General features: G+C 42.0%; 6 protein-coding genes across 17 annotated transcripts; all 6 read right to left on the minus strand.

Moving 5' to 3' along the window:
* Positions 1-275: 275 nt before the first annotated feature.
* On the minus strand, positions 276-20,780 carry LOC308660988 (uncharacterized protein). 2 transcript variants are annotated; one of them, XM_081315644.1, is made up of 3 exons: positions 20,503-20,780; positions 16,727-16,756; positions 276-3,709 (listed from the first exon to the last, which is right to left on the minus strand). In XM_081315644.1, the coding sequence occupies exon 3, from the start codon at positions 3,317-3,319 to the stop codon at positions 1,562-1,564; it is 1,758 nt and encodes a 585-aa protein (XP_081171770.1). In that variant the 5' UTR covers positions 3,320-3,709; positions 16,727-16,756; positions 20,503-20,780; the 3' UTR covers positions 276-1,561. The 2 variants fall into 2 exon arrangements, with proteins under 2 accessions (XP_081171770.1, XP_081171769.1); XM_081315643.1 differs by lacking the exon at positions 16,727-16,756.
* A 1,136-nt stretch (positions 20,781-21,916) lies between these two features.
* On the minus strand, positions 21,917-74,780 carry LOC308662040 (uncharacterized protein). 6 transcript variants are annotated; one of them, XR_014025086.1, is made up of 4 exons: positions 49,583-49,647; positions 48,516-48,629; positions 43,241-45,479; positions 39,167-42,401 (listed from the first exon to the last, which is right to left on the minus strand). XR_014025086.1 is itself a non-coding variant. In XM_081317454.1 (3 exons), the coding sequence occupies exon 3, from the start codon at positions 24,568-24,570 to the stop codon at positions 22,933-22,935; it is 1,638 nt and encodes a 545-aa protein (XP_081173580.1). In that variant the 5' UTR covers positions 24,571-25,299; positions 48,516-48,629; positions 49,583-49,647; the 3' UTR covers positions 21,917-22,932. The 6 variants fall into 6 exon arrangements, 5 of the variants coding, with proteins under 5 accessions (XP_081173580.1, XP_081173582.1, XP_081173581.1 ...); XM_081317454.1 differs by lacking the exons at positions 39,167-42,401; positions 43,241-45,479 and adding an exon at positions 21,917-25,299; XM_081317453.1 differs by lacking the exon at positions 49,583-49,647 and adding an exon at positions 74,728-74,780 and having other exon boundaries at positions 39,167-45,479.
* On the minus strand, positions 23,653-63,819 carry LOC308662044 (uncharacterized protein). 2 transcript variants are annotated; one of them, XM_081317461.1, is made up of 2 exons: positions 61,657-63,819; positions 23,653-23,716 (listed from the first exon to the last, which is right to left on the minus strand). In XM_081317461.1, the coding sequence occupies exon 1, from the start codon at positions 63,291-63,293 to the stop codon at positions 62,076-62,078; it is 1,218 nt and encodes a 405-aa protein (XP_081173587.1). In that variant the 5' UTR covers positions 63,294-63,819; the 3' UTR covers positions 23,653-23,716; positions 61,657-62,075. The 2 variants fall into 2 exon arrangements, with proteins under 2 accessions (XP_081173587.1, XP_081173586.1); XM_081317460.1 differs by lacking the exon at positions 23,653-23,716 and adding an exon at positions 58,272-58,342 and having other exon boundaries at positions 59,479-63,819.
* Positions 74,781-87,766: 12,986 nt separating the features above from the next.
* LOC308662046 (uncharacterized protein) lies at positions 87,767-92,905 on the minus strand. Its single transcript, XM_081317463.1, has one exon. The coding sequence runs from the start codon at positions 92,279-92,281 to the stop codon at positions 91,139-91,141; it is 1,143 nt and encodes a 380-aa protein (XP_081173589.1). The 5' UTR covers positions 92,282-92,905; the 3' UTR covers positions 87,767-91,138.
* A 1-nt stretch (position 92,906) lies between these two features.
* Positions 92,907-121,311, minus strand: LOC308662039 (uncharacterized protein). Of its 5 annotated transcripts, XM_081317449.1 has the most exons (5): positions 118,288-121,311; positions 113,920-114,296; positions 107,060-107,525; positions 106,518-106,738; positions 92,907-92,947 (listed from the first exon to the last, which is right to left on the minus strand). In XM_081317449.1, the coding sequence occupies exons 1-2, from the start codon at positions 121,131-121,133 to the stop codon at positions 114,035-114,037; spliced, it is 3,108 nt and encodes a 1,035-aa protein (XP_081173575.1). In that variant the 5' UTR covers positions 121,134-121,311; the 3' UTR covers positions 92,907-92,947; positions 106,518-106,738; positions 107,060-107,525; positions 113,920-114,034. The 5 variants fall into 5 exon arrangements, with proteins under 5 accessions (XP_081173575.1, XP_081173573.1, XP_081173574.1 ...); XM_081317447.1 differs by lacking the exon at positions 92,907-92,947 and having other exon boundaries at positions 106,234-106,738; XM_081317448.1 differs by lacking the exons at positions 92,907-92,947; positions 107,060-107,525 and having other exon boundaries at positions 106,234-106,738.
* LOC308662041 (uncharacterized protein) lies at positions 102,734-106,241 on the minus strand. Its single transcript, XM_081317457.1, has 2 exons — positions 103,686-106,241; positions 102,734-102,824 (listed from the first exon to the last, which is right to left on the minus strand). The coding sequence occupies exon 1, from the start codon at positions 105,914-105,916 to the stop codon at positions 103,847-103,849; it is 2,070 nt and encodes a 689-aa protein (XP_081173583.1). The 5' UTR covers positions 105,917-106,241; the 3' UTR covers positions 102,734-102,824; positions 103,686-103,846.
* Positions 121,312-144,179: the final 22,868 nt, after the last annotated feature.

Here is a 144,179-nt window from a genome sequence, read left to right on the forward strand (position 1 = left end):
TGTCCTGATATGTAAAAACCATATAACTCTTTTTCATGTAATCCTATGAGCGCAGAGAAATGGATGGCTCTGCCCAAGTGGACCCAGGTGACTTTGTGAGCTGAGTTCTTCCCAAGAAGCTGCAACTGGGAGTACAGCCACTTCTCAGAAGCCGCCTGACCATGGATGGAAACTGCAGGCTGGTTGGAGAAGGCTGAAAGGGATGTGGATTCCAAAGATTTGGAGTTAAACAGACTCAATGTGTTATGAACTGGACTTTCTTAAGAAGATTGGAGAATGGACTTATTTTATTAAACTGGAAAACTATTTCGACTGAACATTTTGGGTAAAATGGATCGACAACTGAGGTTTATAATTTTTGGGAATAAGACACAATTGTTGGGAAAGCTCAATCAAAATCTTAAGGAAAAGCTTTATTATTAAGAATCAAAGGAATATATTTGTTCCTGGATGGATCAGACAATGATTGGGCTGACTTAACATAAATAACAAGCCATTGTAGGGAAATACAATAGATGGTTAAAAGAGGGCTTTAATGTTTAACTCATGTGTTCAGCACTTTGCCTTTATACACAATAGATAAATAAAGGAGAAATTGATTCTAACTAGAGGAAGAAATTCACAAATTTTGGGGCTGCTTTGCAAGGGTAGGAAACTAATATTGTTACAATATGTTTATCAACATTCAACTGATTTACTGTATGTAAATCCATTTTTGCCTTTTTAATGCACATTTTTTTAATGTTTTCCCCATCCTTGTTGTAATTTTTGTCCTTTTTCTTTTGAGTTTGTATTCTATCTTAATTTGCTTAATATTTTTTCTTTAAAAAGGCCCCTTACCAGAAGTAATTTCATGTAGCTGCTCTGTATCTATTTTCTAAGCTGCCTCTAAATCTAGAATGACAGCATCATAGGGTTGGAAAGCACCTCAGGGGTACTCAGGTCCAACCCACTGCTCAAGGCAGGAGCCTTATATAACCCCAGTCAAATGACTATCCGGTTTTTTCTGGAAAACCTCCAGTGATGGAGCATCCACAATGCCAGGAGGCCAGCTATTCCATTGATCAATTGCACTCACTGACAGAAAATTTCTCCTTACTTCTAGATTGGATCCTTCCAGCCACGAACTTCTTGTTCTGCCTTCTGTTGTCCTAGAGAATGGGTAGGCAACCTCGTCTCTTTTATGATGCATGGATTGCAAAACCCAGAATTCCTGAGTCAGTGTCAATGGGTCATAAAAGAGCCGAGGTTTCCTACCCATCCTAGAGAATAAGTTGATGTCCTCTTCGTGACAGCCCCTCAAATAGTGGAAGAGAGCCATCACGCCACCCCCAAACCTTGTCTTCCATGGCCTAGACATACCTAGCTCTCTGAACTGATTGTATGTGATGTTTTACCAGGCTGGAATTATCATTGAAACTTTTGTCACAATCAAGACATTAAAAGGCTTTCTCTCCTGTGTGAGTCCTCTGGTGTATCACCAGGTGGGAATTGCCTCTGAACCTTTTCCCACTTTCAGGACATTCAAAGGGTTTCTTTCCTGTATGAATCCTCTGGTGTCTCACAAGGCTGGAATTCTTTTCTCACAATCAGGACATTCAAAGGGTTTGTCTGCTGTGTGAGTCCTCTGGTGTGTTACCAGGCTGGATTTGTGATTGAAACTTTTTCCACAATCAGGACATTCAAAGGGTTTCTCTCCTGTGTGAGTCCTCTGGTGTGTCACAAGGCAGGAATTTTGACTGAAAGTTTTCCCACATTCAGAACATTCAAATGGTTTTTGTCCTGTGTGAGTCCTCTGGTGTCTCAAGAGGCAGGAATTGTCACTGAAACCTTTCCCACAATCAGGACATTCAAAGGGTTTCTCTCCTGTGTGAGTCCTCTGGTGTGTTACCAGGCTGGATTTGTGATTGAAACATTTTCCACAGATTGGACATTCAAAAGGTTTCTCTCCTGTGTGAGTCCTCTGGTGTATCACCAGGTGGGAAAAGCGACTGAAACTTTTCCCACAATTTGGACATTCACACGGTTTCTCTCCTGTGTGAGTCCTCTGGTTTGTCACCAAGCTGGATTTGTAATTGAAACTTTTTCCACAATCAGGACATTCAAATGGTTTTCCTCCTGTGTGAGTCCTGTGGTGTATCAGCAAGTGGGAATTGCAACTGAACCTTTTCCCACAATCAGGACATTCAAAGGGTTTCTCTCCTGTGTGAGTCCTCTGGTGTCTCAAGATGGAGGAATTGTCACTGAACCTTTTCCCACAATCAGGACATTCAAAGGGTTTCTCTCCTGTGTGAGTCCTCTGGTGTTTCACAAGACTGATATTCTGACTGAAACTTTTCCCACAATGAAGACATTCAAAAGGTTTCTCTCCTGTGTGACTCCTCTGGTGTATCACCAAGTTGGACTTTTGACTGAAACTTTTCCTACAGATAGGACATTCAAAGGGTTTCTCTCCTGTGTGAGTCCTCTGGTGACTCACCAGGTTGGAATTCTTACTGAAACCTTTCCCACAATCAGGACATTCAAAGGGTTTCTCTCCTGTGTGAGTCCTCTGGTGACTCAAGAGGTAGGAATTCTCACTGAAACTTTTCCCACAGTCAGGACATTCAAAGGGTTTATCTCCTCTGTGAGTCCTCTGGTGTGTCAGAAGGCTGGAATTCTGACTGAAACGTTTCCCACAGATAGGACATTCAAAGGGTTTGTCTCCTGTGTGACTCCTCTGGTGTATCACCAAGTTGGACTTTTGACTGAAACTTTTCCTACAGATAGGACATTGAAATGGTTTCTCTCCTGTGTGAGTTCTCTGGTGACTCACCAGCTTGGAATTCTTACTGAAACATTTCCCACAATCAGGACAATCAAAGGGTTTCTCTCCTGTGTGAGTCCTCTGGTGACTCAAGAGGCAGGAATTCTGACTGAAAGTTTTCCCACATTGAGGACATTCAAATGGTTTTTCTCCTGTGTGAGTTCTCTGGTGATTCACAAGGCTAATATTCTGACTGAAACTTTTCCCACAATCAAGACATTCAAAGGGTTTCTCTCCTGTGTGAGTCCTCTGGTGTATCACCAAGTTGGACTTTTGACTGAAACCTTTACCACAGATAGGACATTCAAAGGGTTTTTCTCCTGTGTGAATCCTCTGGTGTATCATCAGGTCGGAATTGAGAGCGAAACTTTCTCCACAGTCAGGACATTCAAAGGGTTTCTCTCCTGTGTGAGTTCTCTGGTGTATTACTAGGTGGGAATTATAACTGAAAGTTCTCCCACAGTCAGGACATTCAAAGGGTTTCTCTCCTGTGTGAGTCCTATGGCGTCTCATGACATGGAAATTTCTAATGAAACTGTCACACAATGAGTACAGTCATAGGTTTTCTCCCTGCTGTGAATCCTGATGTATCACCACGTTGCCATGCTCACTAAAGTATTTACTACACTAGAAGTGCTTTTATGGCTTTGCTCTTGACTTTTCATGTAAAGTATCCTTGACTTTTCATGTAAGATATCCTTGAGTTCTGAATAATCTACTTATTCCAGTTTGAAATCTTTCTTGATTTTCTCTCTTTTTTTCTAAGAGCTGCTGGAGGAGGAGAATTGTGTATTTTTCTGAAGGAAATGGAAAATATTTTGATTTCTGGCTTGATTTGCTTTTCTTTTCAACCTTGCTTGTTATTCTTAGCTGTCCAGAGTGCTCTTCTTCTATTCTTCCTTTCTATAAGATTTAAAGAAAAGCGTAAAATGGTGAGTGGTGTGAAAAAAGAAAACAAGTATACATTACAATGGAAAAGCAAACATGCCAGAATGATAGAATAATCTCTTACATTGCTTATGATTCATGTGATACATGGAATACTACCGACATCCATGTTCAAATATCCAATGAAATTCAGTTGTTGGTTTGGATAAAATTTGTTTTAGATAAAATTTCTCGGTCAATCACAAATTCTTAGCAATGCAAAGGGTTATTATCAAATACATCCGGAAGTGATGGGGATAGATTATATAAACAGCGGGGATAGTGAATTAATTGATACAGAACATCCCTGCATCTAGCAATCTAAAAACTATAGGGCTATCAGTGCATGTAACATAGATGTGTTTGTGGAGAAGAATATCAACCTTGCTGCCAAGCAAAATGAAGCTTTTAATAGCAAGTGCCACACAAAGTGCGCTAACCAAATAGGTGGTAAGACAATAGGGGAACTCAGGTACCACAAAGGTTATGTAGAAAACAAACACAGCGTCAGTCATAAAGGACTCAAATGTCTATACACCAATGCACAGAGTATGAACAGCAAACAGGGTGAACTAGAAATTCAGGTTAATGAGGGCAGATATGATATTGACGCCGTTACGGAAACATGGTGGGATGAAACCCACAAATGGAACACACAGCTAGAGGGATTTAAATTATTTAAAAGAAACAGACCAAATAAAAGAGGAAGTGGAGTTGCTCTCTGTATAAGAAATAACTACATGTCTACAGAAATAGAGCACAACAATGATGAAAACTGTAATCTTGAATGCATTTGGGTCAATATAAAAGGGAGAAAAAATGACATTGCCATAGGTGTATACTATAGGCCACCCAACCAAACAGAGGAAATAGATGAACTTTTTGCTAGTCAGCTAACTAAGGTATGTAGGAAGCACATCACAATAGTAATGGGGGACGTTAACTAGCCTGACATCAACTAGGAGACAAACTCTGCACCAAGTGGAAGATCAAACAGATTCCTGACAAACCTAGCAGACAACTTGCGTCTCACAAAAAGTAGAGAAGGGAACTAGAGGTTTAGCCATCTTGGATCTAATTCTCACAAACAGAGATGAAATGATAGAAGGTGTTGAAGCCACAGGAACCTTGGGAGGAAGTGATCATGAAATATTGGAATTCAACATGGAAGCACAAGCAATAGAATATGGTCAAACTAGAATCTTGGACTTCAAGAGAGCTAATTTCAATAAACATTAGAAGGCTTGGGAAGGATTCCATGGATGAGAATCCTCAAGGGGAAAACAACTCAAGAAGCTTGGGAAATTTTGAAAAGTGAGATAATAAAAGCCCAGTCTAGCACAATACCAACAAAGAGGACAAATAACAGCTCTCAAAAGAAACCAGCATGGCTGCATAAAAAACTCTGACAAACTGAAAGATAAAAGGTACAAGTATAGAAAGGGGAAAGAGGGGCACATAATTAAGTCAGAACATCAGCAAATAGCCCGAGCCTGCAAAGATGAAGTGAGGAAAGCTAAGGCTCATAATGAACTAAGGCTTGCGACCAAAGTAAAAAATAACAAAAAAGCTTCTTTCAACATGTAAAAAACAAGAAAAAAGTGAAGGAAATGATTGGTCCATTAGTGGGTGAAAGTGGCAAGAAGATGACAAGTAATACGGAGAAAGCAGAACTATTTTAACTTGTTTTTTAGGAAGTTACCTAGAGATGTGGTGGTTTACTTTACAAAGAGAGCAATTAGGGATGAAGTTATCCAAGTTGCTTATGATACTAAGCTTGTGGTTGCTGAGCAAGAAGTTTTGGTTTTAAAAGAGATTCCTCCAAAAATCTTAAGGAGAAGGAAAGATTTTGCCTTTTTGGCACAGGAACTTAAGAAATGTGACATCAAGTTTAGATGGGAGATTCCAGTGAGCATGGTGGTGATGCATGAAGGCAAGAGACACCGTTTGGTCACAGTGACTCAGGCACGTGATTTTTACAGTAAAGTTTTAAAAGCAACCCCTCCACCACTTTTGGAATCTGTAAAGGGAAATGGCGAGGGAAAGCCTCAAGATGCTGAAGGAATACAGACAGAGGAGAATGGTACTGGAGGGGATCAAATTACAGTTTCATTGGCAGCTGCTAGAGAGCAGAGGATGACGCGTGCCGCCTTAAAGACGAGTGATACAAGAGCAAGAGCAAGATCAGCAGAAAGTTATGGAACCTCCAAAGCGTACTTATAGCGAAGCTGTGGGAGGGGCGCGGCCTAAGGAAGTGAAAGGGGTCCTGGCAGACGTGCTCCAGAAGCTTCGAGATGCCAAGAATGGCAACTAAGTTCCTAACCTGGAATGTTAATGGATTAAACTCACCACAGAAGAGAAAGAAAGTTTTTCAATATTTAAAACAATTTAAGACTGACGTTATCTGCTTGCAAGAAACGCATATTAGGGTTATGGACCAAAAGTACTTGTTGAATTCAAGGTTGGGTACGCAATTTATTGCTTCTGCAATGAATAAGAAAAATGGAGTGGTTATTTATGTTAAGAATACTCTGACAGCGGAACTAATTGAAGTAGATAAACAAGGAAGATATGTTATGATAGATTTGCTGTTAGAAGGCAAAAAAACGCTTTTAGTTGGACTGTATGCTCCTAATCAACAACAAGCTGACTTTTATAGTTCACTACATACAAAGATTACCCAGTTGGATTATAAATCTTTTATTTTTATGGGAGATTGGAATGGTGTCTTGGATGTACAGCTGGACAAATCTGTTTTTTTTAAACATGCCCTGAGTCATGCTAGATTGCCTAAATCTTTTTTTGAAATGAAGGATGATCTGGAATTGCGAGACATTTGGCGAGAAACACATTTACATGAAAAGGATTATACTTTTTTTTCTGATAGACACCAATCTTTTTCTAGGATTGATTTTATATTACTGACTAATGATTTTTTTCTAGGATTAAGAAGATAAAGATTTGTGCAAGAACTATATCTGACCATAGTCCAGTCTGGTCAGAGATCAACAAGGACAATAGAGATAGGCGCTCCTGACGTGTAAATGAGAATTTGTTTAGAAATCAGAGAAATGTGGAAGAATGCAAAAAGCAGATGAAGGACTTTTTTGAAATTAATATGAACAAGGATACTTCTATGGACATGGTTTGGGATGCTAGCAAAGCCTTTATGAGAGGGGTGTTAATATATATGAATAATAAATACAGACGTAATTTGGAAGTTAGGAGGAAAGAACTGGAGAATGAAATTAGGGAAAAAGAAAAGGCCCTAACTTTGAATCCATCGGATGTGAAGATTAAAGAGGTTATTAACTTGCTAAGAGGACAATTTGATAAGTTGATGGCTGATCAGGTGGCAACTAACTTACGGTTTGCTAGGCATAATACTTTTTGCAATGCCAATAAACCAGGTAGGTGGTTAGCTTACAGGTTAAGGAAAAAACAAAGGGCTTCTAACATAGATAAAATTGAACATAAAGGCAAGGTTGTGTTTCAACAGGATCTTATTAAGGAAGCCTTTGTGGACTTTTATTCCAAATTATATGCTAAAGATAAGATTAATGAAACAGACATTGACGTATATCTGAAGAATGCTAACATCCCGGTTCTTACACAAGAACAAAAGGCAGAGATTAATCAGTTGATAACAGAAGAAGAAATTCTTTTAGCAATTAAGCAACTGAAGGTGGATAAAGTGCCAGGTACGGATGGACTGACTGCGGTCTATTACAAAAATTTACAATCGGAGATGATAAAGCCATTAAGGGAATTGTTTCAGACAATTCAAAGGGGAGGAAGGGTGCCTCCGTCTTGGAGAACTGCTTTTATTTCTTTGATTCCGAAGGAAGATCAGGATGTTACTCAAGTAAGAAACTACAGACCAATATCACTTTTAAATACAGACTACAAGATATTTGCTAAGGTTTTAGCTAATAGATTGATGAGTGTTTTGCAACAGATGATTCATGGGGATCAAACTGGGTTTATTAGTGGTAGACAAATGAAAAATAATGTGAGGCATATAGTTGATGTGGTGGAGTTTTTGGAAAGGAACAACCAGATCCCTGCGGCGTTAATCTTTCTAGATGCTGAAAAAGCTTTTGATCAACTGGATTGGCAATTTCTGATGAAAGTTCTAGATAAAATGAATTTTGGGGATAAATTTTTACAACCAATTAGGGCATTATATCAAAAGCAAACTGCCCGAATAATAGTAAATAATAGCCTGACTGAAGAATGCAATATTGAGAAGGGCACAAGACAAGGGTGTCCGTTATCACCTCTATTATTTGTTTTAACATTGGAGATATTATTGATAAAAATACGGAATTCGAGATGGCAAAGATTTCGGCTTATTTGAAAGATCACTCGCAAGAACGTTACATTATGGAGTGGAAAAAATGGATTGATTATATCCAGAACAAATATGGGACTAAGAAGTTTCATGTAGCATTTGAATAAGTCTTCCTTTTTTTTCTCCTTTTTTTTCTTTTCTTTATTTTATATATCTTATATTAATAGTGTTTGTAGCTATCCTATATGAGCTAGAGAGAGATGGATCTCAGAGTTTATGGTTGTTAGCATATGAATGTTTATGATTGGGTTTTTTTTGGTTTTTTATACCTTGTACTTAGCTCTGGGAAGTCGGGGGGGGAGGGAGGGAGGGAGGGATAGGGGAGGGCTAGGGGGGATTGTTAAAGATAAAATGTATGATAAAACTTTTCAATAAAAAAAAATACGGAATTCGGAAAAAATTAAGGGTATTCAAATTAGAGATCAGGATTATAGATTGAGGGCGTTTGCAGACGATCTGGTTGTTACGGTGACTCAGCCAGAAAACTCTGTTGTGGACCTGATGGAGATAATAATGCAATATGGGAAGGTTTCTGGATTTAAGGTTAATGTACAAAAAACAAAATTTTTAGCCCAAAACATGACAGTATCGCAAAAGGCCCTTTTAGAAGGATTAACTGGATTTGAGATTGTTAAAAGGGTTAAATATTTGGGGGTGTATTTGTCACCCTCAAATGCAAAGTTATATAAAATTATGAAAAGTTATGGGGAAAAATTAAAAAAGAATTGTCTTTACTGGGAAGAATTGCAGCAGTGAAAATGAATGTCCTGCCTTATTTTTATTTCAAATGATACCGATTCTTAAAAAAGACTCTAATCTGGAAGAATGGCAACGGGGTATCAATAAATTTGTGTGGGCAGGGAAAAGGCCACGAGTTAAACTTAAGATTATGAGAGGATGGAAGAGAAATTTAGTGCGATGAGGGTAGACATTTTGTCTACAGTGGAAAGTGTGGCTGAATGTGTACAAGGCCTGGAAGAAAAAGTGGAAGATTTGACTCAAAAAAATGCTGTACTAGAAGTTAAGGTATTGGAGAATGAAGACAAAGCGGACAGAGAGTTAAGCCTTGTTCAGTTTTACCAGATGCAGTATGCTATTAGAATTAGGGGCTTAAAAGAAAATATTAAAGAAGATTTAAAGCAGCTGATTTCTGAAGCCCTGGAAGCAGTATTGGGTCAGCCAGCATCTGAAATAAAGGCATGTATGGATAAAGTTTTTCGTGTAAACTCATGGATTGCCAGACAGAGGAAGCTACCCAGAGATGTGGTGGTTTATTTTACAAAAAGAGAAATTAGAGATGAAGTTATTCAAGCTGTCTATGATACTAAAGTAGTGGTTGCTGACCAAGAAGTTTTGGTTTTAAAGGAAATCCCTCCAAAGATCTTAAGGAGAAGAAAGGACTTTGCATTTCTGGTGCAGGAACTTAAACAACGTGACATAAGGTTCAGATGGGAGATTCCAGTAGGGCTGGTGGTAATGCATGAAGGTAAAAGATACCGTCTGGTTACTGTGGCACAGGCGCGTGAATTCTACAATAATGTTTTAAAAGCAACTCCACTATCACTTCTGGAAGCAGCAAAGGGATCTGGAGAAGGGAAACCTCAAGAGGCTGAAGATGGACAGACAGAGGAGAATGGTGCAGGAGTGGATCAAACTATAACTTTGTTGGCTGACGCTGGAGAGCAGAGGGTGACGCGTGCTGCTTTAAAAAGAGCAAAACAAGTAAAAGAACAAGACCAGCAGAAGTTTTTGGAATCTTCAAAGCGTACTTACAGCGAGGCAGTGGGAGGAGCGCGGCCTAAAGACGGCAAGGCCATTGGTGAGGTGCTCCAAAAGCTTCGGGGCGCTAAGAATGGCGACTAAATTTTTGACTTGGAATGTTAATGGATTGAACTCGCCTCAGAAGAGAAAGAAAGTTTTTTTTATATTTAAAACAATTTAAGACTGATGTTATATGTTTGCAAGAAACGCATATTAGGGCTATGGACCAAAAGCTTTTATTGAACTCAAGACTGGGTACGCACTTTGTTGCCTCTGCAATGAATAAGAAAAATGGAGTGGTTGTTTATATTAAAAGTGCCATAACAGCGGACTTAATTGAAGCAGACAAGCATGGAAGATACGTAATGATAGACTTGTTGCTAGAAGGCAAAAAAACGCTTTTAGTTGGACTGTATGCCCCTAATCAACAACAACAACAGGCTGACTTTTTTAGTTTACTTCATACAAAGCTTACCCAGTTGGATTACAAATCGTTTATTTTTATGGGGGATTGGAATGGTGTACTGGACGTACAGATGGACAAGGCTGGCTTTTTTAAGCGTATTCCGTGTCATGCCAGATTGCCAAAGTCTTTTTTTGAAATGAAGGATGATTTGGAATTGCGAGATATTTGGCGTGACATACACCCGCATGAAAAGGATTATACTTTTTTTTCTGATAGACATCAATCTTTTTCTAGGATTGATTTTATTTTGCTGACTAATGATTTTTTTTCTAGGATTAAAAAGGTGAAGATTTGTGCAAGAGCTATTTCTGACCATAGCCCAGTATGGTTAGAGATTAATAAGGATAATAGAGATAGGCGCTCGTGGCGCGTAAATGAGAATTTGTTTAGAAACCAGAAAAATGTTGAAGAGTGTAAACAGCGAATGAAGGATTTTTTTGAACTTAATATGAATAAGGATACCTCTATGGATATGGTCTGGGATGCTAGCAAGGCCTATATGAGAGGAGTGTTGATATATATGAACAATAAACATAGACGTATTTTGGAAGCTAGAAGGAAAGAATTGGAGAATGAAATTAAGGAAAAAGAGAATGCTTTGATTCTGAATCCATTGGATGTGAAGACTAAGGAGGCTATTAAGCTATTAAGAGGACAATTTGATAAATTAATGGCTGATCAAGTGGCAACCAATTTGAGGTTTGCCAGGCATAATACTTTTTGCAATGCTAATAAGCCAGGTAGATGGCTAGCTTATAGACTAAGGAAAAAGCAGAGGGCCTCTAACATAGACAAAATTGAACACAAGGGAAAAATGGTGTTTCAACAGGATTTTATTAAGAAAGCCTTTGTGGATTTTTATTCTAAATTATATGCTAAGGAGAAGATTAATGAAAAAGACATTGATGAATATTTGGAGAATGCTAGCATCCCGGTGCTTACACAAGTACAAAAAGAGGAGATTAATCAACTGATTACAGAAGAAGAAATACTTACAGTAATTAAGGAACTGAAGGTAGATAAAGCGCCAGGTACAGATGGTTTGACGGCGGCCTACTACAAAAATTTACAATTAGAGATGGTTAAACCGTTAAAGGAACTGTTCCAGACAATCCAGCGAGGGGGAAAGGTGCCTCCATCTTGGAGAACTGCCTTTATCTCTTTGATTCCGAAGGAAGACCAAGATGCTACTCAAGTAAAAAACTATAGACCGATATCACTATTAAATACAGACTATAAGATATTTGCTAAGGTGTTGGCTAATAGATTGATGAGGGTTCTGCAACGGGTGATTCATGGGGATCAAACTGGGTTTATTAGTGGTAGGCAAATGAAAAATAACGTGAGGCATATAGTAGATGTGTTGGAATTTTTGGAAAGGAACAACCAGATCCCTGCGGCGCTAATTTTTTTAGACGCTGAAAAAGCTTTTGATCAATTGGATTGGCAATTTTTGATGAAAGTTTTAGACAAAATGAATTTTGGGGATAGATTTTTGCAACCAATCAGGGCATTATATCAAAAACAAACAGCCCGAATAATAGTTAACAATAGTCTGACAGAAGTATGTAATATTGAGAAGGGCACAAGGCAAGGGTGTCCGTTATCGCCCTTGTTATTTGTGTTAACATTGGAGATATTATTGGTAAAAATACGAAATTCGGAAAGAATTAAGGGTATACAGATTAGAGATCAGGATTATAGATTGAGAGCGTTCGCAGACGATCTGGTTGTTACAGTGACCCAGCCGGAGAGCTCTGTTGTGGACCTGATGGAGATAATAATGCAATATGGGAAGGTTTCTGGATTTAAAGTTAATGTACAGAAAACTAAAATTTTGGCTAAAAACATGACAGCATCGCAAAAGGCCCTTTTAGAAGGGTTAACTGGATTTGAGATTGTCAAAAGGGTTAAATATTTGGGGGTGTTTTTGTCGCCCTCTAATACAAAATTATATAAAAATAACTATGAAAAATTATGGGGAAAAATCCAAAAAGAAATGGAGAGTTGGGAAAAACTGCAATTGTCTTTGTTGGGGCGAATAGCAGCAGTAAAAATGAATGTCCTGCCTAAATTTTTATTTTTATTTCAAATGATACCGGTTCTTAAGAAAGATTCTAATTTGGAGGAATGGCAGAGAGGTATCAATAAATTTGTTTGGGCAGGGAAAAGGCCACGAGTTAAACTTAAGATTATGCAGGATACTCGTGAAAGAGGTGGTCTTAAAATGCCTAACTTTAAATTATATTATGAAGCTGCTGCGTTAGCAGGTATAAGTGATTGGATTAATTTGACACAAGAGAGATTATTAAATCTTGAGGGCCACGACTTGCTGTTTGGCTGGCATGCATATTTGTTGTATGATAAGAAGGTAGATAATGTGTTTAGAGTGCATATTTTAAGACAGGCTTTGCTGAGAGTTTGGAAGAAGTACAGACATAAGTTAGATTGTAAGATACCATTGTGGGCAATTCCAAAACACGCAATAGAAAATATACATGCTGGTTTCAAACATGATGTGACTACGTACAAGGAGATCCTAAGTTTGGAAAGAAATGTTTGGTGTTTGAAGCCATATAGTCTCTTGCGAGACGAGAAGATTGTTCAAAATTGGTTTCAATATACTCAGCTACGGGCCAGGTGGAAAGAAGATCAGAAAAATGGTTTTACAATGACTGATGAAAATCTGATGAAGCAAATTAGAAATCAGGGACCAGCACATATTAAACGGATATATCTTGCATTGATAGAGATTGATTCAGAAACAGAACTCGTTAAGGATTGTATGATAAAATGGGCCCAAAACATCCAGGAAGTTATCACAATGGACACGTGGGAAAAGATTTGGGTGAGGAACGTAAAATTTACACAAGCTCAAAACTTAAGAGAGAACTTTTATAAAATGTTTTATAGATGGCATTTAGATCCTAAAAAGCTTGCAAGTATGTATCCGAACTATCAGCCAAAATGCTGGAGATGTGGAGATGAAGATGCAACATATTTTCATGTATGGTGGACTTGTAAAAAGATCAAGGTTTTTTGGATAAAAATTTGGTGGAATATGCAGAAGATTTTTAAGCAAAGGATAAAGTTTTGTCCGCAACTCTTTTTGTTGGGAATAATTACGGATGTTACGGTTGTGGACACTAAGTTGATGTTAAATTTAATTACGGCAGCAAGACTTTTGATAGGTCAGTATTGGAAGAAAGAGGAACTGCCGACCATAGAAGAGTGGACTTTAAAGGTCTCCGACCTGGCAGAGATGGCGAAGATTTCGGCCTATTTGAAAGATCACTCACAAGAACGTTATATTATGGAATGGAGAAAATGGATTGAGTTTATCCAGAACAAGTATAGGGTTAAGAAGTTTTATGTAGCATTTGAATAAGTCTTCTTTCTTTTTTTCTTTTTCTATTTTAGTTTCTTTATATATATTTAATATTACTAAGGTTTGTCTTATCCTATATAAGCTAGAGAGTGATGGATTTTAGAGTTTATGGTTGTTAGTATATGGTTGTTTATGATTGTTTTTTTATATATATACCTTGTATTTAGCTCTGGGAAGTCGGGGGGGAGGGGGGGAGGGGGGAGAGGTAGGGGGGGAGGGAGGAGGGAGGGGGAGGGGGGATTCTTAAAGAAAAATTGTATGTTAAAACTTTTCAATAAAAAAAAAAGATTATGCAGGACACGCGTGAAAGAGGTGGTCTTAAAATGCCCAATCTTAAATTATATTATGAAGCTGCTGCGTTGTCAGGAATAAGTGATTGGATTAATTTGACACAAGGGAGATTATTAAATCTTGAGGGCCACGACTTGTTATTTGGCTGGCATGCATATTTGTTGTATGATAAGAAGGTAGATAATGTGTTTAAAGTGCATATTTTAAGACAGGCATTGTTGAGAGTTTAGAAGAAGTATAGACATAAGTTAGACTACAAGATGCCGTTGTGGGCAATCCCGAAACATGCAATAGAAAACATAAATGTTGGCTTCAAACATGATGTGACTACGTACAAGGAGATCTTAAGCTTGGAGAGGAACGTCTGGTGTTTGAAGCCGTATAATCTTTTGCGAGATGAGAAGATCGTTCAAACTTGGTTTCAATATGGTCAATTACGTGCCAGGTGGAAAGAAGACCAGAAAATTGGTTTCTCAATGACTGATGAAAATTTGGTAAAGCAAATTAGAAACCAGGGTCCAGCACATATCAAACAGATTTATCTTGCATTGATAAAAATTGACTCAGAAACAGAACTTGTTAAAGACTGTATGATAAAATGGGCTCAGAATATTCAAGAAGTTATTACAATGGACACGTGGGAAAAGATCTGGGTGAGGATGATGACAGGTAATACGGAGAAAGCAGAACTATTTAACTCATTTTTTGCATCTGTCTTTACACTGGGCGCTATCTAACAAAATGAAATTCAATGATGAAAAAAGTAAGGTTCTACATTTACGCAAGAAAAAAGAAATGTACAGGTATAGTATAGGGGGTACCTTGCTCAATAGTAGTAACTGTGAGAGTGATCTCGGAGTCCTAGTAGACAATCACTTCAATATGAGCCAGCAGTGTGCTGCAGCTGCCAAAAAAGCCAACACAGTGCTAGGCTGCATTAACAGAGGGACAGAATCAAGATCAAGTGAAGTATTAATACCACTTTACAATGCCTTGGTAAGGCCACACTTGGAATAATGCATCCAGTTTTGGTCACCATGATGTAAAAAAGATGTTGAGACACTAGAAAGAGTACAGAGAAAAGCAACAAAGATGATTAGGGGACTGGAGGCTAAAACATAAAAGGAACGGTCACTGGAATTGGGAATGTCTGATCTAATGAAGAGAAGAACGAAGGGGTGACATGATAACAGCAGTGTTCCAATATCTCACGGGCTGCCACAAAGAGGAGGGAGACAAGCTATTTTCCAAAGCGCCTGAAAGGAGGACAAGAAGCAACAGATGGAAACTAATCAAGGAGAGAAGCAACCTAGAACTAAGGAGAAACTTCCTGACAGTTAGAACAATTAACCAGTGGAACAATCTGCCTCCAGAAGCGGAGAATGCTACAACAGTGGAAGTTTCTAAGAAGAGACTAGACAGCCATTTGTCTGAAATGTTATACGGGTTTCCTCCCTGAGCAAGGGGTTGGACTAGAGGACCTCCATGATCCCTTCCAATATTATTATTATTATTATTATTATTATTATTATTATTATTATTATTATTATTATTATTCCAGATATATGCATACAGAGAGAAATACAGATTAAAGATACAGACTCCTATAAAAGTACATATGAAGAAAATCTGTCTTTCAAGCCTGGAAAAATGTCCTAAGATAGTTTAGCGATGTGGCGGCTTTAACTGATGGATAACAGAATAACAGAGGTGGAAGGGACCTTGAAGGAAGAATTTTAATGGTGGAAATGACGATATATCAAAAAACGATGTTAATAATAGCAATATATGCACCAAACAATAAACAAGAAATATTTTATCTAAACCAAACAGGGAAATATTGGAAATGGAATATCAAAATATTTGTTTAGTAGGAGGCTTTAACGCAATTGTGAATTAAAGGTGTTTGTTAAAATGGCAGAAGAAATCTGCGTATAGAATGTCTGGAAAGAAATGAGCCCAAAAGACTCAGTATACATTTTATTCAAATAGACACAAATCCTGGTCTAGAATTGATACGATATGGATGTCCCCTAAATTAAGAACCAATATACGTGAGGTTGAGATAGAACCCAATATTTGGGCTGACCATAATCCGAGGAAGCTGAGTTGGACAGGAGTAAAGAAGAAATCAAGGTGAACATTGAATCAACTCTTATTAAATAAAAAAGAAGACACTTCACTCCAGTACACATGGGATACAGCCAAAGCATACTTCAGAGGATTAGCTATAATTTATGCGGCTGAAAAGAATACAGAGAAAAAGCCACATTGTAAAACGCTAAGGAAAGAGTTTTAAAAATCGGAGCTAGAGCTTCAAAACGATCCACAAAAAATCTCTTAAGAGACAAATGGAGATAATTAAACATAAGCTAAACCTAACAGAGTCAGAAGAATTTGCTCAACAAATGAAAAGGGCAAAATAATGTTTTTAAAAAATGCAAATAAACCAGCAAGACGGTTTATAAAAATTGAAAAAGTTGATAAAGAAATTGCAAGATGAGAAGGGAGATGTGTAACTCCAAAATAAGGCAATAAAAAATAGTTAAAGAATATTGTGAAAAATCCACAAATCATAAATAAACGCTTTCAAGCTATATTAACCTAACAGCAAGATGTGCAACGATAAAAGATAACTACATAAAATTATTAATCAATTAAAATTAGATCTAGAAAAATGGAAAAATGTACAATTATCAGGAAGAATAGCTACTGTGAAAATGAATAGTTTACCAAAACTGCTCTTCTTGTTCCAAACAGCACCTATAAAAGTAGAGAAGAAATTTTTTGATGATTTAAATACTTTGATTTTGAAATTTATTTGCCAAGTAAGGAAAGCTAGAATTATCCGGCCCGAATCTGAGCGATTTTATCCGCCAGATATTGACTAAATTCCTCGGCCGGGCGATTATCTGCGGACGCGATGAGGGCAGCGAAGTATTTGGACTTCACTGCCTCCATCGCTGCGAGATAAGACCTCGTGAAGGTTCTTAGTCGCAATCGATCAGACTCAGACCGGCTGGACCTCCAACAGCTCTCTAGGCTCCGTCTCCGACGCTTCATCTCCTGAAGCTCCATGGAGAACCATGGTGCCTGCCGGGATCTGTGCCGGGTCAGGGGCCACATGGGAACAACACGGTCGAGTGCCTCCGTGGCCGCCCTTTCCCAGGCTTCCACTAAGGCATCGACCAGGCTGTGAGCAAAGATGGCAGGCACAGATCCAAGCGCCTCCTGGAACCGTTCAGGGTCCATTAGGCGCCTGGGACGGAACCACCTGGTCGGTTCCATAACCCCGCGACAGGGGGGGGGGCGAAGCGGAAGGCCAGCCGCAGGAGGTGATGATCGGTCCATGACAGGGGAGTAATAAATGGAGATCCCCCTCCCAGATCATCAAGCCACCATCCAGATAGAAAAATAAGATCGTGTGACCCCCCCCCATGAGTCGGGCCCTGAATTACCTGGGTCAGGTCCATGGCCGTCATGGAGGTCATGAACTCCCGAGCCAACCCTGACGAACCTCCCAGGAATGGCAGGTTAAAGTCCCCCAGAACCATAAGTCTGGGGAACTCAACCACCAACCCTTAGAGGGTGTCGAGGAGCTTGGGCAGGGCTGCTGCTACACAGGTAGGCGAAAGATACGCCAGCAACAAGCCCAACAGAACCCCAGGGCCAAATCTGAGGAGGAGCGACTCACACCCAACTATCTGAGTAATGGTAGCCTCCTGCAGACACAAGGTCTCCCTTACAACCACAGCAACACCCCCACACCTTCCCTGAGCCTGAGGCTGGTGAAGCACACGGAAACCTGGTGGGCAAAGTTCAGTCAGAGGGACACCTTCCTCTGGGCCCAACCAGGTCTCAGTAATGCAAGCCAGATAGGCATGCTCCTCCTCAACCAACTCGCGGATAAGGGGAGCCTTATTAACTACCAATCTGGCATTAAGGTACATCAGCCTGAGCTCAGGGGCCTGCTCATCCCCGCTCCCGGGAATACAGGGTAAAACCGGGGGGTCGGAGCGCACCACCTCTTGAAGATAGCGGGGGCGTGCTCCCGAATGTTGATGCGGCCCCCCGTACAACCACCTGTTGCCATTCCCAATCGTCGTGGGGATCCGCAACCCCACCCCTCCTTCCGGAGACCTGGAGGCGCCCAACCCAAGCCCAGTCCCACCGCGACCTGTCACAAGCCTGGACTGAAATTCGGTTGGTGGAAGACCCCCAGATTCCAACCCAAACCGCAACCCAACCCTCCCCCTTAACCCCTGAAAAAATAACCCCTAAGAAACAGATCAGGGGTCTCTTCCTAACAATAAACCGGAGACCCCAATCCATACCTAGCCATTATCAAGCATACGGCTTAATATGGCTAAAAGATTGGTTAACTCTCAGACATAAAAGACTCTTATATCTAGAAGGACATGATCCACAACTAGGATGGTATGCATTTCTATGGTATGAGAATAATAATAATATATACTTTCAAAATCACTATATAAAAATTATACTATTTTTTGTGTACGAAAAGCTAAAAGCTAAAATCTACTTGAGAATCTCAGGATGGCTTTCAATGATGGAAGCGTTTGTTCACCCAAAAAAAATGGGCATATAAACATACTTTGGATACAGAAGGGAAAGAGCCTTGGTGGAGCAGTGGGCTAATGACTCCTTAAGTAACACCAGCTGCCTGCAATTAGTGCAGGTTCGCGTCCCACCAGGCTCAAGGTTGACTCAGCCTTCCATCCTTCCGAGGTAGGTAAAATGAGGACCCAGATTGTTGGGGGCAATAAGCTGACTTTGTAATAATGCCGCTTGGGGGGGAGGGCGAAAGCCCTAATAAGAAGGCATATACATAGAATGAAGGCTATTGCTAAGCACATTGATTTGTGCTTTAGATTGTAAGCTGCCCTGAGTCTTCGGAGAAGGGTGGGATATAAATGGGATTAAAAAAAAATCTAAATAAGAGCTTGTAGATCAAAAATGGAGGATGAACAAGTGAAAGAAACGATACAGTGGGCAAAAAACTTTGGATATTTTTATTTTAATCCCATTTATATCCCGCCCTTCTCCGAAGACTCAGGGCGCCTTACAATCTAAGCACAAATATAATATAGAATAAGAGAAATGGCAAAATCTTTGGGAAAGAAATTATAAATTGACCATGGCAACTTCTTATAAAAAAAACTGATATAAAATGTTCTACAGATGGCATTTACTATCTGCTAGATTAGCAAAAATGTTTTAAAATATGTCCAGTAAATGTTGGAAATGTAATCAATCAAACACCTGGCACATATTACCCTATGTGGTGGCCTTGTGTTAAAGCAAAAAAAATTAATTGGGAAACATGTAGATTTTAAACTCTTTTTTAATTAGGGATAAGAGCAGAAAAAATTAATAAGCAAATGTATATTTAACATTGCATGTATTAACAGCAGCAGGGACTGTATTTGCTCAGCACTGGAAGAATGAAGAAAGACCACTAGACAAAGAGATAATCAAGAAGATATTGGACTGTGCTGAAATGGACAGACTTACATTGAGGATCAAAGAGAAAGAAGATTCAGAATATTTTCAAACATGGAAATTATTTCATCAATGGTTGGAGAAAAGAGGTAGACACTAAGAATGTAACTTGTATTAATTATTAAGCAAACAAATTGGACCAGACAACATGATGTTTATTAAGCACGAATCAAACGTCCTAATAGAAAATTAGTTTTTAAAAATTGTAAAAAAACAACAAAGAATAACACTTGGAAGGGACCTTGGAGGTCTTCTAGTCCAATCCCCTGCTCGGGCAGGAGACACGGTTTCCATTCCTGGCAAATGGCTGTCCAGTCTCCTCTTAAAAACCTCCAGTGATGCAGCACCCACAACTTCTGGAGGGAAGCCATTCGCAAAGAATCAACCTTCGCTTGAAGGAGACTTTTTAAATCTGCCCACCAGCAGAAAAATTGCAGCCCCCAATTTAACAGCCGACTGAAAAGTTGGGGAGGGAAGGAAAATGCAGCAGCCGCAGCAGCTGACCTGCTTCAGCCTAGTTCAGGGGTAGGCAACCTCGGCTCTTTTATGACTCATGGACTTCAACTCCCAGAATTCCTGAGCCAGCACGGCTGGCTCAGGAATTCTGGGAGTTGAAGTCCATGAGTCATAAAAGAGCCGAGGTTGCCTACCCATGGCCTAGTTGCTTCTCTGCTTGGACAGCCCCGCTTGCTCCCGGCTTCTCCTCCGACCTGCCCTCCACTCACCTCCCAGCTGCTGCTTCCATCCTTGGAAGAGCAGAAAAGCCGCTCTGCACACCACCTTCCTCCCGTGAGTTATTCGGAAGAGGAAGTTCCTTTGCCCTTCTCCTCCTCTCATTCTTTCTAGGAATGAAGTACTCTATGTTTTTAACTCCTTTAAATTCAACCTGTGGCTGTCTGCTGAATTACAGTATCCGCTTTCTAGAGATAGATGTTGCCTATTCGATCTATCAGAATAGAGCTGGAAGGGACCTGCCCTCCACTCACCTTCCCGCTGCTGCTTCGACCCTGGAAAGAGCACAAAAGCCACTTTGCACGCCAACTTCCTCCGATGAGTGAGCAGGAAGAGGAGGTTCTTCTGCGCTTCTCACCTCTTCCCATCCTTTCTAGCAATACAGTACTCGATGGTTTTAACTCCTTTAAACTCAAACACAGATGCCGCCTACGGTACTGTCCACTTTCTAGGCACAGATGTTGCCTGTTTGCAAATAGGTGGCGAAAAGCAGGCTCGTCTCGACTCTGCCTGAGGCGTTTGCACGATTTCCCGATTTCTCCATTAGGTCACAGAGAGAAAAATATGCAGCAGGGCCTCGAAAATGGGGGCTAAGAAAGAGGGGGCAATTTTGAATATATGGTAGAAGTAATATTTCTAAAATAATTTTTTAAAAAGAAAACAAAATGGAATAGAATATCCCACCAAAGCACATGGCCAACTGATCACCAGGCTAACTTGTTTAGAGGGACACCCTTGCACTGCTGTTTTTCGTGCACATCTGGTAGGTTTTGGATGGGGATAGTGGCCATTTCAACTGTTGGATCTGAGCTCTGTTGCATGGAGGAATCTGGAATAAAAGAACTGCAAGATATATTTTACTGATTCCCTTTTCATTCAGGAATTAAAGATGGCCACACAAAGAACTTCCTGCGTAGCGTGCTGTAATTTATGGCGTAAATGTCCCTCCCACTGGACAGTCTACCTACCTATCTACAATGTGATCAAGTACAAGAAAATTGTAACCAGTCTTCTGAATTGTCCTAGTGAAATGAATAAATGTACAATTCTTTGGTTTCTTTTAAATTCAGGATCATTCATCTGCAGACTTTAAATATCAGTTCATTGCTCCAAATATTGTTTGTCTCTTTACTTGTAGGGATTCCTTGGAAAACCTTAAAGAAAACCTGCCTTTCTTTTAAATGATGACATGGTATGTCATGTGTTGTTGTTTTTCCTCTGAGGTTTATTTATTTATTTTTAACAACTGCTAAGGACCAGATGATTTTACTGTGTCCTGATATGTAAAAACCAAAGAACTCTTTTTTGATATGATCCTATGAGCGCAGATGAATGGATGGCTCTGCCCAAATGGACCCAGGTGACTTTGTGAGCTGAGCTCTTCCCAAGAAGCTGCGACTGGGAGCACAGCCACTTCTCAAAAGCCGCCTGACCACGGATGGAAACTGCAGACTGTTTGGAGAAGGCTGAAGGGGATGTGGATTCCAAAGATTTGGAGTTAAACAGACTATGTGTGATGAAGTGGACTTTCTTAAGAAGATTGGGGAATGGACTTATTTTGTTTAACTGGAAAACCATTTTGACTGAAAATTTTTGATAAAATGGATCGACAACAGAGGTTTATAATTTTTGGGAATAAGGCACAATTGTTGGAAAAGTCCTCAATCAAAATCCTAAGGAAAAGTTTTATTATTAAGAATCAAATCAGGATATTTGATTCTGGATGGATCAGAGACAATGATTGGGGTGACTTACCGTAAATAACAAGCCATTATAGTTAAATACAATAGATGTTTAAGAGAGGGCTTTCATGTATAACTTTACTGTTGGTTCATCTGTTCAGCACTTTGCCTTTACACACAATAGATAAAAGACAAATTAAGTGTAAATATAGGTAGAAATTCACAAATTTTGAGCCTGCTTTGCAAGGGTAGGAAACTAATATTTTTACAATATATTTATCAACATTCAACTGATTTACTATATGTAAATTATGTCTTTTTAATAAAAAATTTTTCTTCTTTATGTTTTCCGTATTCTTGTATTCTGTCTTAATTTGCCCAATATTTTTCCTTTAAAAAGTCCCCTTACCAGAAACAATTTCATGTGTCTGCTCTGTACCAATTTTCTAAGCTGCCTCTAAATCTAGAATGATAGCCTCATAGGGTTGGAAAGCACCTCAGGGGTTTTCAGGTTCAACCAACTGCTCAAGGCAGGTGCCTTATATAAACCCAGTCAAATGACTGTCCGGTCTATTATGAAAAACTTCCAGTGATGGAGCATCCACAATGCCAGGAGGCCAGCTATTCCATTGATCAATTGCACTCAATGTCAGAAAATTTCTCCTTACTTCTACATTGGATCCTTCCAGCCACGAACTTCTTGTTCTGCCTTTTGTTGTCCTAGAGTACAGATAGGCAATCTCGGCTCTTTTATGACTCATGGATTGTAACTCCCAGAATTCCTGAGTCAGTGTCCATGGGTCATAAAAGAGCCGAGGTTGCCTACCCATCCTAGAGAAAAAGTTGATGTCCTCTTCGTGACAGCCCCTCAAATAGTGGAAGACAGCCATCACGCCACCCCCAATCCTTGTCTTCCATGGCTTACCTACCACTCTCAACTGATTGTGTGTGATGTTTTACCAGACTGGAATTATCATTGAAACTTTTGCCACAATCAAGACATTAAAAGGCTTTTTCTCCTGTGTGAAACCTCTGGTGACTCTCCAGGTGGGAATTCTGACTGAAACATTTCCCACAATCAGGACATTCAAAGGGTTTCTCTCCTGTGTGAGTCCTCTGGTCTCTCAGAAGGTTGGAATTGAGAGTAAAACTTTTCCCACAGTCAGGACATTCAAAGGGTTTCTCTCCTGTGTGAGTCCTCTGGTGATTCACAAGGCTGGAATTCTCACTGAAACTTTTCCCACAATCAGAACATTCAAAGGGTTTCTCTCCAGTGTGAGTACTCTGGTGATTCACAAGGCTGGACTTCTCACTGAAACGTTTCCCACAATCAGGACATTCAAATGGTTTCTCTCCTGTGTGAGTTCTCTGGTGTGTCACTAGGTTGGATTTGTGATTGAAACTTTTTCCACAGATAGGACATTCAAAAGGTTTCTCTCCTGTGTGAGTCCTCTGGTGTATCACCAGGTGGGAATTGTGACTGAAACTTTTCCCACATTCAGGACATCCAAAGGGTTTCTCTCTTGTGTGAGTTCTCTGGTGTGTCAGCAGCTGGGAATTCTTACTAAAACATTTCCCACAATCAGGACATTCAAAGGGTTTCTCTCCTGTGTGATTCCTCTGGTGTTTCACAAGGCACGAATTCCGACTGAAAGTTTTCCCACATTCAGGACATTCAAATGGTTTTTCTCCTGTGTGAGTCCTCTGGTGTATCACGAGGTGGGAATTCTGACTGAAACATTCACCACAATGAGAACATTCAAAGGGTTTCTCTCCTGTGTGAGTCCTCTGGTGTCTCAAGAGGTAGGAATTCTGACTGAAACTTTTCCCACAATCAGGACATTCAAAGGGTTTCTCTCCTGTGTGAGTCCTCTGGTGTCTCCAGAGGCAAGAATTGTCACTGAAACTTTTCCCACAATCAGGACATTCAAAGGGTTTCTCTCCTGTGTGAGTCCTCTGGTGTTTCACAAGGCTGGTATTCTTACGGAAACTTTTCCCACAATCAAGACATTCAAAGGGTTTCTCTCCTGTATGAATCCTCTGGTGTGTCAGCAAGCTGGAGTTGTGATTGAAACTTTTTTCACAATCAGGACATTCAAAGGGTTTCTCTCCTGTGTGATTCCTCTGGTGTATCACCAGGTGGGAATTCTGACTGAAACATTTCCCACAATCAGGACATTCAAAGGGTTTCTCTCCTGTGTGAGTCCTCTGGTGTCTCCAGAGGCAAGAATTGTCACTGAAACTTTTCCCACATTCAGGACATTCAAAGGGTTTCTCTCCTGTGTGAGTCCTCTGGTGTGTCAAGAGGCAGGAATTGTGACTGAAACTTTTCCCACAATCAGGACATTCAAAGGGTTTCTCTCCTGTGTGAGTCCTCTGGTGTATCACCAAGTTGGACTTCTGACTGAAACCTTTCCCACAGATAGGACATTCAAACGGTTTCTCTCCTGTGTGAATCCTCTGGTGTATCATCAAGTTGGAATTGAGAGCGAAACTTTCTCCACAGTCAGGACATTCAAAGGGTTTCTCTCCTGTGTGAGTTCTCTGGTGTATTACTAGGTGGGAATTATGACTGAAAGTTTTCCCACAGTCATGACATTCAAAGGGTTTCTCTCCTGTGTGAGTGCTCTGGTGTCTCATGACATGGAAATTTCTAATGAAACTGTCACACAATCAGTATAGTCATAGGTTTTCTCCCTCCTGTGAATCCTCTGATATATCACCAAATTGCCATGCTCGCTAAAGCATTTACTGCACTAGAAGTGCTTTTATGGCTTCGCTCTCGTGTGGGTCCTTCCATGAACCACAAGGGAGCTGTTCTGACTAAAGCTTTTGCCACAATCAAATGATTTGTATGGCTTTTCTTCTGGGTGGCTCCTCTTGTGCATAATCAGTTGTGATTTGCAATCTGTGCTTTTCCAACAGTAGACACAAGTACGGAGATTTTCCACAGTTGATATTCTTGAGGAAGTCAAAAATATGGACAATCCCTTGTTTAGTGGTGCTTTCATTCAATCCGTTTTCTTCCTCACAGGGCGAGGCCTGCATGACTCTCTGCTCTACGTTACTTTTCTACTCACTTTTTCCTCCACTGACTTCCAGATATTTCCCTCTTTTACTGAATGAAAAATAATCTCCCTTGACTTTTCATGTAAGGTATTCTTGAATTCTGAATAATCTACTTATTCCAGTTTGAAATCTTTCTTGATTTTCTCTCTTTTTTTCTAAGAGCTGCTGGAAGAGGAGGAGAATTGTGTGTTTTTCTGAAGGAAATGAAAAATATTTTGATTTCTGGCTTGATTTGCTTTTCTTTTCAACCTTGCTTGTTATTCCTATCTGTCCAGAGTGCTCTTCTTCCATTCTTCCTTTCTATAAGATTTAAAGAAAAGCATAACTTTAATTTTTATAAAATGATGAGAGGTGTGAAAAAAGAAAACAAGTATACATTACAATGGAAAAGCAAACATGCCAGAATGATAGAATAATCTCTTACGTTGCTTATGATTCATGTGATTCATGGAATACTACCGACATCCATGTTCAAATATCCATTCAATCAAATTCAGTTGTTGGTTTGGATAAAATTTGTTTTAGATAAAATTTCTCAGTCAATCACAAATTCTTAGCAATGCAAAGGGTTATTATCAAATACATCTGGAAGTGATGGGGATAGATTATATAAACAGCGGGGATAGTGAATTAATTGATACAGAACATCCCTGCATCCAGCAATCTAAAAACTATAGGGCTATCAGTGCATGTAACATAGATGTGTTTGTGGAGAAGAATATCAACCTTGCTGCCAAGCAAAATGAAGCTTTTAATAGCAAGTGCCACAGAAAGTGCGCTAACCAAATGGGTGGTAAGACAATAGGGGAACTCAGGTACCACAAAGGTTATGTAGAAAACAAACACAGTGTCAGTCATAAAAGACTCAATTGTCTATACACCAATGCACAGAGTATGAACAGCAAACAGGGTGAACTAGAAATTCAGGTTAATGAGGGCAGATATGATATTGACGCCGTTACGGAAACATGGTGGGATGAAACCCACAAAAGGAACACACAGCTAGAGAGATTTAAATTATTTAAAAGAAACAGACCAAATAAAAGAGGAAGTGGAGTTGCTCTCTGTATAAGAAATAACTACATGTCTACAGAAATAGAGCACAACAATGATGAAAACTGTAATCTTGAATGCATTTGGGTCAATATAAAAGGGAGAAAAAATGACATTGCCATAGGTGTATACTATAGGCCACCCAACCAAACAGAGAAAATAGATGAACTTTTTGCTAGTCAGCTAAGGTATGTAGGAAGCACATCACAATAGTAATGGGGGACTTTAACTACCCTGACATCAACTAGGAGACAAACTCTGCACCAAGTGGAAGATCAAACAGATTCCTGACAAACCTAGCAGACAACTTGTGTCTCCCAAAAAGTAGAGAAGGGAACTAGAGGATTAGCCATCTTGGATCTAATTCTCACTAACAGAGATGAAATGATAGAAGGTATTGAACCCACAGGAACCTTGGGAGGAAGTGATCATGAAATATTGGAATTCAACATTATGGAAGCACAAGCAATAGAACAGGGTCAAACTAGAATCTTGGACTTCAAGAGAGCTAATTTCAATAAATATTGAGAAGGCTTGGGAAGGATTCCATGGATGAGAATCCTCAAGGGGAAAACAACTCAAGAAGCTTGGGAAATTTTGAAAAGTGAGATAATAAAAGCCCAGTCTAGCACAATACCAACAAAGAGGACAAATAACAGCTCTCAAAAGAAACCAGCATGGCTGCATAAAAAACTCTGACAAATTGAAACATAAAAGGTACAAGTATAGAAAGGGGAAAGAGGGGCACATAATTAAGTCAGAACATCAGCAAATAGCCCGAGCCTGTAAAGATGAAGTGAGGAAAGCTAAGGCTCATAATGAACTAAGGCTTGCGACCAAAGTCAAAAATAACAAAAAAAGCTTCTTTCAACAAAACAAGAAAAAAGTGAAGGAAGTGATTGGTCCATTAGTGGGTGAAAGTGGCAAGAAGATGACAAGTAATATGGAGAAAGCAGAAGTATTTAACTTGTTTTTTTGAATCTGTCTTTACACTGGGCGCTATCTAACAAAATGAAATTCAATGGTGAAAAAAGTAAGGTTCTACATTTACGCAAGAAAAAAGAAAGGTACAGGTATAGTATAGGGCACGGGTCGGCAACCCGCGGCTCCGGAGCCGCATGAGGCTCTTTGAGCCGTCTCCTGCGGCTCCCAGCCGCCCGGTGCGCGCGCACCTCTCCGAACTGGCGGAGGTGCGTGCGCACCTCCCCAAACCTTTGGAGAGGTGCGCGTGTACCTCCGCGCGAACGGGCAGCGGCGCCGCTCTTTGAGAAAGCTGCCGCGGCCCGTCTACAAAGCTGCCGAAAGCAGCAGCTTTGCAGATGGGCCGCAGCAGCTTTCCCAAGAAGCGGCACCCATTCCGAGAGGTGCGCGCGCACCTGTCCGAACGACCGTAGGTGCGCACGCACCTCCCCAAACCTTTGGAGAGGTGCGCGCGTACCTCCGTGCGAACGGGCAGTGGTTCTGCTTTTTGGGAAAGCTGCCGCGGCTCGTCTGCAAAGCTGCCGCTTTCGGAGAGCAGCGGAGCAGCGGAGCCCTTCCCCCCCCGAGAGATCTCTGTGTCCTTCTTTCATGGGCGCCAACCCTGGGCAGGAGCAGCCTCTGCCCAGCTTCACCAGCAGCTAATTTCTCAACCCGGCTGCACAAGCAGCAGGTTCCCAGCAACTGGTGACCCCGACGTGATTCTGCGGAATACGTCTTCAGCCATCCATTCTCATTCACCCGACGGTGGCCGCGACTCATCCTCGTCCGTCGCTAGACGCAGGACTTTTAGTGAGTATGGGTGGAAAATTCTCTCAACAGCAGACAGCGCATCTGCAGGAGTTGAGGGAATTAATTGATAATGGCAGGAAATTGGCTGCTTTTAAAACAGGCAAACAACCTCCCCCGGTTAAAAAGAGAGACTTAATTCAGCTTCTTTCTTACGTGTGGGAACAATGCCCAAAATATCCTGAAAAGGGATCACTCAAATTGGCTACATGGACCAAATTAAAAATTTTAAACTTGTGGAGGATCATAATGGAATGTTTAACTCTCCACTATGCATGTTTTAACCAGATAGGAGGGACGGGCGAAACGTTGGCCTTCTCCGTGCCGCCCCCACCCTATGAAAAATCAGAGAAACTTCCTCCTATTGCTGTGCCTGTCCCTCCCTCTGCTCTGCCTCTGGAGAATCTTCCTTCTGCCTCTTCTCCTTCCCCTGCTGTGCCTGTCCCTCCCTCTGCTCCCGACCAAGAGGAAAAAACCTCTGAGTTTGTTGCCATCACTATCCCTAAACCCCCTCCTCCCCCTTTCCCTCCTCCTCCTTCCTCAGATCTCCCTCCGGAGAAGCTTCCTCCCACCTCTTCTCTTTGCCCTGCTGTGTCTGTCCCTCCCTCTGCTCCCGACAAAGAGGAAAAAGCCTCTGAGCTTGTTGCCATTACTATTTCCAAACCCCCTCCTCCCCCCTTCCCTCCTCCTCCTTCTCCAAATCTTCCTCCGGAAAAACTTCCTTCAGCTTCTGCTCCAAAAGCCTCTGAGTTTGTTGCCATTTCTAAACCTCCTCCTCCCTTCCCCCCTCCTCCTTCTTCAGATCTCCCTCCTCCGCCTCCCCGCCCCACTCAAGGGGCACCTTTTGTTCACTCTATGCTTGCAGCTCGTGCCTCCGGGATATTAGATCCAGAGGATTTAGAAGCTTGTGCTGCCTATCCTGTCACTTTTGTACTTCCTCCGGCTGCTGCAGCTCCCGCTGCTGCTGCTGGGGGGGCAGCTGCTGCTGCCCCCCCACCACCTCCACCCGCACAACCTGTTTATACTCCTCTGACTCCAAAAACTATTAAGGACATTAAAGCTGCTGTGACTCAATATGGCCTTCATTCTAAATACACTCTCGGCCTGATCACAGGTCTGAATTACCTTGGCACTCATATGACCATCGCTGATTATCGTATGCTGTTTGATATGATTTTAACCCCAGCTCAAAACGTTGTTTGGTCAGCGGAGTATGCCAAACAAATCCAAATTTTAGAAGGGAGAGGTCTTCCCCAAAACGTAACCAGAGAACAACTATTGGGGGCAGGCCAATTCCTAAATTTGGACAATCAACCTCAAATGGACCAAGCTGGCTTTCCTTTAATTGCACAAGCTGCTATGGCTGCACTCAGGAAAGTTGATGAGTCTGGCAGAACACCCACCCAGACATTTTCTAAGATCCAGCAAGGACCAAATGAAAGTTATCAAGACTTCATCAGTCGTTTGACGACTGCTATAGAAAGACAAATTGACAATGTTCAGGCTCAAAATGAAATTCTGCTCAAATTAGCTTTTGAAAATGCAAACAAAGATTGTCAGAAAGTACTTCAGGCTATCGCAAACAAGCCTGGGGTTACTGTGGCGGAAATGTTGGAGCAATGCCGCATCGTCGGCACCACCGCCTACTCCATGGAAGCACTGGCTTTTCTACCCAGGGGGAATTCCAAAAGGGGTCCCGCCTGGGCGGAAATTGCTTTAACTGTGGCAAGCCAGGCCATTTCAAATCTCAATGTAGAGCCCCCGGTGGAGGTGCCTCCAAATTTGGCAATCAATTAGCTAAACCAAAAACGGTGTGCCCCCGCTGCAAAAAGGGGTGAAGCCACTAAACATGTAATTAATCATTGTATTCGGACCTTTGCAGTGCTGGGATGTCCAAAAGAACTCAAAACAGATAATGGCCCTGCCTACAGCAGTCAAGCCATGGCAGAATTTTGCCATCATTGGCAAATAACACACAAATTCGGAATTCCATATAATAGCCAAGGCCAAGCCTTGGTGGAAAGGGCTAACCAAACCTTGAAACATGCATTAGATCATTATAAAAATCAGAACGGGGGAAAACGAAACCCCAACCTCCCAGCAGTGCAAGAAACTCTTAACCTTTGCCTCTACACGCTGAACTTTTCATACTTGACTGGCCAACCCTTAACCACAGCTGCAGAGAGGCATTTTTCATCTCCAGTTGCAGATCAGCCTAAACCCAAAGTGTGGTATCGCCAACTTCCAGACCTAACTTGGAAAGGCCCTGCAGACCTTCTCACCTGGGGCAGAGGCTACGCTGCAGTCCAGCTGCCAGACAAAGTGCTGTGGATCCCAGGTCGCCACATTCGTCCGTATCATGCCTCCACAAACACAACTGCAGAACCCATTAAAGATGACAGCATGGTTTGTGACTTTTCTCAGCTTTGTTCTAACACCACTGACTGATGCCACTAAAACACAATTCCATCTGAAAGCTTACCCCAGACGTCAAGTTTTGCCGCCTACTCAGCCTGCAGTATTCCATTGTGCCTCCACTTCACCAGCTATCCCATCCCGTTCTTTACAATGGCTCACACCTTTGACATTGCTTCCAGTCAAAAATGACTCTTTTCACACTGTTTTTGCCCCATCGCATGGACCCAGAAGGAACAACCTGTTGTTAACAACGAGTCTATGGTCATTTACCATCATCATCCATGTCACCACTAATACTCAGACTGAGGGACAATGTGAACTCTGTATGGTTACCACCAAGCTAGGTACAACAATAACCAAAACATTGATTTTTCATGCTCAATTACCCATTTAGCAAAAGAAAGTGCTAAATCAAGAACTTACATCATGCAAAATCGATTGGCCCTGGATTATCTCTTAGCAAAAGAAGGGGGGGTATGTGGAAAATTTAATCTCACAAATTGCTGCATCGAAATTGGTAACAGTGGAAGGGTAATTCAGGAGATCACAGAAAAAATGATTAAGGTAGCTCATGTTCCTGTCCAAACTTGGAATAGTTTCAACTTTCAGGAATTATCTGGCTCCTGGTTTCCCAAACTACCTGGTTTACAAGCTATTGTATCCTTAATTGGTATGATTGCATTAGGATGCATTATTTTACCTTGTGTCTTGCCTATTTTATCAGAAGTATTACTAACAGTATTTCCTTGATAGCTGAACAGAGAGCTGTTAAACAAATTAATTCTTTATGGCACAGTAAGTATCAATCCCTTCCCCAGGAGGATCCAGAAGAGCCAAATGCTCAATTTGAACTAGAGACTCCTTTGTCTCCTAAAGAGGAAAATAAAAATGCCTTTTGGGCTCGTTCGCCTCTTGACTCTCCCGAGGGTGCATCTCTAAAGAACCCATCCCTCCTCAACTTTGAAGCGAAACATACAGATTCTGCATTTAAAACAAAAACGGAGGAGATGTTGGAATAACCATGATCTCTGTTCCTATACATGAAGCTGGCTAGTACTTTTCTACCATGGAAAGTCTTCAGTGAACCATGTATAAGGAAGTAAACCAAGAAACCTAGTAAACAAAGAAACCTAGGAGATATGTCATTGGCTACAGCCAGATAAGGGCATAATCACAGAATTCCTTCACACCATTGGCTATTCCATATAAGGCAAATTCTGACGCCTCCTGCAAGTGATTGGTCATTACTGTATTTGAATCTACCATTAACACCAATGTCCTTTCAGGATGGTTTAGTAGAACACATGTGTAACCATGATTGGTCTATTTGAACAATAATAAAATATGATTGGTTGCTTTTACTATAAATAAACAAGGTCCACTGCTCCTCGTGGTTGAGAGTGCATCCCAGGAGCAGCGGAGCCCTTCCCCCCAAGAGATCTCTGTGTCCTTCTTTCATGGGCGCCAACCCTGGGCAGGAGCAGCCTCTGCCCAGCTTCACCAGCAGCTAATTTCTCAACCCGGCTGCACAAGCAGCAGGTTCCCAGCATTTTGCACATGCGCAAAATGTTTTTTGCGCATGCACGTGCATGTACGCGTGCATGCGCGTGCATGTACGCACGCACGTGGCTCCCACTTTTTTTTATGTGTGATGGAACCGGTTCCCAGTGGCTCTTTTCCTTTTTCAGGTTGCCGACCCCTGGTATAGGGGGTACCTTGCTCAATAGTAGTAACTGTGAGAGTGATCTCAGAGTCCTAGTAGTCAATCACTTTAATATGAGCCAGCAGTGTGCTGCAGCTGCCAAAAAAGCCAACACAGTGCTAGGCTGCATTAACAGAGGGACAGAATCAAGATCAAGTGAAGTATTAATACCACTTTACAATGCCTTGGTAAGGCCACACTTGGAATAATGCATCCAGTTTTGGTCACCATGACGTAAAAAAGATGTTGAGACACTAGAAAGAGTACAGAGAAAAGCAACAAAGATGATTAGGGGACTGGAGACTAAAACATATAAGGAACGGTCACTGGAATTGGAAATGTCTGATCTAATGAAATGAAAGACTAGGGAAGACACGATAACAGCAGTGTTCCAATATCTCAGGGGCTGCCATAAAGAGGAGGGAGTCAAGCTATTTTCCAAAGCGCCTGAAAGGAGGACAAGAAGCAACGGATGGAAACTAGTCAAGGAGAGAAGCAACCTAGAACTAAGGAGAAACTTCCTGACAGTTAGAACAATTAACCAGTGGAACAACCTGCCCCCAGAAGCGGAGAATGCTGCAACACTGGAAGATTTTAAGAAGAGACTGGACAGCCATTTGTCTGAAATGGTATAGGGTTTCCTGCCTGAGCAAGAGGTTGGACTAGATGACCTCCATGATCACTTCCAACATCATCATCATCATCATCATCATTATTATTACTATTATTATTATTATTATTCCAGATATATGCATACAGAGAGAAATACAGATACAGATACACACTCCTACAAAAGTACATATGAAGCAAATCTATGTCTTTCAAGCCTGTAAAAATATCCCAAAATAGTTTACAGTAAAAACTTTTCACCTAATTTTAGAGATGTGGCGGCTTTAACTGATGGATAACAGAATAACAGAGTTGGAAGGGACCTTGAAGGAAGAATTTTAATGGTGGAAATGACGATATATTAAAAAATGATGTTAATAATAGCAATATATGCATCAAACAATAAACAAGAAATATTTTATCTAAACCAAACAGGAAAATATTGGAAATGGAATATCAAAATATTTGTTTAGTAGGAGGCTTTAACGCAATTGTGAATTAAAAATAAATTACAAAAGTAGTAAAATAGGGGGAAAAGGAAGAAAGAGATTACTTAAGGTGTTTGTTAAAATGGCAGAAGAAATCTGCGTACAGAATGTCTGGAAAAAAATGAGCCCCAAAAAGACTCAGTATACATTTTATTCAAATAGACACAAATCATGGTCTAGAATTGATACGATATGGATGTCCCCTAAATTAAGAACTAATATACGTGAGGTTGAGATAGAACCCAATATTTGGGCTGACCATAATCCGAGGAAGCTGAGTTGGACAGGAGTAAAGAAGAAATCAAGGTGGACATTGAATCAACTCTTATTAAATAAAAAAGAAGACACTTCAGTACACATGGGATACACCCAAAGCATACTTCAGATGATTAGCTATAATTTATGTGGCTGAAAAGAATACAGAGAAAAAGCCACATTGTAAAACGTTAAGGAAAGAGTTTTAAAAATCGGAGCTAGAGCTTCAAAACCATCCACAAAAAACCTCTTAAAAGACAAATGGAGATAATTAAACATAAGCTAAACCTAACAGAGTCAGAAGAATTGGCTCAACAATTGAAAAGGGCAAAACAATGTTTTTTTAAAAATGCAAATAAACCAGGAAGACGGTTTATAAAAATTGAAAAAGTTGATAAACAAATTGCAAGATGAGAAGGGAGATGTGTAACTCCAAAATGAGGCAATAAAAATAGTTAAAGAATATTGTAAAAAATTATAGACAAATAATAAATAAATGCTTTCAAGATATATTAAGCTAACAGCAAGATGTGCAACGATAAAAGATAACTACATAAAATTATTAATCAATTAAAATTAGATCTAGAAAAATGGAAAAATGTACAACTATCAGGAAGAATAGCTACTGTGAAAATGAATAGTTTACCAAAACTGCTCTTCTTGTTCCAAACAGCACCTATAAAAGTAGAGAAGAAATTTTTTGATGATTTAAATACTTTGATTTTGAAATTTATTTGCCAAATAAAGAAAGCTAGAATTAAACTGAAAATGCTACAAGAATCCAAAGAAAATGGAGGATATGGATTACCAGACTGGGTCTTATATTATCAAGCATGCATCTTAATATCGCTAAAAAATGGATAATTCTCAGACATAAAAGACTGTTATATCTAGAAGCACATGATCCGCAACATGGATGGCATGCATTTCTATTCTATGAGAAGAATAAGATTCATAGATAATTTCAAAATCATTATATAAGAAATACACTACTTCTTGTGTGGAAAAAGCTAAAAGCAAAAATCTACTTCAGAATCCCGGGATGGCTTTCAATGATGGCTTTCAGATTTCTAGAGAAATATGAAAAAAAATTGACATATAAAGATATTTTGGATACCGAAGGGAAATTAAAATCTAGGAGGAGTTTGTAGACCAGGGTACTGAATTATCATGGTGGTCTCAATTGCAAATGCTATCGAGCTATGATAAAGATGCGAAAATGTATGGTTTTTTTATAAAGAACAATGTTTGATCAGACCCTATTGATCTCTGATAAAAAACTGATTACCAAACTATATAACTTTCTATTAAATTCAAAAATCGAGGATGAACAAGTGAAAGAAACAATGATAAAGTGGGCAAATTTTTTTGGATAGAATATAGAATTACAGAAATGGTAAAATCTTTTAAGAAAAAAAATCTTAAAGAAAAGGCGATTGTGAATATATGGTAGAAGAAATATTTCTGAAATACATTTTTTAAAAGGAAACAAAAGGGAAGAATAGAATAGCCCACCAAAGCACATGGCCGACTGATCACCAGGCTAACCTGTTTAGAGGGACACCCTGCACTGCTGTTTTTAATGTACATCTCGTAGGTTTTGGATGACGATAGTGGCCCTTTCAGCTATTGCACCTGAGCTCTGTTGCATGGAGGAATGTGGAATAAAAAAACTGCAGAGTATATTTTAATGATTCTCTTTTCATTCAGGAACTCAAGATGGCATACAAAGAATGTCCTTTGTACCAGGCTGTAATTTATAGTCTAAATGTGCCCCCCCTCCCCAGACAGTCTACCTACCAATGTGAGCCAGTACAAAAACATTATAACTTGCCCTCTGAATTGTGTTAGTGAAATGAACAAATGTGCAATTCTTTGGTTTCTTCTAAATCCAGGATCATTCACTGTTTCTCTTTTACTTGTAGGCATTCTTTGGAAAACCTTAAAGAAAATTTCTTTAAAATGAAAATGATGAAACGGTATAATAAGTCATGTGTTGTTTTTCCTCTGAGGTTTATTTATCTATTTTTAACAACTGCTAAGGAGCAGATGACTTTACTATGTCCTGATATGTAAAAACTATAGAACTCTTTTTCATATGATCCTATGAGCTCAGAATGGCAAATGGCAAAACAATCCCGATACGTCGTGTAACGTCACGTGACGTTGCGAGTTTGACATGTCTTCCCTAAAATATTTGAAAAGGATTCGGTTATTTGGAGAAGTAGCAGGTTTGAAGATAAATAGAGAAAAAGCAAAAGTTACAGTTAAAAACCTTACATCTAAGCAAAAAAGAACAATTGTCAGAAAAAATAGATTTTCAAATAGTTAGGAAAGTTAAATATTTGGGGATATACCTAACAGCAAGATGAGCAATGATAAAAGATAACTAAATAATATTACATAATAAAATAAAATTAGATCTATGGAAAAATGTACAACTATCAGTATTAGGAAGAATAGCTACTGTGAAAATGAATAGTTTACCAAAACTGCTCTTTTGTTCCAAACAGCACATATAAAAATAGAGAAGAAATTTTTTGATGATTTAAATACTTTGATTTTGAAATTTATTTTCCAAGGAAAAAAAACCAGAATTAAACTGAAAATGCTACAAGAATCCAAAGAAAATTGAGGATACGGATTACCAGGCTGAGTCTTATATTATCAAGCATGCGTCTTAATATAGCTAAAAGAATGGTTAACTCTCAGACATAAAAGACTGTTATATCTAGAAGGACATGATCCGCAACTAGGATGGTATGCATTTCTGTGGTATGAGAAGAATAAGATACCGTACATAGGTAAAGGTTCCCCCGCACATGCGTGCTAGTCGTTTCCAACTCTAGGGGCCGGTGCTCATCTCCGTTTCAAAGCTGAAGAGCCAGCGCTTGTCCGAGGACGTCTCCGTGGTCATGTGGCCGGCATGACTAGACGCCAAAGGCGCACGGAACACTGTTACCTTCCCACCGTGGTGGTCACTAATTTTCTACTTGCATTTTTACGTGCTTTCGAACTGCTAGGTTGGCAGAAGCTGGGACGAGTAACAGAAGCTCACTCTGTTACGCGGCACTCGGGATTCGACCCGCCAAACTGCTGACCATCTGATCGGCAAGCTCAGCATTCTAACCCACTGAGCCACCGCGTCCCTTTTATAAGATACATATATACTTTCAAAATCATTATATAAAAAATACACTACTTCTTGTGTGCGAAAAGCGAAAAGCTAAAATCTACTTGAGAATCCCAGGATGGCTTTCAACGATGGAAGCGTTTGTTCACCCGGAAAAAAAGGGCATATAAACATACTTTGGATACCGAAGGGAAATTAAAATCTAAATAAGAGCTTGTAGACTAGGGTACTGAATTATCATGGTGGCTTCAGTTGCAAATGTATTTGAGCTATGATAAAGATGCGAAAACATATGGTTTTTATATAGAACAGACAATGCTTGATCAGATACTGTTGACCTCTGATAAAAAATTGATTAAGAAACTATATAACTTTCTATTAAATTGAAAAATGGAGGATGAATGTGAAGGAAACAATGATACAGTGGGTAGAAAACTTTGGATGTAATATAGAATAAGAGAAATGGCAAAATCTTTGGGAAATAAATTATAAATTGACCATAGCAACTTCTTATAAAGAAAACTGATGTAAAATGTTCTACAGATGGCATTTACTACCTGCTAGATTAGCAATGGCAGAAAGTGAAGAAGAACTAAAGAGCCTCTTGTTGCGGGTGAAGAAGGAGAGTGCAAAACTTGGGTTGAAACTTAACATTAAGAAAACCAAGATCATGGCATCCGGCCCTCTCAATTCCTGGCAAATAGATGGGGAAGAAATGGAGGTAGTGACAGATTTTATTTTCCTGGGCTCCAAGATCACTGCAGATGGGGACTGTAGCCAAGAAATTAAAAGATGCTTGCTCCTGGGGAGGAAAGCCATGGCAAATCTAGACAGCACACTAAAAAGCAGAGACATCACCCTGTCAACAAAAGTGCATATAGTCAAGGCTATGGTCTTCCCAGTTGCAATGTATGGCAGTGAAAGTTCGACCATAAGAAAGGCTGAGCGCCAAAGAATTGAGGCCTTTGAACTCTGGTGCTGCAGAAGACTCCTGCGAGTCCCTTGGACTGCAAGGTGATCAAACCGGTCAGTCCTAGAGATCAACCCCGACTGCTCTTTAGAAGGCCAGATCCTGAAGCTAAAACTCAAATACTTTGGCCGCCTAATGAGAAGGAAGGACTCACTGGAGAAGAGCCTAATGCTGGGAAAGATTGAGGGAAATAGAAGAAGGGGACGACAGAGAATGAGGTGGCTGGATGGAGTCACTGAAGCAGTAGGCCTGAGCTTAAATGGACTCCAGAAGATGGTAGAGGACAGGAAAGCCTGGAGGAACGTTGTCCATAGGGTCACGATGGGTCGGACACGACTTCGCAGCTAACAACAACAACAGATTAGCAAAAATGTTTTCAAATATGTCCAGTAAATGTTGGAAATGTGATCAAACACCTGGTACATATTACCATATGTGGTGGCCTTGTGGTAAAGGAAAAATAACAATAATTGGGAAACATGTAGATTTTAAACCTGAACTCTTTATTATTAGGGATAAGACCAGAAAAATTTAATAAGCTAATGTATATTTAACATTGCATGTATTAACAGTAGCAGGGACTGTATTTGCTCAGCACTGGAAGAATGAAGAAACACCACTAGACAGAGATAATCAAGAAGATATTGGACTGTGCTGAAATGGACAGACTTACATTGAGGATCAAAGAGAAAGATGATTCAGAATCTATTTTCAAAAATAGAAATTATTTCATCAATGTTGGAGAAAAGGGGTAGACACTAAGAATGTAACTTGTAACTTAAGCAAACAAATTGGACCAGACAACATGATGTTTATTAAACACTAATCAAATGTAATAACAGAAAATTAGTTTTAAAAAATTGTAAAAAAAACAAAACAAAGAATAACACACTTGGAAGGGACCTTGGAGATCTTCTAGTCCAACCCCCTGCTCAGGCGGGAGACCCTATTGCTATTGCTGAAAATGGCTGACCGGTCTCCTCTTAAAAACCTCCAGTGATGCAGCACTTACGACGTCTGGAGAGGGAAGCCATTCGCAAAGAATCAACCTTCGCTTGAAGGAGACTTTTTAAACATGCCCACCAGCAGAAAAACTGCAGCCCCCAATTTAACAGCCGACTGAAAAGTTGGGGAGGGAAGGAAAATGCAGCAGCAGCAGCTGACCTGCTTCAGCCTAGTTGCTTCTCTGCTTGGACGCCGTGGAGGAAACCAAACAGCCCCGCTCGCTCCCGGCTTCTCCTCCGACCTGCCCTCCACTCACCTCCCAGCTGCTGCTTCGACCCTGGGAAGAGGAAAAGATCCACTCTGCACACCATCTTCCTCCGATGAGTTACAAGGAAGAGGAAGTTCCTCGGCGCTTCCACTCTCCTCCCCTCCTTTTTTAGCAATATAGTACTCGATGGTTTTAACTCCTTTAAACTCAACCACACATGCCACCTACTGTATTGTCCGCTTTCTAGGCAGAGATGTTGCCTGTTTGACCGCGGATAGGTGGCGAAAAAGACGCTTGTCTCGTCTCTGCCTGAGGCGTTTGCATGATTCCCCCCCCCCCCCCGATTAAAAGCTATCAAGACGTTTCTGACTTCTAGCAACCGATCTTTGCAACAGAGCCCAGTGAAATGTGACACTAGTTACATCAGAAGATTAGCTATGTGCTGAGCTACAAATGTTCATGACGGTTTTACACAATTACACACTTAGCCTCACAATTGCCCCAGCGTTATTCAGGAATTTAAAAGAGCCAAAAGAAACTCCTGAGCCGAGGTTTCAGCAAGCAAACAACTTTTATTTTGATCAAAATAGAGTTGGGTGGCCAGATCTCTCTTCGTGGCTGGTAGAGAGATGAAGGCAACAGCCAGGAAAGATGTCTTCCACCTTTTATACCCCTTCAGAACAAAGAGATCTGGTCTTGGTAGTAGGAACGAAAAGGTACAGAAAAATAATTCCAAGATGATGACTCACACACAACAACCTAGGCTCCACCATAACTCCTTTTTCCCCTGCCCTCACCATGCTCTTTTCATGTAAGCAATCCCCTGTACCTAATGCATGAAACATTTGCTTTTATATAATTTCCCAATATAAAGCACCTACAAAGCTGCTTACAAATAAACAAAGATGATTACAAAGTATCACTACTAATATCAATATTACTAACATCAACCTTAAGCATAATAAAATCCCTTCAACACAATCAACTTTCCTAGGGGTGACTCTCAGTGGAGATCAAAAGCTCTCTACACCCGAAATCTTTATGACTTATTTAATGTGGCTCCCAAGGTTGTAGGACATAGCAGCAACATCAGGCCAGATGCTCCAGGACGGCCAACTTCGCTTCTGCTGGCCAGGATTGCATCCAAGAGCACCCAGCATACCATTCCTGAAGGAGGACCTCCTGTATCCGCTGAATGCTAAATGCCATGTACTTCTGTAAATTTACTTGCACAGCAGTCTCCGTTAGGTCACAGAGAGAAAACTATGTAGTAGGGCCTCGAAAATGGGGACTAAAAAAGACGGGGCAATTGTGAATGTATGATAGATGAAACATTTGTAATATTTTTGTAATACATTTTTAAAAAGAAAGCAAAAGGGAAGAATAGAATATCCCACCAAAGCACAAGGCCGACTGATTACCAGGCTAACATTTTTAGAGGGACTCTATGCAGTGCTGTTTGTAATGTACATCACGTAGGTTTTAGATGGGGATAGTGGCCATTTCAGCTATTGGATGTGAGCTCTGTTGCATGGAGGAATCTGGAATAAAAGAACTGCAAGGTATATTTTACTGATTCCCTTTTCATTGAGGAATTAAAGATGGCATGCAAAGAACTTCCTGTGTAGCGTGCTGTAATTTATGGCGTAAATGTCCTCCCCACTAGACAGCCTCCCTACCTCCCTACAATGTGATCCACTAGAAAAAAATTGTAACCTGTCCTCTGAATTGTTAGTGAAATGAACAAATGTACAATTCTTTGCTTTCTTCCAAATTCAGGATCATTCATCTATATACCTTAAATATCAGTTAATCACTACAAATATTGTTTCTCTTTACTTGTAGGCATTCCTTGGAAATCTTTAAAGAAAATTTGACTTTCTTTTAAATGAAAATGATGACATGGTATAGGTCATTTGTTGTTGTATTTCCTCTGAAGTTTATTTACCTATTTTTAAGAACTACTAAGGACCAGAAGACTTTACTATGTCTTGATATGTAAAAACCATAGAACTCTTTTTCATGTGATCCTATGAGCACAGATGAATGGATGGCTCTGCCCAAGTGGACCCAGATGACTTTGTGAGCTGAGCTCTTCCCAACAAGCTGCAACTGGGAGTACAGCCACTTCTCAGAAGCCGCCTGACCATGGATGGAAACTGCGGTGGGGTTGGAGAAGGCTGAAGGGGATGTGGATTCCAAAGATTTGGAGTTAAACAGACTCGATGCGTTATGAACTGGACTTTCTTAAGAAGATTGGGGAATGGACTTATTTTATTAAACTGGAAAACTATTTTGACTGAACATTTTGGGTAAAATGGATCGACAACAGAGGTTTATAATTTTTGGGAATAAGACACAATTGTTGGGAAAGCTCAATCAAAATCTTAAGGAAAAGCTTTATTATTAAGAATCAAATGAATATATTTGTTCCTGGATGGATCAGACAATGATTGGGCTGACTTACCGTAAATAACAAGCCATTGTAGGCAAATACAATAGATAGTTAAAAGAGGGCTTTGATGTTTAACTTTACTGTTGGTGGTTCATGTGTTCAGCACTTTGCCTGTATACACAATACATAAGTGAAGGACAAATTGATTCTAACTAGAGGAAGAAATTCACAAATTTTTGGCCTGCTTTGCAAGGCTAGGAAACTAATATTGTTAAAATATGTTTATCAACATTCAACTGATTTATTATATGTAAATCCATTTTTGTCTTTTTTAATGCACATTTCTTTTTTTTAATGTTTTCCCCATCCTTGTTGTAATTTTTCTCCTTTTTCTTTTGAGTTTGTATTCTATCTTAATTTGCCTAATATTTTTTCTTTAAAAAGGCCCCTTACCAGAAGCAATTTCATGTAGCTGCTCTGTACCAATTATCTAAGATGCCTCTAAATATAGAATGATAGCATCATAGGGTTGGAAAGCACCTCAGGAGTTTTCAGGTCCAACCTTGGTGGAGCAGTGGGCTAATGCCTCCTTAAGTAACACCAGCTGCCTGCAATTAGTGCAGGTTCGAGTCCCACCAGGCTCAAGGTTGACTCAGCCTTCCATCCTTCCAAGGTAGGTAAAATGAGGACCCAGATTGTTGGGAGAAATAACCTTTTTAATAATACCGCTTGGGGGGGGGCGAAAGCCCTAATAAGCAGGCATATACATAGAATGAAGGCTATTGCTAAGCACACTGATTTGTGCTTTAGATTGTAAGCCACCCTGAATCTTCGGAGAAGGGCGGGATATAAATGGGATTAAAAAAAAACAAACCACTGCACAAGGCAGGAGCCTTACATAACCCCAGTCAAATGACTGGCTGGTCTATTCTGGAAAACTTCCAGTGATGGAGCATCCACAATGCCAGGAGGCCAGCTATTCCATTGATCAACTGCACTCACTGACAGAAAATTTCTCCTTACTTCTAAATTGGATCCTTCCAGCCACGAACTTCTTGTTCTGCTTTCTGTTGTCCTAGACCATGGGTAGGCAACCTCGGCTCCTTTATTACTAATGGATTTCAAATCCCAGAGTTCAACTCATGGAGTTGAAGTCCATGAGTCATAAAAGAGCCGAGGTTGCCTACCCGTCCTAGAGAATAAGTTGATCTCCTCTTCGTGACAGCCCCTCAAATAGTGGAAGACAGCCATCAGGCCACCCCCAATCCTTCTCTTCCATGGCCTAGAGACATACCTAGCTCTCTCAACTGATTGTGTGTGATGTTTTACCAGGCTGGAATTATCATTGAAACGTTTCCCACAATCAGGACATTAAAAGGCTTTCTCTCCTGTGTGAAACCTCTGGTGTTTTACCAGGTGGGAATTCTGATTGAAACATTTCCCACAATCAGGACATTCAAAGGTTTCTCTCCTGTGTGAGTCCTCTGGTGTATTACCAGGTTGGAATTGCGGGTGAAACATTTCCCACATTCAGGACATTCAAAGGGTTTCTTTCCTGTATGAATCCTCTGGTGTCTCACCAGGCTGGAATTGTGACTGAAACTTTTCCCACATTGAGGACAATCAAAGGGTTTCTCTCCTGTGTGAGTCCTCTGGTGAATCACAAGGCTCGAATTCCTACTGAAACATTTCCCACAATCAGGACATTCAAAGGGTTTCTCTCCTGTGTGAGTCCACTGGTGTTTCACAAGGTTGGAATTCTCACTGAAACTTTTCCCACAATCAAGACATTCAAAGGGTTTCTCTCCTGTGTGAGTCCTCTGGTGTATCACCAGGTTGGAATTGCGACTGAAACTTTTCCCACATTCAGGACATTCAAAGGGTTTCTCTCCTGTGTGAGTCCACTGGTGTTTCACAAGGATGGAATTCTCACTGAAACTTTTCCCACAGTCAGGACATTCAAAGGGTTTTTCTCCTGTGTGAGTCCTCTGGTGTGTCACAAGCTTGGAATTCTGACTGAAACTTTTCCCACAGATAGGACATTCAAAGGGTTTCTCTCCTGTGTGAGTCCACTGGTGTTTCACAAGGCTCGAATTCTCACTGAAACGTTTCCCACAGATAGGACATTCAAAGGGTTTCTCTCCTGTGTGAGTTCTCTGGTGTGCCACCAGGTGGGAATTCTTACTAAAACATCTCCCACAGATAGCACATTCAAAGGGTTTCTCTCCTGTGTGAAACCTCTGGTGTTTTACCAGGTGGGAATTCTGATTGAAACATTTCCCACAATCAGGACATTCAAAGGGTTTCTCTCCTGTGTGAGTCCTCTGGTGTATCACCAGGTAGGAATTGCGGGTGAAACGTTTCCCACATTCAGGACATTCAAAGGGTTTCTTTCCTGTATGAATCCTCTGGTGTCTCACCAGGCTGGAATTGTGACTGAAACTTTTCCCACATTGAGGACAATCAAAGGGTTTCTCTCCTGTGTGAGTCCTCTGGTGAATCACAAGGCTCGAATTCTTACTGAAACATTTCCCACAATCAGGACATTCAAAGGGTTTCTCTCTTGTGTGAGTCCACTGGTGTTTCACAAGGATGGAATTCTCATTGAAACTTTTCCCACAGTCAGGACATTCAAAGGGTTTTTCTCCTGTGTGAGTCCTCTGGTGTGTCACCAGGTGGGAATTCTGACTGAAACTTTTCCCACAGATAGGACATTCAAAGGGTTTCTCTCCTGTGTGAGTCCACTGGTGTTTCACAAGGCTCGAATTCTCACTGAAACTTTTCCCACAATCAGGACATTCAAAGGGTTTTTCTCCTGTGTGAGTCCTCTGGTGTGTCACCAGGTGGGAATTCTGACTGAAACTTTTCCCACAGATAGGACATTCAAAGGGTTTCTCTCCTGTGTGAGTTCTCTGGTGTGCCACCAGGTTGGAATTCTTACTAAAACATCTCCCACAGATAGCACATTCAAAGGGTTTCTCTCCTGTGTGAGTTCTCTGGTGTATCATCAATTTGGAATTCTTAGTAAAACATTTCCCACAATCAGGACATTCAAAGGGTTTCTCTCCTGTGTGAGTTCTCTGGTGTATCATCAATTTGGAATTCTTAGTAAAACATTTCCCACAATCAGGACATTCAAAGGGTTTTTCTCCTGTGTGAGTCCTCTGGTGTCTCACAAGGTTGGAATTCTGACTGAAACTTTTCCCACAGATAGCACATTCAAAGGGTTTCTCTCCTGTGTGAGTTCTCTGGTGTATCATCAATTTGGAATTCTTAGTAAAACATTTCCCACAATCAGGACATTCAAAGGGTTTCTCTCCTGTGTGAGTTCTCTGGTGTATCATCAATTTGGAATTCTTAGTAAAACATTTCCCACAATCAGGACATTCAAAGGGTTTTTCTCCTGTGTGAGTCCTCTGGTGTGTCACAAGGTTGGAATTCTGACTGAAACTTTTCCCACAGATAGGACATTCAAAGGGTTTCTCTCCTGTGTGAGTTCTCTGGTGTGCCACCAGGTGGGAATTCTTACTAAAACATCTCCCACAGATAGGACATTCAAAGGGTTTCTCTCCTGTGTGAGTTCTCTGGTGTATTATCAAGTTGGAATTCTTAGTAAAACATTTCCCACAATCAGGACATTCAAAGGGTTTCTGTCCTGAGTGAGTCCTCTGGTTTTTCATCAGGTCAGAATTTGCATTGAAACTTTCCCCACAAAGTGGACACTCATATGCTTTCTCTCCTGTGTGACTCCTCTGGTTTCTCTTGACATGGGAATTTCTAATGCAAGTTTCATACAATCAGTACAGTCGTAGATTTTCTGTCAATCCTCTGGTGTATCACCAATTGCCATGCTCACTAATGTATTTACTGCACTAGGAGTGCTTTTATGGCTTATCTCTTCTGTGACTCCTTCCATGAACCACAAAGGAGCTGTTCTGACCAAAGCTTTTGCCACAATCAGATGATTTCTATGGCTTTTCTCCTGTGTGGCTCCTCGTGTAAATAATCAGTTGTGATTTGCAATGTGTGCTTTTCCAACCACAGACACAAGTACGAAGGTTTTCCACAGCTGAAATTCTTGAGGAAGTCAAAAATATGGACAATCCCTTGTTTAGTGGTGCTTTCATTCAATCTGATTTCTTCCTCACAGGGCGACGCCTGCATGACTCTCTGCTCTACGTGAGTTTCCTAGTCACCTTTTCCTCCACTGATTTCGATATTTCCCTCTTTTGCTGAATGAAAAATAATCTCCCTTGACTTTTCATGTAAGGTATCCTTGAGTTCTGAATAATCTACTTATTCCAGTTTGAAATCTTTCTTGATTTTCTTTCTTTTTTTCTAAGAGCTGCTGGAGGAGAATTGTGTACTTTTCTGAAGGAAATGAGAAATATTTAGATTTCTGGCTCGATTTGCTTTCCTTTTCATTGTTGCTGCTTATTCTTAGCTGTCCAGAGTGCTCTTCTTCCCATCCTCTTTTCTATAAGATTTAAAGAAAAGTGTAACTTTAATTTTTATAAAATGGTGAGAGGTGTGAAAAAGAAAAAAAGTATACATTACAATGAAAAATCAAACATGCCACAATGATAGAATAATCTTTTACATTGTTTATGATTCATCTGATACATGGAATATTACCGACATCCATGTTAAAATATCCAATCAATCAAATTCAGTTGCTGATTTGGATAAAATTTCTTGATGACTTCGGTCAATCACAAATTGACCGAAGTAATACAAAGGGTTATCATCAAATACATCTGGAAGTGATGGAGATAGATTATGTAATTCCAGATATATGCATACAGAGAGAAATACAGATACACAATCCTACAAAAGTATATATGAAGAAAATCCATGTCTTTCAAGCCTGGAAAAATGTCACAAAATAGTGACGGCTTTACTGATGGATAACAGAATAACAGAGTTGTAAGGGACCTTGAAGGAAGAATTTTAATGATGGAAAAAAGATGTTGATAATAGCAATATATGCACCAAACAATAAACAAGAAATATTTTATCAAAAATGACACAGGAAAATATTGGAAATGGAATTTCAAAATATTTGTTTAGGAGGTTTTAACGCAATTGTGAATGAAAAATTAGATTACAAAAGTAGTAAAATGGAGATAAAAGGAAGAAAGAGATTACCTAAAGTGTTTGTTAAAATGGAAGAAGAAATCTGCGTACAGAATGTCTGGAGAGAAATGAACCCCCCAAAAGACTCAGTATACATTTTATTCAAATATAAACAAATCATGGTCTAGATTTGATATGATATGGATGTCCCCTAAATTAAGAACTAATATAAGTGAGGTTGAGATTATTCTGGAACGATGATACTGTTGTGCTTTAATTAATCTCTTGTAAGACTTCTATGGTCTGTGTAAGCAGATATAATTAACTTTAACAGGTCTCTCCAGATAGTTTAAACTCGTAGAAACACCTTTTATATAGAAATACCTTCATTGCAATTCAGATGACGTTGTACAGTATTTCCAAGATATTCCCGAGGTGTTTCCAAGGTTAGAAGATGATAATGCTCCCAGGGACTGCATATTGGGACGCCATGTTTTCTGCTAATGAAGCATGGCTCACTAGGGAAGAGGGAGGAGGAAGTCCATCCCAGAAAGGGGAGGGGAAAGGAAATACATCATATAGTAGGAGGGTCTGACTGCCCACATTCTGATTTCTCCACCCAGCCACGTGGTGGCAGCACAGAGATAGAACCCAATATTTGGGCTGACCATAATCCGATAAAGCTGAGTTGGACAGGAATTAAGAAAAAATCAAGATGGACATTGAATCAACTCTTATTAAAAGAGAAAGAATTTCAGAAATAGCACTAAAGGAAATGGTATTCTTTTTCAAAGAAAATAAAAAAGACACTTCACTCCAGTACGTATGGGATACAGCCAAAGCATACTTCAGAGCATTAGCTGTAACTTATACAGCTGAAAAGAATAAAGAGAAAAAGCCACATTGTACAACCCTAAGGGAAAATTTAAAAAAATTGGAGCCAGAACAAAAAGAAAACTCTTAAAAAACAAATGGAGAAAATTAAACATAAACTAAACTTACTGGAGTCAGAAGAATTGGCTCAACAAATCAAAAGGAAAAAATTTTTTTTTTTGGAAAATACAGATAAACTGGGATGATGGCTGGCTTATAAATTGAAAAAAGAAAGAGAAAAAAAGTTAATAACTTGCAAGGTGAGAAGGGAGATGTGTAACTCCAAAATGAGGCAATAAAAAAATAGCTAAAGAATATTATGAAAAAATATGATGTAGAAAAAAAATATCTCTGGGAAGAACAACACAATATATTTATTTATTTATTATTGGGACTTATATGCTGCCCTATCTCCCGAAGGACTCAGGGCGACTAACAAAAAGGCCCCTGCAGAATAAATAAAAATTAAAATTAAAATAAATTAAAAATTAGAGTTAAAAATTAAAAACATAATTAAAATCCCTGCCAGTCCAGGTCAGCCAGGTGGAAAAGGAGTGTTTTGAGGCCGCGGCGAAAGGACTGGAGATCCGGGGCCATCCGAAGCTCAGGGGGGAGCTGGTTCCATAGGGCTGGCGCTCCCACAGAGAAGGCTCTCCCCCCAGGGGTCGCCAGCCGACATTGTCTAGCCGACGGTACCCTGAGGAGGCCTTCTCTGTGTGAGCGTACTGGGCGATGGGAAGTCGTTCCCGGCAGCAGATGGTCCTGCAAGTATCCCGGGCCTAAGCCATGTAGGGCTTTAAAGGTAAGTACCAGCACCTTAAATCTCACCCGGACAACCGGTAACCAATGCAGCTCATGCAGGAGGGGTGTAATATGGGAGTATCGGGGTGCTCCCATCACTACCCGCGCGGCCGCACTCTGCACCAGCTGAAGCCTCCGGGTGGTCTTCAAGGGCAGCCCCATGTAGAGAGCATTGCAGTAATCTATACTATGGAATATAATAATATATATTAATAATATTATATAATATTAATATAATATTATAATATATAATATGGAAAAAGCCAATCTACCAAAAATTCCAGAAAAATTTAAAAACATGCTAAATGAAAAAATAACAATGATAGAACTGATGGAAGTTATAAAAAGACAAAAAAATGATAAAACTGCATGACCGGATAGACTTCTTTTAGAGTTCTATAAATGCTTTGAAGATACATTAATTCAGACAACATATCATAAACAAACAGCAAAAGTAATTGTAAATGGGGACTACGTAGGGAATTTTAACATAAAGAAAGGAACTGGACAAGGATATCCATTATCCCCATTGCTATTTATATTGAGATTGGAAGTTTTCAAGAGGAACATCAGACAAGACCCACAAATTAAAGGAATGGAGATAAAAGATGAAAGCTTTTACAAGCATTTGCAGACGACTTGGTAGTTATCACAGGAGAACCATTGGAGACAACCCCTAAACTATTGAAAAGGATTGAGTTATTTGGAGAAGTAGCAGGATTGAAGATAAATAGAGAAAAAAATGAAAGTTATAGTTAAAAACCTTGTTGTTGTTGTTAGTTGCGAAGTCGTGTCCGACCCATCGCGACCCTATGGACAACGTTCCTCCAGGCCTTCCTGTCCTCTACCATCTTCTGGAGTCCTAAAAACCTTACATCTAAGTAAAAAGAAGAATTGTCAGGAAAAAATGGATTTTCAAATAGTTAGGAAAGTTAAATATTTGAGAATATACCTAACAGCAAGATGTGCAATAATAAAAGATAATTACATAACAATACTTAATCAAATAAAATTAGATCTAGAAAAATGGAAAAACGTACAACTATCAGTGTTAGGAATAGCTACTGTGAAAATGAATAGTTTACCAAAACTACTCTTCTTATTCCAAACAGCACCTATAAAAACAGAATTTTTTTGATGATTTAAATTTATTTGGCAAGGAAGGAAAGCCAGAATTAAACTGAAAATGCTACAAGAATCCAAAGAAAATGGAGGATATGGATTACCAGACTGGGTCTTATATTATCAAGCATGCGTCTTAATATAGCTAAAAGAATGGATAACTCTCAGACATAAAAGACTGTTATATCTAGAAGGACATGATCCGCAATGTAGATGGCATGCATTTCTATGGTATCAGAAGAATAAGATTCATAGATATTTTCAAAATCATTATACAAAACTACACTACATCTTGTGTGGGAAAAGATAAAAAGCTAAAATCTACTGGAGAATCCTAGGATGGCTCTTAACGATGGAAGCGTTTGTTCACCCGAATCAAGTGAAATATGAAAAAAATGGACATATGAAGATATTTTGGATACCGAAGGGAATTTAAAAGCTAAAAACGACGTCTGGAGAAGGAAGCCATTCGCAAAGAATCAACCTTCGCTGGAAGGAGACTTTTTAAATCTTCCCACCAGCAGAAAATTGCAGCCCCCAGTTTAACAGCCTGCAGCACCAGCGGACTGAAAAGTTGGGGAGGGAAGGAAAATGCAGCAGCAGCAGCTGACCTGCTTCAGCCTAGTTGCTTCTCTGCTTGGACGCCGTGGAGGAAACCAAACAGCCCCGCTCGCTCCCGGCTTCTCCTCCGACCTGCCCTCCACTCACCTCCCAGCTGCTGCTTCAATCTGGGAAGAGGAAAAGATCCACTCTGCACACCAACTTCTTCCGATGAGTTACAAGGAAGAGGAAGTTCCTGGGCGCTTCCCCTCTCCTCCCCTCCTTTTTAGCAATATAGTACTCGATGGTTTTAACTCCTTTAAACTCAACCACACATGCCGTGTTCTGTATTATCCGCTTTCTAGGCAGAGATGTTGCCTGTTTGACCGCGGATAGGTGGCGAAAAGCACGCTTGTCTCGTCTCTGCTTAAGCCGTTTGCACGGTTTTCCCCCTGATTAAAAGCTATCAAGTCGTTCCTGATTTCTAGCAACCGACCTTTGCAACAGAGCCTAGTGAAATATGATGCTAGTTAGATTAGTTACATCAGAAGATTAGCTATGTGCTGAGCCTCAAATGTTCATGACGGTTTTACACAATTACACAATCAGCTTTCCTAGGGGTGACTCAGTGGAGATCAAAACCTCTCTACACCCGAAATCTTTATGACTTATTTAATGTGGCTCCCAAGTTTTTAGGACATAGCAGCAACATCAGGCCAGATGCTCCAGGGCAGCCAACTTCACTCCTGCTGGCCAGGATTGCATCCAAGAGCACCCAGCATACCATTCCTGAAGGAGGACCACCTATATCTGCTGAATGCCAAATACCATGTACTTCTGTAAATTTGCTTGCACAGAAGTCTCCATTAGGTCACAGAAAAATAAGCAGCAGGGCCTTGAAAATGGGGGCTAAGAAAGGCGGGTGATTGTGAATATATGGAAGAAGAAATATTTCTAAAATACATTTTTAAAAAGAAAACAAAAGGGAAGAATAGAATAGCCCACCAAAGCACATGGCTGACTGATCACCAGGCTAACCTGTTTAGAGGGACACCCTGAACTGCTGTTTTAATGTATATCTCCTAGGTTTTGGATGACAATAGTGGCCCTTTCAGCTATTGCATCAGAGCTCTGATGCATGGAGGAACCTGGAATAAAAGAACGAGACAATGGTTGGGCTGACTTACGGTAAATAACAAGCCATTGTAGTTAAATACAATAATCAATGGTTAAGAGAGGGCTTTGATGTTTAACTTTTAATGTTGGTTCATCTGTTCAGCACTTTGCCTTTATACACAGTAGATCAATGAAGGTCAAATTGATTCTAACTAGAGGTGTTGTTGTTAGTTGTGAAGTCGTGTCCGACCCATCGCGACCCTATGGACAACGTTCCTCCAGGCCTTCCTGTCCTCTACCATCTTCTGGAGTCCATTTAAGCTCACGCCTACTGCTTCAGTGACTCCATCCAGCCACCTCATTCTCTGTCGTCCCCTTCTTCTATTGCCCTCAATCTTTCCCAGCATTAGGCTCTTCTCCAGTGAGTCCTTCCTTCTCATTAGGTGGCCAAAGTATTTGACTTTTAGCTTCAGGATCTGGCCTTCTAAAGAGCAGCCAGGGTTGATCTCCTCTAGGACTGACCGGTTTGATCGCCTTGCAGTCCAAGGGACTCGCAGGAGTCTTCTCCAGCACCAGAGTTCAAAGGCCTCAATTCTTTGGTGCTCAGACTTTCTTATGGTTCAACTTTCACTGCCATACATTGCAACTGGAAAGACCATAGCGTTGACTATACACACTTTTGTTGACAGGGTGATGTCTCTGCTTTTTAGTGTGCTGTCTATATTTGCCATGGCTTTCCTCCCCAGGAGCAAGCGTCTTTTAATTTCTTGGCTACAGTCCCCATCTGCTGTGATCTTGGAGCCCAGGAAAATAAAATGTCACTACCTCCATTTCTTCCCCATCTATTTGCCAGGAATTGAGAGGGCCGGATGCCATGATCATGGTTTTCTTAATGTTTAGTTTCAACTAGAGGTAGAAATTCACAAATTTTGAATTTGCAAGGCTAGGAAAGTGATATTGTTACAATATGTTTATCAACATTCAACTGATTTACTATATGTAAATCTGTTTTTGTCTTTTTTAATGCACATTTCTTTTTTAATGTTTTGCCCATCCTTGTTTTGCTGTTGTAATTTTTGTCTTTTTATCTTATACTTTGTATTCTATCTTAATTTGCCTAATATTTTTTCTTTAAAAAGGCCCCTTACCAGAAGCAATTTCATGTGGCTGCTCTGTACCAATTTTCTAAGCTGCCTCTAAATCTAGAATCATAATATCATAGGATGGGAAAGCACCTCAGGGATCTTCTGGTCCAACCTGCTGCTCAAGGCAGGAGCCTTATATAACCCGTCAAATAACTGTCTGGTTTATTCTGGAAAACCTCCAATGATGGAGCATCCACAATGCCAGGAGGATGAATTGCACTCAATCACAGAAAATTTCTCCTTACTTCTACATTGGATATTCATTTGCGAACCTTTCATCCATGAACTTCTTGTTCTGCCTTCTGTTCTCCTAGAGAATAAGTTTATCTCCACTTCGTGACAGCCCCTCAAGTACTTAGGAGTCCTCCTAGATGCACGGCTTACCTTAGAAGATCATGTAGTAGCCATGACTAGGGGGGCTTTCGCACAGGTTCGCCTGGTGCGTCAGTTGCGGCCCTATCTAGACCGGGATGCCCTGTGTACGGTCACTCATGCACTCGTGACCTCTCGTCTTGACTATTGCAATGCTCTCTACATGGGGCTTCCCTTGAAGACCACTCGGAGGCTCCAACTGGTACAGAATGCGGCCGCGAGAGTTGTCTTGGGAGTTTCCCGGTACTCCCATGTTACACCTTTGCTCCGCGAGCTGCATTGGTTACCAGTTGTCTTCCGGGTGAGGTTCAAGGTCTTAGTGATGGTTTTTAAGTCCTTACATGGCATGGGTCCGGAATACCTCGGGGACCACCTGCTGCCGGCGTCGACTCCCCTCCGCCCTGTGCGTTCCCACAGAGAGGGCCTCCTCAGGGTGCCTCCAGTCAGAGAATGTCGGCTGGTGGCCCCCAGGGGGAGGGCCTTCTCTGTGGGCGCTCCAGCTTTGTGGAATCAGCTGCCGGTTGAGCTCCGGATGGCATCAGACCTCCGATCCTTCCGGCGCGGGTTAAAGACCCATTTATTTGAACAAGCTGGCCTGGCCTGATGGGGAGTTACTTAGGGTTTTAATATTTATATATATATTCTATTGTTTTTACTGTGGGTAATAATTTAATTCTTTTTTAACTTTTGTATTTTTGTAGTTTTATGATATGCCCTGTTCACCACCCTGAGTCCTTCGGGAGAAGGGCGGTATAAAAATTTAATAAACCTAAACCTAAACCTACTGGAAGATAGCTATCATGCCCCCCCAATCCTTTTCCACAGTCTAGACATACCTAACTCTCTCAACCAATTGTCATTTAGCGTCCAGACCATTTGTCATCTTTCTTCTTTGCACATTTTCCAGGGCCTCAACATGTGTTGAGTCATGGGACCAGAACGGGGCGCAATATTCTAAGTGTGGACTCACCAGCGTGGTGTAAAGTGGTACTATCACTTCTTGTTGTCTTGACACTATCACTCTGTTGATGAAACTGCATTGGCTTTTTTTGGGGGGGGGCAGTTGTAGTAGATTCCCAGCTCCTACTTGTCCACTAGGAAACCTAGATTCCTCTGTTGAGCCAGACGTTACATATCTGAGCAGGACCCAGAAGAATCAAGAGGGGTCACAGGCATCTTCAAACACCCTGAGTGCTACTCTCAGGAACAGCTTTCAGACTGATCAGCCGACATATTCTTAAGTTAAAGGAATTAATTCCTGGGTTTTTTCAAACATTTGTGTCTACTCATTGTCGCCATCCACGGGGACCTGAACTTCCATGATGTCTATCAAATCTGGTTCAGAATTTGGAGAATCATCAGGGAAATCAGAGAGATCCTCTGTGATTCTTTGATTTTCAAAGGCTCCAAACCGACTGGCAAAACAAATGACTGTTTTAGAGGGAAACCATAGCTTACTTGTCTGGTTTGAAATGTCCTAATTTCCCTCTGTCAGACTGGTAGTGATGAAGAATACAATCGCTGAATCTGAGAAGGATGCCAATCAACATATCCAGTTAGCCGTTCTAATTATTAAATTGTGCCTAAGGAATTGCTGTATTTTCATAGAATTTAGGAGTAGGGCAAATAGCAATACAATAAATTAAGAGACAGAAGCATAACTGCATCTCACGTCATCAGAGGCAAAGAGGGGTGGGACTGACGTATGATTGAAATTTTAAATTTATAAATGAGGGAAGGGAAGCTGAGTAAAACAGACTACTTAGAGATGCAGATTGCACAAGAGACAGATTACAAGTTAACAATTTTATATGTTAGAAAACCACTGTATGTATCACTGAGCAAGAGCTGGGTAATGAGCTTTACATTATCTTTTCATTATTAAATTCATTCATTATTAAACTTAATCACTGCCCATCTCACTGTTTGAGGCAACTCTGAGCGACTTGTCTTGTCCTAATGTCAATACCCATTTTTCCCCCTTATCAACAATGAAACCTTTTCAATTGTACATTTTTCCCCCTCATGTTAGGTAGCAAAACAGAGAGGTTTGTCTCTCTTCTGCCTGACAGTTTGGCCAAATGGCAGTGGCTTCCACAAGTCCACCGCATGGCCCAAGGAAGAAGCCAGGGCCCACTAAAAATAACAGTTGCTTCCAGGACACAGTCCCAAGGGCCAGGGATGCATGCCCCCCCCCTTCCCCAACATGAGGTTCAGAGATTTTCAAAAGGTAAAGAGAAGGTTGTGAGGCCTGGTGGGTGGAAGTCAGGCCTAAGGAATGCAGGGACGCAGTGGGAGTGAGAAAAAAGCCAGTGGGGATCCTGTGGAGATACAAAGGTTTGGAAACATCGCAAAGGGTGTCTCGGAGGGTGGAGGAGGCCTAGGGATGCAGGAGGCAGGCAAGCATGGCCCTGTGGTAGGCCTCCAAGAGTTTTCCCCAACCCTGAGGTAGCCAGCGTTCTCCTTAGTGACTTGCACATTCAATTAATGGCTGCATCAGGGAGATCAGAGTACTTAAGGAAAGCAGTCTCACTTAATGGTTGTTGCAGCATGCAACCATAAAGGGCAGGCCATGACAGTTGTATCTTGAGGACTACTTGTATGCTGGCTGAGGAATTCTGGGCCTCAAAATCTGAAGGAAACCAAGGCAGAAGACTGAAACTCTACATGTGGGAATTACATAATCAATATACAAAACTACCACCCAGAAACCTTTTTGAGAAATTCCACTACTTCTGCAAAAGGAAATATCCAGCAACTGCTGCTAACCAGAAATTGGTAGTTAGCCTTTTTCCATTTTCCTTTTCTCTCCACCTACAAGTCTAATCCTGAGACATGTTTGATTCAGACCACAATTCAAATAGTCAATGTCTCACCCTGTTTCCCCTTCATGGATTACTGCCTTGTCGTGGTGAAGGGGCTTGCGTAATTCAATGAAGCTATGAACTATGCCATGCAGGTCCACCCAAGACGGACAGGTCATAGCAGAGAGTTCTGACAAAACGTGATCCACTGGGGAAGGAAATGGCAACCCACTCCAGTATCTTTGCCATGAAAACCCTATGGACAGTACCAAAAGGCAAAACGATATGACGCTGGAAGATGAGCCTCTCAGGTCAGAAGGCGTCCAATATGCTACTGGGGAAGAGCAGAGGGCTAGTACTAGTAGTGCCAGAAAGTATGAAGTGACTGGGCCAAAGCCGAAAGGACGCTCAGCTGTGGATGTATCTGGTGGTGAAAGGAAAGTCCGATGCTGTAAAGATTTTTTCTCCATAGGAACCTGGAATGGAAGATTGATGAATCAAGGAAAGCTGGACGTGGTGACAAGAGATGACAAGACTGAACATCAACATCTTAAGAATCACCGAACTAAAATCAACAGGAATGGGTGAATTTAATTCAGATGACCATCAGGTATACTACTGTGGGCAAGAATCCCTCAGAAGAAATGAAGTAGCCTTCATAGTCAATAAAAGAGTAGCAAAAGCAATACTGGTATACAATCCCCAAAATGACAGAATGTTCTCAGTTTGAATCCAAGGCAAACCATGTGCTCTGCAGCCAAAGATGGAGAAGGTCTACACCCGTGATGGCAAACCTATGGCACGGGTGCCACAGGTGGCACACAGAGCCCTCTATGTGGGCATGCGCACCATCGCCCCAGGCCTAGTCCTTCAGCTGGGTTTTATAAAACCCTTTCACTTTAGGCCTCTGCCATGTGCAACAAAAAAGTTTCAATCAATCAATCAATTTCAACTTCTCGCAGGGAAAAAAAAAGTTCTCGCAAAGTTGGAATTGATTGATTGAACTTTTTAGTCCCACCCAGTCTGCCGTTACCACTGCAGCCACACCCACCCAGTTGGCCACACTCATCCAAAGGACCACACCCATCCAGCACCCAACAATACATAAGTGTGTTTTGGGTTGCAGTTTGGGCATTCGGTCTCTAAAAGGTTCGCTATCACTGCTCTATACAGTCAGTGAAAACAAGACCAGGAGCTGACTGTGGCTCAGACCATGAGCTTCTCGTTGCAAAATTTAGGCTTAAACTAAGAAAGAAGGGAAAAACACTAGGCCACTCAGGTATGAACTAAATCATATCCCTGACGAATGTACACTAGAGGTGACAAATAGATTTAAGGAATTAGATCTGATAGACAGAGTGCCTGAAGAACAATGGACAGAGGTTCACAACATTGTACAAGAAGTAGCAACTAAAACCGTCCCAAAGCAAAAGAAATGCAAGAAAGCAAAATGGCTGTCTGAGGAAGCTTTGCAAATAGCTGAGGACAGGAGGGAAGCAAAAGGCAAGGGAGAAAAAGAAAGATACACCCAAATGAATGCAGAATTCCAGAGAATAGCTAGAACAGATAAGAATGCCTTCTTAAATGAACAGTGCAAAGAAATAGAAGAAAACAATAGAATAGGGAGGACTAGAGATCTCTTCAAGAAAATTGGAGAGATGAAGGGAACGTTTCATACAAAAATGGGCATAATAAAGGACCAAAATGGCAGGGACCTAACAGAGGCAGACGAGATTAAGAAGAGATGGCAAAATTACACAGAAAAACTATACAAGAACAAGCTTAACATCCCTGATAACCACGATGAGGTGGTCACTGATCTCAAGCCAGACATCCTAGAATGTGAAGTGAAATGGGCCTTAGGAAAGCTGAGCAACAACAAAGCTAGTGGAGGTGACAGTATTCCAGCTGAGCTATTCAAAATCTTAAAAGACGATGCAGTAAAAGTGCTACACTCAATTTGCCAGCAAATTTGGAAAACTCAACAGTGGCCACAGGATTGGAAAAGATCAGTTTACATTCCAATTCCAAAGAAAGGCAGTGCCAAAGAATTTTAAAACTAGCGCACCATTGCCCTCATTTCACATGCTAGTAAAGTTATGCTTAAAATCCTATAAGCTAGACTCCAGCAGTATGTGGATTGAGAACTACCAGAAGTACAAGCAGGATTTCGAAGAGGCAGAGGAACTAGAGATCAAATTGCCAACATACGCTGGATCATGGAGAAAGCTAGGGAATTCCAGAAAAACACCTGCTTCATTGACTATGCTAAAGCATTTGATTGTGTGGATCCCAACAAACTGTGGCAAGTTCTTAAAGAGATAGGAATACCAGACCATCTCATTTGTGTCCTGAGAAACCTATATGTGGGTCAAGAAGCAACAGTGAGAACTGGACACGGAACCACTGATTGGTTCAAAATTGGGAAAGGAGTCTGGCAAGGCTGTATACTGTCACCCTGCCTGTTTAACTTATATGCAGAGCACGTCATGAGAAAGGCAGGGCTAGATGAATCAAAAGTTGGAATTAAGATTGCCAGGAGGAATATCAACAACCTAAAATATGCAGATGATACCACTCTAATGGCAGAAAGTGAAGAGGAACTAAAGAGCCTCTTGTTGCGAGTGAGGAAGGAGTGTGCAAACGTTGGGTTGAAACTAAACATTAAGAAAACCAAGATCATGGCATCCGGCCCTCTCAATTCCTGGCAAATAGATGGGGAAGAAATGGAGGTAGTGACAGATTCTATTTTCCTGGGCTCCAAGATCACCGCAGACGTGGACTGCAGCCAAGAAATTAAAAGATGCTTGCTTCTGGGGAGGAAAGCCATGGCAAATCTAGACAGCACACTAAAAAGCAGAGATATTACCCTGCCAACAAAAGTGCGTATAGTCAAGGCTATGGTCTTTCCAGTTGCAATGTATGGCTGTGAAAGTTGGACCATAACAAAGGCTGAGTGCCAAAGAATTGAGGCCTTTGAACTATGGTGCTGGAGAAGACTCCTGTGAGTCACTTGGACTGCAAGGCGATCAAACCGGTCAGTCCTAGTGGAGATCAATCCTGAGTGCTCTTTAGAAGGCCAGATCTCGAAGCTAAAACTCAAATACTTTGGCCACCTAATGAGAAGGACGGACTCACTGGAGAAGAGCCTAATGCTGGTAAAGGTTGAGGGCAAGAGAAGAAGGGGATGACAGAGAATGAGGTGGATGGATGGAGTCACAAAAGCAGTATGCATGAGACTAAATGGACTCCAGAAGATGGTAGAGGACAGGAAGATCCATGGGGTCGTGATGGGTCAGACACAACTTCGCTACTAACAACAACACCCACAGTTTCAATGGGAGATCACAAATGAATTTCAAGCCTTTTCTTTTTTAAAAAAATGTTTTATTGGTTTTTAACAAAGGCTACAAACACACTGGCAGAACCAAAGGCTGTTTAGAGTTTGTAAAGTCTAAGACTGGTAGTGTTGGAGAAGACCATCACTGAATCTGAAAAGAATGCAAATTAAAACAGGTCAAGTTTAGTCATTTTAATTTTTAACTGTACATAAAGAAATATTGTACTTTCATAGAATTTAGGACTAGGGCAGATATCAGGGCAAGAGGCAGGCGGCTAACTGCAATTAAAATGGCTAAACCTCATCTGTTCTCATTGGGGCTTTTCTCAGATTGAGGGATGGTCTTCTTCATCACTGCCAGTCTAAGAGATGGATATTAGGACATTTCAAGCAGGGCAAATAAGCTAGAGTTTACCTTGTAACTTTACAACCTCTGTGCATTTTTTTCTCATGTTAAGGTAGCAAAACAGAGAGGATTGTCCCTCTTCTGAGTGACACTGTGGATAGTGTGGCAAAATGGCAGCCACTTCCACAAGTCCACCACATGGCCCTGAGACGAATCCAGGGCCCACTGAAAATGACGGCTGCTTCCTGGAGACAGTCTTGAGGCCCAGGGATGTGTGCCCAGTCCTCCTTCCCCAACATGAGGTTCACAGATGAGGAGGGTGGTGTGAGGCCTGGTGGGGTGGGAGTCAGGCTTAAGGACTGCAGGGACCCAGTGGGAGTGGGGAAAAGGATGTAGGGACCCAGTAGGGGGGAAGGTAAAGGACTGGGGGGACGCTGTGGGGGGAAAAAGGGCCAGGGAGACCCAAGCATTGGGAAACAGAGCACAGGGCATCTCGGAGGGTGCGGGAGGCTTAGAGATGCCTGAGGCAGACAAGCCTGGCCCTGCGCTGGCCTCCAAGAGTTTTCCCCAACATTGAGATAGCTAGTGTTCCGCTTAGTGACTCGCACATTTGATTAATGGCTACATCAGAGAGATCAGGGTACTTAAGGAAAACAGTTTCACTTAACGACCATTGAAACATGCAACCATAATTGGCAGGGCATGACAGGTGTATCTTGAGGACTTTTTCTATGCTGACTGAGAAATTCTGGGCCTCAAAATCTGGAGGAATCCAGGGCAGAAGACTGAAACTCCACATGTGGGAATTATATAATCAATATACAAAACTACTACCCCAGCATTTTTGAGGAATTCCACTTCTGCCAAAAAATATCCAGTAACTGCTGCTGATAACATGAAACAGGGAGTTAGCCTTTTTCCATTTTCCTTTTCTCACTTACAAGAAAAATCCCGAGAAATATTTGAGTAAAAAGGTCTGCCTTATGTGACTGTCCAAATGACCTTTTCCTTCCCATTGACTCCTAGATATTTCCCTCTTTTTCTGAATTAGGAAATGATCTTCCTTGATGTTTGATATATTTCTTCCACATAGTCTATTTTGTCCAGCTCAAAACTCTTTTCCCGACTTTCTCTTTCTTGTCTGTCAAGAAGACAAACTTTTGGGGAAGAAGACTTTTGTAGTTTTCCAGAGGAGCTAAGATCTTGATTGCTGCCTTGACTTGCTTTGTATTTTAATGCTGCTTGTGATTCTCAGATCTCCACAGTGCTCCCATTCACATTCAAAGAATCATCAGGGAAGTCACATTGATCCTCTGTAATGTTATGATTTTCAAAGGCTACAAGCCCACTGGGGTCCAAGGGAGCAATGATGTTGCACAATTGAAGGCTGCTTTAGTGGTTGTAAAGTTACAAGGGAAATCCTAGCTTAGTTTTCCAGTTTAAAATGTCCTGATTTCTTTCTCTCAAAGTGGCGGGGATGGAGAAGACCATCCCTGAATCTGAAAAGAATGTCGGTCAAAACAGATCCAATTTAACCACTCAAATTTTTTAACTGTGCCTAAAGAAATGCTGTACTTTTATAGAATTTAGGACTGGGGCAGATTGCAAGGTAACAATACATTTTCTACTGTACATTTTTCCCCTCAGGTTAAGGTGGCAAAAGAGAGGTTTGTCACTCTTCTGTGTGACAGTGCACAGAGAATGACAAAATGGCAGGTACTTCCACAAATTGACTGCATGGCCCAAGGATGAATCCAGGACCCACTGAAAATGATGGATGCTTTCAGGTTGAGTCATGAGGCCAAGGGATGCATGCCCTCACTTCCTTTCCCAACATGAGGATCAGAAAAGGTAAGGAGTGGGAGGGTGTGAGGCCTGGTGGGGTGGTAGTCAGGATAAAGTGGATCCTGGGGGGAACGAGAGGCCTGTGGTGACCGTGGGGGGAGGGATATGACTGGGAAACCCTGTGGAGAAGGGCCGTAGAGACACAAAAGATGGGAAACAGAGCACAGAGTGTCTTGGAGGGTGGGGCAGGCCTAGGATGCCTGAGGTAGGGAAACCTGGGCCTGTGCTACGTCTCCAAGAGTTTCCCCCAATCCTGAGGTAGCCATTGTTCCCCTTAGTGACTTGCACATTCGATTAATGGCTGCATCAGGGACATCAGGATAGTTAAGAAAAGCAGTTTCATTTAATGGCCGTTGCAGCATACAATGGCAGGCTATGTAATTGGCAGGCCATGAAAGTTATATCTTGAGAACATTTTCTATGTTGGCTGCGGAATTCTGGGCCTCAAAATCTGGAGGAAACCAAGGCAGAAGACTGAAACTTCACATGTGGGAACTACATAATCAATATTCAAAACTACCACCCAGAAGCCTTTTTGAGGAATTCCACTATTTCAGCAAAAGGAAATATTGAATAACTGCTCCTGATAACAAGAAACTGGTAGTTAGCCTTTTTCCAATTTTCTTTTCTCTCCACCTACAAGTCTAATTCTGAGACATGCTTCAATAGAAAGAATCAGGCCAGAATTCAAATTCAATTTCTCACCTACATTTTCAATGGGAGATTACAAATTAAAAAGACTTTTCTAAACTCTTCAATTTTTCCATCAAGTGGATTTCCTCATGTGCAATAAGGGATTATTTATGAGTGAAGTAACATCCACAGACTGAATATTTGAAAAGTTTCTCCCCCGTGTGAGTCCTCTGCTGTTTCAGCAGGTTTGAATTCAGACTGAAACTTTTCCAACAATCTGATACAATTTCTTTCCTGTGTGAATCCTCTGGTGTTTCACCAGGCTGGAATTATAACTGAAACATTTCCCACAATCAGGAGATTCAAAGGGTTTCTCTCCTGTGTGAGTCCTCTGGTGTATCACCAGGCTGGAACTGTGACTGAAACATTTGCCACAATCAGGACATTCAAAGGGTTTCTCTCCTGTATGAATCTTCTGGTGTTTCACAAGGCTGGAAATATAACTGAAACTTTTCCCACAATTAGGACATTCAAAGGGTTTCTCTCCTGTGTGAATATTCTGGTGTATCACTAGACTGGAATTCTGAATGAAACATTTAGCACAATCTGAACACTGATATGGTTTCTCTCCTGTGTGACACCTCTGGTGTCTCAATAGGGAGGAATTGCTACTGAAACCTTTCCCACAATCCAGACACTGGAATGGTTTCTCTCCCGTGTGACTCCTCTGGTGTATCACTAGCTTGGATTTCTCACTGAAACTTTTCAGACTGAAACTTTTCCAACAATCTGATACAATTTCTTTCCTGTGTGAATCCTCTTTCCTGTGTGAATATTCTGGTGTATCACTAGACTGGAATTCTGAATGAAACATTTAGCACAATCTGAACACTGATATGGTTTCTCTCCTGTGTGACACCTCTGGTGTCTCAATAGGGAGGAATTGCTACTGAAACCTTTCCCACAATCCAGACACTGGAATGGTTTCTCTCCCGTGTGACTCCTCTGGTGTATCACTAGCTTGGATTTCTCACTGAAACTTTTCCCACAATCATGACATTCAAACAGTTTCTCTCCTATGAGTATTCTGGTGTGTCACCAGGCTGGACTTCTGACTGAAACTTTTCTCACAGACAGGACATTCAAAGGGTTTCTCTCCTGTGTGAGTACTCTGGTGATTCACCAGGGTGGACTTCTGACTGAAACCTTCCCCACAATTGGGACATTCAAAGGGTTTCTCTCCTGTGTGAATCCTCTGGTGTACCACCAAGTTGGAATTCCGAGTGAAACGTTTCCCACAATTAGGACATTCAAAGGGTTTCTCTTTTGTGTGAATCCTTTGGTGTATCATCAGGCTGCAATTATCCCTGAAATCTTTCCCACAATCAGGACATTCAAAGAGTTTCTTTCCTGTGTGAGTCCTCTGGTGTCTCATGAGGTCGGAATTATTACTGAATTTTTTCCCACAATCAGGACATTCAAAAGGTTTCTCTCCAGTGTGAGTCCTCTGGTGTTTCACCAGGGTAGATTTCAAACTGAAATTTTTCCCACAATCAGGACATTCAAAGGGTTTCTCTCCTGTGTGAGTCCTCTGGTGTACCACCAGTGTGGAATTCTGAATGAAACTTTGTCCACAATCAGGACATTCAAAGGGTTTCTCTCCTGTGTGTGTTCTCTGGTGTATCACCAGGCTGGAATTATAACTGAAAGTTTTCCCACAATCAGGACATTCAAAAGGTTTCTCTCCTGTGTGAGAACTCTGGTGTATTACCATGTGGGAATTCTGACTGAAACATTTCCCACAATCCGAACACTGATATGGTTTCTCTCCTGTGTGAGTCCTCTGGTGTTTCACCAGGGAGGAATTGCTACTGAAACTTTTCCCACAATCCAGACACTGGTATGGTTTTTCTCCCGTGTGACTCCTCTGGTGTATCACCAGCTTGAATTTCTCACTGAAGCTTTTCCAACAATCAGGACATTCAAACGGTTTCTCTCCTATGTGAGTATTCTGGTGTGTCATCAGGCTGGACCTCTGACTGAAACTTTTCCCACAGATAGGACATTCAAAGGGTTTCTCTCCTCTGTGAGTCCTCTGATGTCTCATGAGGTTGTAATTCTGATTGAAACGTTTGCCACAAACAGGACACTCATACACTTTCTCTCCTGTGTGAGTCCTCTGGTGTCTCATGAAATGGGAATTCTTACTGAAACATTTCCCACAAAGACAACATTCAAAGGGTTTCTCTCCTGTGTGAGTCCTCTGGTTTCTCATCATGTGGCAATTTCTTTTCCCACAATTTGGACACTCATAGTTTATCCCTGGAGTGAATCCGCTGATGTATCTCGAGACTGGAATTGTAACTGAAACGATTCCCACAGTCAGGACATTCAAAGGGTTTCTATCCTGTGTGAATCCTCTGGTTACTCTCTTATGTGGGTCTTTCCATGTACCACAAGGGAGCTGTTGTGACTAAAGCTTTCAACACATGTGGATAATTGGTAATGTTTTTGTCCAGTGTGGATGCTATCATGCATAATCTGTTATTTGCTGTCTGTGCTTTTCCAACAATAGACACAACTACGGAGCTTTTCCAGAGCTGATATTTTTGAGGTCGTCAAAAACATGGAAAATCCCTTGTTTAGTGGTGCTTTCGTTCAAACCGTTTTCTTCCTCACAGGGTGAGACTTGCATTACTCTCTGTTCTATGTGAATTTCCTGCTGACCTTTTCCTCCAACTGACTTCCAGATATTTCCCTCTTTTACTGAATGAAAAATAATCTTCGATGTCTTTTCATGTAAAGTATCCTTGAGTTCTCAATAACCTACTTATTCTAGTGTGAAATCTTTCTTTATTTTCCCTCTCTTCAGCTGCTGCAGGAGGAGGAGAATTTTGTGGTTTTCTGAAGGAAATGGAAAATATTTTGATTTCTGGCTCGCTTTGCTTTCCTTTTTCAATGTTGCTTGTTATTCTTAGCTGTCCAGAGTCCTTTTATTGCCATCCTCTTTGTCTATAAGATTCAAAGGAAAGTGTAATTAAATGGTTAGAGATGTTGGGAAAAAATACATTACAATGAAAAAGCAAACATGCCACAATACTAGAATAACCTCGTACATTAATTATGATTCATTTGACACATGGAAGACTACAGACATCCAAATTCAGATATCCGTTCAATCATGAAATTCTCTCGTTGACTTGGATCAATCACAAATTCTTAGCAATTCAAAGGGTTATTATCAAATATATCTGCAAGTGCTGGGAATAGATTTTATAATTGCAGATTTAAGCATACAAAGAGAAATACAGACACACACCTACAAATGTCTATACGGATAAAATCTTATGTCTTTCAAGCCTGGAAAAATGTCCCAAAAGGGTTAAAATCAAAGCTTTTGAGCTAATTTTAGAGATGTGGGGGCTTTAACTGATGATTAATAGAATAATAGAGTTGGGAGGGACCTAAGAGGTCTTCTAGTCCAACCCCTGCTCAGGGAGGGAAACCTATACCATTTCAGAAAAACGGTCGTCCAAACTCTTCTTAACAACATCCAGTGATGGAGCATCCATTTCTTCTGTCTAACTGTCAAGAAATTCCTCCTTAGCTCTAGGTTGGTCCTGTCCTTGATAAGTTTCTAGCCATTGCTTCTTGTCTTGCCTTCAGGTGCTTTGCAAAATTGGGCGACCCTCTCCTCTTTCTGGCTGACCCTGAAATATTGGAACACTGCTATCATGTCATCCCTAGTCTTTCTTTTAATTCAACTAGACATAACCCATTCCTGCATCCGTTCTTTATATGCTTTATACAGTAGTGGCCAAAATTGTGGAAACCTTTTGGGAAATGTGTACATTTGAGGTTTGATGGCTAATAACACCACTTCTTTTGGGAGTAGTACCATAAAATTATATATCAATGGAAAGATAATTTAATCAAGAATGTAATGCAACAAAGACTATTCAATTACAGCCATTTGCCTGAAATGGTATAAGGTTTCCTGCCTGAGCAGGGGGTTGGACTAGATGACCTCCAAGGTCCCTTCCAACTTTATTATTATTATTATTATTATTATTATTATTATTATTATTATTATTAATTATCTGTATTCTATGAAACATTATAGCCATATAACCAGAAAAAGGAAGCACAACTTGCTTCAGTTGGTATCAGGTAGCATTCCTTCATCTGATTGTAGCTAATGAGCATGAGTGTTTAGAAAGCCAATCGGGTGTCATCTTGTTTCTGCAATGAGCCAATCAGAACCCAGTAGGAGTCAATAACTGATGTCATGTATTGAAGCTGAGAGGAGGACATTTCTCAGTGTGTTATGTGATCGCTATCAACTTGGTTGTGGTTTTTTTGTGTTCTTTCATTTAGTGGAGTAGCACCATAAAATTATATATCAATGGAAAGATAATTTAATCAAGAATGTAATGCAACAAAGATTGTTCAATTAGCTGTATTCTATGAAAAGTTATGAGATTTCTATCACGTTGCTTGTGGTTCTTTTGTGTTCTTTCATTTAGTGAGTTTATGAAACGTAATAAAATTAAAGTAATGGTGCAAAGAGTTGACTGGATGCCCAGAAAGCGATGTAAAATAGTATTATGAAGTGAACAAGGCTACAGTTATAAACAAATTAGAAGAAAAATTGGTGGAAACTTAACCAAAGGTGGCATTTCTAAGTTTTTGAAGAGGTATAAGGAGACTCAGTCACTACAAAACCACACTGGTAAAGGCAGGAAAAGGTGCACAACAGCAAGACATGATAGAAGAATTAAGAGACTGTGCCTACGTGACAAAATAAAATCATCTGGGTGTATACAAGATGAAGTGGTGCAATGCAATGTGAAGTTAAGTGCAAGGACTGTTTGGCGCAGACTGCAGGAATTTGGTCTAAAATCTAGAATTTCACAAAAAAGCCACTTTTATCTCTCAAACAAAGGTTGAAAAGACTAAACTGGGCTAAAACTCATGTTACCTAGACAGAGGAACAATGTATTACTTGGAGTAATGAGACCAAGATCTCCCTGTTTGATAGTGATGGCATAAAATACGTAAAGAGAAGAATCAGAGATTTGCATCCTGACTGCATTACATGTACCATGAAACACCCAGTCAGTGTTATGACCTGGGGTTGTATGACATCAAAAGGTGTGGGCAGAATTTGTGTGATCAATGGAAATATAAATGGCCCAAAATACATTAATGAAATACTTCAACCCAAACTGAAGCCTTCCGCACATGATCTTTTCCAAGACAATGAAGCATTTATATTCAACAGGATTCAGCTCCATGTCATGTTGCTGCTGTGTGCAAAAGGTGGTTTCAAGATAATCATATTCCACTGCTGGAATGGCCTGGGAATAGCCCAGATCTTAACCCTATTGAAAATCTATGGAGCCGACTAAAGAAACTTTTTAGTCAGAAGCGACCCAGCAATAAAACCCAGTTAATAGAAGCAATCATTCAATCTTGGCCTCACATTATAACAGCTGCAGAAGTAAAGGACTTGGTTCACTCCATGGGAAGACGTTGTAAGGTCGTAATTCATGCTAAAGGTTACCCAACTAAGTATTAAGTGACATGTAGAGAATTTTTATACATCTTGTTTTTTCTACGTGTTTCACTTTTCTTCTTTATAACTGCTACTCTAATAAATCCTTCATAAAAGTTATTGCATTACATTCCTGATTAAATTATCTTTCCATCGATATATAATTTTATGGCACTAGTCCCCCCAAAAAGTGGTGTTATTAGCCATCAAATCCCAAATGTAGACTCTTCCCAAGAGGTTTCCACAATTTTGGCCACTATTGTAACTGATGAAATGATGCCTAAATCCTCTGCAAGATTTAAAGCACCAGTTTTGCTCATGGAAGTCCTCAGCTGCAAATAAGAGGAGAAAATACTGCCCACCACTACTCTGGTGACATCCCAATTCAAGCAGTCCTCACTTACTGACTACAACTGGAATGGTCTTTTATGTCAATAAGCAGCCTGATCATGAAGCATGATGTCACATGAGAGTGCCAACTTACATCTGTTCCTCTGCAATTGTAAAGCAAATCAACGTGGGTTGTTAAAGGAAATTTCACATGACTGTCACTTGAGACTTCCTGCTGGCATCCAGAGTGATTTTGCCTGTCAGAATCTAATTAGGAAGGTCACAAACGGGGATCATGAGTGTGAGATACTGCAACCATCGTAAATGTGCAACGGTTGGCAGGAACCAAATTGGTGCATTTCCTTTTCCTGCACTTTCATAATGACAGGAACTGCTGAGGTTCAGGTCACTGAACAGGTGCTAAAATGACCACTCATTTGTTTTACCAGGCATAAGTCTGCTCTGACAATGCCATTGTAACTTTGTAGGCTCAGGGAACAAGTGATAAGCGATGACTACTTATACAAAGTGAACATCCCAAAAGCTCTTCAGTAGCTATTTTTAAAAAGTTCTGGGTTGAGAACGGTTGAACCTGGTTAATACATGGATGGGTCACCAGTAGGAACCACCATGTTTATTGGCAAGACATGGAAGTAAAAAAAAATCCCATAAAAATCAGTACCACCTTCAGTCCCGTCTTGTTGCCAAGAAAACAAAAAGAATAATAGAATTACAGACTTGGAAGGGACCTTGGAGGTCTTCTAGTCCAATCCCCTGCTCGGGCAGGAGACACGATTACCATTCCTGACAAATGGCTGTCCGATTTCCTCTTAAAAACCTCCAATGACGCAGCACTCACGACGTCTGCAGGGAAGCCATTCCCAAAGAATCAACCTTCGCTGGAAGGAGACTTTTTAAATCTTCCCACCAGCAGAAAATTGCAGCCCCCAGTTTAACAGCCTGCAGCACCAGCGGACTGAAAAGTTGGGGAGGGAAGGAAAATGCAGCAGCAGCAGCTGACCTGCTTCAGCCTAGTTGCTTCTCTGCTTGGAGGCCGTGGAGGAAACCAAACAGCCCCGCTCGCTCCCGGCTTCTCCTCCGACCTGCCCTCCACTCACCTCCCAGCTGCTGCTTCGACCCTGGAAAAAGCACAAAAGCCACTTTGCACACCATCTTCCTCCGATGAATGAGCAGTAAGAGGAAGTTCCTCGGCGCTTCTCATCTCTTCCCATCCTTTCTAGCAATATAATACTCGATGCTTTTAACTCCTTTAAACTCAAACACAGATGCCGCTTGCTGCATTTTTCAGCTTTCTAAACACAGAGGTTGCCTATTTGACCGCGGATAGGTGGCAAAAAAACAACAACAAAAAACCCCACTCTTGTCTCATCTCTACCTAAGCCGTTTGCAAGATTTTTTTCCCTGCTTGAAAGCTATCAAGTCGTTTTTGACTTCTAGCAACCGATCTTTGCAACTGATCCAAGTGAAATAGTGAAATGTGATGCTGCTCAGCTTGTGAAGCTTAGCTGTGTGTTGAGCCCTAAAAGTTCATGAGTTTTTCAGAATTACAGAATAAGCTTTTTAAAGGGTGATTCTGAGTGGTGATCAAAACTTCTCTACATCCCAAATCTTTATGACCGATTTCCTGTGGCTCCCAAGCATTTAGGCCATGGCAGCCCCATCAGGCCAGATCTTCCAGGGGAGGCAACTTCTGCTGGCCAGGGCTGCATCCATGGACACCCAGCATGCCAGGATCATTCCTGAGGGAGGACAATGTATATCTGCTGAACGTTAAATGCCATGAACCTCTGTAAAATTTTTTGCACAGAAGTCACAGAAATCATTAGGTCACAGAGAGGGGAAAATAGGCAGCATGGAAGAATCTGTAATAAAATAAGCACAAGGTATATTTTATTGATTCCTTTTTCATTCAGAACTCAAGATGGCGTACAAATATGTATTCTTGTTTTTCCTCTGAGGTTTATTTACCTATTTTTAAGAATTGCTAAGGACCAGATGACTGTAGTATGTCCTGGTATGTAAAAACCATAGAACTCTTTTTCACGTGATCCTATGAGCACAGATGAATGGATGGCTCTGCCCAAGTGGACCCATGTGACTTTGTGGGCTCAGCTCTTCCTAAGAAGCTGCAACTGGGAGCACAGCCACTTCTCAGAAGCCGCCTGACCATGGATGGAAACTGTGGGCTGGTTGGAGAAGGCTGAAGAGGATGTGGATTCCAAACATTTGGTGTTAAACAGACTCATGCGTTATGAACTGAACTTTCTTAAGAAGATTGGGGAATGGTCTTATTTTATTAAACTGTAAAACCATTTTGGCTGAACCTTTTGGGTAAAATGGATTGACAACAGAGGTTTATAACTTTTGTGAATAAGACACAATTGTTGGGAAAGTCCTCAATCAAAATCTTAAGGAAAAGTTTTATTATTAAGAATCAAATGAGGATATTTGATCCTGGACGGATCAGAGACAAAGATTGGGGTGAGTTATTGTAAATAAAAGCCATTGTAGTTAAATACAATAGATGGTTAAGAGAGGGCTTTGATGTTTAACTTTACTGTTGGTTCATCTGTTCAGCACTTTGCCTTTATACACAGTAGATACATGAAGGTCAAATTGATTCGAACTAGAGATAGAAATTCACAAATTTTGGGCCTGTTTTGCAAGGGTAAGAAACTAATATTGTTACAATATACTTATCAACTGATTTACTATATGTAAACCTGTTTTTGTCTTTTTTAATGCATATTTCTTTTTTAAAAAATGTTTTGCACATCCTTGTTTCGTTGTAAATTTTTCGAGTTTGTAATTTGCCTAGTATTTCTTTTTAAAAAAAGGTCCCTTACCAGAATGACGTTTATGGGGTCACTCAGTACATATTTTCTAAGATATCTTTAAACTCATAGAATCATAGAGTTGTAAGGCACTTCAGTGGTCTTCTAGTCCAACCCGCTGCTCAAGGCAGGAGCCTTATATAACCCGTCAAATGAATGTCCGGTCTATTCTTGAAAACCTCCAGTGATGGAGCATCCACAATGCCAGGAGGAGAGCTATTCACTTGATCAGTTGCAGTCACTGACAGAAATTTTCTCCTAATTTCTAGGTTGGATCTTACTTTGACAACCTTCCATGCATTAGTTCTTCTTCTGCCTTTTGTACAATATAATTCAACCTCCTCTTCTTTGTGACAGCCCCTCAAGTAGTGGAAGACAGCCATCATGCACCCCCTGATCCTTTTCTTCCATGGCCTAGGTATAACTAGCTCTCTCAATAGATTGCCATTTAGCGTCCAGACCATTTATCATCTTTCTTCTCTGCACGTTTTCAAGGGTCTCAACATCTATACCGTACCATGGGACCAGAATGGGGGACAGTATTCTAAGTGTGGAGTCACCAGCACGGTGTAAAGCGGTACCATCACTTCTTGTTGTGTCAGGATCCTGATTTAAAGGCTAAACAGCTTTATGTAAAGATGTAATGTAACATGGATGATGCAATACTAGGAATGACTCAGCAGCTGTGTGTATCCCTTTAAGTGTCTGAATATAAAAGGGAAGTTTTTCTCCTGGAGTCTTTCTCTCTCGTCCGTTTGATCACTGTAATTGCTGTGTATTGGTGTTTGCTGTTTCACCCCATGTACGTATTTTATTTCTAGTGTACATTTCTAGATATAGTGTAATATAAACCACAATTTAAATACAAACCTCCCAGCTCTATTCTGTTCTATTCCAAAAAGGTCTGCCTTATGTGATTGTCCAGGTGACCTTTTCCTTCCCACTGACTTCCGGATATTTCCCTCTTTTTCTGAACTAGGAAATGATTTCCTTTGATATTTCGATATATTTCTTCCATGTAGTCAATTTTGTCCAGCTCAAAACCCTTTTCCCGCCTTTCTCTTTCTTGTCTTTGACTTGCTGGGGAAGAAAACTTCTGGTTTTCCAGAGTAGCTAATAAGATTTTGATTGCTGCCTTGACTTGCTGTGGATTTTAATGCTGCTTTTGATTCTCAGGTCTCCACAGTGCTCCCTTTGACATTCAGAGAATCATCAGGGAAGTCAGACAGATCATTATGGTTTTCAAAGGCTACAACCCCACTGGGATCCAAGGGAGCAATGATGTTGCACAACTGAAGGCTGCTTTAGAAGTGGTAAAAATACGAGGGAAATCCTAGCTTTGTTTTCCAGTTTCAAATGTCATAATTTCCTTCTCTCAGAATGGCAGGAATGGAGAAGACCATCCCTGAATCCGAAAGGATTGTCAATCAAAACAGATTCATTTTAACCACTCGAATTTTTTAACCATGCCTAAAGGAGTGCCGTACTTTGATAGGACTGGGGCAGATAGCAATGCAACAATAAATTAAGAGGCAGAGGCCTAGCTGCAGCTCAAACCATCAGAGGCAGAAAATGGCTCGACTGATGTACGATTGAAACTGAATTTTAAATTTATAATCAGGAGGGAAGGGAAGCTGAGTATTAGTTACAGATTAGTTACAGAGGTGCAGAATGCACAAGAGACTGATTACAAGTTAACAATTGTAGTGTGTTAGAAACCCACTGTATGTGTGGAATCCTCATCACTGAGCAAGAGTTGGGAAATGACTTAATATTTATTTAGTATTAAATTCCTTTATTATTAAACTTAATCACTGCCCATCTCACAGTTTCAGGCAACTCTGAATCACTTGCCTTGCCATAATGTTCATAGCAACACTGAAAATACCCATTTTTTCCTTGTCAAAAGCTACTGATAATTCCAACATAACACATTTTAAAAAATGAAACATTTTCTACTGTACACCTTTCCCCTCAGGTTAATGTGGCAAAACAGGAAGGTTTGTCACTCTTCTGTGAGACAATGCAGACAGTATGACAAAATGGCAGCTGCTTCCACAAATCCACCGCATGGCCCACAGATGAATCCAGGACCCACTGAAAATGATGGGCGCTTCCAGGACGCAGTCATGAGGCCCAGGAATGCATGCCCTCCCCTCCTTTCCCAACATGAGGATCAGAAAAGGTAAGGAGGAGGAGGGTGTGAGACTTGTTAATCAGGATAAAGTGGATCCTGGGGGAAGGAGAGGCCTGTGGTGACCCTAGGGGGAGGGGGAGGGAAATGACTGGGGAACCCTATGGAGGAGGGAAGGGCCATAGAGACACAAAGGATGGGAAACAGAGCACAGAGTGTCTCGGAAGGTGGGGGAGGATTAGGGATGCCTGAGGTAGGCAAGCCTGGCCCTGCACTAGGCCTCCAAGAGTTTTCCCCAACTCTGAGGTAGCCAGTGTTCCCCTTAGTGACTCGCACATTCGATTAATGGCTGCCATCAGGGAGATCAGGGTAGTTAAGGAAAGCAGTCTCACTTAACGGCTGTTGCAGCATGCAACCGTAATTGGCAGGCCATGACAGTTGTATCTTGAGGACTACTTGTATGCTGGTTGAGGAATTCTGGGCCTCAAAATCTGGAGGAAAGCAAGGCAGAAGACAGAAACTCCACATGTGGGAATTACATAATCAGTATTCAAAATGACCACCCAGAAGCCTTTTTGAGGAATTCCACTACTTCTGCAAAAGGAAATATTGAATAACTGCTCCTGATAACAAGAAACTGGTAGTTAGCCTTTTTCCAATTTTCTTTTCTCTCCACCTACAAGTCTAATTCTGAGACATGTTTCACTAGAAAGAATCAGGCCAGAATTCAAACAGTCAATTTCTCACCTACACTTACACATTTTCAATGGGAGATCACAAATGAAATTCAAGCCTTTTCTAAACTCTTCAACTTTTGCCTCATGTGGGTTTCCTCATGTGCAATAAGGGATGATTTATGAGTCAAGTAACGTCCACAGACTGGACATTTGAAAAGTTTCTCCCACATGTAACTGAAACTTTGGCCACAATCAGGACATTCAAAGGGTTTCTCTCCTGTGTGAATCCTCTGGTGTACCACCAGGTTGGAATTGCGACTGAAACTTTTCCCACAGACAAGACAGTCAAAGGGTTTCTCTCCTGTGTGAATCCTCCGGTGTTTCACCAGGTTGGACATCTGACTGAAACTTTTCCAACGGGGATCATGAGTGTGAGATACTGCAACCATCATAAATGTGCAACGGTTGGCAGGAACCAAATTGGTGCATTTCCTTTTCCTGCACTTTCATAACGACAGGAACTGCTGAGGTTCAGGTCACTGAACAGGTGCTACAATGACCACTCATTTGTTTTACCAGGCATAAGTCTGCTCTTACAATGCCATTGTAACTTTGAAGGCTCAGGGAACAAGTGATAAGCGATGACTACTTATACAAACTGAACTTCCCAAAAGCTCTTCAGTAGCTATTTTTAAAAAGTTCTGGGTTGAGAACAGTTGAACCTAGTTAATACATGGATGGGTCCCCAGTAGGAACCACCATGTTCATTGGGAAGACATGGAAGTAAAAAAAAATCCCATAAAAATCAGTGGCACTTGTTGCCAAGAATATTATTATTATTAAAACAGAAAGAATAATAGAATTACAGACTTGGAAGGGACCTTGGAGGTCTTCTAGTCCAACCCAGTGCTAGGCTGCATTAACAGAGGGATAGAATCAAGATCACGTGAAGTACTAATACCACTTTACAATGCCTTGGTAAGGCCACACCTGGAATACTGCATCCAGTTTTGGTCACCACGATGTAAAATAGATGTTGAGACTCTAGAAAGAGTACAGAGAAGAGCAACAAAGATGATTAGGGGACTGGAGGCTAAAACATATAAGGAACGGTTGCTAGAATTGGGTATGTGTAGTTTAATGAAGAGAAGGGTGAGAGGTGACATGATAGCAGTGTTCCATTATCTCAGGGGCTACCACAAAGAAGAGGGAGCCAAGCTATTCTCCAAAGCACCTGAAAGCAGGACAAGAAGCAATGGATGGAAACTAGTCAAGGAGAGAAGCAACCTGGAACTAAGGAGAAACTTCCTGACAGTTAGAACAACTAACCAGTGGAACAACCTGCCTCCAGAAGTGGTGAATGCTCCAACACTGGAAGTTTTTAAGAAGAGACTGGACATCCATTTGTCTGAAATGGTATAGGGTTTCCTGCCTTAGCAGGGGGTTGGACTAGATGACCTCCAAGGTCCCTTCCAACTTCTTCTTCTTCTTCTTCTTCTTCTTCTTCTTCTTCTTCTTCTTCTTCTTCTTCTTCGTCTTCTTCTTCTTATTATTATCATTATCATTATCATTATCATTATCATTATCATTATCATTATCATTATCATTATTATTATTATTATTATTATTATTATTATTATTATTATTATTATTATCCCCTGCTCAGGCAGGAGACCCTATTACCATTCCTGACAAATGGCTGTCCGGTCTCCTCTTAAAAACCTCCAATGATGCAGCACTCACGACGTCTGGAGAGCGAAGCCATTCGCAAAGAATCAACCTTCGCTTGAAGGAGACTTTTTAAATCTTCCCACCAGCAGAAAAATTGCAGCCCCCAGTTTAACAGCCTGCAGCACCAGCGGACTGAAAAGTTGGGGAGGGAAGGAAAATGCAGCAGCAGCTGACCTGCTTCAGCCTAGTTCAGGGGTAGGCAACCTCGGCTCTTTTATGACTCATGGACTTCAACTCATGGACTTCAACTCCCAGAATTCCTGAGCCAGCCAAGCTGGCTCAGGAATTCTGGGAGTTGAAGTCCATGAGTCATAAAAGAGCCGAGGTTGCCTACCCCTGGCCTAGTTGCTTCTCTGCTTGGAGGCCGTGGAGGAAACCAAACAGCCCCGCTTGCTCCCGGCTTCTCCTCCGACCTGCCCTCCACTCACCTTCCAGCTGCTGCTTCGATACTGGGAAGAGCACAAAAGCCACTTTGCACACCAACTTCCTCCGATGAGTGATGAAGAAGAGGAGGTTCCTCTGCGCTTCTCATCTCTTCCCATCCTTTCTAGCAATGCAATACTCGTTGGTTTTAACTCCTTTAAACTCAAACACAGATGCGGCCGGCTGCATTTTCAGCTATCTAAACACAGAGGTTGCCTATTTGACCACGGATAGATGGCATAAAAAACAAGCTTATCTCTACCTAAGCCATTTGCAAGATTTTTTCCCCTGATTAAAAGCTATCAAGCTGTGTGCTGAGCCTTAAAAGTTCATGACGGTTTTTTTTCAGAATTACAGAATAAGCTTTTTAAAGGGTGATTCTGAGTGGTGATCAAATCCTCTCTACATCCCAAATCTGTATGACCGATTTCCTGTGGCTCCCAAGGATTTAGGCTATGGCAGCCCCATCAGGCCAGATCCTCCAGGGGAGGCCACCTCTGCTGGCCAGGGCTGCGTCCATGGACACCCAGCATGCCAAGATCATTCCTGAGGGAGGACAGTGTATATCTGCTAAATGTTAAATGCCATGAACTTTTGTAAATTTTCTTGCACAGAAATCACAGAAATCATTAGGTCACAGAGAGGGGAAAATATGCAGCAGGGTCCAGAAAATACGGGGCTAAGACTAAGGCTAAGTCTGCCAATATATGGTAGAAGAAATATTTCTAAAATACATTTTTTAAAAGAAAATGAAAAGGAAGAATAGACTATCGCACCAAAGCACATGGCCCACTGATCACCAAGCTAACCTTTTTAGCGGAACACCCTGCAGTGCTGTTTTTAATGTACATCTCGTAGGTTTTGGGTGGGGAGAGTGGCCATTTCATCTATTGGATGGATCTGAGCTCTGTTGCATGGAGGAATCTGGAATAAAATAACCGCAAGGTATATTTTATTTCCCTTCATGGATTACTGCCTTGTCGTGGCAAAGAGGCTTGCATAATTCAATGAAGCTATGAGCTATGCCGTGCAGGGCCACCCAAGACGGAAAGGTCATAGCAGAGAGTTCTGACAAAACGTGATCCACTGGAGAAGGAAATGGCAACCCACTCCAGTATCTTTGCCATGAAAACCCTATGGACAGTACCAAAAGGCAAAACGATATGACGCTGGAAGATGAGCCCCTCAGGTCGGAAGGCGTCCAATATGCTACTGGGGAAGAGCAGAGGGCTAGTACTAGTAGCGCCAGAAAGAATGAAGGGACTGGGCCAAAGCCGAAAGACGCTCAGCTGTGGATGTGTCTGGTGGTGAAAGGAAAGTCCGATGCTGTAAAGATTTTTTCTCCATAGGAACCTGGAATGTAAGATCCATGAATCAAGGAAAGCTGGACGTGGTCAAACAAGAGATGACAAGACTGAACATCAACATCTTAGGTATCAGCGAACTAAAATGGACAGAATGAATTTAATTTAATTTAATTTAATTCAGATGACCATCAGGTATACTACTGCGGGAAAGAATCCCTCAGAAGAAATGGAGTAGCCTTCATAGTCAATAAAAGAATAGGAAAAGCAATACTGGGATACAATACTCAAAATGACAGAATGATCTCAGTTCAAATCCAAGGCAAATCATTCAATATCACAGTAGTCCAAGTCTATGCCCCAACCACCAGTGCTGAAGAGGATGAAATTGACCGGTTCTATGAAGCCCTACAGCACCTTATAGAACTAACACCCAAAAATGATGTCCTTATCATCATGGGGGATTGGAATACTAAAGTAGGAAGCCAAAAGATAACCAGAATAACAGGCAAGTTTGGCCTTGTGTTTGGCCTTGTGGCCTTCCGACGCGATCTTAAGACCTATTTATTTGAACAAGCCGGCCTGGCTTGATGGGGGATATGTTGGGGTTTTTACTGTGGGTTTTTTATACTATTATTTATTGTTTTTAGCTCGGGCTCTTATTTAATTCTCTTTTAACTTTTGTAATTTGCATTTTATATGTGCCCTGTTCACCGCCCTGAGTCCTTCGGGAGAAGGGCGGTATACAAATATAATAAAATAAATAAATAAATAAATAAAATGAAGCAGGGCACCGGCTGATAGAATTTTGTGAAGAGAATACGATGGTCATAGCAAACACTCTTTTCCAAGAACCCAAGAGACGGCTCTACACATGGACATCACCAGACGGTTAACACAGAAATCAGATTGACTATATGCTCTGCAGCCAAAGATGGAGAAGCTCTATACAGTCAGTAAAAACAAGACCAGGAGCTGACTGTGGCTCAGACCATGAGCTTCTCGTTGCAACGTTTAGGCTTAAACTGAAGAAAGTAGGGAAAAGCATTAGGCCACTCAGGTATGAATTAAATCATATTCCTGTTGAAGATACAGTAGAGGTGACAAATAGATTTAAGGAATTAGATCTGATAGACAGAGTGCCTGAAGAACTAAGGACAGAGGCTCGCAACATTGTAGAACAGGTAGCAACCAAAACCATCCCAAAGCAAAAGAAATGCAAGAAAGCAAAATGGCTGTCTGAGGAAGCTTTGCAAATAGCTGAGGAAAGGAGGGAAGCAAAAGGCAAGGGAGAAAAAGAAAGATACGCCCAATTGAATGCAGAATTCCAGAGAATAGCTAGAAGAGATAAGAATGCCTTCTTAAATGAACAGTGCAAAGAAATAGAAGAAAACAATAGAACAGGGAGGACCAGAGATCTCTTCAAGAAAATTGGAGAGATAAAGGGAACGTTTAATGCAGAAATGGGCATGATAAAGGACCAAAATGGCAGGGACCTAACAGAGGCAGAAGAGATTATGAAGAGGTGGCAAAATTACACAGAAGAACTATAGAAGAATGAGCTTAACGTCCCTGATAATCACAATGAGGTGGTCACTGACCTCGAGCCAGACATCCTAGAATGTGAGGTGAAGCGGGCCTTAGAAAAGCTGAGCAACAACAAAGCTAGTGGAGGTGACAGTATTCCAGCTGAGCTATTCAAAATCTTAAAAGACGATGCAGTAAAAGTGCTACACTCAATTTGCCAGCAAATTTGGAAAACCCAACAGTGGCCACAGGATTGGAAAAGATCAGTTTACATTCCAATTCCAAAGAAAGGCAGTGCCAAAGAATTTTAAAACTAGCGCACCATTGCACTCATTTCACATGCTAGTAAAGTTATGCTTAAAATCCTACAAGCTAGACTCCAGCAGTATGTGGACAGATAGACAGTAGAAGGACAGTAGACAGATGGACAAATTGATTCTAACTAGAGGTAAAAGTTCACAAATTTTGGGCCTGCTTTGGAAGGGTAGGAAACTAATATTGTTACAATATACTTATCAACATTCAACTGATTTAGTATATGTAAATCTGTGTTTTTTTTTAAATACAGGGTTTTTAAAAATGTTTTGGCTATCCTTGTTTTGCTATTTTATTTTTTTTCCCTTTGGAGTGTGTATTCTATCTTAATTTTCCATTTATTTATTTTTTAAAAAGGGACTCTTACCAGAAGCAAGTTTATGGGGTTGCTCTTTTCAGCTACTTTCTAAGCTGCCTCTAAACTCATAGAATCATAGCATCAGGGGTCTTCTAATCCAACCCGCTGCTCAAAGCAGGAGCCTTATATAACCCCAGTCAAATGACTGTCCGGTCTATTCTGGAAAACCTCCAATGATGGAGCATCCACAACGCCAGGAGGACAGCTATTACATTGATTAATTGCACTCACTGACAAAAAAATTATCCTTACTTCTAGATTGCATCTTTCTTTGACAACCTTCCATTGTCATACTCATTGTCACCATCCATGGGGACCTCAACTTCCATGTCTGTCAAATCTGGTTCAGAATTTGGAGAATCATTAGGGAAATGAGAGAGATCCTCTGTGATTCTTTAATTTTCAAAGGCTACAAACCCACTGGCACAACAAATAGCTGCTTTAGAGGGAACCCATAGCTTAGTTGTCTGGTTTGAAAAGTCCTAATTTCCCTCTCTCAGACTGGCAGTGATGTAGAACAGGGGTCCCTGGTCCGTGGACCGGCACTGGTCTGCAGCATGCTAGAAACCAGGCCGCATAAACAAGCGAAGCTCCATTCAAGGGATGCAGGCAGCACACAAAACCACACTCCCTCTGGTCCACAGAAAAACCTCTCTCCACAGAATCGGTCCCTGGGGTCCAAAAGATTGGGGACCTTTGATGTAGAAGACCATCCCTGAATCTGAGAAGGATGCCAATCAAAACAAATCCAGTTTAGCCATTCTAATATTTGTGCCTAATGAATTGTCGTATTTTTATAGAATTTAGGACTAGGGTGAATAGCAATGCAACAATAAATTAAGAAGCAGAAGCCTACCTGCAGCTCACATTGTCAGAGACAGAGAGTGACAGGACTCATGTATGATTGAAACTGAAATTTTAAATTTATAAATGAGGAGGGAAGGGAAGCCGAGTAAAACAGATTAGTTAAGAGATGCTGATTGCACAAGAGACAGATTACAAGTTAATAATTGTATATGTTAGAAACCCACTGTATCTACCACTGAGCAATAATTGGGTAATGAGCTTTACATTATCTTTTTATTATTAAATTCATTTATTATTAAACTTAATCACTGCCCATCTCGCTGTCCTAATGTCAATACCCATTTTTTCCCCTTATCAACAATGAAACCTTTTCAATTGTACATTTTCCCCCCTCATGTTAGGTAGCAAAACAGAGAGGTTTGTCTCTCTTCTGCCTGACAGTTTGGCCAAATGGCAGCCGCTTCCACAAGTCCACCCCATGACCCAGGGACAAAGCCAGGGCCCACTGAAAATAACAGTTGCTTCCAGGACACAGTCCCAAGGGCCAGGGATGCATGCCCCCCCCTCCTTCCCCAACATGAGGTTCAGAGATTTTCAAAAGGTAAAGAGAAGGTTGTGAGGCCTGGTGGGTGGAAGTCAGGCCTAAGGACTGCAGGACCCTAGTGAGAGTGCGGAAAAAAGCCTGTGGGAACCCTGTGGAGATACAAAGGTTGGGAAACAGAGCACAGGGTGTCTCGGAGTGTGGAGGCCTAGGGATGCCAGAGGCAGGCAAGCATGGCCTTGCGCTAGGCCTCCAAGAAATTTCCCCAACCCTGAGGTAGCCAGCGTTCCCCTTAGTGACTCGCACATTTCATTAATTGCTGCATCAGGGAGATCAGGGTTCTTAAGGAAAGCAGTCTCACTTAACAGCCGTTGCAGCATGCAACCGTAATTGGCAGGCCATGACAGTTGTATCCTGAGGACTACTTGTATGCTGGCTGAGGAATTCTGAGCCTCAAAATCTGAAGGAAACCAACACAGTAGACTGAAACTCCACATGTGGGAATTACATAATCAATATCCAAAACTACCATCCAGAAGCCTTTTTGAGAAATTCCACTACTTCTACAAAAGGAAATATCCAGCAACTGCTGCTGATAACCAGAAATTGGTAGTCTTTTTACATTTTCCTTTTCTCTCCACCTACAAGTCTCATCCCGAGACATGTTTGAGTAAAAAGATTCAGACAATTCAAATAGTCAATGTCTCAATGGGAGATCACAAATGAATTTCAAGCCTTTTCTTTTTTAAAAAACATTTTTATTGGTTTTTAACAATAACAATCTCTAGTGCCTGGTGTACAGCATGTTGTCTTGTTTTATATATATATGAGAAAGAAAAAAGAAAAAAGCAATAATAATTAACAATCAATAATTATTGTTTGATAATTCCATAATTAGTATATTATTATTTTATCTTCCTTTCTCGCATGTATTTTCATTCTTCAACCTTAAACAAATATAATTCCTAATATTTTCAATATATAAATCAGGGGTCTGCAAACTTGGCCCTTTTATGACTTGTGTACTTCAACTCCCAGAATTCCTAAGCCAGGCACACTGGCTGAGGAATTCTGGGAGTTGAAGTACACAAGTCATAAAAGGGCCAAGTTTGAAGACCCCTGATATAAATGATTAGACATTTTTTCACATTTATACAAAATATGATAACATCTATGTGTAACATTTTTTATCAGCTTATATTATTCTTATAACCATCATCTCATTAGTTTACCATGCATCCTATTTTCCTGATTTTTGTTTAAGCTTAATTTCCCCTTTTATTCAATCCGTTCTTATCAGTCATGGTTTTCTCAATGTTAATCATCTAGCTATCCAAATTTTTCCATTTAGTTGCACCATCCCAATATTTTCATATTTCATGTATTATAAAAAAATACTGTGCTTCTCATCTATCTTATAACATCTGGGTATAATATCCTTTCTGATCAGCTTATATTTAACTTATATTTATAAAAGTTACATCATCCCAATATTTTTACATTTCATATATTGTAAAACATACCATATTACTTAAATCTCTTAGGCCTCTTGTTATAGCGCTCCTTTATGTTCAGAGTTCTCTATTCTTTTAACCATATCCAAACAAGTGTTTACTGATGTAATACTCCTTCTGATAGGGTGAGTCAAATCCCTTGAATGTGTCTCTAGCCTTCTTATTTTGCCGAATAGATTTCCAAGTTGATATATTCAAGCCTTTTCTAAATTATTCAACTTTTGCCTCCTGTGGATTTCCTTGTGAGCAATAAAGGATGATTTATAACTGAAGCAACGTCCACAGATTGGACATTTCAAAGATTACTCCCCTGTGTCAGTCCTCTGGTGTCTCATGAGCTGGAAATTCTAACTGGAACTTTTTCCATAATCAGGACATTCAAAGGGTTTCTCTCCTCTGTGAGTCCTCTGGTGTATCACAAGGCTAGAATTCCGACTGAAACTTTTCCCACAATCAAGACATTCAAAGGGTTTCTCCCCTTTGTGAGTCTTCTGGTGTTTCACAAGGCTGGAATTCTTACTGAAACCTTTCCCACAATCAGGACATTCAAAGGGTTTCTCTCCTGTGTGAATCCTCTGGTGTATCACTAGGTTGTAATTGTGACTGAAACTTTTCCCACAATCAGGACATTCAAAGGGTTTCTCTCCTGTGTGAGTCCTCTGGTGTTTCACAAGGCTGGAATTCTGACTGAAACTTTTCCCACAATCAGGACATTCAAAGGGTTTCTCTCCTGTGTGAATCCTCTGGTGTATCAATAGGTTGAAATTGTGACTGAAACTTTTCCCACAATCAGGACATTCAAAGGGTTTCTCTCCTGTGTGAATCCTCTGGTGATTCACAAGGCTGGAATTCCGAATGAAACTTTTCCCACAAACAGGACATTCAAACTGTTTCTCTCCTGAATGAATTCTCTGGTTCACCAACCCCTCAACCTCCTTGCGGTAAGCCTCCACCTTGTTATCATGAATAAGGCCCACTACTGCGAACTTCACAATATGGTTGGTGGCAAACCTAGCACAACAGCCATGGGTCAACAGGTTGAACAATAGCGGACTTAGGACACAGCCCTGAGGAGAACCTGTGCTCAAGAAAATGGTATTAGAGGTATTTGTTCCAATTCGCACATATTGGGGCCTGTTGGTAAGACAAAGAATCCAGTTGCACAAAGGATGTTTAAGCCTAAAAGGCCCAGTTTGTCTACTAGATGCTGGGGAATGATTGAAGTCGACAAACAACAAACATACGTGAGCTGTTGTGACCAAAGCTTTTGCCACATTCAGGTAATTTGTATGGGTTTTCTCCTATGTGATTCCTCTTGTGCATAATCAGCTGTGATGTGTAATCTATGCTTTTCTTGCAATAGTCACAATAGTCACATCTATAAATCAGCTTTTCCACAGCTGATATTCTTGAGGTCAAAAATTTGTTTAGTGGTGCTTTCATTCAAGCCATCTTCTTTCTGAAAGATTGAGGCCTGCATTACTGTCTGCTCTATGTCGCTTTCCTACTGAGCTTTTCTCCAAATGAATTCCATATATTTCCCTCTTCTACTGAATGAAAAAAAAGCTCCCTTGACTTTTCATGTAATGTATCCTTAATTGCTGCATATTCTTATTCCAGTTTTAAATCTTTCTTGATTTTCTCTTTTGTCTAACAGCTGCTGGAGGAGGAGAATTGTGTGGTTTTCTGAAGGAAATGGAAAATATTTTGATTTCTGGTTCTATTTTTTTTCTTTTCAATGTTGTTTGTTATTCTTAGTTGTCCAGAGTGCTCATATTGCCATTCTCTTTGTCTATAAGATTCAAAGAAGTGTAACTTTGTGTATAAAATGGTTTCAGAAGATGTGAAAAAAGAAGAAAGTATACATTAAAATGAAAAAGCAAACATGGTAGAATACTAGAATAAGCTCGTACATTATTTATGATTCATTTGACACATGGAAAACTACTGACATCCAAGTTCAAATATTCATTCAATCAAATTCAGTTGTTCATTAGGGTCAATCACAACTTCTTAGCACTGCAAAGGGTTATCATCAAATACATCTGGAAGTGATAATAGATTATATAATTGCAGATATATGCATACTGTCAGAATCCATTTATATTTCATTTTTAACTATCTCCTTTGATCTAAAACCAAATCTCACCTTTCCCTGGATTCTGCCTACTCCCAAAGGGGAGGAGGGATAGGCATGCGGGTTTTATTGCTTTACCTTCCTCTATTAACTACAATGTAACCTTTTATTTGCCTTGTGTCTGCTATCCATTACAATGTCACAAATTGCCTCCTATACTATGCATCCGTCTGAACTCCTCCTCCCTAACTGGGCAGCTGGGAAAAAGGGTGGGGGAGAGACACAAACCTCCGGGACCTGGTTTATTTCTCTGTCCTCAAAATGAGGTGTGAAGAGCTGTGGAATGATCCTGCACAAACGGAGCCAGACTGATGTTATCTTTCTTTTCCCATTGATGAACTTAACACCTGGGGATTTGCTGGTCTGCACCGCCCGGATGAACTGTGGGGTGGGGTTTGCTTAGGGACACTTTAAAATACCGATCTGTAAAGGAATCCCTCAGTTCCTGTCTATTATGCCTGCTATCTCCTATCCTTAATAAAAGTTCCTGTTTGGAAGAAACTGTTTCCAAGAGTTCTGCTTTCTTAAGATGTGGGCTTGAAGTAGGCCCTGACACATACAGAGAGAAATACAGATACGGACATCTACAAATGTATATATGGAGAAAATCCATGTTTTCCAAGCCTGAAAAAATGTACCAAAATGGTTGCCGTCAAAGCTTTTGAACTAATTTTAGAGATGTGGGGTTTTTAACTGATCAATAACAGAATAATAGTGTTGGAAGGGACCTTGGAAGTCTTCTAGTCCAACCCCCTGCTCAGGCAGGAGACCCTATTACCATTCCTGACAAATGCTTGTCCAATCTCCTCTGAAAAATTTTCCATGATGAGGAAAATTCTCAGGAAAATTCTCCTTAGCTCTAGGTTGTACCTATCCTTGATAGGTTTCCATCCATTGCTTCTTGTCTTGCCTGCAGGTGCTTTGGAGAATAGGTTGACCCCTTCCTCTTTGTGGCAGACCCTCAAATATTGGAACACTACTATCATGTCGGTGAGGACTCTTCCAGCCAGTTATTTGTCTTGCAGGGGTGGAAGACAATTCATGAACACTTAGTTTTGCTAGATACAGAAACCTGAAGATGGAAGCTTGACCCTACTTAGCTTTTCAAAATAACCCCTAGTCTCTCTGCAGCCGTTCTTTGTATGTTTTATAAATGATGAAATCATGCCAAAAGCATCTGCCTGATTCGAAGCACCAGTTTTGCTCATGGAAGTCCTTACCTGCAAATAGGAGGAGAAAATACTGTCCACAACTACTGTTGTGATTCCTCACCAGCCAGTGGATCCAGCAGCTAAGTCTGAGGACTCAGATGAGGAGGAGAGGCCTGAAGTGACATTGGAATCTGAGGAAGGTACTGAGGACCACCAAGACTCACAGTCAGATGAGGAGCCTGGCCCCTCTACTCACACTCAGGCAGCGACACAGATGGAGCCAGTCCCAGATGCATGAAGGCGCAGAGAGGAGAGGCGAGCAAGACAGAGGGAGGCAGTGGGGCGGCTCCAGAGGCAAAAGAAAAGTCATTAAGAAGCCATGCCCTGGCTGGACTATAAAAGGAAGAGGTGTGGGAGGTGCTGGTTGTCAAAGGCAACAGTAAACCTGCGGCTTCATGTTTCTGTTGATTGTGTTGCTTGCCTCTGAAGTCTTGGACGTTGTGTCAGGTGTGTAAAAAATAAAAAGGGGGGTTTCTTGTGGCTCCTGCCGGGTTCCATGAAGAGGGGGACTGGCAATTGGGACTGGCTTCTGTGTCACTAAGCAATCGGTCATTAAGCATCATGTAACATGACGGGGCTTAACTTACATCTGTTCTTCTGCAGTTATTAAGCAAATCCCTATGGGTTGTTAAAGGCAATTTCATATGTCAGTGATTTGAAACTTCCTGCAGGCATCCCCACTGATTTTGCTTCTTAGAATCTAGCTGTGAAGCTCATAACCAGAGATTGTGAGAGTGGGATACTGCAACCATCATAAATATGCAACAGTTTGCAGAACCCAAATTGGTGCATTTCCTCTTCCTGCACCTTCATAAGCACAGGAACTGCTGACTTGTTTAGGTCTCTGAACAAGTGCTACGATGACCACAAATCTGTGTTGCCAGGTGTAAGTCTGCTTTTACAGTGCCACTGTAACCTTGAAGGCTCAGGGAACAAGTGGTAAGCAAGGACTATCTATCAAACTGAACATCCCAAAAGCTCCTCAATAGCTATTTTTTAAAAAAAAGTGTTGAGTCAAGACATGTCCAACCTGGTTAATATACAAATGCGGCAGCAATAGGAAATACCATGCTTATTGGCAAGTCATGGAAGTTAAAAAAAAATCCCATCAAAACCAGTGGCAGTTTCAGTCCCATTTTGTTGCCAAGAAAACAGAAAGTCCATAACAGAATAACAGAGTTGGAAGGGACCTCCTAGTCCACAGGTCTGCAACCCGCAGCTCCGGGTTGTTGTTCCTCTTCTCTGTACTCTTTCCAGAGTCTCAACATCTTTTTTACATCATGGTGACCAAAACTGGATGCAGTATTCCAGGTGTGGCCTTACCAAGGCATTGTAAAGTGGTATTAGTACTTCATGTGATCTTGATTCTATCCCTCTGTTAATGCAGCCTAGCACTGTGTTGGCTTTTTTGGCAGCTGCAGCACACTGCTGGCTCATATCTAAGAGATTGTTCAGTAGGACTCAGAGATCCCTCTCACAGTGACTACTATTGATAAAGGTACCACCTATACACCTATACATTCTTGCCTAAATGTAGAACTTACAATGTTAAATACCATGTACTTCTGTAAGTTTGTTTGCATATTAAATCACAAAGAAAAATGTTTCCAAAATAATTTTTTTAAAAACAAAACAAAAAAATAGAATAGCCCACCAAAGCACTGACTGGTCACCAGGGCTAACATTTTTAGAGGGACACTCTACTCTGCCATTAGTGCAGGTTCGAGTCCCACCAGGCTCAAGGTTGACTCAGCCTTCCATCCTTCCGAGGTAGGTAAAATGAGGACCCAGACTGTTGGGGGTAATAAGCTGACTTTGTAATAATGCCTCTTGGGGCCCCCCCGAAAGCCCTAATAAGCAGGCATATACATAGAATGAAGGCTATTGCTAAGCATTGATTTGTGCTTTAAATTGTAAGCCGCCCTGAGTCTTCGGAGAAGGGCGGGATATAAATGGGATTAAAAAAAAATTCTAATGTAGATCTAGTAAGGTTTGGATGGCAATAGTGCCATTTCAGCTATCGTAGCTCAGTTCTGTTGCATGTTGGAATCTGTAATAAAAGAACCCCAATGTATATTTTATTGATTCCCTTTTCATTCAATAACTTAAGATGGCATACAAAGCACTTCATACCACACTGCATGCTTCTCTCCATGTAGATGTAGTTCCACTGAGGAATGTCAACTGAGTGCTGTCAGTCAATTGCAAATCCACCTGCTGCTAGTTCTGTCTATCCCACAGTGTTCTATCTTACCAAGAAGTAAGTTGTGGTCTACTTTGTCAAATGACTTGCTGAAGTTCAAGTGTACTATCTCCACAACATTTCACAGATCCACTAATTCAGTTAGTTCATCAAAAATGGCAGTAATGTTTGTCTGGCGTCATCTGTTTTTAACAAACCCTTTCTAGCTTCAGTTACAGTTGCCTGTCATTTCTCTTGCTCCAGAAGTATTAGTGTAAACAGAAACAGAAATTTGGTTTAATTAAATAACTTGTGAAATCCTCAATCTTTTAAAAGAAAGAATAAAATTCAGTGGGGCACAGAGCACAGAAGAACCAAGAGTGGGGTCACAGGCACCTTCAAATACCCCAAGTGCCACACTCAGGACTAGCTTTCAAATTGATCAGCCAAGTTCTTCTTATGTTAAAGGAATTCATCTCCAGGCTTTTCAAAACATTTTCTACTCACTGCCTTCCTCCACGGGGACCTCAGCTTTCATGACGTCTGTTGAATCTGGTTCAGAATTTGGAGAATCATCAGGGAAGTCAGAGAGAGCCTCTGTAATGTTATTCAAAGGCTTCAAACCCACTGGAACAACCAATGGCTGCTTTAAAGGGAAACCATAGCTTTGTTTTCCAGTTTGAAATGTCCCAGTTTCTATGTCTAAGACTGGCAGTGATGGAGAAGACCATCCCGGAATGTCAGAAGAATGCCAATCAAAATAGATCCAGTTTAGCCGTTCTAATTTTTTAACTCTGCCTAATGAATTGCTGTGTTTTCATAGAATTTAGGACTGGGGCAGATAGTAATGCAACAATAAATTACAGAGGTCGAGGCCTAACTGCAGCTCACGTCATCAGAGGCAGAGAGCGGCTGGAGTGATGTACGATTGAAAATGAAATAAATTTATAACCAGGAGGGAAGGGAAGATGAGTATTATTTACAGATTACTGTGTTTTCCTGAAAATAAGACTGGATCTTTTTTTTTGCCTCCAAAAGAGGCACCAGGTCTTATTTTCAGGGGATATCTTTTATACTCATCTCTGGCTCCAACAGCCACGCCCAGCCCATTCAATTCTGCAGCCAAAGGAGCAGCTTCATTTTTTAAATAATATATTTTATTGATTTTTTTAAAAAATAAATCACTTAATAATTGGTGAACAGTGGGTTGTCTCGGTTTACATTTGTAGAATAATCACTAACAATTGATTTCTATAATCCATAATCCACATAATGGTTTTAGTTGATTTCCTCTTTTCCCCAAAATATCCTCTTTTGCAAACATTGAATTAATACAATTCTTATTGTTATGATAGATAACAATTAAAGATATATTTTTCCCCAATATTCCTAAAAATAATAATCACATCAATATAATATTTCTTTTCTATCCAATCATTCTGGTTGTCATATCATAGATCCTGTTACAGGCCTTATTTAAATTTGTTTCTCCCACAAAATTCTAAGTATTCTTACTGGTTAAGATTTTCTCAAAAATTACATTTAAAAATTTAACTCTATTTTTTCCATATGAACCATCTCACACTTTTACATTTCTTAAGGAATAGATAAAACAGTGGGGAAAAAAGAAAGGAGAGCATACCATTTAATACATCTAGTCCAGTGTTTTTCAACCACTGTTCCGCGGCACACTAGTGTGCCGCGAGATGTTGCCTGGTGTGCCATGGGAAAAATTGAAAAGTAATTATAAAATACTTTCTTTGTGTTTATTTGATTCCTATTCAAGAGAATTACTTTATATATAGTCAATATAGGCACAGAGTTAAATTTTTTAACATTTTCTAATGGTGGAGTGCCTCGTGATTTTTTTCATGAAACAAGTGTGCCTTTGCCCAAAAAAGGTTGAAAAACACTGATCTAGTCATCTAGTCCGTTAACTCTTATTCAAAACATTTTTATCCATTATAATTTTCTTAAAATTCAATCACATTTAAATATCTGAAACATTTCCTTTATCTAAACTATTTCAACTTTTTTATATTATTCATATCAAGAAATAGAATTAAAAAGGGGGGAGCATACTATGTTATTTAGGGGATTCATCCCTCTTAGAATGACATATCTATTCCAAAACTTTTCTATTTTTTTAACCACATTCAAACAAATGTTTCTTTTTTAGGTATTCTCTCTGGTAGGACCCATCATCTATTTTCTTGATTTCCACTTTGGTCTTTTTCCTTTGCTGAGTATCTTTCTTAATCAATGTATTTTGCTGTGTCGAAAGGTTTTTCCAGATGTTTGTAAATGTTACTGTAGACATAAAAAGTAAATCAGATGAAGTGTCTTTGTACGGGGCTTCTGCCTTTCCATGTTTGTTGAAAATCTTTTTTTTTCTCTCTGCTTCTCTTATCATTTCCTTTCTCTCCGATGTTCCTGACATCTCTACAGTCCATTTTATCCAATCTGTTTTCTTGTCCTCAGATTTATTTTGTAGTCTTAAGGGATAAATTGTTTTTTCCAATTCTTGTGAATTTTTCCCCACTAGGATTAAATCATGTTTCCTTGTTTTGTTAAAGTCCCTCTTTAAGTCTCTATTCTCAATTTTGTATCCATTTATCTGTTTTATCTGCTTCTTCTCTGTTGTTGTTTTCTGGGAATTTTTTTTGTTGTAGAGTTAACTTGGAAATAGATTGATTTATATTTTCAAAGTTATTTTGGATTTCTTTGTGGTTTAAAATCATTGTTGTTTGAATTACTTGCAATGTACTATATATCTCCTCCTGGGAGGTATTTAGGCTTTCTTGATATGTTCTTTCTACATGTCTCTGATCCATGATAGTCAAGAATTTGAGTTTTCCTTTTCTTTTCTCTGCAAATAGCTTTAGAGTCCCGATTAAATAGATATTTGTAATCCAAATAGTTCAAAAAAGATTTGTTCCTGAAATTTATAATTCTCTTTGTCTACAGCCCAGATTGTTGTCTCTCTTTTTTGTAACAGCTGTTCTTTGTTGTTAAAGCTTTGAAGGTCACAAACACAGATTAGCTTTTCCCAGGTTTTGCCAAGTCTTATATTAAAGTCATAGCTGTCATAGTCTTCATCCACCACTAGGTGTCAGCAACTATTTGTTTTTCAATTTCCAAAATGAACAATTACGGTATCTTTAGAATAAGAGTCTTAACCAATCAACAATTTTAGATTTATCCAGAGTTAAGTTTTAAATTTCAGATTTTATATTTATTTAACTTCCATATATTTTGATCCTCCATAAAAAGTTTAATTGACCGCTTCCAAATTATAAGGGTGGGGCGGAAATCCCCCTCCTTCCCTTTTGGAGGTATTTTGCTTCTTGGGGATCTTTTCCAGGAAATTAAATGTAGAATAGAAAAGATCAAATTCCTCACCCAGCTTCAAGCAGGCCGTTCACAGCTGTGCTGGTTAGTACTTTTGGACTTCGGTTGCAAGTAGCTTGGGCTGGTTGATGAAGTACTGCCAACCTTTCTCCTGTTGGGTTAGAAGGCTTTCCCCAAGTTGAACAGAATGACTGCTGCTGTTCCAGAATCGCTGGAGCAAGGCAAGTGGGTACGGGGTGCATGGGGCAACTCCACACTCCTGCCCCCCACCCTAGCTTGATTTTTAGGTGTGCCTCACCCCAAAACTAGGGCTTATTTTGGGGGTAGAACTTATATTAGGCCCACCCCCCAAAATCAAGCTAGGGCTTATTTTTGGGGTAGGCCTTACTTTTTGGGAAACACAGTAGATACAGAGGTGCAGAATGCACAAGAGACAGATTACAAATTAACAATTGTAGTATGTTAGAAAGACACTGTATGTATGGAGTCCTCATCAATAGTAAAAGTTGGGAAATCAGCTTTACATAAGCTTTTTATTATTAAACTTGTTTGAGGCAACTTTTGAGCAACTTGCCTTGCCCTAATGTTCATAGTAACACTGACAACATCCATTGTATCCATTGTCAAAGCAGTCTCACTTAACAGCTATTTTAACATGAAAACTTAACTGCAAGGCCCATGACAGTCATATCTTGAGGACTACTTGTATGCTGACTGAAGAATTCGGGGTCCCAAAATCTGGAGGAAACCAAGGTAGAAGACTGAAGCTCCACATGTGGGAATTCAATAATCAATATACAAAAACACCTCCCAAAAGTTTTTTTGAGGAATTCCACAACTTCTGCAAAAGGAAATATCCTGTAACTGCTGCTGATAACCAGAAACTGGTAGTAGGACTTTTTTCATTTTTGCTTTCTCTCCACTTACAGCTCTAATCCTGAGGCATGTTTCACCAGAAAGCATCAGGTCAGAATTCTAATAGTCAGTTCCTCACCTACACCTTCAATGAAATATCACAAATGAAACTCAAGTCGTCTATAAACCCATTTATTTTTGCCTCATATGGACTTCCTTGTGTATAATAAAGGATGATTTATGCCTGAGGTAATGTCCACAAACGACATCTGAAAGGTTTCTCTCCCGTGCAAGTCCACTGATGTATCACCAGATTAGATTTCTGAATGAAACGTTTCCCACAATACGGACACTAATGGTTTCCCTCCTGTGTGAGTCCTCTGGTGTCTCACCAGGCTCGAATTGTAACTGAAACTTTTCCCACAGACAGGACATTCAAATGGCTTTTCTTCTGTGTGAATCCACTGGTGGTTCACCAGGCTGGAATTCTCACTGAAACGTTTCCCACAAACAGGACATTCAAACCGTTTCCCTCTTATGTGAGCCCTCTGGTGTTTCACCAGATCAAAATTATAAGTGAAACTTTTTCCACAGTATGGACAACGATAAGGTTTCTCTCCTGTGTGAGTCCTCTGGTGTCTCATCAGGCTGGAATTATGGCTGAAACATTTCCCACAGATAGAACATTCAAATGGCTTTTCTCCAGTGTGGATCCACTGGTGGTTTACCAGGCTGGAATTCTCACTGAAACTTTTCCCACAAATAGGACATTCAAAGGGTTTCTCTCCTGTGTGAACCCTCTGGTGTTTCACCAGGCTGGAATTACAACTGAAACTTTTTCCACAGTCTGGGCATTGATAAGGTTTCTCTCCTGTGTGAGTCCTCTGGTGTAATACCAGACTGAAATTATGACTGAAACATTTCCCACAGACAGGACATTCAAATGGCTTTTCTCCTGTATGAATCCTCTGGTGGTTCACCAGGCTGGAATTCTCACTGAAAGATTTCCCACAGACAGGACATTCAAAAGGTTTCTCTCCTGTGTGAATCCTCTGGTGTATCACCAGAGAGGAATTACGACTGAAACCTTTCCCACAAACAGGACATTCAAAGGGTTTCTCTCCTGTGTGAATCCTCTGGTGTATGACCAGGCTGGATTTCTGACTGAAACGTTTCCCACAGTCAGGACATTCAAAGGGTTTTTCTCCTGTGTGAGTCCTCTGATGTTGCACTAGGTCAGAATTATAACTGAAAGTTTTTCCACATTCTGGACAATAAGGTTTCTCACCTCTGTGAGTCCTCTGGTGGTTCACCAGGCTGTTATTACGACTGAAATATTTCCCACAGTCAGGACATTCAAAGGCTTTCTCTCCTGTGTGAATCCTCTGGTGTATGACCAGGTAGGAATTCTGACTGAAACTTTTCCCACAATCCGAGCAGTCAAACAGTTTCTCCATAGTATGAGTCCTCTGGTGTATTATCTGCTTGTCCTAATCACTATATCTTTTGCCAGATTGGGAGACCTGGTAGAGCTCCTCTCTGTTGTGAGTCCTTCCATGAACCAAGTGAGCTGTTCTGACCAAAACATTTGGTGCATTGGGAGCATTGGTATGGCTTTTCTCCAGTGTGGATCCTCTCATGAATATTCAGCTGCGATCTACAACCTGTGCTTTTCTCACAATAGGCACATCTGAGGATCTTTTCCACCACTGATATTCTTGGATTCTCAAGGACATCAAAAGTACTGATTCCCTTGTTGGATGGAGCTTTGATTCAAGTTACTGTTTCCTTCCTCAGAGGGCGAGGCCTGCATTACAGTCTGTCTTATGTGGCTGTCCAAGTGAGTTTTTCCTTTCCAGCGACTTCCAGATGTTTCCCTCTTTTTGTGAACTAGGAAATGACCCCCCTTATTTTGATATCTCTCTTCCGTATACTTTATTTTGTTCAGCTTAAAACTCTTTTCCTGGTTTTCTATTCCTTCTCTGTCACCTGTTGGAGAAGAAGTGTTTTGGAGTTTTCCAGAGGAACTAATAAGATTTTGATTGCTGCTTCCGTTTGCTTTGCATTTTAATGAAGCTTGTGATTCTCAGTTCTCCACATTACTCTCTTTGGCATTCTTTTGCCTGTAAGATTCACATAAAAGGCTTAGTTTAATTATGTTTATATAAGGGCTACACATTTGGGGAAAAACCAAATCCACAAAAATATATTACAATATAAAGCAAAGATGCCAGAATGATAACTTAACCCATTACATTAATAATGATTCATTTTCATTTCAACATGTCTAATGTGACCCAAGTTCAAATACCCATTCATTTATGAAATTTACTTGTTGAATTGAGTCAATAACAACTTAATAGAATTGCAAAGAGTTATCATCAAATATATCTGGAAGTTCTTAAATGGTGTGATCGTTAAGTATGAATCACTTAACTATGTCAATTTACAACATCCTTTCTGGCTGCGGTCTTTAAGTGACTCACTGTGGTCTGTTCAATACAATGTAACATGAGTGTGACTTGATTTTGTTTGCTGGAAGCCAGTTGTGAATGTTCCAAATGGAAAGTCCATGACTGTGGGACACCACAACCCTGTGATCACTCTAGTGCTGCATGGTTTGTTTCCGTTACTCCGAAGCTGATCTGTATGCCCTCGGGGGTTTCTCCCTCCTGGGCGCGACCTACCGCCTGTTTCCACACTCCCCTTAATGACGATCCCAAGTGTTGGGACTCCGAGAGGTGGCTGGGCTTAGATAGGGGCCTCGAGTTGAGACGTGCTAAGAGGCCCCTGATAAAAATTTTAGCCGGTTATTTTAAAAGGTTAGGGAGGGGGAGGGGTAGGAGGGTGGGGAGGGAATCTTTAACCGGCACTCAGTCTGGGCCTGTTAGGGGTCCTGACGGGACGGGGTCGGTGGCTGCTGGTTCTGGGAATGTGGGGGTGGGGCTTCAAATCCCCACGACGATAGGGAATGGCAGCAGGTGCTTGCACGGAGGGCCATATCAACACCCGGGATCGCACCCCCGCTATCTCCAAGCGGTGGCGCGCTCCGACCCTCCGGTTAGCACCCTCTTACCCGGGGATGAGGGTGATCAGGTCCCTGAGCTCAGGCTGGTTTATTTTAACGCTAGATCCGTCGTTAACAAAGCTCCCCTCATTCATGATCTGATCGAGGAGGAATGTGCGGATCTAGTGTGCATTACGGAAACTTGGTTGGGTTCGGAGGGAGGGGTGCCTCTGACCGAGTTATGCCCTCCAGGTTTCCGGGTGCTACACCAGCCACGGGCTCAGGGCAGGGGTGATGGGGTGGCAGTGGTTATTCGGGAGACTTTGTCCAGATGGCCGGGAGTGAATCCCTCCTCTTGAGATGTGGTCCTCGGGCTCAGTTGAGCTTGTTGCTCACATACCTGGCGCCCGGCTGTGTGGCAACAGCCCTGCCCAAGCTGCTCGACACTCTCTCAGGGCTGGCGGTGGAGTTCCCCAGGCTTATAGTCCTGGGTGACTTCAACCTGCCGTCACTGGGAGGGTCGTCTGAGTTAGCTCGGGAGTTCATGGCCTCCATGACAGCCATGGGCCTGACCCAAGTTATTGAGGGCCCGACTCATGTGGGGGATCATACTCTCGACCTGGTGTTCCTATCTGGACAGTAGTTGGATGATCTGGGAGGGGGTTCACCAACCATCACCGCCCTGTCATGGTCAGATCATTACCTCCTGCGGCTGGTTTTCCGTTATATCACCCCCCGCTGCTGGGCGGCGGAACCGACCAGGTGGTTCCGCCCCAGGCGCCTAATGGACCCGGAACGGTTCCAGAGGGCGCTTGGGCCTATACCTATCACCCTTATCCACAGCCCAGTCGATGCTCTGGTGGATGCCTGGGAAACGGCGGCCGCCGGGGCACTTGACTGCGTTGTACCCTTGCGACCTCTGACCCGGCGCAGATCCCGTTGGGCCCCATGGTTCTCTGTGGAGCTCCAGGAGATGAAGCGTCGGAGACGAGGTCTAGAGAGCGGTTGGAGGTCCAGCCGATCCAAATCTGACCGATTGCAGTTAAGAACCTTTATAAGGTCTTATCTTGCGGCGATAAGGACGGCGAAGTCTAACTACTTTTCTGCCCTTATCGCGTCCGCAGATAATCACCCAGCCGCCCTGTTTAGGGTAACTCGCTCCCTCCTTAACCAGGAGGTGAGGGAGGATCCCTTGCGGGGACGAGCCGAGGAGTTTAGTCATCATCTGGCGGACAAAATCGCTCAGATCCGGACCGGTCTGGACTCTGACTGGGCAGAGTCTGATGTGGAGGAATCGGGCGGTCTTGAGCATGTTATCTGGAATGAGTTCGACCCTGTTTCCCCTGATGATGTGGACAGGATCATGGGGAGACTGAGCACCACCACCTGTTTGTTGGATCTGTGCCCCTCCTGGCTAGCTTATGCGGCCCGGGAGGGGACACGAGGCTGGTTCCATGCAGTAATAACTGCTTCTTTGAAGGAGGGTGTCTTCCCTGCTGCCTTGAAGGAGGCGGTGGTGAGACCCCTCCTCAAGAAGCCTGCTTTGGACCCGGCTGTTTTAAATAACTATCGCTTTTTGGCGAAGGTTGTTGAGAGTGTGGTGGCGCATCAGCTTCCTCTGTTCCTGGAGGAAACTGATTATCTGGACCCGTACCAATCAGGTTTCAGACCCGGACACAGCCCGGAGACGGCATTGGTCGCGCTGGTGAATGATCTCTGGAGGGCTAGGGACAGGGGTTGCTCCTCTGTCCTGGTCCTATTAGATCTCTCAGCGGCTTTTGATACCATCAACCATGGTATCCTGCTGCGGCGTCTCAGGGGGTTGGGAGTGGGAGGCACCATTTTACGGTGGTTCTCCTCCTATCTCCTGGGCCGCTCGCAGTCGGTGTTGACGGGAGGGCAGAGATCCGCCCCGAGGCTTCTCATTTGTGGAGTTCCTCAGGGGTCGGTTCTCTCGCCCCTCCTGTTCAACATCTATATGAAGCCGCTGGGCGAGATCATTCGTGGTTTCGGGGTGGGGTATCATCAGTACGCTGATGATACCCAACTTTTTCTTTCCACCCCGAACCAACCCAGTGATGCCCTCGCCGTGATGTCCCGGTGCCTGGAGGCGGTCCAGGTCTGGATGGGGAGAAACAGGCTTCGTCTCAATCCCGCCAAGACTGAGTGGTTGTGCATATCGGCATCTCGGGTTAACCAGACTATTCCATTTCTAACGATGGGGGGTGAGGTGTTACCCCCCGTTGATAGGGCTCGCAACTTGGGCGTCCTCCTGGATTCACGACTCAATTTTGAAGACCACATAGGAGCCGTGACCAGGGGGGCTTTTGCCCAGGTTCGCCTGGTGCGCCAGTTGCGTCCCTATCTGGACCGAGATGCCCTACGCACAGTTACTCATGCGCTCGTGACCTCCCATTTAGACTACTGCAACGCTCTCTACATGGGGCTGCCCTTGAGGACCACTCGGAGGCTTCAACTGGTGCAGAATGCGGCCGCGTGAGTTGTAATGGGTGTCTCCCGATACTCCCATGTAACACCTCTACTCCGCGAGCTGCATTGGCTTCCGGTTGCCCTCCGGGTGAAATTCAAGGTGCTGGTCATTACCTATAAAGCCCTACATGGCTTGGGTCCGGGGTACTTGAGGGAACACCTGCTGCCAGCATCAAGTGCCCTTCGTCCAGTGCGCTCCCACAGGGAGGGTCTGCTCAGAGATTGCCGGCGGGTAACGCCCAGGGATAGGGCCTTCTCAGTGGGGGCGCCTGCCCTCTGGAACCAGCTGCCAGTGGAGCCGAGGACTGCCCCCGACCTCCGTTCATTCCGCCGGGGCCTGAAGACCTGGCTCTTCGAGCTCTCTGGCCCAGGCTGAGGATTAATTTATTTTAATTGGGGTTTTAGTTGCACAGGGTTAAATTTAATCTTTTTTAAACTGGTTTTAACTTTTGTTATTTTTGGTTTTAAATTCCCTGTAAACCGCCCTGAGTCCTCAGGGAAAGGGCGGTATATAAATGTAATAAAATAAATAAATAAACTCTTGTGAATGCAAGCCAGTGCCACCCCTAAATAACTGAGACAGCCACAACTTTGAGGAATGGTTGTAAGTCCTCTTTTTCAGCACCACTGAAAGTCTGAAGACTGAATGGTAAGCAGTAAATGAGGATTACCTATAAAACCGAAGATCCCAAATGAGCCCATTTAGTATTTGGTTTTGTTTTTGTTTTTAAAAAAAGTTCTGGGTTACGAACAGATGTGCCAGGTTAATACATGGATGGCACACCACCAGGAAATCCTGCATTTGCTTCCTAGATATGGAAGTAAAAACAAAATTCCTGAAGACAGCACTGGCAGATCGGTTCCAAATTGTTGCCCACATGTCCATAAAATCACAAGGAGCCAACCCTCATCTGAAGGAGCCTTTCAAATCTCTCAACAAACACATAAAAACGCAGGCACCAGTTTTAAAGCTTGCACCACCAATGGAATAAAATCTGGGGAGGGAAGGAATGTGTAGCAGCTGACATGATTCAACCTCTTTGCTTCTCTGCTTTTACAACCCAGGGAAACCCAAACAGCCCTATTTGCTCCCGGCCTCTCCTCCATCTGTCCTCAACTCACCTTTCAGCTACTGTTTCCACCCTGGGAAGACCAGAACTAACCTCACCTCCTCCATCCCCCCAGCGGAGAGCAGGAAGAGGAAATTCCTCTGCTGTTCTCCAAATCCTCTCTAGGATTCTAATATTGAAATATTGCCTCTATTACCGATGCTCTACTTGCAGTGACAATTGTCTTAGAGCAGGGGTTGGCAACCTGAAACAATGAAAGAGCCACTCGGAACCGGTTTCGTCACACACATAAAAAAGTGGGAGCAAAATGTGCATGTGCATGCGTGCACATGCGCAAAACAAGCACCAGCTCTGCCCCCATTTCTTTCAAACACGAAGGCAGCAACTCTCCAAACAGGGCACCAGAGGTTTGGAGAGTTGCTGCCTTTGTCCGCATTTCTTTCATAAACGGACAAAGGCAGCAGCTCTCCAAATGGGGCACCGGAGGTATGGAGACCTGCGCAGGTCTCCAAAACGCGAAGGCAGCTCTCCAAACGGGGCCGCGGAGGTTTGGAGAGCTGCCTTCTTCTGCGTTTCTTTCAAACACAAAGGCAGCAACTCTCCAAACGGGGCGCCATTTCTTAAAAAAGCGGACGAAGGCAGCAGCTCTCCAAACGGGGCCGCGGAGGTTTGGAGAGCTGCGCAGCTCTCATAACCTCCTCCACCCGTTTGGAGATCTGCCGGCTTCGTCCATGTTTCAGGAAGCCAGCAACCCTGCAAACGGGAAGGAGGAGGTTTGGAGAGCTGTGCGCGCAACTCTCCAAACCGCCGCCGGCCGTTTGGAGATCTGCTGGCTTCCTCAAACATGGACGAAGCCGGCAGCCTTGGAAACTGGACGGAGGAGGTTTGGAGAGCTGCGCGCGCAGCTCTCCAAACCGCCGTTGGCCCGTTTGGAGAGCTGCTGCCTTCGTTCGCATTTCTTTTGGCCCCGAAAGGCATCAGCTCTCCAAACCTCCGCCGCCCCATTCTCTGAATGGGACTTTTTTTGCAGAACGGCAGAGGAGGACTGGGAGCCGCACGAGACGGCTTAAAGGGCCGCATGCAGCTCCGGAGCCGCGGGTTGCCGACCCGTGTCTTAGAGTCTAGACCAGGGGTAGGCAACCTCGGCTCTTTTATGACTCATGGACTTTTATGCTGACTCAGGAATTCTGGGAGTTGAAGTCCATGAGTCATAAAAGAGCTGAGGTTGCCTACCTCTGGTCTAGACTATAGCATATCTATAGTGCGCCATTTAGTGACATAAAGATGAAAACCAGGTTGCTTCCTCTCTACCGAATGCAGTTGCCAGATTTTTTTTACTGATTATGTGTCATCGTGTTCTTTTCGACTCCAGCAATCACACTGAAAGACTTTCCCCGTGATGATTGTCCCTAACTTGTTTGTTCAGGCCTCCCAACGATTCACTCATCACCACAGGAACAGAGGAAGAAGCTTCCCATGCAAGAAGCGAGAACTACACCAAGGGAAAGGAGGAGGGGAGGAAACTATATGCATACAGAAGAAAGAAAATGCACCTCCCTTAAGGATCGATGAAGACTGTTCCAGCCAGTTATTTGTCCTATAATATGCAGCAACTGACTTGTTTCAGCCTAACTGCTTATGGTTTTTGAACTCACCCTGCTGACCAGTCCCTTTGATTGGTCTTAGATTGGCTTTGTTTGATATTTTTCTAGAGCCCAATGTCAGAACCCACCTCAACCCACATCTTAAGAAAGTAGAACTCTTGGAGACAATTTCTTCCAAGCAGGAACTTCTACTGAGAAATAGGAGATAGCAGGCATAATAGACACGATCTGAGGGATTCCCTTACATCTCGATAATTTTAAAGTGCCCCCAACCAAGCCCCACCCCACAGTTCATTCGGTCAGTTCCAGATCAGCCAATCTCCAGGTGGTCAGTCCATCGTGGGAAAGGAAAGATAACATCAATCTGGGCCGGTTTGCAGCAGGATCATTTCCACAGCTCCTCACACCTCCTTCGGAGAAATAAACCAGATCCCGGAGAGTTGTATCTTTTCCCCCACTCCTATTTCTAGTTGCCTGGTAAGGTAGGGAAATTCAGAGAAAATGCATAGCATAAAAAGCAATTTGTTACACTGTAATGGATAGCAGACAGGCGGATAAACAAAAGGGTACATTTATGGAGGAAGTGAAAACAATAAAGCCCACATGCCTGTCTCCTCTCCCCCTTGGTAATGGCAGAATCCAGGGGAAGATGAGATTTGGTTTTAGCACAGAGGAGATCGTTAGAAATGAAATATAAAAGGATTCTGACAAGCCCTGTGAGAGATCCCAAGGCTTTGGGATCATTACCCAGGGTTTCCAACCCCTAACCATAACGAGACACGATAAAGACGTGCACTGAAATATGACACTAAGGAAAAACAAAAAGAAAAACAGATGAAATATAATTTTACTATTTTAATGTTTAGAAATGTTGCACGTGTTTCAGTCTGAAATCACTTGGAACTTGAGACTCAGGCCAAACAAGCCTCCTGGTTTCTCCACGTGCCAGGCCTGACCTGCTCCTGGTCACTGGGTGTCCTCTTTGCAAAGAGATCCCATGCAATGTGACCTTCCCAAAAATAACTGTAACTTTTCATTTTGAATTGTGTGGGTGAAATGAATAATCTTGGAATTCTTTGGTGTCTTCTAAGCCGAGTAAAATCAGGATCATTCATCTGCCTAGCTAAAATGTCACTTCCGCTGCTACGAATGATGATCCTCTCTTTATTTGAAAGGTGTTTTTTTTTGGAAAAAAAAGGAGCCCTGGGAGAGAAGTGAAAGAGGAAACGTCTCCCGTGTTTTGGGAAGAGAGCTTTTGCATTGTCCTGTCCCAATGTTTGTAGAAATGCTGACACTTTCCTTTATTTTTTTCTTTCTTAAAAATATTCATGATACTTAACGCCATGCTGTTTTAGAAATATTATCTACTGTACAATTTTTTTTCTCACATCTTCTGACCGAGGGACAGACCACAAAAGTAATAATAATGATGATGATAATAATAATAATGTTGGAAGGGACCCTGCTCAGGCAGGAAACCCTATACCATTTCAGGCAACTGGCTGTCCAGTGTCTTCTTAAAAACTTCCAGTGTTCGAGCATTCACCACCTCTGGAGGCAGGTTGTTCCACTGGTTAATTGTTCTAACTGTCAGGAAATTTCTCCTTAGTTCTAGGTTGCTTCTCTCCTTGACTAGTTTCCATCCATTGCTTCTTGTCCTGCTTTCAGGTGCTTTGGAGAATAGCTTGGCTCCCTCTTCTTTGTGGCAGCCCCTGAGATATTGGAACACTGCTATCATGTCACCCCTCACCCTTCTCTTCGTTAAACTACACATACCCAATTCCAGCAACCGTTCCCTATATGTTTTAGCCTCCAGCCCCCTAATCATCTTTGTTGCTCTTCTCTGTACTCTTAGTCTCGGCATCTTTTTTACATCGTGGTGACCAAAACTGGATGCAAACAGTGCATCCTGGAATAAACAGTGGAAACTGACAGGATCACATATACGAACACTCAGAAATTCATCATCTTCTTTCCCTGGGGATAGGATTGACGTTTTCCCGAAGGCTAAGAACAGGCAAGAAAATTAGGAAAACAAAACCCTTACAAATCTCATCAAAGTTTCAATAGCACAGAAAGGTTATAGAGGTTGTGGGGCTCAACCTATTAATCAGCTAGCTAACCCACTGTTGTGTCACTACATCTTTTGGCTTCTGAATTAAAACTCCTCTTTCTGACAGCTTTTAATAAAATAATAATAATAATAATAATAATAATAATAATAATAATAATAATAATAATAATACCTTTACTGTCAAGGTACAACATGTGTACATTGAGATTAGCTGAGCCTCCTCCTGTGCTCTCTCCCCCCAACACACAGTGACAACAAACCCTCCATCCTACCACACATCCTACCACACACTAAGGGTCAACCTCAGGGCTTTTTTTTATCACAGAACGCTCAGAACGGAGTTCCGGCACCTTTTTTGGATGGAACCTTGTAGGGTAGGCAAGGCGGGTTATATGACCTGTGTGAGTTCCGGCACCTTTTTCTTTTACAAAAAAAGCACTGGTCAACCTATTTTCCAAAGCACCAGAAGGCAAGAAATGAAGCAAAAGGAAAGAAGCAACATACAGCTAAGGAACAATTTTCTGACACTGAGAACAATTAACTAGTGGAATGATTTCCCTTCAGAGGTTGTGGCTGCTCCATCACTGGAGTCTTTTAAGAAGAGACTGGACAGCCATTTGTCTGAAATGGTACAGGGTCTCCTGCTTGAGCAGGGGGTTGGACTAGAAGACCTCCAAGGTCCCTTCCAACCTGCAGTGACGGAGCACCCACAACCTTTGGAGGGAAGACATTCCCAAAGAATCAAGCTTCACTAGAAGGAGACTTTTTAGATCTTCCCATCAGCAGAAAATTGCAGCCCTGAGTTTCAAAGCATGTAGCACCAGCGGACTGAAAAGTTGGGGAGGGAAGGAAAATGCAGCAGCAGCAGACATGCTTCAGCCTCGTTTCTTTCTCTGCTTGGACGCCGTGAAGAAAACCAAACAGCCCCTCTTGCTCCCGGCTTCTCCTCCGACCTGCCCTCCACTCACCTTTCAGCTGCTGCTTCGATGCTTAGAAGAGCACAAAAGCCACTCTGCACACCACCTTCCTGCCGTGAGTGACCCGGAAAAGGAAGGTCCTCCGTGCTTCTCTCCTCCCCTCTAGCAATACAGTACTCGATGGTTTTAACTCCTTGAAGCCTCTACCTAAGTATTTGTAAGATGTTGTCCCTGATTAAAAGCCATCAAGTAGTTTTTTGACTTCTAGCATGTGACCTTTGCAACTGAGCCTAGTGAAATAGTGAAATGTGATGCTACTTAGCTTGTGAAGCTTAGCTGTGTGCTGCGTCCTAAAAAATTCACGAAGGTTTTACACAATTACACAATCAGCTTTCTTAGGGGTGACTCTCAGTGGAGATCCAAAACCTCTCTACACCCCAAACAATGATAATTTGGGCAAAAAACTTTGGGCACAATGGAGTGTTAGACAAATGGCAAAACCTGTGGGAGAGAAACTATAAAATAGCAAGGGCACCTACCTATAAAGAACATTTATATAAAATGTTTTATAGACGGCATTTACACCTGCAAGATTAGCAAAAATGTTTAAAAATATGTCTAGCGATTGTTGGAAATGTGGACATAATCCAGGCACGTACTAACTACACCTTTGGTGGACATGCCCTAAGCAAAAAAAATTCTGGTCAAAAATACATGGGTGGCTAGAGAAGATGACAGGAAAACGTGTAGACTATAAACCAGAACTATTTAATATTACATGTACTAACAGCAGCAAGAATTACTTTTGCTCAGTATTGGAAAAACAAAGAAACACCATCTGAAGAAGATATAATTAAGAAAATTCTGGACTGTGCAGAAATAAATAGGCTTACATTGAAAATGAAAGGGAAACAAGATTCAGAATACCGGTACTTTCAAACATGGGATAACTTTTATAAATGACTAGAAAAACAGAGTAAAGAGTAGGAATGGAAACTGTATTATTATTCATGTAAAATATGTGAACCCAGGCAACGCATTAATTACTAAGCACTAAAGTTTGTTATTGTAAAAAATCAATTTTATACACACACACACACACACACACACACACACACACACACACGCTGGAACTTTCCTTTTTTCTTTCTTTCTCAAAAACTATTCCCCCCCAGCTGTCAAAGGCTAATAACAAGGCACTTCCAAGCTAAGGAGATCACAGCAGAAATTGCTAATAAACCTGGAGATCCTGTGATCAAAACCACAATCCCTTTTCTCCTCAACTCAATATTCCTACAGCTCTTCTCCACGAAGGTCACCTGCAAGGCAGAACAGCCTTTACATCTGAAATTTTACACTTCATTTGTCACTACCCCAAACTCTCCCAATATATTTGCTACTCATGATTTCCTCCCCTTGCCTGCCTCATTCTTGACCCAATCTGAACTGACATGCTTGGTGCACTGAATTCCTGGAACAGTTAGGAAAACATGAACTTTGAACCCCGCCTACCTCTCTTCTCCTCTCGTTTCTCCTTCTATGAGAAGCCACAATCTCTAACTATAGTCTGAGTACTCCTATCCCCAAAAGATGCTGACTGGGTAATTCTGGAAAATCTTGAGGACAACCACGGAGAAGAAGGCTGGGACTCTGCACATGTCACTTCTAGCATTTATCAATAGGAAAATGCAAAGGATACTCCCAAAAAGATTTTTACAGAATTGCCCAACTTCCGCTGCGGATGGCCAGATAGCCATGATCAAACTAAAACGTTCCATTCTTTCATTTTCAGGCAAATTCTTTGTAGTCAAATTAAATAGTTTCTCAGCTGGACTTACAATGGGACATTAGAAATGAAATTCAAGCCTTCTCTACACTCATCGCTTTGGACCTAATGTGGATTTTCTTGTGTGCGAAAAGGGTGGAATGTTTCCTGAAGCGCTGTTCACACTCGGGGCACTGAAATGGTTTCTCCCCTGTGTGTATAAGCACATGATTTATAAGGTTAGACCTAGTACCGAACTCTTTCCCACAGTCTGGACACTCGTATGGTTTCTCTCCTGTGTGAGTCCTCTGGTGTATCACCAGCTGAGAATTCCAAAGGAAACATTTCGAACAATCTGGACATTCATAGAGTTTCTTTCCTGTGTGAATTGTCTGGTGTTTCGCCAGGTGGGAATTCAGACAGAAACCTTCACCACAATCTGGACACTCATAGAGTTTCTCTCCTGTATGTGTCCTCTGGTGTTTCGTCAGGTCAGAACACTTATCAAAACTTTTCACACAATCTGGACATTGATACAGTTTCCCAGTGGTGTGAGTCCTCTGGTGCACCACCAGGCTGGAATTGTGACGGAAACTTTTCCCACAATCACGACATTCAAAGGGTTTCTCTCCTGTATGAGTCCTCTGGTGTATCACAAGGATGGAATTCAGACTAAAACTTTTCCCACAATCAGGACATTCAAAAGGTTTCTCTCCTGTGTGAGTCCTCTGGTGTAATATCAGGCTGTAATTCTGACTGAAACTTTTCCCACATTCAGGACATTCAAATGGTTTCTCTCCTGTGTGAGTCCTCTGGTGTTTCACCAGGTTGGAATTCTCACTGAAACTTTTTCCACAATCAGGACATTCAAAATGTTTCTCTCCTGTGTGAGTCTTCTGGTGTCTCACGAGGTGGTAGTATCTAATGAAACATTTTCCACAATCACGACATTCAAAGGGTTTTTCTCCTGTGTGAGTATTCTGGTGTCTCACGAGGTGGGAATTCTGACTGAAACGATTTCCACAATCAGAACATTCAAAAGGTTTGTGTACTGCATGAGTCCTTTGGTGTTTCACTAGGTTGTAATTATCACGGAAACATTTCCCACAATCAGGACATTCAAAGGGTTTCTCTCCTGTGTGCGTCCTCCGGTGTCTCGCAAGGTGACAATTTCTAATGAAACATTTTCCACAATCGCAACATTCAAAGGGTTTTTCTCCTGTGTGAGTCCTTTTGTGTCTCACAAGGTGGGAATTCTGACTGAAACTTTTTCCACAAATAGAACATTCAAATGGTTTCTCTCCTGTGTGAGTCCTCTGGTGTTTCACCAGGTTGGAATTCTCACTGAAACCTTTTCCACAATCATGACATTCAAAGGGTTTCTCTCCTGTGTGAGTCCTCTGGTGTATCACCAGGATGGAATTGAGACTGAAACTTTTCCCACAATCAGGACATTCAAATGGCTTGTTTCCTGTGTGAGTCCTCTTATGTATCACCAGGCTGCAATTCTGACTGAAACGTTTCCCACAATCATGACATTCAAAGGGTTTCTCTCCTATGTGAGTCCTCTGGTGTCTCATGAGGTGGTAATTTCTACTGAAACGTTTCCCACAATCATGACATTCAAAGGGTCTCTCTCCTGTGTGAGTCCTCTGGTGTTTCACCAAACTGGATTTCTGACTGAAACTTTTCCCACAATAAGAACATTCAAACAGTATCTCTCCGGTGTGAGTCCTCTGGTGTCTCATGAGATGAGACTTTTGACTGAAACTTTTCCCACAGTCAGGACATTTAAAGGGTTTCTCTCCCAAGTGAGTCCTCTGGTGGTTTATGAGGTGGGAATTTCTAATGAAACTTTTGCCACAGTCAGCACATTCCAAGTTTTTGCCTCTTGTGTGTGTTCTCAGATGTCTCACGAGGTGAGAATTTCTAATGAAACCTTTCCCACAATGTGGGCACTCATATGGTCTCTCTCTGATGTGAGTCCTCTGATGTATCACCAAGTTGCTATACTCACTAAAGCATTTACCACATTGGATGCACTTATAGGGCTTCTGTCCTGTGTGGGTCCTTCCATGAACCACAACGGAGCTGGTCTGACCAAAGCTTTTGCCACATTCAGAATATTTGTATGCCTTTTCTCCAGTGTGGATCCTCTCATCCATAATGAGACTTGCAAGTTTTATCTTTCCCACAATGTAGCCTTTGCACCACAGATACTTTTATGGGGGTCAAAAATATGGATAATCACTTGTTTAGTGGTGTTTTGATTCAAGCAGTTTTCTTCCTCCCAGAGCCAGGCCTCCATCAGTATCTGCTGTACATGGCTTTCCAAATAACATTTACCTCCTCACTGACTTCCAGATATTTTTCTGAATGGAAAAATAATGTCCCTTGACTTTTCATGTAATGTATTCATATAATAGGGACGTGGTGGCTCAGTGGGTTAGGATGTTGAACTTGTCGATCGGAAGGTCGGCAGTTTGGCGAATCCCGAGTGCCGAATAACAGAGTAAGCGCCTGTGACTTGTCCCAGCTTCTGCCAACCTAGCAGTTCGAAAGCACGTAAAAATGCAAGTAGAAATATAGGGACAACTACGGTGGGAATGTAACAGCGTTCCGTGTGTCTTTGGCATCTAGTCATGCCGGCCACATGACCACAGAGATGTCCTCAGACAAGCGCTGGCTCTTCAGCTTTGAAACGGAGATGAGCCCCTAGAGTCGGAAACGACTAGCATGCATGTATGGGGGAAACTTTACCTTTACCTTTATTCATATAATGGATCCATGTGTTCTATTTATTCAGTTGAAATATTTCTTGATTTTCTCTCTCTTTTTCTAACAGCTGCTGGAGGAGGAGGAGGAGAATTGTGTAGTTTTCTGAAGGAAATGGAAAATACTTTGATTTCTGGCTCGATTTTCTTTTCTTTTCAGTGCTGCTTGTTATTCTCAGTTGGCCAGAGTGCTCTTACTGCCATCCTCTTTGTCTGTAAAATTCAAAGAAAAGTGTAACTTTAATTGTGTACAAAATGGTTTCAGAAGATGTGAAATAAACAAAAAAGTATACATTACAATAAATAAGCAAACATGCCGCAATGATGGAATAATTTCTTCCATTATTTATGATTCATTTGACACATGGAAGACAATCGTCATCCATGTTCAAATATCCATTCAGTCAAATTCAGTTGATTTGAGTCCATCACAAATTCTTAGCACTGCAAAGGGTTAGCATCAAATACATCTAGAAGTGATGGGAATAGATTATATAATTGTACATATATGCATAGAGGGAGAAATACACATACATTCAGTGGGGGGGGGCGGTCTCTCTCCCCGGCCCCTCTCCCCCAGTTCCTGCCTCCAACAGTCTGCACGTGGGGCCTACCGCCAGGCAGCCATGTCCATCGCCCGTCCCTACGAACGCCGCCAGCCTTCCTGGACGTCCTTCTTCTTCGGCCGCCTGCCATCTGCTTCCGGTAATGCTGGCAGTTGCGGCTGTGCAAACTGGCCTTCCTGCCGGGCCTGCCGCCGAACAGCTGATCCGGGAAGCACTGGAAAGGGCTGCATGGAGTCTAGAACGTACTGGTGGCTCTGCTACCGGCAGGTTATGAGACCTTGGGGGGGGCAGCGGAGTATTTGGAGCTCCCTACTGGGAATAAGGGTGGGGGTTACCTGGTCTACTTACCTGGTTGGGGGTGGGTTGCTGGACAGGGGGAAGGCAAGCTGACGAACACGCGTGGGGATGGCGTCTGGAGACAGCAGCAAACAGAGCTGTAGGGGGGAGGAGAATTTATATGGATGTGTGGGCGGATGTTGGTCTATGGATTGAGGGCGGAGCCCTGTACCTGGCGACTATGTAAGCGTTGGGAGCGATGTGCTACCAATGCTGACTTTGTTTTCACTTTATGTGCATTGGAGCTAAATAAAGCAACCTCTGTTTTGTCACACGTTCCTGCTGGAGATTCGTGTTTGCTTCCATTCAAGGACGTGTATTGACAATGTCTATATGGACAACATCTATGTCTTTCAAGCCTGGAAATATGTTCCAAAATGGTTACAGTCAAAGCTTTTGAGCTAAATTTAGAGATGTGGCATTAACTGATGAAATAATGCCTAAAGCCTCTGCAAGATTTGAAGCACCAGGTTTCCTCATATAAGGCCTTACCTACAAATAAGGGCAGAAAATACTGCCCACAACTACTCTGGTGACATCCCAATTCAAGCAGTCTTCACTTACTGACTGCAGTTGGGACTGGCTTTTGTGTCACTTAAGCAGCCTGATCATTAAGCATGTCATATGACAGGGCCAAAATTAGTGGATCAGGAGAATGCTGTGGATATAATTAACTTGGACTTCAGTAAGGCATTTGATAAAGTAGATCATAACCTACTACTTGATAAGATAGAACAATGTGGATTAGACAGCATCACCACCAGATGGATACATAACGGTCTGACCGACCATACTCAGCATGTGGTCCTCAATAGTGCCGCATCTACCTGGGGGGAAGTGTTCTGGGCCCACTGCTCTTCAACATCTCCACCAATGATTTGGACAAGGGGATAGATGGGGAACTCATCAAATTTGCAGATGACACCAAGCTGGCAGGAATAGCCAACACTCCAGAAGACAGGCTTAAGATACAGGAGGATCTGGACAGACTTGAACACTGGGCGCTATCTAACAAAATGAAATTCAATGGTGAAAAAAGTAAGGTTCTACATTTAGGCAAGAAAAGCCAAATGGACAGGTATAGTATAGGGCAGGGGTAGGCACTCAAAGAGCCACTTGGACCCGTTTCCCATCGAAAAGAAAATACTGGGAGCCGCAAAGCCCTTTTGACGTCTAAAATGAAGATAACACTGCATATATCCTTTTTTTACCTTTATGCTATGTATAAAAAAACTATAGTGTGCTGCAATTATGTAATCAATGAACTGCTAAAAAGAAAACAAATCTTTATTTCTGCATGCAACAAAAGCATTTTGAACTCCAAAAAAAAAAAAAAAAGACGGTGGATCGAAGGTTACTTTTAAATAAAATACTCAAATGTCTATTTGAATCCTCCTTGTATTTATGAAATAAAAAGCCGATGCAAACTATAAAAAGTACAAAGAGAAAAAATAGAAAAGAAAAAAATTGCGGGGGGGGGGGCAGGGGGCGGGGAGAAAAGGACAGGAGAAAGAGGGAAAAAAAACCCTTTCTCATTCATCCCAACAGGTAAAAACAATTTTAGTAGCTTATCTAAATACAGCATAATTATCCCCATAACTCACCTCTTAATTAAAAAAACCATCAAAATATTTTATTAAACATTCTTTACCAAAAATCCAGTAAAGACAACCATACATATTCATATATATTTTTGTCTCTCTCTCTCTCTCCCTCCCTGCCTCCCTCCCTCTCCCTCCCTTCCTTTTTCCCTCTCTCTCCCTCCCTCTTTCTGCCCTTGATCTGCCAGTCCTCTTAACCCAGACATGTCAAACACAAGGCCTGCAGGCTGGATGCAGCCCGACATGTGGTTTCATCCGGCCCGGGGATCTGCTCTGAAAAGAGCAAAGGACTGGCCCGCAGCACCTCGGCCTGGCCCTGTTGCACTCCAAACAACATAAAGGCAAGAAATACTATCCAAAACCACACTGATGACATCCTAATTCAGGTAGTCCTCACTTACTGAAAGCCATTGGGACTGGCAAGTCCGTTCCTAAATGATGTGATCATTAAGTATGAATCACTTAACTATGTCAATTTACAACATCCTTTCTGGCTGCAGTCATTAAGTGAATTACCGTGGTCCATTCAATGCAATGTAACATGAGAGTGACTTGCAACTTCCTGTCAATTTCCAATTGATTTTGTTTGCTGGAAGCCAGTTGTGAATGTTCCAAATGGAAAGTCCATGACTGTGGGACACCACAACCCTTGTGAATGCAAGCCAGTGCCACCCCTAAATAACTGTGACAGCCACAACTTTGAGGAACGGTTGTAAGTCCTCTTTTTCAGCACCAATGAAAGTCTGAATGGTAAGCAGTAAATGAGGATTACCTATAAAACCGAACATCCCAAACGAGCCCATTTAGTATTTGGGTTTTTTTTTAAAAAAAGTTCTAGGTTACGAACAGATGTGCCAGGTTAATACATGGATGGCACACCACCAGGAAATCCTGCATTTGCTTCCTAGATATGGAAGTAAAAACAAAATTCCTGAAGACAGCACTGGCAGATCGGTTCCAAATTGTTGCCAAGAATAGAACATGTCCATAAAATCACAAGGAGCCAACCCTCATCTGAAGGAGCTTTTCAAATCTCTCAACAAACACATAACAATGCAGGCACCCTTTTTAAAGCTTGCACCACCAATGGAATAAAATCTGGGGAGGGAAGGATGTGTAGCAGCTGACATGATTCAATCTCTTTGCTTCTCTGCTTTTACAACCCAGGAAAACCCAAACAGCCCTATTTGCTCCCGGCCTCTCCTCCATCTGTCCTCAACTCACCTTTCAGCTACTGTTTCCACCCTGGGAAGACCAGGAGAACTAACCTCACCTCCTCCATCCTCCCAGCGGACAGCAGAAAGAGGAAATTCTTCTGCTGTTCTCCAAATCCTCTCTAGGATTCTAATATTGAAATATTTCAACTCCATTTCCCTCTATTACCAATGCTCTACTTGCAGTGACAATTGTCTAGACCACGGGTCGGCAATCTGCAGCTCCGGAGCCGCATGCGGCTCTTTAAGCCATCTCCTGCGGCTCCCAGTCACTCCTCCGCCTTTCTGGAAAAAAAGTGGGAGTAAAAAAGTCCCATTGAGAATGGGGTGGTGGAGATTTTGGGAGCTGCGCGTGCAGCTCTCCAAACCTCCACCACCCCGTTTGGAGAGCTGCTGCCTTCATCCATGTTTGACGAAGGCAGCAGCTCTCCAAACTGGCGGCGGTGGTTTGGAGACCTGCACGCGCAGCTCTCCAAACCTCCACCGCCCTGTTTGCAGAACTGCTTCCTTCGTCAAACATGTTTGACGAAGGAAGCAACTCTCCAAACGGGGCGGTGGAGGTTTGGAGAGCGGCGGGTTGTAGAGCTGCGCGCGCAGCTCTCCAAACCTCCACCGCCCCGTTTGGAGAGCTGCTGCCTTCGTCCACCGCCGCCACGTCTGCAAGCCTCCGCCGAGAGAATGGGGCGGTGGAGGCTTGCCGCCCATTCTTTCGGGGAATCAGGCCTCTGCCGCGCCAAGACAAGAGAACAGCAAGCCACCCCATTCTCTCGGCGGAGCGCTCCACTGCCCCATTCTCTCGTCTCAGCAGAGACTTCTTTCGGGGGATCCAGCCTGTCGCCCCCTTCTCTCAGCTGTGCAGCTGAGAGAAGGGGGCAGCAGAGGCTGGATCCCCCAAAAGAAATCTCCGAGAGAATGGGCGGCAAGCCTCCACCGCCCCATTCTCTCGGCGGAGCGCTCCACCGCCCCATTCTCTCGGCAGCTTGCCACCCCGTTCTCTTGTCTCAGCAGAGACTTCTTTCGAGGGATCCAGCCTCCGCCGTCCATTCTCTTGGCGGAGACTCACAGAGCTGCTACCTTCGGCTGCTTTTCTTTCGGAGCATCCAGCTGTTGAGAGAAGTGGGCGGCAGAGGCTGGATCCCCCAAAAGAAAAGTAGCCGAAAAGCAAGCTGAAACAGAGAGAAGGAGACTGCAAGAAGGGCGAGATCAGCGCGGGCTGAGAAACGTTGATCTCATGTTCCCTGCAATCTCCCTCGATTTCCACTTATGAAGTTCGGGGCTGGCCTTACGGAGTTGCCAGATCTGCCAGGAGGACGCATACACAGGGCCACTGATCAGTCTCTTGTTTTGCGCATGCGCATCTTTTTTGCGGCTCCCAGTTTTTTCTTTTGTTAGGGAACCGGTTCTGAGTGGCTCTTTCACTGTTTCAGGTTGCCGACCCCTGGTCTAGACTCTAGCTTATCTATAGTGCACCATTTAGTGACATAAAGATGAAACCAGGCTGCTCCCGAATGCAGTTGCCAGATTTTTTTTAATGATTATGTGTCAAGTCCTTTTCGACTCCAGCAATCACATTGATAGACTTTCCCCGTGATGATTGTCCCTAACTTGTTTGTTCAGGCCTCCCAACGATTCACTCATCACCACAGGAACAGAGCAAGAAGCTTCCCATGCAAGAAGTGAGAACTACACCAAGGGGAAGGAGGAGGGGAGGAAACTATATGCATACAGAAGAAAGAAAATGCACCTCCCTTAAGGATCAATGAAGACTGTTCCAGCCAGTTATTTGTCCTATAATATGCAGCAACTGACGTGTTTCAGCCTAACTGCTTCTTATGGTTTTTGAACTCACCCTGTTGACCAGTCCCTTTGATTGGTCTTAGATTGGCTTTATTTTGTTTGATATGAAGAGAAGGGTGAGGGGTGATATGATGGCAAGTGTTCCAATATCTCAGGGGCTGCCACAAAGAAGAGGGAGTCAAAGCTATTCTCCAAAGCACCTGAAAGCAGGACAAGAAGCAATGGATGGAAACTAGTCAAGGAGAGAAGCAACCTAGAATTAAGGAGAAACTTCCTGACAGTTAGAACAACTAACCAGTGGAACAACCTGCCTCCAGAAGTGGTGAATGCTCCAACACTGGAAGTTTTTAAGAAGAGACTGGCCAGCTATTTGTCTGAAATGGCATAGGCTTTCCTGCCTGAGCAGGGGGTTGGACTAGATGACATCCAAGGTACCTTCCGAATTATTTTTTATTATTATTATTATTATTATTATTATTATTATTATTATTATTATTATTATTATTATTATTATTATTATTATTATTATTATTATTATTATTATGGCTTTTTTTCTCATAGAACGCTCAGAACAGCGTTCCGGCACCTTTTTTTACACACACACACACACACAAAAAAAAGCTTTTGCACAAGCTATGCTACTCCCTCCAAACTCGTGCGTCCTTATTTCCTCGCTCGTCTTCCAAAACTCCAAACTAGGACGCGGGAGTTTGGAGTTGGAGAAGGCGAGCGAGCAAAGTAGGACACATGAGTTTGGGAAGGCGGGCATCCAATGGCGACTGCCGGTTTGGCACTGTCAGTGAGAGAGTTTGCATGGGAGCAGGCCGGTGAGGAGCACATGGCAAGGCTACCGCTCCCTCTGTTATCAGCCAGCCCTTAGCAGGCGCTGAGCAGAGAGCAAACTTGCAGCATGACAAACCCCCACGGCCTCGACAAGGTGCTGAAGATGTCTCTGCAGAGGAAGACCAAGGTTAATTTGGCAGCTGGTGTGTGTGTGTGTGTGCGCGCGCGCATGCATTATGTGTTTCACAGCCTACTTCCCTCGCTTGCCTTCTCCAAACTCCAAACTTGGAAGACGATCGTAGGACGCGCGAGTTTGGAGTTGGAGAAGGCAAGCGAGAGAAGTAGGACGCGTGAGTTTGGAGTTTGGGAAGGTGAGGAGATTTGGAATTTCTCCCAGGCTAGTTTAGCTGTTGGAATTGCTCACAAGATTGGAAGCTCTCTTTTTGTGTGTGTGTGTGTGTGTGTGTGTGTGTGTTTCCTTTCTGTGTTTCACAGCCTCATGAGTTTAATGAGATTATTCCTAGATATAGATATGCAGGACTGGCGTCTTAAAAATAGCTATCCTCTCAGTGCACACATATTTGAAATGTTGGGTAGCGTTGGATAGATTAGATTTTTCCTTGTTGCTAAGGATGGCTTCAAGCGGGAATGAGGCAAGGAGCCGAATAATCTTCCCTCCTTTCTCTATTTTTGAAAGCAGAACCAGCCTTTTATGTTAAGGCCCTGCTCACTTTCCCAAACTCCAAACTCGCGCGTTCTAGGGCTGCAGAGTGATTTCACTTCCTCCCCCCCAGCCGATCTGAGCAGAGAGCTATCTTCTTTCCCTGGGGATAGGATTAACGTTTTCCCCAAAGGATAAGAACAGGCAAGAAAATTAGGAAAATAAAACCCTTACAAATTTCATCAAAGTTTCAATAGCACAGAAAGGTTATAGAGGTTGTGGGGCTCAACCAATTAATCAGCTAGCTAACCCATTGCTGTGTCACTACATCTTTTGGCTTCTGAATTAAAACTCCTCTTTCTGACAGCTTGCTTCACTTTGTGTCCATTTCTATCAGTGCTGACCGAAATCTGTGCTTTTCCCAGTCTCTTCTTACCTGCTGGAGAAGGAGGAGAATTGTTCGGTTTTCTGAAGAAATGGAAGATATTTTGATTTCTGGCTTGATTTGCTTTCCTTTTTAAAGTTGCTTGTTATTCTTATTTGTCTTAGATTCAAACTGGCTGACAGTCCGCACTCAAAGTGTATTTCTTAATGGAGGGAATTCTACAATACTTCTGCATGGAGGGACGTAAGCAGTGGTGTACCCCAAGATCCATTTTGGTACTCTTTAATATCTTCATAAACGTGTTAGATGAGGGAATAGAAGCAGAACTCATCATATTTGCAGATGACACCAAGTTGGCAGGAATAGCCAACACCCAAGAAGATAGGCTCAAGACACAGAAGAATCTCGATAGATTTGAACACTGGGCCCTATGTAACAAAATGAAATTCAATGGAGGAAAAAAAGAGAAAATTTTACACTTAGCCAAGGAAAAAAACAATGTAACGTAACAGAATAGGTGAAACCTGGCTCAATAGCAGTAACTATGAGAGGGACCTTGAAGTTTTAGTGGACAATCATTTAAATATGAGCCAGCAGTGTGCTGCAATAGCAAAAAAATAATAAAAATCCAGTGCAATCCTAGGCTGCATTAAGAGGGGGGTAGAATCAAGATCAAGTACCGCTTTATAAACAGTAAGGCCACACTTAAAAAATTGCATCCAGCTTTGGTCACCGTGTTATAAAAAAATGTTGAGACTCTGGAGAGAGTGCAGAAAAGAGAAACAAAGATGATTTAGCAGGAAACTAAGCATATGAAGAACAATTGGAGGAATTGGGTATTCCTAGTCTAGAGGAAATATAGTTGTACTCCAATACCTGAGGAGTTGCCACAAAGAAGAAAGGGTCAACCTATTTTCCAAAGCACCAGAAGGCAAGAAATGAAGCAAAAGTAAAGAAGCAACATACAGCTAAGGAACAATTTTCTGACACTGAGAACAATTAACTAGTGGAATGACCTGCCTCCAGAAGTGGTGAATGCTCCATCACTGGAGTCTTTTAAGAAGAGACTGGACAGCCATTTGTCTGAAATGGTACAGGGTCTCCTGCTTAAGCAGGGGGTTGGACTAGAAGACCTCCAAGGTCCCTTCCAACCTGCAGTGACGGAGCACCCACAACCTTTGGAGGGATGACATTCCCAAAGAATCATGCTTCACTAGAAGGAGACTTTTTAGATCTTCCCATCAGCAGAAAATTGCAGCCTTGAGTTTCAAAGCATGCAGCAACAGCGGACTTAAAAGTTGCGGAGGGAAGGAAAATGCAGCAGCAGCAGCAGACATGCTTCAGCCTCGTTTCTTTCTCTGCTTGGACGCCGTGAAGGAAACTAAACAGCCCCGCTCGCTCCCGGCTTCTCCTCCGACCTGCCCTCCACTCACCTTCCAGCTGCTGCTTCAATCTGGGAAGAGCACAAAAGCCACTCTGCACACCACCTTCCTGCCGTGAGTGATCCGGAAAAGGAAGTTCCTCTGTGCTTCTCTCCTGCCCTCTAGCAATACAGTACTCGATGGTTTTAACTCCTTGAAGTCTCTACCTAAAGTATTTGTAAGATGTTGTCCCTGATTAAAAGCCATCAAGTAGTTTTTTGACTTCTAGCATGTGACCTTTTGCAACTGAGCCTAGTGAAAGAGTGAAATGTGATGCTACTTAGCTTGTGAAGCTTAGCTGTGTGCTGAGTCCTAAAAAAAATCACGAAAGCTTTACACCAGGGGTGTCAAACTCAATTTCATTGAGGGCCGCATCAGCATTGCGGTTACCCTTGAGGGGCCGGGTGGGTATGGCCAGGGTGGGTGTGGCCTACTGGGTGGGTGTGGCTGGGGTGTGTGTGACCTACTGGGTGGGCATGGCCAGCTCTACATTGTTCGCATCAATGGTGCCTATGGGGGCCTGGACAGGAGTGGGACAAATCTGAGGGTCTCTGGCAGAAGATGGGACTGCGGCAAGTGCCAAGGCATGGTCCAATGGAGGAGCCTCACTGTTCCTCTCAGGCCATGCGGGGGGGGGGGGAGGCTGCACGGTGGTGCGGAGGTCAAATGCCCAGCCTAGCCTTCAAGCACCTGCAGCACTAAGCTCACCCCCACTTCCCCAAGGGGGTGCCCAGCTGCTGTGCTTGCTCTCCTTAGCCAGGTTGCTCATGATGGGTATGAGAGCAACGTCAAGAGGGAGGCCCACTTCCTCTCCATGTGAGGAGACCTGGCTTTGTATCCAAAGCTTCCTTAGCAATAGGATGGGAGACCACCCAGGTTAGGCCAGGAGGACGGGGCAAGGGGATGGTGAAAGGGCAGTAGGGAAGGATTAAGGCAGGACTTCCCTCAGACCCTCCCTCTCCTTCCTTCCTTCCTAAGAACAGAGTGATGGGAAAAAATTTGAGATGAGGGAGGGAGAAAAACAGGCAAGAAACGCAGCTGGGGAAGTGTCATCCTTCAGGAGGAATGAAGAAATGCACCATCGCCTGGAAGTGGCTAGCACATGGCACAAATCTGAAGAGAAGCACAATGCTGCCCAGCCCCTAGCCTGCCCGAAGTAGGCAGGGCCATGGGCTGGCCACTTCCAGGCAATGGTGCATTTCTTCATTCCTCACAAAGGGTGATATCTCCCTAGCATGCACCCAGGGGGCGGGGCCAATGCGGCAGGGGCCGGTCCCTCACTGTTTCCAGATGGCCTTGTGGAGCTAAGACTGAATGTATTTCAGCATAGATGACCACCACAAAATTGTAAATTGGCTCCTGATGGCCTGGGCCGGAGCCAAGACAGCATGGGCCATTCCCTCACTGTTTCCAGGATGGCTTCGCGGGCCACATGAAACCACTTCGCGGGCCGGATCTTGCCCCTGGGCCTTGTGTTTGACATGTCTGTTTTACACAATTACACAATCAGCTTTCTTAGGGGTGACTCAGTGGAGATCCAAAACCTCTCTACACCCCAAACAATGATAATTTGGGCAAAAAACTTTGGGCACAATGGAGTGTTAGAAAAATGGCAAAACTTGTGGGACAGAAACTATAAAATAGCAAGGGCACCTACCTATAAAGAACATTTATATAAAATGTTTTATAGATGGCATTTACCACCTGCAAGATTAGCAAAAATGTTTAAAAATATGTCTAGCAATTGTTGGAAATGTGGACATAATCCAGGCATGTACTAACTATACCTTTGGTGGACATGCCCTAAGCAAAAAAAAATTCTGGTCAAAAATACATGGGTGGCTAGAGAAGATGACAGGAAAACATGTAGACTATAAACCAGAACTATTTCTTTTAGGTATAACCTCAGAAAACCATGATAAAGAATGTGTATATTTAATATTACATGTACTAACAGCAGCAAGAATTACTTTTGCTCAGTATTGGAAAAACGAAGAAACCCCATCTGAAGAAGATATAATTAAGAAAATTCTGGACTGTGCAGAAATAAATAGGCTTACATTGAAAATGAAAGGGAAACAAGATTCAGAATACTTTCAAACATGGGATAACTTTTATAAATGACTAGAAAAACAGAGTAAAGAGTAGGAATGGAAACTGTATTATTATTCATGTAAAATATGTGAACCCAGGCAACGCATTAATTACTAAGCACTAAAGTTTGTTATTGTAAAAAATCAATTTTACACACACACACACACACACACACACACACACACACACGCTGGAACTTTCCTTTTTTCTTTCTTTCTCAAAAACTATTCCCCCCCAGCTGTCAAAGGCTAATAACAAGGCACTTCCAAGCTAAGGAGATCACAGCAGAAATTGCTAATAAACCTGGAGATCCTGTGATCAAAACCACAATCCCTTTTCTCCTCAACTCAATATTCCTACAGCTCTTCTCCACGAAGGTCACCTGCAAGGCAGAACAGCCTTTACATCTGAAATTTTACACTTCATTTGTCACTACCCCAAACTCTCCCAATATATTTGCTACTCATGATTTCCTCCCCTTGCTTGCCTCATTCTTGACCCAATCTGAACTGACATGCTTGGTGCACTGAATTCCTGGAACAGTTAGGAAAACATGAACTTTGAACCCCGCCTACCTCTCTTCTCCTCTCGTTTCTCCTTCTATGAGAAGCCACAATCTCTAACTATAGTCTGAGTGCTCCTATCCCAAAAAGATGCTGACTGGGTAATTCTGGAAAATCTTGAGGACAGGCACAGAGAAGAAGGCTGGGACTCTGCACATGTCACTTCTAGCATTTATCAATAGGAAAATGCAAAGAATACTCCCAAAAAGATTTTACAGAATTGCCCAACTTCTGCTGCAGATGGCCAGACAGCCATGATCAAACTAAAGTGTTCCATTCTTTCCTTTTCAGGCAAATTCTTTGTAGTCAAATTAAATAGTCAGTTTCTCAGCTGGACTTACAATGGGACATTAGAAATGAAATTCAAGCCATCTCTACATTCATCCCTTTGGGCCTCATGGATTTTCTTGTGTTCAACAAGTATGGAATGTTTCCAAAAGAACCGTCCACAGTCAGGGCACTGAAATGGTTTCTCCCCTGTGTGTATAAGCACATGATTTATAAGGTTAGACCTAGTACCGAACTCTTTCCCACAGTCTGGACACTCGTATGGTTTCTCTCCTGTGTGAGTCCTCTGGTGTATCACCAGCTGAGAATTCCAAAGGAAACATTTCGAACAATCTGGACACTCATAGAGTTTCTTTCCTGTGTGAACTGTCTGGTGTTTCACCAGGTGGGAATTCAGACAGAAACCTTCACCACAATCTGGACACTCATAGAGTTTCTCTCCTGTATGTGTCCTCTGGTGTTTCATCAGGTCAGAACACTTATCGAAACTTTTCACACAATCTGGACATTGATACAGTTTAGCAGTGGTGTGAGTCCTCTGGTGCACCACCAGGCTGGAATTGTGACGGAAACTTTTCCCACAATCACGACATTCAAAGGGTTTCTCTCCTGTATGAGTCCTCTGGTGTATCACAAGGATGGAATTCAGACTAAAACTTTTCCCACAATCAGGACATTCAAAAGGTTTCTCTCCTGTGTGAGTCCTCAGGTGTATTAGCAGGCTGCAATTCTGACTGAAACTTTTCCCACATTCAGGACATTCAAATGGTTTCTCTCCTGTGTGAATCCTCTGGTGGATCACCAGGTTGGAATTCTGACTGAATTTTTTCCCACAATCAGGACATTCAAATGGTTTCTCTCCTGTGTGAGTCCTCAGGTGTATCACCAGGTGGGAATTCTGGCTGAAAGTTTTCCCACAATCAGGACATTCAAAGGGTTTTTCTCCTGTGTGAGTCATCTGGTGTATGACCAGATGGGAATTCTCACTGAAATTTTCTCCACAACGAAGACATTCAAATGGTTTCTCTCCTGTGTGAGTCCTCTGGTGAATCACCAGGTTGGAATTCTCACTGAATGTTTTTCCACAATCAGGACATTCAAAATGTTTCTCTCCTGTGTGAGTCCTCTGATGTCTTACCAGGTGACAATTTCTAATGAAACGTTTCCCACAATAAGGACACTGAAAGAGTTTCTCTCCCGTGTGAGTCTTCTGGTGTCTCATGAGGTGGTAGTATCTAATGAAACATTTTCCACAATCGCGACATTCAAATGGTTTCTCTCCTGTGTGAGTCCTTTGGTGTATCAACAGGCTGGAATTGCAACTGAAACATTTCCCACAATAAGGACATTCAAAGGGTTTTTCTCCTGTGTGAGTATTCTGGTGTCTCATGAGGTGAGAATTCTGACTGAAACATTTTCCACAATCAGAACATTCAAAAGGTTTCTGTCCTGCATGAGTCCTCTGGTGTATCACTAGGTTGGAATTATCACGGAAAAATTTCCCACAATCAGGACATTCAAAGGGTTTCTCTCCTGTGTGAGTCCTCCGATGTCTCACAAGGTGACAATTTCTAATGAAACATTTTCCACAATCACAACATTCAAAGGGTTTCTCTCCTGTGTGAGTCCTTTTGTGTCTCACAAGGTGGGATTTCTGACTGAAACTTTTTCCACAAACAGAACATTCAAATGGTTTCTCTCCTGTGTGAGTCCTCTGGTGTAATAGCAAGCTGCAATTCTGACTGAAACTTTTCCCACATTCAGGACATTCAAATGGTTTCTCTCCTGTGTGAGTCCTCTGGTGTTTCACCAGGTTGGAATTCTCACTGAAACTTTTTCCACAATCATGACATTCAAAGGGTTTCTCTCCTGTGTGAGTCCTCTGGTGTATCACCAGGATGGAGTTGAGACTGAAACGTTTCCCACAATCAGGACATTCAAACGGCTTGTTTCCTGAATGAGTCCTCTTATGTATCACCAGGCTGCAATTCTGACTGAAACATTTCCCACATTCCAGACACTGAAATGGTTTCTCTCCTGTGTGAGTCCTCTGGTGTATCACAAGGCTGTAATTGCGACTGAAACTTTTCCCACAATAAGAACATTTAAACTGTTTCTCTGCTGTGTGAGTCCTCTGGTGTCTCACAAGGAGGGAATTCTGACTAAAATTTGCCCCATGATTAGGACATTCAAAAGGTTTCTCTCCTATGTGAGTCCTCTGGTGTCTCATGAGGTGGCAATTTCTACTGAAACGTTTCCCACAATCAGGACATTCAAAGGGTCTCTCTCCTGTGTGAGTCCTCTGGTGTATTCCCAGATTGGAATTCTGACTGAATTTTTCCCCACAATCAGGACATTCTAAGGGTTTGTCTCCTGAGTGAGTCCTCTGGTGTTTCACCGAGCTGGATTTCTGACTGAAACTTTTCCCACAATAAGAACATTCAAACAGTATCTGTCTGGTGTGAGTCCTTTGGTGTCTCATGAGATGAGACTTTTGACTGAAACTTTTCCCACAGCCAGGACATTTAAAGGGTTTCTCTCCTGAGTGAGTCCTCTGGTGGTTTATGAGGTGGGAATTTCTAATGAAACTTTTGTCACAGTCAGCACATTCCAAGGGTTTCTCTCCTGTGTGTGTTCTCAGATGTCTCACAAGGTGGGAATTTCTAATGAAACTTTTCCCACAATGTGGGCACTCATATGGTCTCTCTCTGATGTGAGTCCTCTGATGTATCACCAAGTTGGCATACTCACTAAAGCATTTACCACATTGGATGCACTCATAGGGCTTCTGTCCTGTGTGGGTCCTTCCATGAACCACAACGGAGCTGGTCTGACCAAAGCTTTTGCCACATTCAGAGTATTTGTATGCCTTTTCTCCAGTGTGGATCCTCTCATCCATAATGAGACGTGCAAGTTTTATCTTTCCCACAATGTAGCCTTTCCACCACAGATATTTTTATGGAGGTCAAAAATATGGATAATCACTTGTTTAGTGGTGTTTTGATTCTAGCAGTTTTCTTCCTCCCAGAGCCAGGCCTCCATCAGTATCTGCCGTACATGGCTTTCCAAATAACATTTACCTCCTCACTGACTTCCAGATATTTTTCTGAATGGAAAAATAATCTCCCTTGACTTTTCATGTAAAGTATTCATATAATGGATCCATGTGTTCTATTCATTCAGTTGAAAGATTTCTTGATTTTCTCTCTCTTTTTCTAACAGCTGCTGGAGGAGGAGGAGGAGGTGTAGTTTTCTGAAGGAAATGGAAAATACTTTGATTTCTGGCTCGATTTTCTTTTCTTTTCAGTGCTGCTTGTTATTCTCAGTTGGCCAGAGTGCTCTTACTGCCATCCTCTTTGTCTGTAAAATTCAAAGAAAAATGTAACTTTAATTGTGTACAAAATGGTTTCAGAAGATGTGAAAAAACCAAAAAAGTATATATTACAATAAATAAGCAAACATGCCACAATGATGGAATAATCTCTTCCATTATTTATGATTCATTTGACACATGGAAGACAATCGTCATCCATGTTCAAATATCCATTCAGTCAAATTCAGTAGATTTGAGTCCATCACAAATTCTTGGCACTGCAAAGGGTTATCATCAAATACATCTAGAAGTGATGGGGATAGATTATAACATTATAACACTCCCATGTTACACCTCTGCTCCGCGAGCTGCATTGGCTTCCAGTTGACTTCTGGGTGAGATTCAAGGTGTTGGTAATGAACTACAAAGCCCTACATGGCATGGGTCCGGAATACCTTGGGGAGCACCTGCGGCCGGCGTCAACTTCCCTCCGCCCAGTACGCTCCCACAGAGAGGGCCTCCTCAGGGTGCCACCGGTCAAAGAATGTCGACTGGTGGCCCCCAGGGGGAGGGCGTTCTCTGTGGGCGCGCCGGATTTATGGAACCATCTTCCGGTCGAGCTCCGGATGGCGCCTGACCTCTGCTCCTTCCGGCGCGATCTCAAAACCTACCTTTTCGAACAAGCTGGCCTGGCCTGATGGGATGGGGTTGGGTTTTATTAATCTGTTTTAATCTATTTTTAATGTGTGTTAACTTATTCATGGGCATTTGTTTAATCATTTTTAATTTTTGTATCTTGTTTTTTAATATGTATTGCCCTGTTCACTGCCCTGACTCCTTCGGGAGAAGGGCGGTATACAAATAAAATTAATAATAATAATAATAATAATAATTGTAGATATATGCATAGAGGGAGAAATACACATACATAGAACTACAAATGTCTATATTGAGAAAATCTATGTCTTTCAAGCCTGGAAAAATGTCCCAAAATGGTTAAGTCAAAGCTTTTGAGCTAACTTTAGAGATATGGCTTTAACTGATGAAATGATGCCCAAAGCCTCTGCAAGATTTGAAGCACCAGGTTTCCTCATGGAAGGTCTTACCTACAAATAAGGGCAGAAAATACTGCCCACAACTATTCTGGTGACATCCCAATTCAAGCAGTCTTCACTTACTGACTGCAATTTGGACTGGCTTTTGTGTCACTTAAGCAGCCTGATCATTAAGCATGTCATATGACAGGGCCAATGTACACCTGTTCTTCTGCTGTTTGTAAGAAAATCACTGTAGGCTGTTAAAGGCAATTTTATAGGATTGTGACTTGCAATTTCCTACCAGTACACCCATTGGTTTTGCTCGTCAGAATCTTGATGAGAAGGTTACAAATGGGGATCATGAGTGTGGGATGCTGTAGCCATCATAAATGTGCATCAGTTGGCAGAACCCAAACTGGTGCAACTCCTTTTCCTGCACCTTCATAACGACAAGAACTGTTGACGTGTGGTTACTCAACAAGCACTATGATGGCCAGAAATTTGTAGTCTGCTTTCACAGTGCCATTGTAACTCTGAAGGCTCATGAAACAAATGGGGAGAAGTACCTATATAAAACAAGCATCCCCAAAGGTCCTCAATAGGTAGTTTTCAAAAGAGCTGGACTGAGCACAGTTGGATCTGTTTAATACATGGATGGGGAACCAATAGGAAACAATGTGCTTTTAGGTGATTAATGGAAGTAAAAAACCAAAAATCCCAGAAAAGTGCAGTGGCAGATCAGTCCGATATTGTTGCCATGAAAACAGCAAGCCCATAGCAGACATCTTTGTCTCCCAAAAAGTAGAGAAGGGAACTAGGGGATTAGCAATTTTGGATCTAATTTTCACTAACAGAGATGAAATTATAGAAGGTGTTGAAGTCACAGGAACCTTGGGAGGAAGTGATCATGCAATATTGGAATTCAACATTATGGAAGCACAAGCAATAGAACACAATCAAACTACAGTCTTGGACTTTAAAAGAGCTGATTTCAATAAACGTAGAGAGACCGTGGGAAGAATTCCATGGATGAGAATCCTAAAGGGGAAAACAACTCAAGAAGCTTGGGAAATTTTGAAAAGTGAGATAATAAAGGCCCAGTCTAGTACAATACCAACAAAGAAGAAAAATAACAGCTCTCAAAAGAAACCAGCATGGCTGCATAAAGAACTCTCTGGTAAATTGAAAGATAAAAAGGACAAGTATAAGAATTGGAAAGAGGGGCACATAACTAAGTCAGAATATCAGCAAATAGCCCGTGCCTGCAAAGATGAAGTGAGGGAAGCTAAGGCTCAAAATGAACTAAGGCTTGCGACCAAAGTCAAAAATAACAAAAAAGCTTCTTCCAACATATAAAAAAAGAAAAAAAGTTAAGGAAATGATTGGTCCATTAGTGGGGGAAAGTGGCAAGAAGGTGACAAGCAACAGGGAGAAAGCAGAACTATTTACCTCATTTTTTGCATCTGTCTTTACACAAAGGGAAAAAAACAGTCCAACCTACCAAAAACAGTGCCATAAAAAACAGAATAGAAACGCAAGTTAAGATAGGCAAGAAAATGGTAAGTGAGCACCTGTCCAGCCTAGATGAGGTCAATTCACCAGGATCAGATAGACTACACCCCAAGGTTCTCAAGCAACTGGCAGATGTGATCTCTGAACTACTGAACTATATTTTTCGAAGATCCTGGAGCACTGGGGAACTACCAGATGACTGGAAAAGAGCTGATGTAGTTCCCATCTTCCAAAAAGGAAAAAAAATGGATCCAGGAAATTACAGACCTATCAGCCTGACCTCAATACCTGGGAAGATTCTGGAAAAGATAATCAAACAACGAATCAGCGAACACGTCCTAGAGGCAATCAAAGTCATTACTAAAAGCCAGCATAGATCATGCCAGACAAATCTTATTGCATTCTTTAACCAAGTGACAAAATTAGTGGAATGCTGTGGATATAATTAACTTGGACTTCAGTAAGGCATTTGATAAAGTAGATCATAACCTACTACTTGATAAGACAGAAAAATGTAGATTAGACAGCATCACCACCAGATGGATTCATAACTGGCTGACCGCCCGTACTCAGCATGTGGTCTTCAATGGAACCGCATCTACATGGAGAGAAGTGTGTAGTGGGGTTCTGGGCCCACTGCTCTTCAACATCTTCATCAATGATTTGGACAAGGGGATAGATGGGGAACACATCAGATTTGCAGATGACACCAAGCTGGCAGGAATAGCCAACACTCCAGAAGACAGGCTTAAGATACAGGAGGATCTGGACAGACTTGAACACTGGGCGCTATTTAGCAAAATGAAATTCAATGGTGAAAAAAGTAAGGCTCTACATTTAGGCAGGAAAAGCCAACTGGACAGGTATAGTATAGGGCAGGGGTAGGCACTCAAGAGCCACTTGGACCCGTTTCCCATCGAAAGGAAAATACTGGGAGCCGCAAAGCCCTTTTGACGTCTAAAATGAAGATAACACTGCATATATCCTTTTTTTACCTTTGCGCTATGTTTAAAAAAACTATAGTGTGCTGCAATTGATGAACTGCTAAAAAGAAAACAAATCTTTATTTCTGCATGCAACAAAAGCATTTTGAACTCCAAAAAAAAAACCAGACGCTGGGTCGAAGGTTACTTTTAAATAAAATACTCAAATGTCTATTTGAATCCTCCTTGTATTTATGAAATAAAAAGCCGATGCAAACTATAAAAAGTACAAAGAGAAAAAATAGAAAAGAAAAAAATTGCGGGGGGGGGGCGGGGGGCGGGGAGAAAAGGACAGGAGAAAGAGGGAAAAAAAACCCTTTCTCATTCATCCCAACAGGTAAAAACAATTTTAGTAGCTTATCTAAATACAGCATAATTATCCCCATAACTCACCTCTTAATTAAAAAACCATCAAAATATTTCATTAAACATTCTTTACCAAAAATCCAGTAAAGACAACCATATGTATTCATATTTGTTTTCTCTCTTGCGCTTCGCTTCACTTCTCTCTCTCTCTCTCTCTCTCTCTCTCTCTCTCTCTCTCTCTCTCTCTCTCTCTCCTCCCCCCCTCTTTCCCTCTCTCCAATCTTCTGCTCACCTGGCAAGCTGGCTTCACGCTGTTCTGGACAAGCTGTAGCTCTCTTGCCCTTGAGAGCTGCTGCTTTTTGCTCCTTTCTGTGCAAACCGCAGCAAAGACAGGAGTCCCGCTCAATAAGCTTTTCACCTTCTCGTGCGCGCACACAGAGAGAGAGAGGGAGAGAGAGGGAGAGAAGGGAAGTGCCAAAAAAGCCAACACAGAGCTAGGCTGCATTAACAGGCATAGAATCAAGAACGTGAAGTATTAATACCACTTTACAATGCTTTGGTAAGGCCACACCTGGAATACTGCATCCAGTTTTGGTCACCACGATGTAAAAAAGATGTCGAGATTCTAGAAAGGGTACAGAGAAGAGCAACAAAGATGATTGGGGGACTGGACGCTAAAACATATAAGGAACGGTTGCTGGAATTGGGTATGTCTGGTTTAATGAAGAGAAGGGCGAGGGGTGACATGATAGCAGTGTTCCAGTATCTCAGGGGCTGCCACAAAGAAGAGGGAGTCAAGCTATTCTCCAAAGCACCTGAAAGCAGGACAAGAAACAACGGATGGAAACTAATCAAGGAGAGAAGCAACCTAGAACTAAGGAAAAACTTCCTTACAGTTAGAACAATTAACCAGAGGAACAACCTGCCTCCAGAGGCGGTGAATGCTCCAACACTGGAAGTTTTTAAGAAGAGACTGGACATCCATTTGTCCGAAATGGTATAAGGTTTCCTGCCTCAGCAGGGGGTTGGACTAGATGACTTGTTGTATTATTATTATAATAGAATAACAGAGTGGGAAGAAACGTCTAGTCCAACTTCAGCCAGCAGTGTGCTGCAGTGGCCAAAAAACCCAATGCTGTATTAAAAGAGGGATAGAATCAAGATTCATATGAAGTATTAGTACTGTTTTATAAAATGTAAGACCACACTTAGAATCCTGCATCAAGGTTTGGTCACCATATGATAAAAAAGATGTTGAAACTCTAGAAAGAGTGCAGAAAACAAGCAACAAAAATGGTTAGGGGCCTGGAAGCTAAAACATATAAATAACAGTTGCAAGAATTGGGTATATCTGATCTAGTGAAAAGAAGAACTAGGGGTGACATGATAGCCGTATCCCAATACCGTATTTTTCCGTCTGTAAGACCCACCCTTGTATAAGACGGCACTCAATTTTCTAAGCAAAAAATTCAGAAACCAACATTTTAAATATTAAACAAACCACATCTTTAGCGGCAGTAAAACAAGTGGACATGCCATCGCACAAGAGAGGCGATTTCCTCCAATAAGTTAACGCTCTGCGGGCTTAGCCCCGCCCACCCCCTCGGCCGTCAATCACTGTAGTATACTGAGGCGGCTTCCCGGTGCTTCTTGTGGCTTCAGCCTGAGCTGCGCTGGTGAAAAACGGGTCATAGGCGGCAGCTTCAGTGGGATTGGCAGCATCCTTGAGACAACGCGATCCTCCAGCACCAGGCGGCATGTATGCCCTAGGCTGTGGAGGTTACCATTATTTTTTCGTGTATAAGGCGCTGCTCTTGTATAAGACACACCTGATTTTTGAACAGGGTGTTTGCAGGGGGAAAAAAGTAGCATCTTATACACGAAGAAATACGGTACTTGAGGGGACAGGAAGAGGGCGTTAACATAGTTTCCAAAGCACCAGAAGACAAGAACCAATGGATGGGAACTAATGAAGGAGAGAAGCAACCTAGAACTAATGAGAAACTTCCTGACAGTAAGAACAATTAACTAGTGCAGGGGTAGGCAACTTCGGCTCTTTTATGACTCATGGACTTCAACTCCCAGAATTCCTGAGTCATGCTGACTCAGGAATTCTGGGAGTTGAAGTCCATGAGTCATAAAAGAACCGAGGTTGCCTACCCCTGAACTAGTGGAATGATTTGCCTTCAGAAGTTGTGGATGCTCCATCACTGGAGGCTTTTAAGAAGAGACTGGACAGCCACTTCTCTGAAATGGTGGGTAGACCCTAGGGCAGGGGTAGGCAACCTTGGCTCTTTTATGACTCGTGGACTTCAACTCCCAGAATTCCTAAGCCAGCATGGCTCAGCTTGGAAGCCTCTCCCTTTCCCCTCAGCATGGCTGGCTCAGGAATTCTGGGAGTTGAAGTCCACGAGTCATCAAAGAGCCAAGGTTGCCTACCCTTGCCCTAGGGTCTCCTGCTGGAGTAAGTGGTTGCAATAGAGAACTCCAAGGTTCCTTCCAACTCTGTTACAAACCTCCAGTGATGCAGCACCCACAACCTTTGGAGGGAGGCCGTTCCCAAAGAATCAACCTTCGCTTGAAAGAGACTTTTTAAATCTTCCCACCAGCAGGAAATTGCAGCCCGCAGTTTAACAGCCTGCAGCACCAGCGGACTAAGAAGTTGGGGAGGGAAGGAAAATGCAGCAGCAGCAGCTGACCTGCTTCAGCCTAGTTCAGGGGTAGGCAACCTCGGCTCTTTTATGACTCATGGACTTCAACTCCCAGAATTCCTGAGCCAGCTTGGCTGGCTCAGGAATTCTGGGAGTTGAAGTCCATGAGTCATAAAAGAGCCGAGGTTGCCTACCCCTGGCCTAGTTGCTTCTCTGCTTGGAGGCCGTGGAGGAAACCAAACAGCCCCGCTTGCTCCCGGCTTCTCCTCCGACCTGCCCTCCACTCACCTTCTAGCTGCTGCTTCGATCCTGGGAAGAGCAAAAGAGGCACTCTGCACACCAATTTCCTCCGATGAGTGATCAGGAAGAGGAAGTTCCTCGGCGCTTCCACTCTCCTCCCCTCCTTTCTAGCAATGCAGCACTCAATGGTTTTAACTCGTTTAAGCTCAGCTACAGAAACCCGCCGGCTGGATCGTCCGCTTTCTAGGCGAAGATTCGCCTGCTTGACCGCGGGTAATTGGTGGAAATACGCGCATGTCCCGTCTCCGCCTAAGGCGTTTGCAAGACGTTTTCACTGATTAAAGGCTATCAAGTCGTTTTTGACTTCTAACAACCAATTTTGCAACTGATCCAAGTGAAATAATAATAATAATAATAATAATAATAATAATAATAATAATAATAATAATAATAAGAAGAAGAAGAAGAAGAAGAAGAAGAAGAAGAAGAAGAAGAAGAAGAAGAAGAAGAAGAAGAAGAAGTTGTTGGAAGGGACCTTGGAGGTCATCTAGTCCAACCCCCTGCTAAGGCAGGAAACCCTATACCAGGGGTCTTCAAACTTGGCCCTTTTATGACTTGTGAACTTCAACTCCCAGAAATCCTCAGCCAGGCACGCTGGCTGAGGAATTCTGGGAGTTGAAGTCCACAAGTCATAAAAGGGCCAAGTTTGAAGACCCCTGCCCTATACTATTTCAGACAAATGGCTGGCCAGTCTCTTCTTAAAAACTTCCAGTGTTGGAGCATTCACCGCTTCTGGAGGCAGGTTGTTCCACTGGTTAGTTGTTCTAACTGTCAGGAAGTTTCTCCTTAGTTCTAGGTTGCTTCTCTCCTTGACTAGTTTCCATCTGTTGCTTCTTATCCTGCTTTCAGGCGCTTTGGAGAATAGCTTGGCTCCCTCTTCTTTGTGGCAGCCCCTGAGATATTGGAACACTGCTATCATGTCACCCCTCACTCTTCTCTTCATTAAACTACACATACCCAATTCCAGCAACCGTTCCCTATATGTTTTAGCCTCCAGTCCCCCAATCATCTTTGTTGCTCTTCTCTGTACCCTTTCTAGAGTCTCGACATCTTTTTTACATCGTGGTGACCAAAACTGGATGCAGTATTCCAGGTGTGGCCTTACCAAGGCATTGTAAAGTGGTATTAGTGATGTGATGCTACTTAGCTTGTGATGATGTTATGTGCTGAGCACTAAGCGTTCGTGACTGTTTTACAGAATGCACAATCTGCTTTCTTAAGGGTGACTCTCAGCGGTTATCAAAACCTCTCTACATCCCAAATCTTTATGACTGGTTTCCTGTGGCTCCCAAGGATTTAGGCCATGGCCTAAATCAGGGTTAGGCAACCTTGGCTCTTTTATTCCTGAGCCTGGGAGTTGAAGTCCACGAGGCATAAAAGAGCCAAGGTTGCCTACCCCGGCCTAAATCACCATCAGGCCAGAGGCTCCATAAGAGCCAGCTTCACTCCTGCTGGCCAGGCCTGCACCCAAGAGCTGCCACCATGCCAGCTCCGTTCCTGAAGGACAATGTTATATTTGCTAAATGCTAAATACCATGTACGTCTGTAAATTTGCTTGCATGAAAATCTCCATTAGATCACAGAGAAGAATGTTTCCAAAATATTTTTTTTGAAAAGGAAACAAAATGAAAAAATAGATTATCCCATCAAAGCACCAACTGATCACCAGGCTAACCTTTTTAAGATAGAGAAGATAAATAACCTTTATTGTCATTTTTTTTACTATGGGCACAACGGCACACACCAAAAAAATGAACTTTAGTTGCCCGCTCTCAAAGTGAACACGTAGATAACAGAGACCTAAACATACACTATAAGACATAGGTATAGACCTACACCCCTATATATATATGTAACATATAAATAATTAAACACTGTCCATCTTGAATGTATAATGGAAGGAGGAAGCTTGGGAGTTCACAAGGTTAATGGTGTATGGGATGAAACTGTTGCAGAATCAAGAGACTCAGACCTCGGAATCAAAAGAAGTTTGTTTTATTTTGCGCGCAAAAGGTTCAGAACAGAAAGCAAAGGCAATGTCTGAACAACTTTTCAGGGAAGAAGCAAGTACATATATAGTCTTCAAAAGTAACAGAATATGGAAATGTAACTTATGAGTTCTGATTGGTTACATGGATTCTAAGCCCCCTTCTAGCCCATCTCTAGCCCCCCCTTTGCAGTGCAAAATTATAGCTAAATATCATGCAACCTTGTTTCTAACAATGGTCACAGGTGTCTTGCTAGCGTTTAAGTTTCCTGTGCTATGCATGTGGTTAGCTACAAGCGAGACATATGTGGTTAGCTGTAACTGCATTCTGTGTCAGCTTACTAAGTGTGACCCACGGATGAATGTGTGGTTTGACATTTTCCATTTCCTTGTTCTTCTTCTAACTCAGACATGTCAAACACAAGGCCCGGGGGCCAGATCCGGCCCGTGAAGTGGTTTCATGCGGCCCGCGAAGCCATCCTGGAAACAGGGAGGGAACGGCCCCCACTGCCTTGGTCCTGGCCCAGAGACCCTCCTCCTGTCAGAGACCCTCAGATCTGTCCCACTCCTGCCCAGGCCCCCATAGGCACCCTTGATGCGAACGATGTAGAGCTGGCCACGCCCACCCAGTAGGCCATATGCACTCTAGCCACGCCCACCCAGTAGGCCATGCCCACCCTGGCCATACCCACCCGGCCCCCTGAGGGCAACCGCAATGCTGATGCGGCCCTCAATGAAATTGAGTTTGACACCCCTGTTTTAACTAATACACGGGTCTTCTCACTTTTATGTCCTACCTCACTTTATGACATGCAGCACTTTTATGTATTCTTTGTATCTTTCTTTATAGCCTACTTCAAAACTATGGCTGAATCTGGATGTTCTGCTTCAGATACCACAAAGCCTCCTCCTCCCAGAAGGCAACAGGGAAAACCGGTTATGAAGAGGATTGGTAGTGCCCTATTTTTTTAGAGGGACATCCTACTCTGCCATTTTTTAATGTAAATCTAATAAGGTTTGGATGGTGATAATGGCCATTTCAGCTATTGTATCTCAATATAGCCCAATGTATATGTTATTGATTCCCTTTTAATTCAGGAACTTAAGATGGCATAGAAAGCACTTCATACTGCATTGCATGATTCTCTCCAGGTAGATATAGTTCCATTCAGGAATATCGACAGAATGCGTTTTGTCAGTCAACTGCGAATCCACTTGGTGCTGGCTCTATCTACCCCACATTATTCTATCTTACCAAGAAGTAAGTTGTGGTCTACTTTGTCAAATGACTTGCTGAAGTCCAAGTATACTATCTCCGCAACATTTCGCAGATTCACTAATATAGTTACTTCATCAAAAATGGCAATAGTGTTTGTCTGGCGTCATCTGTTTTTAACAAACCCATTCTGGCTTCAGTTACAGCTGCCCATCATTTGTTTCTCCAAAAGTATCAGTGGAAAAAGAAACAGAAGTGTGCTTTTAATTAAACAATTTGTGAAATTCTCAATCTTTTAAAAGAAGGAATAAAATCAGAGCACAGAAAAACCAAGAGGGGGTCACAGGCACCTTCAAATGCCCTAAGTGCCACACTCAGGACCACCTTTCAAATTGATCAGCCAAGTTCTTCTTATGTTAAAGGAATTAATCCCCAGGCTTTTCGAAACATTTGTTTTTACTCACTGTCTCCCTCCATGGGGACCTCAACTTTCATGATGTCTGTTGAATCTGGTTCAGAATTCGGAGAATTATCAGGGAAGTCAGACAAAACAGATCCTCTGTAATGTTATGATTTTCAAAGGTACAAACCCACTGGCACAACCAATGGCTGCTTTAAAGGGAAACCATAGCTTAGTTGTCTACTTTTAAATGTCCTAATTTAGGAATCTGGAGGAAACCAAGGTAGAAGACGGAAACTCCACCTGTGCGAATTTGACAATCAATATACAAAAACACCACCCAAAAGCCTTTTTGAGCAATTCCACAACTTCTGCAAAAGGAAATATCCAGTAACTGCTGCTGATAAACAGAAACAGGCTGTTAGCCTTATTCCATTTACCTTTTCTTTCCACCTACAACCCTAATCCTGAGACATGTTTCAGTAAAAAGAAAGGCTAGAATTAAAAGTCAATTTCTCACCTACATTTTCAATGGGAATTCACAAATGAATTCACTAAACTCAACTACTTTTGCCTCATGTGGACTTTCTTGTGTGCAATAAATGATGATTTATGCCTGAAGTACAGTCCATAGACTGGACATCTGAAAGGTTTCTCCACGGTGTGAGTCCTCTGGTGTATTACTAAATTGGAATTCTGACTGAAATCTTTCCCACAATCCGGACACTGATATGGTTTCTCTCCTGTTTGAGTCCTCTAGTGTTTCACCAAGCTAGAATTATGAATGTCCACAGTCAGGACATTCAAAGGATTTCTCTTATGTGCAAGTCCTGTGGAGTATCACCAGTTCAAAATTATGACTGAACCTTTTCCTACAATCAGTACATTCAAAGGGTTTTTCTCCTGTGTGAGTCCCTCAGTGTATTGCCAAGCTGGAATTTCGACTATATTTTTTTTTACAATCTGGACACTCATATGGTTTCTCTCCTGTGTGAGTCTTCTGATGTATCAGCAGGTGGTGATTTGGACAAAAACTTTTTCCACAAACTGGTGATTCATATAGTTTCTCTCCGGTATGTGTTGTCTGGTGTATGACTAGATTGGAATTCTGACTCAAACCTTTCCCACAATCCGGATACTCAAAGGGTTTCTCCTCAGTGTGAGTCCTCTGGTGTATTATCAGTTTGCCCTGCTTGCTATAGCTTTTGCAGCCTTGGGAGCCCTGGTAGGGCTCCTCTCTGGTGTGAGTCCTTCCGTGAACCACAAGGCAACTGTTCTGACCAAAACTTTTTCTGCATTGGGTGCATTGATATGGCTTTTCTCCAGTGTGGATCCTCTTGTGAATAGTGGTAAAATAATACCTTTTAATTTGGGCAAGCCTCTCCTGAAATCTGAGGAGTTAAGAGTCAGAAGGTCACATCTGCCATTGGCTTACATATATGCAATTGAAAAAAGAATCATGGATTTAGTTTTGTTAAAAATAAGTTGTGTTGTAGTTATGAACATATTACTGCTAAAGTTTATAAAATATTATTGATTTTAAATCTGGAAAATAAACAAATAAAACATTGTATGATTCAGTGGGCAAGGAATTTTGGATATAATGTAGTGCTTGAACAATGGGAGAACATGTGGAATAAAAGATTGAAATTTACATTGAACTATAACTTAAATGAAAACTTTTACAAGATTATGTAACGTTGGTATTTAACACCAGATAAGTTATCAAAAATGTATAAAGGCATTTCAAATGAATGTTGGAAATGTAAAAAGGGGACTTTTTATGGTGGACGTGTGATAAAGCAAGAAAATATTGGAGCAGGATTCATATGTTAATACAGAAAATTCTTAAAAGTGGATATAGAAAGAAAACCAGAGACCTTTCTATTGGGGCTAATGGACAAAGATCTGGAAAAAAATATGGAATTTTGATGCTATATATGTTGGCAGCAGCAAGATTACTCTATGCTCAGAAATGGAAGACTATGTCGATTCCTATAATGGAGGAATGGTTGCAGAAAATGATGGAACTTGCAGAGATGGCTAAATTGACTGTACTGATCAATGAAAAGAATACAAATATTTTTATTACTCCGTGGAAATCCTACTGGACATTTTGCTTCAGGTGGAAAAAACTGAAATTTTGATTTTGGGCTTTACCGATTAGATAGATTTGTTGTTATCAAAATAGCTAGTTTATACTATTTTGTAAAAGTAAAAAGTTGACGTTTGAGGTTGATACTCTATTTTATTGCACCAAAGGAAGTCACAAGTCAATGCCTTCTTTTTTTTTGTTCCCTTCCCTCACTTTTCCATTTCCTTTCCCCTTCCCTATCTTTCCCGCTATTTACTTTTGTATTTTTTTTGTATCGTATACTATAAACTAATAAAACATTAACAGACAGAAAAAGAAGACTGTAACTCCACATGTGGGAATTTAATAATCAATATACAAAACTACCAACCAAAAGCCTCTCCTTGAGGAATTCCACAACTTCTGCAAAAGAAAATATATACAGTAACTGCTGCTGATAACAAGAAACCAGTAGTAGGACTTTTTCTATATTGTTTTCTCTCCATTTACAAGTCTAATCCTGAGAAATGTTTCGCTAGAAAGAATCAGCCCCAAATTCAAATAGTCAATTCCTCACCTACACTTTCGCTGACATATCACAAATGAAATTCAAGCCTTCTATAAACTCCACTACTTTTGCCTCAAATGGACTTCCTTGTGTGCAATAAGGGATGATTTATGCGTGAAGTAACGTCCACAAAATGGACATCTGAAAGGTTTCTCCCTTGTGTGAGTCCTCTGGTGGTTCACCAGGTTGGAACTCTGACTGAAACCTTTCCCACAATCCAGACACCGATACGGTTTCTCTCCTGTGTGAGTCCTCTGGTGGTTCACCAGGCTGGAATTTTCACTAAAACTTTTCCCACAATCAGGACATTCAAAGGGTTTCTCCCCTGTGTGAGTCCTCTGATGTATCACCAGGTTGGAATTCCGACTGAAATGTTTCCCGCAATCCAGACACTGATACGGCTTCTCTCCTGTGTGAGTCCTCTGGTGGTTCACCAAGCTGGAATTCTCACTAAAACCTTTCCAACAGACAGGACATTCAAAGGGTTTTTCTCCTGTGTGAGTCCTATGGTGGCTCACCATGTGGGAATTCTGACTGAAACTTTTCCCACAGACAGGACATTCAAAAGGTTTTTCTCCAGTGTGTGTCCTCTGGTGGATCACTAGGCTGGAATTTTGACTGAAACCTTTCCCACAGACAGGACATTCAAAGGGTTTCTCTCCTGTGTGAGTCCTCTGGTGACTCACCAGGTTGGAATTCTTATTGAAACTTTTCCCACAGACAGGACATTCAAAGGGTTTCTCTCCTGTGTGAGTCCTCTGGTGTACAATCAGACTGGAATTACAACTGAAACTTTTCCCACATTCAGGACATTCAAAAGGTTTTTCTCCTGTGTGAGTCCTATGGTGTTTAACCAGGTCAGAATTACGAGTGTAACTTTTCCCACAGTTTATACACTGATACAGTTTGTCTCCTGTGTGAGTCCTCTGGTGTTTCATGACGCTCTTATTATGACTAAAACGTTTCCCACAGTCCGGACATTGAAAGGGTTTCTCTCCTGTATGAGTCCTCTGGTGGCTCACCAGGTCAAAATTATAGCTGAAACTTTTCCCACAGACAGGACATTCAAACGGTTTCTCTCCTGTGTGAGTCCTCTGGTGGTTCATCATGTGGGAATTCTGACTGAAACTTTTCCCACAGATAGGACATTCAAAAGGTTTCTCTCCTGTGTGTGTTCTCTGGTGGCACACCAGGTTGGAATTTTGATTGAAACATTTCCCACAATCTGTACATTCAAAGGGTTTCTCTCCTGTGTGAGTCCTCTGGTGTATCATCAGATTGGAATTACGACTAAAACTTTTCCCACAGTCAGGACATTCAAAGGGTTTTTCTCCTGTGTGAGTCTTCTGGTGTTTCATCAGGACAGAATTACAACTGAAACCTTTCTCACAGTCTGGACACTGATATGGTTTCTCTCCTGTATGAGTCCTCTGATGTATCACCAGGCTGAAATTTTGACTGAAACTTTTCCCACAGAAATGACATTCAAATGGCTTTTCTCCTGTGTGAGTTCTCTGGTGTTTCACTAGACTGTTATTATGACTGAACCTTTTTGCACAGTCATGACATTCAAAGGGTTTCTCTCCTGTGTGAGTCCTCTGGTGTATTACCAGGCTGGAATTACAGCTGAATCTTTTCCCACAGATAGGACATTCGAGTGGCTTTTTTCCTGTGTGAGCCCTCTGGTGTTTTACCAGGCTTTTATTATGACTGAAACTTTTTCCATAGTCAGGACGTTCAAAGGGTTTTTCGCCTGTGTGAGTCCTCTGGTGGCTCACCAGGTTGCAATTCTTATTTAAACTTTTCCCACAACTTTTCTCCAGAGTATGAGTCCTCTGGTGTATTATCAGCTTGTCCTGCTCGCTGTTTTTTGCCGTATTGGGAGCCCTGGTAGGGCTCCTCTTGGGTGTGAGTCCTTCCGTGAACCACAAGGCAACTGTTCTGACCAAGGCTTTTTCTCCATTTGGTGGATTGATATGGCTTTCCTCCATTGTGGATCCTCTTGTGAATATTCAGCTGTGATCTACAATCTGTGCTTTTGCCACAATAGGCAGCTCTCTGGATCTTTTCCACCACTGAGATTCTTGGATTTTCAAGGACGTCAAAAATATTCTGAATCCGTCGTTGGATCAAGCTTTAATTCAAGATACTGTTTCCTTCCTCACCGGGCGAGGTCTGCATTACGGTCCAAGTGACCTTTTCCTTCCTACTGACTTCCAGATGTTTCCCTCTTTTTCTGATCTTGGGAGAGATCCCACTTGATATTTTGATATCTTTCTTCCACATACTCTATTTTTCCTGCTCAAAATTCTTTTCCTGGTTTTCTCTTCCTTGTCTGTCACCTTCTGGGGAAGAAGAAGAGTTTTGGGGTTTTTACAGAAGAACTAATAAGATTTTGATTGCTGTCTTGGTGTGCTTTGCATTTTAATGCTGCTTGTGATTCTCAGTTATCCAGATTGCTCTTTGGCATTCTGTTGCCTGTAAGATTCACATAAAAGGGTTTGTTTAATTATGGTTTATAAAAGGGCTGCACACCATTTGAAAAACCCAGATCTAAAAGCATACATTACAATAAACAGCAAAGATGCCAAAATGCTAACCTAACCCCTTACATTTATTATGATTCATTTTCAAAAAACGTATCTAGTGTGATTCAAGTTCAAATACTCATTCAGTTATGAAATTTATTTGTTGACCTGGGTGAATCATGAGTTAATAGAATTGCAAAGAGTTATCATCAAATATATCTGGACGTGCTGGGGACACATTATACATATACACCTATATGTGGGTACACTCACATTTTTTGGCCTAATTTTAGAGTGATGGGGGGATTGTAACTGATGAAATGATCCCAAGATCCTCGGCACATTTAAAGGACCGGTTTTGCCCTTGGAAGTCCAGTGCCCCAAATAAGAAAAAGGTAAGAAATACTGTCCAGAACCACACTGATGACATCCCAATTCAGGTAGTCCTCACTTACCAAAAGCCATTGCGACTGGCAAGTCCATTCCTAAATGGTATGATCATTAAGTATGACATCATTTAACTATGTTAACTTACAACATCCTTTCTGGCTGCGGTCTTTAAGTGACTCACCGTGGTCTGCTCAGTGCAATGTAAAATGACTGTGACTTGCAACTTCCTGTCAATTAACAATTGATTTTATTTGTTGGAAACCAGTTGTGAATATTCCAAATGGAAAGTCTGTGACTGTGGAACACCACAACCCTTGTGAATGCAAGCCGTTGCCACCACTAAGTAAATGGGATGGCCACAACTTTGAAGAATGGTTGTAAGTCTTCTTTTTCAGTACCACTGAAACTTTGAAGATTGAACGGTAAGCGGTAAGTGAAGATAATCTATAAAACCGAACATGTTAAATGGGCCCAATTACTATTTAAAAAAAAATGTTCTGGGTTATGCAGATGTGTCAGGTTAATACATGGATGGCACACCACCAGGAAATCCTACGTTTGTTTCCTAGATATGGAAGTAAAAACAAAATTCCGGAAGACAGCACCGGCAGATCAGTTCCAAATTGTTGTCAAGAAAAGAACATGTCCATAAAATCACAAGGAGCCAACCCTAACATGATGGAGACTTTTTAAATCTCACAACACCGAGAAAAACGCAGGCACCAGTTTTAATGCTTGCACCACCAGTGGAATAAAATCTGGGGAGGGAAGGAATGTGTAGCAGCTGACATGTTTCAATTTCCTTGCTTCTCTGCTTTTACAACCCAGGGAAATCCAAACAGCCCTACTTGCTCCCAGCCTCTCCTCCACCTGTCCTCAGCTCACCTTTCAGCTGCTGCTTCCACTCTGGGAAGACCAGGAGAACCGCCCTCCCCGCCTCCGTCCTCCCAGCGGAGAGGCGGAAGAGGAAGTTTCTCCGCTGTTGTCCTGCTCTCGTCCAAATCCTCTCTAGCAATATTCGAATGTTTCAACTCGGTTCCCCTCAGTTACCAATGCTGAAGGGAGAGTGTGTCTAGCGACTCTAGCCTATCTGTAGTGCGCCATCTAGTGACATAAAGATGAAAACCACGTTGCTCCGTCTCTACCTAAAGCAGTCGAAAGATATTTTTTTTATTGATTATGTGACGTCAAGTCGTTTTTAACTCCAGGGATCGCATCGATAGACTTTCCCCATGATGATTATCCCTAACTTGTTCTTTCAGGCCTCCCGAGGATTCACCCATCACCACAGGAACAGAGCAAGAAGCTTCCCATGCAGGAAGAACTACACCAAAGGAGGAGGGGGGAGAACTATATTATTTATTTATTTATTTATTTATTTATTTATTTATTTATTTATTTATTTATTTATTTATTTATTTATTTATTTATTTATTTATTTATTTGATTTGTATACCGCCCTTCTCCCCAAGGACTCAGGGCCGTGAACAGTGACATAAATATCAAAATGCACAAATACAGAAATTGAAAACAAATTAAATCCTAATGCTCAAATGCAGAAGATAAGTTACATTAAAACAATAATTAAAACAAAACCCGTCAGACCAGACCGGATTGCTCAAACAGATAGGTTTTTAGGTCCCGTCGGAAGGAGCGAAGGTCGGGAGCCATCCGGAGCTCAACCGGTAAATGGTTCCATAGGTCAGGTGCGCCCACAGAGAACGCCCTCCCCCTGGGAGCCACCAGACAGCATTCTCCGAACGGCGGCACCCTTAGGAGGCCCTCTCTGTGGGAGCGCACTGAGCGGAGGGAAGTTGACGCCTACAGAAGTCAAGCACACCACCCTTAAGGATCGGTGAAGACTCCTCCAGCCAGTTATTCCTTTTTTGGAGTGGGGGTTTGCCGTGCAGGACAACTCATGAACACTTAGGTTTTGCAAGAAACAGAAACTTGAAGGCTTGACCCTACTTAGCTTTTCAAAATTAACAAGGTTCTGGGCCTCCAAAGCTCATGAACTGCTTATTTGTGTGCAGAGTCCCTAAATAATTGCCAGCTTGATTCCAATAATAAAATGATGGAACACGGAACATTTATTCCTTATATGTATTATTGGGGAGAAGAAACAATGGTTGGAAATTGATGAAAGAGAGAAGAAATCTGGATTTAAGGAGAAAATTCCTAACAGTGATTACAATTAACCAGTGGAACAGCTTGCCTTGAGAAATCATGGGTGCTCCGTCACTGGAGGTTTTTAAGGAAAGACTGGACAATCACTTGTTTCAGATGGTATAGGACTCAGGGGTAGGCAAGCCCGGCTCTTTTATGACTCATGGACTTCCACTCCCAGAATTCCTGAGTCAGCTGACTCAGGAATTCTGGGAGTTGAAGTCCATGAGTCATAAAAGAGCCGAGCTTGCCTACCCCTGAACGTTCTCCTGCTTAAGCAAGGAGGGGTGCCGCGGGGGGGGTCTAGACTAGAAGACCACCAAGGTCCCTTCCAGCTCTATTCTATTCTTCATATTGAGAGAGGCAAGTAGGCAGCAGAGCCTAGAAAAGGGGGGCTTAAAAAGAGGGGGTGACTGCCTATAGAATGAAAAGGGAAACGTAAAGTTCCCAAAGAGACGTTTCAAAAGGTTGTAAAAGTACATCCCAAAAACTATGAAAGGTTGCCATAGTCTTTGCTGGAAAGGCATACCTTTTTAAGTCAAAATTTTTAAAGTAATATACAAAACAAACGAAATAATTTTACAAAAAGGCTCAAATGAAATAATTTTACAAAAAGGCTCAAACATGCCCCCGACCTCCGTTCATTCCGCCGGGACCTGAAGACCTGGCTCTTCAAGCTCTCTGGCCCAGGCTGAGAATTTTTAATTTTAACTAGGGTTTTTATTTTCTCTCAAGGTTTCATTTAATCTTTTTTAAATTGTTTTAACTTTTGTATTGATTTGCTTTTAAACATCCTGTAAACCGCCCTGAGTCCTTCGGGAAAGGGCGGTATATAAATCTAAATAAATAAAATAAATAAATAAAATAAATAATTCACAGCAGCATAAGACTTGGGTGGTGGGGAGCCACAACATGATCAGACTTGCAGGATTTTCTTATTACCTTTAGGTTTCAGTAAAAAATAAAAGTGTTAGAGTCTCCTGTGGAGCTGATTTCTTGGTCTGGTCTACCAAGTGGGGCTGAAACTGAAGGACCTTTCATGGATGAGGAGGGGCTGGAATTCGCATGTTCTCCACTCCTAGCCCAGCAACGGCATCTTCACGCCTGCACCTCACCAGCTCTCTAATAGGAAAGCCCTCCAGACAGACCCCCTAATGCATATTGGCCTCTTCCCCATCCACTGCAGGAAGAAGAAGCCTGAAGGGTGTGGATGAATGAATGCCAGCAATCCTCACTCAGTCACCACAATTGTGACTAGCAATTTTGACCTGACTTCCATTTTGGTCATTAAATGAATCAACATGGACATTAAGTGAGACATCAATTGACTACTACTTGTGATTTTATTTCTGACTCCCACATGAACTTTATTTGTCTTAAGCTTGTTGGGAAGATTGGTAATGGCTATCACAGGATCAGGAGACAATGTGATACTTGTAAATGCAAGGATTGTTTGCCAAAAACTGTTTTTTTAAACCATCATAATCTTGAATGGTTGCTAAATGAGGCAAATGCTAAGTGAGGACTATCTGTATTACACCCAGAAAAAAAGCCGTCTGTCATCTGGATGTCATTTACTGAAAGCATCGCAGGGAGGAAATAATGGTTGTACCCACCTGGTGGATTACCCAGAAGGATGTGAAGGATCATGGAGAGAAAAAACATTTCTGCTCTGGGAGGTCCCCTTCCTCTGGGACTGATGGAGGCGTTTGGGATTATGGATGCACAAAAATGGATGGCTCCCTTCCAAATGGATGGCTTTGTGAGCTGAGCTCTTCCCAAGAGGCTGCCATGGGGAGCACAGCCAGTTCTTCAAAGCCCTCTTAACGTGGTTCCTTCTAATCCTTCTCTTTGATAGCCTAGTGATCCTAGCTCCCTCAACTGATCATCATACGATTTAACTTCCAGACCCTTTACCATCTTTGCTGATCTTTTCTGCACTTTCTAAGATCTCAACATCATCTTTGTATTTTGGTGATCAGAATTTGATGCAATATTCTAAGTGTGGTCTCACGAGCATAGTGTGAAGCAGTACTATTAATTCTTGTCTTAACACAATCCCTCTGTTGATGCAGCCTAAGACTCCATTGACTTTTATTGACAGCTGGAGCACACTACTGGCTCATACTTGTCCAATAGTGACTAGAAAACCTAGATTCTTCTCACACTTACTAATGTTGAGCCATGTACTACCTATTCATACCTATGTAATCTCAGGAAGGAACCTGGCTGGAACCATCTTGTCATTCTCAGTCAACACACACACACACACACACACACACACACACACACACACACACGATTGTTTGCTAGTCTAAACATGAAGTGGTCCGATGAGAACCAAGGTCATTCCCAAAGGAGCTAGAAGGTGGAGAAACAAAGAGCCCCCCAACTGCTGCAATTGGGTAGCATGATCTATAGACTAAGAGGGGATGGAATTAATACATTTAATTATGTTGTATCCCTGAGGGGAATTTTAGAGTTGTTTTCACTTTTGACCGTGCCCATATTATGTATCCAATAAAAATGTTCTTTGAGGAAATTTCAAGCCTCAGAGTTCTGATTTGTTTTGGTTGATTAGTTGGAACCTTGACAACCTGTGCATCTGGTTTTTCCTACCTGAGTGTAGGACCTTATTTCCTACCTAAGTGTAGGACCTTATTTCAATCACCATGGAGCCGCTGTTCAAGATCCTTCTGGATCTTAAGCCTATCTTCTAAAGTATTGGCTCTTCCCCCCCCCCCCAACTTGGTGTCATCTGCAAATTTCATGAGTTCTCCTTCTATCCCCTCCTGTAGATCATGAAGAGTACTAGGCCCAAGAACAAACTTTTAGGAAGCCCACTGCATGCTGCTCCCCATGTAGATGTAGCTCTATGGAGGAATATCAAGTGAATGAGGTTTGTCAGTCAGTTACGAATCTACCTGGTGCTGGCTCTACCTATCCTACATTACTCTACCTTACCAAGAAGTAAGTTATGGTCTACTTTGTCAAATGACTTGCTGAAGTCCAAGTATACTATCTCCACATTTCACAGATCCACTAATGTAGTTACTTCATCAAAAATGGCAATAATGTTTGTCTGGCGTCATCTGTTTTAAAGAATCTCATTCTGGCTTCATTTATAGCTGCCAATCATTTCGGTTTCCCCAGAAGCATCAGTGGAAACAGAAGCAGGAGTTTGCTTTAATTAAATAACTTGTGAATTCTCAATCTTTTAAAAGAAGGAATCAAATCAGAGGGCACAGAGCCCAGAAGAATGAAGAGTGGGGTCACAGGCACCTTCAAATGCCCAAGTGCCACACTCAGGACTAGCTTTCAGATTGATCAGCCAAGTTCTTCTTATGTTAAAGGAATTCATCTCCAGGCTTTTCTAAACATTTCTGTCTATTCACTGCCTCCCTCCACGAGGACCTCAACTTTCACGATGTCTGTTGAATCTGGTTCAGAATTCGGAGAATCATCAGGGAAGTCAGAGAGATCCTCTGTAATGTTATGATTTTCAAAGGCTTCAAACCCACTGGAAGAACCAATGGCTGCTTTAAAGGGAAACCATAGCTTCGTTGTCCAGTTTGAAATGTCCCAGTTTCTATCTCTAAGACAGGCAGTGATGGAGAAGATCATTCTTGAATTTCGGAAGAATGCCAATCAAAATAGATCCAGTTTAGCCGTTCTAATTTTTTTAACTCTGCCTAATGAATTGCTGTGTTTTCATAGAATTTAGGACTGGGGCAGATAGTAATGCAACAATAAATTACAGAGGTCGAGGCCTAACTGCAGCTCACGTCATCAGAGGCAGAGAGCGGCTGGAGTGATGTACGATTGAAAATGAAATAAATTTATAATCAGAGGGGAGGAGAAGCTGAGTATTAGTTACAGATTAGTTAGAGGTGCAGAATGCACAAGAGGGAGATTACCGGTACTAGTTAAAAATTGTAGTATGTTATATGTTATGTGTGGAGTTATCACCACTGAGCAAGAGTTGGGAAATAAGCTTTACCTTACCTTTTTATTATTAAACTTGTCTGAGGCAACTTTGAGCGACTTGCCTTGGCTTAACCTAATCTTCACACTGACAATACGCATTGTTTCCCTTGTCAAAAGCTACTAATAATTCTAACATAATGCATTTTAAAAATCAAACATATTCAACTGTACAATTTTTTCTCATGTTAAGGTAGCAAAACAGAGAGTTTCATCCGTCTTCTGCACGACAGCGTGGACAGTGCAGCAAAATGGCAGCTGCTTCCACAAGTCCACCGCATGGCCCAGGGACAAAGCCAGGGCCCACTGAAAATAACGGCTGCTTCCATGACACAGTCCCGAGGGCCAAGGATGCACGCCCCCCCTCTCCTTCCCCAAAATGAGGTTCAGGGATTTTCAAAAGGTAAAGAGGAGGGTGTGAGGCCTGGTGGGTGGAAGTCAGGCCTAAGGACTGCAGGGTCCTAGTGAGAGTGGGGGGAAAAAGGCTGTGGGTACCCTGTGGAGATACAAAGGTTGGGAAACAGAGCATA

The sequence above is a fragment of the Vipera berus genome, assembly GCF_964194415.1.
Source record: "Vipera berus genome assembly, chromosome: 2".
NCBI lineage: Eukaryota > Metazoa > Chordata > Lepidosauria > Squamata > Viperidae > Vipera > Vipera berus.

Bases quoted from the DNA above. Each gene is read 5' to 3' on its own strand.
- LOC308660988 (XM_081315643.1), bottom strand. From the start codon at position 3,319: ATGAGACGCCATAGGACTCACACAGGAGAGAAACCCTTTGAATGTCCT.
- LOC308662040 (XM_081317453.1), bottom strand. From the start codon at position 44,682: ATGAAAAACCAGAGGACTCACTCAGGACAGAAACCCTTTGAATGTCCT.
- LOC308662044 (XM_081317461.1), bottom strand. From the start codon at position 63,293: ATGATGAGAAACCAGAGGACTCACACAGGAGAGAAACCCTTTGAATGT.
- LOC308662046 (XM_081317463.1), bottom strand. From the start codon at position 92,281: ATGGAGAAACTGTTTGACTGCTCGGATTGTGGGAAAAGTTTCAGTCAG.
- LOC308662041 (XM_081317457.1), bottom strand. From the start codon at position 105,916: ATGGATGAGAGGATCCACACTGGAGAAAAGGCATACAAATATTCTGAA.
- LOC308662039 (XM_081317449.1), bottom strand. From the start codon at position 121,133: ATGGATGAGAGGATCCACACTGGAGAAAAGGCATACAAATACTCTGAA. The intron at 114,297-118,287 runs GTAAGTCCAGCT...TTTGTTACATAG, and splicing joins TTCATTTCTAATGTCCCATT to GGCCCAGTGTTCAAATCTAT.